The sequence below is a fragment of the Polyodon spathula genome, chromosome 14 (genome assembly GCF_017654505.1).
Source record: "Polyodon spathula isolate WHYD16114869_AA chromosome 14, ASM1765450v1, whole genome shotgun sequence".
NCBI classification, from domain to species: domain Eukaryota; kingdom Metazoa; phylum Chordata; class Actinopteri; order Acipenseriformes; family Polyodontidae; genus Polyodon; species Polyodon spathula.
In genome coordinates this window covers 11,292,206-11,435,716 of record NC_054547.1, presented here as the reverse complement: position 1 = coordinate 11,435,716, position 143,511 = coordinate 11,292,206, and the positions used below count along the sequence as shown (strand labels likewise).

Genomic DNA, 143,511 nt, shown 5'->3' with positions numbered 1-143,511 from the left:
AAAGCCTTGGCTGAATTTGTTCGAGGGCACATTTTGATCTTGCTGTAATTTTAATGTGTCACTTGGACCAGACCTTATTAAGTGTTTAGTTTGGAGTCAAGATGCAGAAACTAGTGAATGTTTTTAACAATTACTGTGGTGTCCTCCTTCAGATTAGATCTTTGGTTAACATGCCTGGGAACAGGGAAAAATTACAATATTTTGAACTGTCTAATTGTATTGTAACAGATGAATCTGTTACTGTTCCTTATCCGTGGATGTAGTCTGCCCCAGTTTCTTGCAAAGTAGTCGGGTGTAGTGTGTGTTTTAATCTCTAGAACCAGTTAAAACATTTTCATATAGATTGGAAAACCTTTTTTCAGTCTCTTAACTGATTTTGTATCTTTTCAGTTGGTCACTGAAGCTGCTGCTAAGCCCATCATTGAGCAGGAGGCCCAGCAGGCATCTGCCCAAGAAATTCAGGATCTAAAAAGTTCTCTTGGTCAAGCAGAGACTAAAGTCAAGGAGTTGGAGGGAGAGGTTGAAAATTTGCAGAAGGTGTGACACGTTTACTTGGCCAACATTGAAGAACCCTTGGAGTTTTATCAAAAAAAAAAAAGTTAACCCTTGGTGGTCCGTTTATTCAGCGCTTGTCAGGCGCTTCGGGTCCAATTGATTTTAACACACGCTGTTTAAATTTCTTTTTTCTGAGTAAAACAGGTTTAAAAGGTCCTGAATAGCAAAAATACATCAGTACTGCATCTCCAGCCAAGCCCCACCCCTTGTTCGCTGTATTTTTCACATACCTTTTCATAGTCGTGCATACTGATAAATCCTCTCCTGATCACTCATTTTATCACCAAACTCCTCAATAATGTGATCCAAGTCATTATTTTATTACTATAACATCTCAAAAAGCTCTGCAAATTTGATATTCTTTGAGCGCTGGATGTGGAAGCAGCTATCTTTGTGTCAGTGTTGTCTCTGTGGTGCAGGGGCTATGTGCATTGCTCAGATACACCCCCCTTTTTTTTGGATGGGGGGGGGGGGTGTTCCTATCTGTCTTGCTTGGCCATGGAAATCTTTTCTCAGCTTTTTTCCTGTGAAAAAACGACTAGTGACCTGTTCTTGACGTCTATTTGATGTTGGACTGGAAAGGGAAAATAAGTAATATCTGACCTGGTCCGAAAGGACTGCGAAGGGTCAGTGCCTAAATTGTGAGATTTGGGGATGTGCAAACTTGTTTCTGCAGTGTGGTGATTTTTTTTCAATTTGTTTTTGTTACATGTTTATTCATTGTGGGTTTTATAATGGCTCTCATCATCTCGTGATTTCAGCTGGCTAGTGAGCATGAGGCTGAGGTGAAGAGCGTCCAGGAGCAGCTCTCCAAACTGCAGCCAGAGCTGAGCCGACTGCGCCAGGACCTTCAGGAGAAATCCGCCCAGGAGGAGCAGCTGCGCCAGCAAATGACAGAGAAAGAGGAGAAGACCAAGAAGGCATTCATGGGGGCAAAGCAAAAGATAAACCAGCTTATTGGTATGATTTTTAACTGTTCATTTGGTTAGCTTATTTAAGGCATAGCTTGTACAAATTTGCAATATGTTAAATTTTTGTTCTGTGCTCTGTTACTATGTTTTTGCAGGCCTGCTTAGTTTTACTTTTTGCTTGAAATGAATCTGACCTTTTCCTGTTGTAGGTGCAAAGGAGCAGCTGTCAAAAGAGAACGATGAGCTGAAGCAGCACAGGGAGGAGCAGGAGGTGCGAATGAGTGCCCTGAAATCACAGTATGAAGGCAGGATCTGCCGTCTGGAGAGAGAGCTGCGTGATCAGCAGGAGAGGCACCATGAGCCAAGGGATGAGCCCCCAGAAACACCTAGCAAGGTACAGTAGTAATATGAAGGAGGTGTTGGTGACTGACTACCTGTAATGTGAACTTGCACTTCAGGCAGGTTTGGTTGGAGCGGAGGACAGGTGCGCTCTTATTGGATTGGGTGGGGGGGGGGTGGGGGTCTTGTTTTCACTTTGGTCCTTTTGCATTAGTTTTTAAAAATATATAGGCTTTGGGAATGGACCAAAAGATAGTCTCTTCCTAATTTTATTTTCTCAGGCTCAAGACCAGCAAAGGCAAACTGAGCAGAGACAAATCTCACTGAAAACCACACCTGCCTCTGTTGATAGGGGAAGGTAAGCTTTATTATTTTTGAATAATGTAATAACTTAGAACATTTGCCTTGTGGCTTGTTTGTTCTTTTTTATATTTGTTATTGTTTAATGTCTGAAATGATACTTTTGCGCAAACACTGACCTGGTTAAATATTATTCCAATGTTAGTGCTAGCTCTTCAGAGCCACCTACAGCCAACATTAAGCCTACTCCTCTGGTTCCAACGCCTAGTAAAGCTGCTGCCATTCCTGGTAACAAGCCCACTCCGAGAGCCAGCATCCGTCCAATGATCACCCCACCAACCACCACTCCCACAGCCACTGTCATGCCAACAACTCAGGTGGAGACACAGGAAGGTAAGTGTAAGGCAATTATGATTTAGAAACCATATTGTGAAGATGGTGTGTTTTTAAATAAGTAAACTTTTTTTATCTGTTTTTTGTGCTGAGGTTATGACTGTGTTTTTTAGCCGTGCAGTCTGAAAGCCCAGTGGAACATGTCACTGTGTTTGGCAGTGCCAGCGGATCAATTCGCTCTACAAGCCCCAGTGTTCAGACTGCCCTGTCCCAGCCCATTCATACAGTGCAGCAGCAACAACAGAATCAAACCACAGCCTTCGTACAGCCCACCCAACAGACCCTGCCACAGATCGAGCCAACCAGTCAGGAGCCAGCCCCAGCCCCAGCCCCCTCCCCTGCCATGGTGGAGGCAGTGCAGAGCACCCAAGTCGACAGGCCTTCCACCTCCACTGCTGTTTTCGGCACAGGTTGGTGCTTACTTTTTCTAAATTTGCGTTTGATTTGCTCAGTACTTTTATGACCTGGATATGGGGGAGTGAAGGATGTGTGTTTCAACAAACATGGAATTAGCAGAGCTATTACTGAACACAACATACACCCCAATTGCCCATACCAAGATTGAATAGATGCTATGGTGCACTGCTATAAAATATTTACGTTTTTAAATGTTGAGGTTTAAACACAGCGGTGCAGATCTATGTGGTTAAACTACATTCTGTTGTAGTTTCAGCTACACCTAGCTCTTTGTTGTCCAAGCGGCCTCGTGAAGAGGAAGATGAAAACACAACTGATGTCACAGAGCCAGTGCAGGAGGAAACTGGTGATCAACCTCTTCCAAAGAAGCTGCGAATCATTCAGAGAGTTGGTCCCGAGGTGTGTCTCAACGCAGCTGAATCTCAGTCTAGCGGGAGCAATATATTTTTACGTAGCAGGAAATATTCCACCTTTAGGTTGAGAAATGAAGTTGCTGTAAACGATGTGGACTTTCTTTTAATAGTAGCATAGCCCACAATTGTTTTCAGAATCTGACATCTGCCTAGACCTTGGATTTAAGTCTGGAATTTTTTTTTTCAACTTTTGATATCTTTTAAGGAGGAAGTCATAGCAGAGAGCACTGATATTGAAATAGAAACTCCAATAGAAGGCCAGGAATCCCAAGAATCTGGACAGGTAACATCAGATCTCACACAGGAGTTCTGCAAAAATAATTTAACACATTTATTGTGTATGGTATCTGCCTGTGCCTGGCAAACTGTAGTTGATTGATTATGCTGTGTATGTTGAATTTAAATCTGTGTTACTACTTACAGCATTGAGTGAGTCTGCCCCCTCAGTCCTGTGCTTTTATTTATTATTTTTTTGCAGCTGGTTATTGAAGAGGTGTACACTCTCCCAGAGGACAGTCACACGTTTCAGTCGGTCTGTGCAGACATGGTCCCACCCCTTCCAGAGCAGAACACCCAAGACTCTCAGGAGGAAAAGCAGCATGATGTCATTGTGATCGACACAGACAGTGACACAGAGGAAGACGAGAATGATGAAGGAGAAGAGCAGGTATACTTCACTAGAAACTTCAGCTTGCAGCAAATGCTCACAAAGTGTTGGGCAACAGCCAGTGCACAGTGAACATGTAAGCATCTTGGCACTATCTGGATTTAGAAACCCATACTCTTAATTTGGTTAGAAGACATATAATTTAAGTTTGTATTAATACATTACTTTTTTTTTGTCTGGGTCACCTAATCAAAGTGTATTTCCTACAGGAGTACGAGGAGGATGAAGATGACACTGGGATGGGAGATGAAGGGGAGGAGAGCAATGAGGGAAGTGGGAGTGCAGACGGGAACGAGGCTTATGAAGATGATTTCCCAGAGGTTAATATTCCTTACCGGATTTAGTTTGTCCTTTTTTGAAAGGACATAGAGCTGCAAAATCCATCAAGTAGTTAATACAGACTAGAATTGCAGAGCATTGACGTATTTGGCTAAATATTTCAGACTGTTTTTGCTGTAACGAGGCATGTAGTGTACTGTACACGCTATCTGTAAGACAAAGCACTCCCATTACAAAATTAACTCCACTGTTGGCATTGGCGCTCGGAGTTCCTGGAACTGTTTGTTAAAGGCTTCATGTAGTCAGTAATACTCCTGCCTTTTACTGTAAATAAAATTCTGTTTTTGTTGACAGTAAATGTTTTCAGGTCTATCCCAAGATTTTTTTATATTAAATTTAAATTTTTTATATCAAATTTTAGGATAGACTATTTCAGGAAATGTATTCATGTGCGTATTGGTTTAAATAGACAAAAGGGTTAATAAGCAGTACATTTACACATTGTGGTGTCTGCTTTTGTTTTATTTCATTGTTTAAAAATGTAATTCTACATTGAATCACCTTTTGGGGTGTTGAAAAAATAATTAAGAACACAAATTTAAATTTGCAAAGCTTTAAGAGAATCTGATACACATGTGAAGCAAAATTTCCTAAGGAACTATTCTGTTTTCAGATGCCTGTAGTTGCAGTTCAGCTTTCCCTAATTTGTAGTGGTGGCATTTAATACCCAGAATTGGCAAGAACTGATGTGTCAAGTTTTCTTTTTGTTTATAAGGGCGCTGAAGCGACAGACCCTGGCACAGAGAATGAGGAGAGTCTAGGAGCAACCGAGATGAGCCAAAGAGTAGCAGATTCACAGGAAAGCGGTAAGCTAAGAGGGTGATTCATTTAAAAAAGAATTCCAGTCAAACCTGCTTCTAACTGACAGTATCTTTTACAAGTGGGTTGACTGTATTTAAAATAAATATAGGTTTGCTCAGCAAAGTTGCTAAATGTAATGAAAGTAATGCTTTGACAAAATGTGTTCAGTTTTTAAACAGTTGCTCTCCTCCCCCTCTGTCGTTGTTTATTGGAGTTGTTTGTTCTGTCAGGCGAAGGCAGTAGCAGTACCACCGAGTCCCCCTTCTCTAGCGAGCCACCCAGAGAGCCACTGCAGCCAGCTCCGAACAGCACCGACAGACCAGCCCCTCTGCACCCTCAGTCGCCACGGAGACACCTGCACTCCCTGGCACCCAGTCTGACCATCCAGGCTCCACAGGTGCACAACGCTACTGAGCACTCGCAAACCAAGAAATAACATTCAAGCTTCTCTTTTGAAACCACTTTCTTCAGTTTATACTGAAGATCAGATTTTGTGTCCCTGTTTGTTTTTTTTTGTGCCCCGCCCCCACCCCCACCCCTCCCGGTTGATTTAAACTGCAATGTGTGAAGTTCCATATTTCAGTCTGCATTGCTGTTGATCTGGCATTTTGGCAAAGCACACAGATATAACATCTGTTATATAGGTTGAGTGAGGTGGTAATTTATTACCCACAAAGTTTTTACTGGTATATGGGGTTTAGTATGATTTTGTTAATCTTACCTATGGCAAATTGATTTTTTTTTTTTTAGATCTGTCATTCTGATATATATTCAGATAAATTCAGGTGTTCATATTCGCTAGAAATTACAAACATACCTTACACTTATTTAAAGCTGCACTACATGTTTCAAACATGGCAAATTAAAAAGAGCTCCATGTGATGTGCGAGATTTAATATATATAAAATAAAAAAAACAACACAGGATGAACACAGCAGTTCTTGAGCCTCTGTTTAAAAGTTTTGGACCGCAAAAATTAAACAGTCCAGATAATACTCGTGCAAGCAAAGTGCTCTCTATGGAAAGCTGTCCTGGTCAAAAAAGCGAATCAGAATCTCATGACAGAAAAAAGGCAAGCCTGTCATTCTGAAATAACTCTCTTAAACAGTGGCCAACTTGCTGTAACTGTTGTGTAGTGATTTTTATATAGCTTGTATATATTTTGTTGCAACTATGTGGAATGTAATAAATGAGAACCAAATGGCCATTGTTTATTGTGAAGAAATGGCAATGCCAAGGAATTAAAAATAAATAAATAATAATTCCCGACCATAGGTCATGCTAGCCTTTTAAAAATGTGCATTTGTAAAAAGCATTCCCTTTCAAAATCTGTGTTTTCAACCATAACATCTGCATATTGCATCAAATGTACCTATTTCAGATTTAACAACGTTAACATGCAAAACAGTACACAGTATTGACAAGTGCACAGTGTGAGACAAGCTTACCATGAAACGTGTTCTTTTGAAAATCCCTCATTCACAACTTTAACTACTCTTGTAGACCATGTACTAATGTCTCTGCGGGTAGCTGTCAACATCATAACTAACAGTTTTGCTGTTTTTAAAAGTTCTTGAAATTTTCCTTTTAGCACACAAGTCAAATCAATCGGTCAGTAAATCAATCTTTCACTTTTTTAATTGAGTCTTTCGTAGTGGACCACCATCTCAAAGCGCTTCCAAGGATGCAGTAATAACAAGAAAATTCATAATACTTTAAATTCAGAGAAATGCATACAGTTAGAAAAAAAAAAAAGATTTGTGCTGTTTCCAAATCTTAATCTTAATCTTAGTCTTAATTCTCAGGAGCTTCCATTGAAATTGACGTGTTGTTTTTGATGATCCTCACGTAAACGGGAGTGTTGGCTGGTCTGCACTCTGTTCTGAGACTCGGCTAAAACCCTGTTCTGCTGGTACACAACATTCAGTTATCGCAATTGCTGCAAGTTCTGCGAAAGCAGGAAAGATAACGGAATAAAAACCCTGTAGGCCTCATCCATGGTCTTAACCATGATTTTTGAGTGTTTTACTTGTCCAGATTCTTGGATGAGTGTCAACAGGTAAGATTCAATGATACAGATTACTGAGTCGCTGTAATATCAGGTATGTGTGCAGTGCTACATGGGATACTGAGATCGCTGCTTTTAAAAAATAATTAAAAAAAATAGAGGATGCAGAGAGCAGTGGAACATGTTGAATTGCATAAAACTACTTTGTGATATAAACAAAATTATTGGATAGGGATGAAAAGAGGATCTGTTGTCTTTTTACATTTGTGTTTTAGAAACACACTGCTGTTATTTTTGTGTTTTATTCAAATGTCCTGTGTATATAACACGGAATTCTGTGTAGACGTGACCTAGGAAATGCGGTGTCAACTTTATGTACTATTTATTTTGGGAATAAACAAAACAACGTTTACCTGGAACTGCTATTTGGCCTCCATTGTTCTGTAGTTAATTCACTGGGGTAAAGTAAGGCCTACGCAACGTATTCTTTACTCCTGTGATCTTTTTCTGCTTTGACGTGTTTCTGTAACATCTTACTGTAAAAACACAGGCACACACACACGGGATACGCACCCCTGCCCCTGCTGCGGTCTCTGCCTGCATTCTGAGCAATGTAATGCCTTTTACTTTTGGGAAATCAAACTAAGATTTAAATTGAGCGAATATCCGAACATGAACATCCTGTGTTCTTCCCACCACTAGATTGAATTGAATAAACCTGAATTTGTTGATTGACTTTTGACCATTAAATGTTTAATTTGAGACCTATTTGCAATATCAAAAACCCAGCAGACTAAAGTGCAAATTACTAATTGAGTACAACCATATGCACAAAATAGCTGGGTTTTGATATTCACAAATCATGCAAAGGAATGCCAAGTACTTAAGTGCCTAGTGGCTCTCCTATAATTTAACAATTCTGACTGCTTTAGTGCAGTAGGTTTTCCTTCTAGATGTGTAATATTGCAGTCCTTTGTCATTTTTAAGCACGTTCCTTATAACTTGTGTTTAGAAAGCAACCTAATATAAACCTCACTAATGGGTGACTAGTGACAGCTGCTGTGTTAAAGCAGCAGTTTAGTGAAGGGAAATCTGTGCAATGTCACTTTTAATAAAAAGTGTTTCCTGTTTTGGTATAGCCAGGTAAAATTGCCACTGTACCAGATAAAATAGTTGCATTGTTTTTATACCAAGTCATTGTCAGTCTCTGGCATGGTCAGAGTCTGCTTTTGTATTGAAGCACACACAGCTGAACATGCTGGTGACTGGTGTCCTTTGTGTTGTGCAGCGCATTCCTATCCGTCACCAGTCTGTAGGCAGAGGGCTTCAGCTGACACCTGGGATTAGTGGCATGGTGAGTAACTAATACTGGCTGGCTATTTGTACAGAACAGTTCCTGCCAAGAATGTTCTTTACACATTTGTCAAAACAATTACACATATAATTATAAAGGCACAGGAACCAGGAAAAGTTAGTTTGTGAGAACTGAGTTCTAGGATTGTCCATCTAATACTGTAACAATTGGAATTGGATAGAACTTAATGGCACATTTTAAGAACTTGTAGTTTTATAGTAATCTTATAGTTAGTTTTGTAGTAATCTTTTAATAGTTTTGTAGAAATCTTGACATGGGTAGGTCAGTCTCAATTGTTCTGTTCCACAACCTTTTCTGCCTACTGTGCTATTTTCTTGGATTTACAGCAACACTTTTTCGATGACGATGATAGAATGGTTCCTAGCACACCAACACTGGTCGTGCCTCATCGCACAGATGGTTTTGCTGAAGCTATTCAGTAAGTAGGACTATAATGTTCTCTTGGTAAAGATGATTTCAAGTAGGTGGTTGTCTTGCATTTCAGACCATGTGTCTCTCCTATTTCCTTGACGTTATTGAAGCTTGACCCATTGTGTGTGTAGCTCTCCCCAGGTTGCTGGAGTTCCCAGATTCAGGTTCGGCCCACTTGATGACATGCCCCATGCAGGCTCCATTCACTCGGACCTTGGGCAGCTGGCATCACAAGGAGGTAGTTGATTACTCTTCCCAGTTGCATCTTGAAATCCAACCGGTGTTGTTTTAGGATGTTATCAGCTAGTTAGAGTTGCTGACAAATGTCTCCCCAGAAAGATTCTTTTGTAAATGGGATTGAGGAGAGCTTACCAAAATGTTTTTTAAAATACACATTTTATTGTTGTTTCTAGTAGTACTCGCATGATAAAAGAGCTTCCTTTCCATCCATGCAAGCATATGGTAATTCTTTTGGACTGTGTACCCATGCGGCAGCACCATCTCTTCAAAAGAAATGGGACTAGTTATAGTATAGTGTTAACTCAAAGCCTCTCCCAGCAAGTACAGCAATAACCCAGATTTAATGTTATACTCTTAATCTCTTCTACAAAATAGTACATTTCAAAATGGGAGCAAAGTTTAAATGTCACCCTTTTATAAACAAAATCTGCTCTGTAGGTTTAGGAATGTACGAAACTCCCCTGTTCCTTGCGGCACATGAAGAGGAGTCTGGTGCACGGAGTGTTCCAACCACACCGCTGCAGGTTGCCGTGCCAGGTAATTACCTACCATTCTGTATCTCTTATTGTACAGACCTTTTCCAAGTTATTTTGTGCATGGGTGTGTTTTGTACTTGAATGCTCTTCAAGTACAAGCAACAACAGGGACTGTTTTGAATTCTGCAGTACAGACAGCCATTTGAATGATCATATGTTGTGAAATTGCTTTTTGCATTTTGTCCAACTGCACAGATTTTGGAGGACCCTTTCACTCTCTACAGTTTTCTAATAAAAAATCAAAGCAGGTTTCTGTTTAAACAGCATAGGATGTAATGCATTAGTAAGGTGTTGTGTTTTTTTTTTTTTTTTTTTTTTTGGACCATTGCAAGTGTACTGTTTGGAGTCGCGATAGGTCTCTCAGGGTAAAGTGGTCCTTGATTGTGTCTCTGTCTTAGTTAATGTCTTTGCTGAAGACCACCCCTCTGATGTCTCGGAGCATGCTTCTCAGTCGGTGCGGATGGTCCCCACGTCGACAGGAAACCTGTCCGCCATCAGCGAGGCTGGGCAAGGAGATGAAGGAGACGAAGTGCTCATGGAAGCAGAGCCTGAGGGGTACAGTAGGAACTGTTTTTATGTTGCTGGCTTAATTTAGAACACCGTATTTGTTTAACTTTTAATTTTGATCTAGACTCACTTGTATTAAGTTGTGTTGTGTGAGATTAGTAGATTGTGAGGGCTGTCTTTTTAAGGGCTAGTGCAGTTGAAGCTTTACTAGAATTGGAGAACCAGACTGAAGCAGAAGAATCAGGTCAGCCATCCGGTGATGCAGATCTCCCCTCCACAAGCCAGGACCTTCCCTCCAGCTCATCAGCAGGTATGTAACGGTTTGTAGGTCTGTGCAGGACATGCAGAAATAGATTGTAATGGCTATTTCTAGGGTTTTAACCTTCTAGGGTCCGCCCAATGTGAAATATACCACTGGTGACCAGGCCCTTTAACTCCTTCTTTTTTTTTTTTTTTAAACTCTGGCACTGTGAGAGACAGCCCTGCTTGCTTGAAAGAGAAGATTCAGGCTTTTAGAACGAGGTCGAGTAGATGACCATATTAGGAGATAGTCTTGGTTTTGGGAAACTTTTCACCACTTTTGATAACTTGGAATGGTGGTTCTTGAGGCTATACAAATCATGGTGAGCTGTGTTCTAGTTTTGTGTATGCATTTGTTACAATGAGTTCTTTTTCATACAATAGTCTGATGCTGAAAATGTATATATTTGATATTTATTTACACTTTTTTTTTTTTTTTTCATCAGACACCAGCAGCAGCCAGCCCAAGCCTTTCAGGCTGGTGAATCGGCAGCCTCAGTCTGGGAAAACAGAAACCCAGGGACGTCAAATAACCCGCCATAGAGGTGAGCAGGATGTTGATAACTCAGCTCCCAGCTCTGACCCACACCAGTGAAATGAAGAATATGGAGCGACCTTTTAATATAGATATGTTTTATTTTTCAAAATACATTTTGTAGTTGACTTTCTATGAAAAATAATAAAACCCCAAACCTTCCTAATACATTTCTCTTTTTTTTTTCTGCAGGTGGAAGCCATGCGATGGGCAGTAGAGGCAGGTGTAATAGAGGAAATATGAGTTAGCCAAAGTGCTAATTCTGCACTGCCTGTAGCTGTGAACTGCTAATTTAAAACCGCTTAAATAGTGCAGTTTTTTTACTTCTGAAGTTTTGAGTACTTGCTTGTATTGCTTTTTGTTTTTATTAATAAAAGTTGACTATTAGTTGTCCGATGTCTGTCTGCTTCCAAGTTATTACCCAGGTGTATCGCTATGGGCACTTGAACCAGTCCTTTGCTGTGCTCTGTTGCCTTTGTAAAGAAGGTGAAGGGTAGATTACAGTCGGTTGATCAGCAAGAATATTAATGTTGTAGTACTGAGCTGTGGAAATAAAATGAACGAGAATCAGAACAGTTTGGTGTTTCTTTGTTGCAACACAGCCTTGTATTTTGAGTGAGAGACACTGGTTGAACAAAACATGCGAAATGCTTAATTTGCCCTCACGTGACTGGTTCATTTTATATGCAAGTTATATACCTCTGTCCCAAGACTACAAAATTTTCTATGAGGAATGATTTAAAATGATGTGTCTGCTATTCTGGAGAAAAGGTTTCTGCAGCAAATTTGCACTCCAGCTTCCTTGATGGAACTGGAGGCAGTGAATTATTGAGAAATAGTCCAGTATCCCTCAGGCAATTTTGAAATGTCTTCCTAGCTGGTCATGGTAACCTACATCCCATGTTATAAGTTGTCCAACTCCTATACTGTTAGAAACTAGAGCGAAAGTTCCCAATTTCTGGATGGAGTTTATCAGTTGACCCTTTTACTGTACTATATATGATGGGAACATGTCATAGACATGGAAGGAAAACAGCATTAAAAAGGCAAAATTATAACCATGAAATTCACTTATAAAGGGAGCCAGCTAAGGATTTAAAGACGTCTTATAGTAGGGCTTTTTTGGGGGGGGCGCGATGGCACTAATTTAGAGTAAAAGGCAGAGAGAAAGCCTACATGATGTGATCTAACTGAAAATACCGTACCAGCTATATATTGCCAACCAGATGTGCTGTATGTGTACAGCAAAACGAGTTAAGTGATTTTAAATGATTTTATGTCAAACACTATTTGTTCAGGAACATTTGTTTGCCATTTGTTATATATATTTGTTAGATCATAAAGCATTTCTTCGTCTATGGCAGCTGATAATTTTTAACACTTACTCCTGGAAAACACAAAGTAGTCATATCCATCTCTCTTCTTTGCATTGGGTACTGATACAGCCGAAGTGACTGATGTGGGAAATCCTCTCCACTGTAATTTTATATTGATTTCTTGGCCAAGAGTAACTGTAAAGAGGCAAGAATAAAAATTAAATGTTTGCCTGCTTTCCGTTTTTAACTGTCTGCAGAAGTACTTTACTGTATCACGTTTTTAAAAAATAAATCAAGGTTCCCAAGAAGCTTATGTGCAAATTGTTTTCTTCTACAGCTTTTCTTTTTAGTATGATAAACACAAGGCTGATGCTTACCTGTGTTTTTGCTTTGACTGCTAAGCTGACGTGCAAACCGGTTCCTAATGCTGTAGATGGAGTACTGAGTCTGCATCTTCTTACAGGTTTGTGGAGGGTTTTGAGTGTAGGAATATTTTTGGACTAAACCACCTACAAAATAAAATGCATTCAATCATTAGTAAGTCTGGAAGAAGAATACAAATAAAAAAAAAATGCCTGCAGTCTCACTAATAGTTGTGTACATTTTCTCCTTATGGTATGTTTAATAAACTACAGAGTGCATACTAAACTAATCTGTGAGTAATATTCAAATGAACTTTAATCCAGCATTTGTCTGAACATCACTCTTGTACTGTATATCCTAAAAAGATTTCCTGGATTGCTGTAAGCAGCTTTTCCAGGTTAACACAGTTTCATTTACGCATTATCCACCTCCCCTTTCCAAAAGACATTTTGTATTTTTAATGACCACTTGAATTAAAAAAAAAAAAAAACACAACCTTGTTTAAAAAAGTAAACTGATTCTGGTCTTATCCTGGTTGAAGAAATTGAAAGAGCAGCAGTTATTTTTCCTTTAATCCCTCCAAAGCCACTGCTAATTAATTTGGGGTAGCCAGGGTCCATGCCCCCGTTTTCAAATCTCCAGTACTCGGTGCCCTGTGGATTTAAACATGAAACAAGGTTGTGAGTTTGAAAGAAATTCTTGATAAAACTGACTTGTATTTGGATCTTTTAGTACCCTTCTAGAGCTGCAAAATGTTATTGTGCACTGTATCTCAATAAAACCTTAAATGAACAGGCTGCAATCATAAAGCAATGACCCTTGCAAACAATGTCAGATTGCCTACAAGCCTATACCTTGAAAAAGAAGGTTTTTCCTTGGCAGTTACAGCGTGTGAAGACTGAGTCAATGGGAGAGGGAATGCCCCAAACGTCTGTGATCCTGCGAGGATATCCTGCCACTATCCCATAGGAACTGAGCATCCAAAACCAGTGTCCTGTGGGGTGAAGAGAATGTATCATTAAAGCGTTAACTCTTCCTTTTTGTTTTGTTTTTTTTATTGTACAATGGAGATCACGTAGCTGCCTTGAACTATGACTGACACATCTTGGCCACAGTTGTTTTATATATATATATATATATATATATATATATATATATATATATACTTATATATATATAATCTTAATAATATTAAGAATGGAGTAACTCATTTTCCCCACCATGCACCCAGTGCTCTAATATTCACTGAAAATATATTCATATCCCCTTTGGTCATATTTTTTATTTTAATTTTTAAAAATTTTAAAACAGTTTGTGTGAGCTCTATGGCGTTTGAGAAGTTGCCCTGCCAAAACAAACTTGTATTAGAAAATAGGGAATTTAATGTGGTATAATTACACACGCAGTGACTGAAGGGGATATATTCTACAGGATTTAGTTTGTGATTTAAAAAATAAAATAATATTCTATCTTACCTCGAAATACATACATTGTCCCATTTAGTAGAGTCGTTATCCCATTTACTGGTCGGCCACTGCAGAGATTGGCATCATCATTGTCATCTAAACAAATGTAGAAAATTGCATATCATCACCTTCAAATCAAGTTCAAGTTAATATATTGTCAATCATCATTAGTTAACAAATACTTTTAGGGCAATACAATGAAATGCAGGTTTTTTTTTTTTTTTTTTTTTTATTTTAACTTATACATATTTGAAAAGTCTGGGTGTGTTAAAATGCTGTCAAGTATATAACAGGGTGGAGTTCATTTCTTAAGTTTCTGGAACTCCCCAGCTGTCCGGATTTAACTGATCCACAAAAATCCCAGAGGAAAATGTGCCACCTGCAGGTGTAAATACCAAACATGGCAACCCTGGACTATTTTGATCGTTTGATAATACCATTTAGGATTGTTTTATGCACCCAGAGCAATTGTTTATATCTGCAATACAGCATGCTGTAGGTTACAGAAAGCCATTCTTGCAGTATCTGCATATGATGGTAAACAGCATTTATAGCATACCTGCTAACAAAACATCACTGGTCGGGACTGTGGTGGTGGAACTTGGAGTGCTCATGATTGCAAGGAACGTTGTTGGGCTTGCTGATGAAGGAGCTCCGTTAGTAGGGGTCACTGATTCTGTATCTGTAGGTACAGCAGGATCTGGAATATTTTCTGCTCCTGGGGGTGTGGCTGGTGCTCCTCCAGGGGTCTGCAGCTCTGTCGGGCTGAATTCTTCCACATTATCTGTGGCAGATATGCTCGCTAGAACAGAGATATCAGGTCTTGTGGTACTGATTTCTGAAGCCTGGGGCGCTGTCGGTTTTGCCTGTTGTTCAGGTTTTTCAGACGCCACTGTGGTGGTCTGGGGGGTGGAAAAGGCAATTAAAGGAGTTGATGACTCTGTGGAATACTGAGGAAGTGAGGTTGAATCTTCCAGGTTTGACACTGTAGTCATAAACTCTACAAAAAAAAACAAAACAAAACAAAATAAAATAAAAAAAACATTCAAGTAACATAGTATAGAAGTTAATTTTAACAGTAATAAATATTGTATTTATTATTATATGACCACCTCCCAAAAATATAGTAATGTTAAAATGTACAGGAATATGTGTGTTAAATGTAATGCAAGAAGATACTGGGTTGTGCAGTGATACCCTGACAGATACACTTAGAGGAAAACTTGCAATGTCCCTAGGATGAGAAATAAGGAGCTCATACCTGGTAAGAAAATGTCACTTTGAGTGTTTGTAGGTGCGGTGGTGGTAAGACTCAAAGTGCTGGTACTTGCAGGGGTCTGAGTTGGGCTTGCTGAAGGAACATCTCCCTCAGGCGGTGAGGGGGTGTCAGTCGCAGGTGCATCTGTCATCGAGGGTTCAAACCCACTTTCTGATGTGGTCTCTGGTTCCTGATCGTTTACTGGTGCAGCAGGTGTATTAGTTTGCCCAGTAACAACAGGATTTGTGGTTTCACTTTCTAACACAAGTTGGTCTACATGTTCTTCAGGCTTTGTGGATGCTTCTGTGGTTGATTGAATGGTGGAAAATACACTTGAAGATGCTGATGGCTCAGTGGAAAATGAATGACTTTGGAGGAATTCTTCTTGATAAGGCATAAAAGTTATGAGGAATTCTTCTTGATAAGGCATTGCTTCAGTTAATTCTACAAAAAAAAATAAATAATAAATTACGTACCTAACTAAGATAGTTAAAACTTTTCTACTAAGACAACTTTTGAAGCTATACAAACTTACCAAGTAAGACTGTCTCATCATCCCTTTGAAATTCAGGATACGACAAGTTTTCTCGTTGCATTGTAGTAAATACAGGTCTGGAAGTTGATGGGTTGGGTGGTGGTAAAGTGGATAGGGTGATCAACTGGCTTTCAGACAGATCTGGGAGGCCAAAGGAGAGGAAATGAAGTGTTTACCACATTACAGTAGGATTAGCAAAACTACTGTAGCCCACAAGTGTGAACCTGCCTATGTAATGGTAGGAGTAGCCAACCAGCCATGCAGCTGGCCTGTCCCCCATGCTGCGAGGCTGTTATCCTTGAGATGTATTAGCAACATAATGTTTTTGCTCCAATCATGATTCATACACCCTCAGTCAATCACCCTGCCAGCTGTTTGTGATTCATGATGTCTGAATGGGTCATTTACTTGGTGCTGCAAGTATGCCTTTCAAGACTGGTCATATTCCAAATATATCAGTTGTAATTTGTTTTTATCCAAAATTATTTGTGGAATATTGGCATCCATCTCCTGTCTTGAAAATAAGTTTGTTTCCTAAGTATAACATTTTCTGTATGTTGGTCTTAGCAACAATTTTGCCCTGCTTGCTTGCTAAAAACTTCATAAAAAGCATTGTAGTGGGCCTTTTACTGTATATGTTATTTATTATGTGACAAATATAACTGCATTTTTATTTTGGTTGATAACAAATTGCTAAAAAGATGCAAATGTACTGCTGGGGTGCTATTACAGTGTAGAGTGTTAATGATATTTAAAAACTCTATTTTGAACTGAGACAGGTTTGTCTGCTTACTGTACCTTGGATCATCTCTTCATTCACACTGTTGGAATCAGTTGCTGTTGTTTCAATGGCTTGAAACTTGGAGGAAGCTGTGGTAGCTGATGACTGTGTTGTTGGAACTAGTTTCTGAATTAAAGGAGACAGGTATACTGCTGATTTCTTTGTTGCTAGAAAAAGAAGAAAAAAGAGATCATAACAAAATCAACCATTTTTTTTCACCGTCAAGATGGAATTGCATAACATAGCCAAATCAATGTTTTTGTTTTGTCATATATATTTATATATATATATATATATATATATATATATATATATATATATATATATATATATATAAGGTGTTAAGTTTTAAGGTGAGCTGTTTTATAAACACATGCATTTATTGTATAATACTGCTTTTGAAGCAGCTGTTCTACCTTGCACTTCAGGGATGTTCGCTCCTGTTGTGGTGTGCATAATTATGGGCTTAGCAACAGTTGTTTTTGGAGTTTCTGCAATAAAAATGCACATATAATTTTTTTTAAAGTATAGTAGTTATGAGAAGGTTGATTAACTATACAGGTAACATTTAAGCATCCTGTGGATTCTCCAGTTCAATAAATCTAACCCGTAGGATATTAAACTCACCTTTTAAGCAGTGGCTTTGATAATCGGGACAGCACTGATTAAATTCTGAGCAGCCAGCATCACAGTCACACTTCCGTCCTCGCTGAAAGACTTCTCCACAGCGCCCCTTACAGGAGTTTGCTGTGAAACAAACAAATGAGTTTAACGCCTTTGCATATTGACAAAGAGATTTATCACGTTTATCTCAAAGGTACGTTTTATAAAAATAAAATAAAAATAGAAATAGCAGTCTTACCTGTGGTACAAAGCCCCTCATAATCAGAGCAACATTCCTTATGAAGCAGACAGTTGTAGTCGCAGTGGCATGCATAGCCCCTGTAGTAATCCTCTCCACATCGTGCACTGCAGCTCCCTTCATAAGGTCAAATAATACAGCAAATGCCAATACCTTCCAATACGTGCTTCTTGAGTAAAAGTGAAATTCTTCAAGGGCTATGTATATCCTACCACTATAGTCTGATGTGGTATTTTTGGTAGCTAATACCTCAATGTTATAAATGCTTGTTTGATCTCTTCCTTCATGCCACCTGCTTCTCATATTTTTCATTTGCATTGCTATCAATGGACTCCTCCAGCACCCTATATTTTCTAAAGGGTGGCTATATTGTGAAGCATTGATGCTGACAATCAAAAATTCCACAATAACTGGGATGGGGGTGGGGTCTAGGCTTGTGTTAAAAATAATCTCTAAGAGAAGACTATAGTTGTTACATTAATTCCAATACCATGGTTGTTTTTTAACTATACACTGCTTTTCGTTGTTTGTTATGCCTAGTCGTAATAATCTGCTGTTGTGTGTAAGCACATGTATTAGACATGTTCCCACAAGTGAGTTCAATGCACTTGACTTTGGGTCACATTGAAAGGTTAACAAACTCTGACAAGAACACAAAAAATAAGCTGTTTTAATGCGCTAGTCCGATAATAAGTGAAAACAGAGATTTATTTATTTCTGTGTCACATAACTGGACATTAATCTAGTACTACAGGTTCTGAATAAAATATTCTTACCCTGTGCAGATGAGAAGTCTGGTAGAATGACGATGCAGGAAAATAGCAGAACAATAAAACCAGGTGAAGGTGAAAAGGACATTGCTAAAAAGCTTCAACTAAAAGAAAACAGAAATAAAAATACCTGTTACACCCAATGATTCATTGTAGCAATAATACTTATTTTGATTAGGCCTTTTGTCAGAAATACTTCTACTACAACTACTAATAAAATAATAAAGATTTTTTTTATTAATGAAAACTATCTGTATTATAGACATACATTATGTGTATATTAACTATAACACATATATTATATATATATATATATATATATATATATATATATATATATATATATATATATATATATATATATTGTTTGTTTGTTTGTTTGTTGTTTGTTTGTTTCTAAATGTTGGAATATTAATACACAACAGAAATACAACACATCAACAACTTGTTTAAACAATAACGTAATAATAAAAAAGAACATTAACAGTTATGTTGTATGATATGCTGTATGAAAGCCCACAAACCTTTAGAAGAAATCCCTTCTCAGCTCATTGAGTTTCCTCAAGTGGTCCTTGGTTTTTAAAATGTCAGTTTTACTTATGGGCGGATCCTCCTAATTAGATAGTCTTGTACAATAAAACCACAGATGATGTACAGACTGGGAATACAAACTTTCTCCACAAATACAGGAAGGATCCTAGACTGCAAGCTCACCCTAGCAAAACATTTGGAATGCAATCAAAAAGCTGTCTGTGTTGCATAATATGTCAAGGGTGGATCTATACGGGAACACCGTTATTCTTGAGTTCAAAACAAAATGTTCTTACAGAAATATACTGGATACCAACAGTATTATGGTGCTTTATGGAAATTATAAATTTATAGTTAACCAGTTCCCCCTAACCTACAGCACTATTTCCAAGATTGCAAAAAGTTAATGACAGTTGACAGAAGGAGGATTGAGGATATAAGGCTGATGTTTAATATGGGATTATGTTTATTATGTATCCAGCATAAAGGTGTTTGAATTTTAACATACCTGTAGTGACCAGCATAGTAATGAATCAAATCATTTTATACAATCTTCATCACAAAGGAAAAAAATAAAAATCATGTAATATCTGTATTCAAATAAACTATGATGCCTTAAATTCAAATGCATTATCAAGTACCTTTTTTTGTAGAATTGCAATGAAATTGATTACATTCCATAAAACCAAATTATAAACAGACCTGCACTTCACTTAACCAATCAATCTTTGGACACATTGAGGAATGTTATTCCACTCTGTATGTAACAAGCTGTCAGCTGTGCTTGGTGGGGTTGTGCTGTGGTTGTTAAGCTGCATTTCACAAGTAGAGTGTGGGGGCTTGTTTCAATGGGGAGATAGTATAATGGATTGCCAAAAACAAGCCAGCAATAAGTATAAAGGCTTTTTCTACTTCTACTGAAATCCATCAATGGCCTGCAGCTGTTTACAATGGTTATAGCTCTTCCACTAAGCCTCAACCATAAGATTTTGATAAGGTTCATTGCATTACAGAGATGCCATTAGGGGAAACTGTCTGCTTGACTTCTAGTTCCACCTAAGAGTTTATGATTGAGTGTTTAAAGCTAAGGAGGAATGCCAGAAATTGGCGAGATAGTTACATGCTTTGTAGATGGTTAATATATAGCATTACTGGCGCTCACATTTTGGCACAACCCTGCAATGTTCTCCCTAATATTACATTCATATTTCTTAAGCTTACAATGTGTATGCCAAAGATTCATGCTTTTGATTTAATGGAAAAAGGCAACTCCTGAACAACTTGTTATACCAGAACATTTAAAGACGCAAGCTGCACTATTTCAATAATATATACATATATTCCCATCAAATTAATGATACAGCTTTCAATAGCGCAGACCAGGAGGTGTCAGTATCAAGAATCATCGGGGTTGGATGGTCGTTTCTCAAGATAAAACCCAAAAACGAAGTGTAGAAAACTTTACATCAGACAAAAAGTAACTTAAAAAACACAGTTTGCAGAAAATGGCTATCTAATACTTTTAACCTTACAGTACTGGTAATAATAAAACTGTTGTTTCAGGGATCAACTAATCAATAAGCTGGAGCACACACAAACAGAAAATTGTCTCGACACAAATGTAACCCCATGTTAATGATAAACTGATAATCCTGAAGAAGGGATCTAGGTTTTCTGAACAGTTTTAGTTGGGAGTTTTCATTTATATAAAAAAAAGGAACATTTGTTAATATTTTGGTATGTTTTTTGAAAAAAAGAGTACCCCTTTAAATAACGCCTGGCCCAACACTCAATTCAATTTCTTAATTTTTGTCTATTAAGAAACTTCTGTTTGCAATCCCGTTCGGCAACAGTTCTATTTTCTTAATACAACTTCAATAGACACATAGGATGTTCACTGCCCACCAGATGATGTAATGGCTTTTTTATGTCACTGTTTTTATTTATTTTATTGATTAGAACATGTGGATGATAATATCTTCAGAACCAAATGATGGAGCGGAAACCAGTAGCATGGTCTGGTCTGGTCCTTTTTTAACTGAGGTAATGTCTCCTAGAACCACCAAAACCCCACCTATGTTAATATTAATTCTTTGAGCTATCTGTAGGCAACCTTGTTTTGGCGTGACTCATTCATTTGGTGTGACAAATACATTTTTTCCCCCCCAAGCAGATTTGGGGATACTGTTCAACCTTTAGTCTAATTCACAATCAGTTTCCTTCAGGTTCCAGTCCAGAAGTCAGTTTCTTAGAACACTTAACGTTAGGTTACGGATGTAACCCTGGTCCCTGAAAGAGAAGACGACCACCAACCAATACTTTTGGAATATGCCTGCCACAGGTCAGATATTCACTGAGTATTTTATATCAAAGCTTTCTCTTTATCAGTAAACCCGAAAATGCGAGTGATGCAACCTTGCAAGGTTTGGTGGTCATCTTCCCTTTCAATTTAAAGATGACCACCAACCAATACTTTTGGGAATAAACCAGGAGAACTGTCGCCTTGTCTCTCTGAACCTTCTCGAGGAAGACAGGGAGTTGTGGTAGTGGTGGGAATGCGAACAAAAGCTCCCGGGCCACTCGTTGGCTAGGGTGTCGATGCCTAGTGGACCTCCACAGTAGCCGAGTGAATACCACAGAGGGTCATCTCTGCCGTTAAAAAAGAGATCGACCTGGAGATGCCAAATGGCGCATCCAGTAAAATCGCTCTGCGCAGATGTGCCCTATAAAGCCTGGAGATCGCAAGTTCAAAACCAGGATATGTCACTGCCGACCGTGACCGGGAGATCAGAGGGGGTGGCGCTCAATTGGCTGAGCACCACCTGGGGGGAGGGAGGGCCAGGTCGGCCAGGGTGTCCTCAGCTCACCGTGCACCAGCAACCCCTGTGGTCTAGTCAGCACCTGCAGGCTTGCCTGAAAGCTGCCCAGGGCTGCGTTGTCCTCCAACACTGCACCTCTGAGGTGGCTGTATGGTTAGTCTGCAGTGTATAAAGAAGCTGACGGCACATGCTTCAGAGAACAGCTTGCGTTCGTCTTCACCACTCCCGAGTCAGTGTGGGGGTGGTAGCAGTGAGCTGAGCCTAATAATAATTGGCAACAACTAAATTTTTACTTAAAAAAAAAAAAAAAAAAAAAAAAAGAGATCAACCTGGGCTTTCCTGAATCGTTCCCAAATCTGTTCTACCACTTGAGGGTGGAGTCACCATTCTGACGTGTGAGAAACCTCCCTTGAGAGGAGATCCACTGCCCAGTTCACTACTCCTGGGAGATGAACAGCCCGGAGGGATACAAAGTATCTCATCCTGTGCCCAGATCAACAGTTGAAAGGCTATGCGGTGTAACCCCGGGGATCAAAACCCTCCATGGTGGTTCACATACGCTACTACACCGCTTGCAGCTCCAACATGTTGATATGCAGGGACGTCCTGCGGCCCGACCACTAATCTGTTGTCCGACAGGTGAGCTTACTATTAATCGGCTCTAGCATCGTTAAGGGGAGACCCCTCCTCAACCAGATTCTTCATCACAAATAGCTGTGTGGGCCTCCTTCCTGCGACTGGGCATATCAACCAGTCGTACAGGCAATCCATCACCCTGATCACTTTCCTGCCGCAAGGGAGTGAGGGTGGCATCCATGCACTTGAAACGTGCAGTGGTAAGGAGTCAACGGCCTAGCGAGCCAACATATGGCTCAGCCGTGTATTGAAGCACTTAGGCCCCAAGGGTGCAGACGCACTACTGGTGAACCGAGCATCAGGGACGCAGAGTGTTATTAACATGCTGTAGCGCAAAGCACCGAGGCATGGACGTGAAGTCAACACAACCCGGGGTAGCAGATAGCAGACACCGGGGTGGATACATATCTCGAGTGACTGCAGCATGTAATCAGGAGAGCAGGTAACTATGGTGCAGGGCGGCAATAACCTGATCTTGGGCCACGTGCAATAACACCACATGGCAGCGCATAGCGTATGCCAGTGTGGAGCACAGGCTCAAGGAGCTGCGGCATGTTATGCAAGAACAAAGTGACACATTCCCCATGCCAGGCGGGTGACCAAGCACGCTAATAGGCAAGCTAAAATAAGCCTACTGATTCAACTCAACAGTGGGTCCCTGCAGAGCTGGGTCCCAGTAGAGGAATCACACTGCTACTACTTTCTTTTCAAACTGCAAGGCAGTAAAGAAAAACATAGACACACACACACAAATAGCAATTGTGAGGGTAAAATGACAAGTCACCATGGTAGTGCCGAGTGGACGGGCGGGCTGAAAAAGCTGGCGGATTCAACTCAACAACCGGAACACAGCAGAGCTGGGTCCCGGTAGAGGAGTCATGTGACTACTTTTCTTTTCAACTGCAAGGCAGGAAAGAAAAGCACATATACCCAACAACAATTGTCAGTGCAAAATACCATTCACCAGGACAGCGCGTGCGACTGTTTTGTTTTGTAGACAGCGCGCCAAGTAGGAGGGCTGAAAAGGCTGGCGGATTCAACTCAATAGCGGGAACACAGCAGAGCTGGGTCCCAGTAGAGGAGTCACACCGCTACTTTTTCACTTTAAACTGCAAGGCAGTAAGGAAAAACACATATACATTGTGAGTGTAAAATCAGTCACCACAGCAAGCTGACACAAGCTGGCTGATTCAACTCAACAGGGGGACCCAGCAGAGCTGGGTTCCCGTGGAGGAATCCCACTTATTATTACTTATTTCTAACTGCACTGCAGTAAGAAACAAATACACATACATACAGGCGGGCTGACCAAGCCTGTGTATGCAACACAACAACGGGTGCAGCAAAGCTGGATCCCGGTAGAAACCGTACGACATTTTCTCTTTAAACTGCAAGGCAGTAAAGAAAACACACATATACATCCAATTAAAAACGGCATGCCGAGTATGCAGCTGAGGCAGTCCTGCAGAGTCAACTCTACAGTGGAGCACAACAGAGCCGGGGTCCAATGGAGGATCACGCGTCTCTTTCTTTTAAACTGCAATAGCAAAGGAAAACACAAAACAGTGAACGCTGTAAGGTTTAACTAGGCTGCAATCGCAAAGTGATGCAGGCTGTTACACAGAAAAAGAGTAACACAGCATAGTGGCTGGACAGGGGTGTCTAGCCTGGACTACGTGCAGTCACACGACCAGAGCAGCGCGTAGCCACCAGTGGAGTGGAGCACCATCTACAGGTAGAGGGAACAAGGCACTGTTGCGCTAGGTCTGAAGCAGTGGTCAAGCACTGTGTGCACTGTGTGACCTGAGTGCCGTGTGCAGAGTACATTGCACTATGTGCAACGTGTACTGTGCAGCACTGCATTCCCACACTAGCGCCAGATACCGTGCGCACCGAGCACCGCGTGCACAGAAGCCCCAAGTACCGTGTAGTGCCAGGCACCACGCACACCGAGCGCATCGAGTACCACGTGCACCACGTACCGTGCAGCCCCGGCGCGCTAGCCTGTATCGGTACAGCAAGACAATGGGCACCATGGTACCAAAGTAGCACAGGCAGAGGCTTACGCACCACAGTATTAAAAAACACCAGGGCAGCTGTGCACTGTGCCTACCCTGACCGTGTGGTCACACACCTGAGCAGCGCGTAGCGATCAACAGGGGGACAGGGCCGAAGCCGCGGAAGGAGATTGACTTATACACACAGTAATAAAAACAGTTTTTAAAAAACAACAAACAGTTCAATATTACAGGACAGATGGGGGAGAGCACTCTGTCTATTGATTTGAGCAACCTACGCCAAGGTGAAGGCCCACGCAGCTTGTTTACATTGTTTTATGTTGTTTCTGATTGTTGCCTTGTGTAATATTCAAGGTACACTAAGGCCTGGATTCAAAGAGTCAAATTTACAGAGAAATGTATTTTCCAATTACTCTGAAACTAAGAAAGTGTTCTATGAATGACAAGTCTCATGCTTGTTAGGCCAATGAGGCCAATTTGGTCAGAAAAGCAGTTTAGGTTAAACAGGAAGCCAGGAATAATATGTTGGTCTTAACATTTCCCTGGGAATTTGGTAGTTTAAGTCCAGGCTTAAATTAATTTTAACATTGTGGCTGATACCTCACCATTATTTGAGTGATCTCTAGAATGCTATTGACTCGCTGTGGATAAGTGCATATGGTCAAAAGCTGATTTTAAAAATAACATTTGTGCAGACATTGTAGATATGGTTTAAAATGCAGAATTGCAAAAAATCAGGACTTAAATTTCCACCATATCAAGTCACATGTGAAGAGCATATATTTTGAGGATTTACGTTGTTGCTCAGTGCACCCCAATGATATTGGATATGATACTCCTGTTTGTGTCAATGTAACTTCTATGTTATGTTTCAACATACATTTTATGCAATTCTGCCACGGTTCATAATACATGTCTTAAAATTATTTCACTTGTCAGTTTTCCAAATTGTAACTTGTGCAATGTTTTGAACTTCGCTTTTAGAATATCATTGACCAACTGGCATAAGGTAACATGAATAAGGTGTTCACTTTGCTGGTATTAGTTACACTGGAATTGAGTAAAAAATTAACAATGTTGAAAAACATGCCATATTGTCGCTTTATTGGTGTTGGCTACACTGGTACAGGGTAATATTCTAACTCAAAACAGTGTTCAGAGACATGTTAATTTTTCACTGTGCTAGTGTTGTTTACACTGGTACAAAGTACATTTTTCTCTAGTTAGTGTTGGAAAAATGCTGTGTTGCAACACTGCATAGTACTATTAGCACTGATGTGGTGGTGACGACCAACACTCAGTGTTAGGAAATGAACTCTGAGACAGTGTTAGGATTTCAACACTTTTGTGGTGGTTCCCATATATACACTTCTAAAGTGTTGAATTTAACACTTAGTGTTAAATTCACCCATTCAAATTTGCAGTGTAATAGTGTCAAGTAGACAACATTTTCAGTGTGTGCTTTCATCAGTGTACTAGCCGAAACATTTGTCAACTTGACTTAATTTTCTTTAAGTGCATTTTGAAATGTTTAAGAATAGTTTATAATATTAGAACATAAGAACATAAGAACATAAGAAAGTTTACAAACGAGAGGAGGCCATTCGGCCCATCTTGCTCGTTTGGTTGTTAGTAGCTTATTGATCCCAAAATCTCATCAAGCAGCTTCTTGAAGGATCCCAGGGTGTCAGCTTCAACAACATTACTGGGGAGTTGATTCCAGACCCTCACAATTCTCTGTGTAAAAAAGTGCCTCCTATTTTCTGTTCTGAATGCCCCTTTGTTACACTAGTCAGTAAGTTGTCGTAACTGCCTATATTTTTGCAGTCTGTTTTTTTTATGCAAAGAAAGACCAAATGTGCTGCAACTCGTCAAAAAAAAAAAAAAAAGCCAGCTTGTGACAGAGTCTATATTTTGCATCAGCAAGTGACGATTTAAACATACAACACTATTTTACATAGGGCTTATAAGCCAACCTTATTATACAAGCTGGAACGATTTCTCTTTGTGGACACATTGGGAGACACAATGAAAAAACCTTGTATTTAATATATAAAGGGAAGAGCACATCTTTATATGAGAAACTGCAAACATTTAATGTTCCATGACTTTACACCCACAGGTTCTCTAAGACTTCTGACAGAGTCACACATTTGAGCCTAAGGAATTTTAAGTGCAAAGAGTTTTAATAGGAAATAATCATTTGGAACCATTTCAGTATTCCAGTATCAATATGAACAAAAAAGCTTTGGTTTTACCTTTCCAAATGTTAGGGGGTGTCAGGAATTTTACTTGTTTAAATATTGCATTTTTCCTAATATAGTATACTGTATGAAGGGGAACACCGGTGTTCCTTGAAATTGAAAAAGCTTATTTTTCATTTAAGATCATTTTCACTGGGTCTTTTGGTTTTGTTTCAAACTCACTCAGATTTGAGACTTATTTTACTGTGTTGTATCTAAAGCCAATATCATACCTCTTTAAATGCTGTTTAAACTTTCTACAGAAAAAAAAAAAAAGATCATATCCTCTGTGAATGGTATTTTAGTGCAACATTTCATACAGGGGGGGGGGGGGGGGGGGGGGGGGGGAGGGGGGGGGGGGGGGGGGGGGGGGGGGGGGGGGGGGGGGGGGGGGGGGGGGGGGGGGGGGGGGGGGGGGGTGGGGGGGGGGGGGGGGGGGGGGGGGGGGGGGGGGGGGGGGGGGGGGGGGGGTTGGAAGGGGGGGGGGGAGGGGGGGGGGGGGGTGGGGGGGGGGCTGGGGTGGGGTGGGGGGTGGGGAGGGGGGGGGGGGGGGGGGGGGGGGGGTGGGGGGGGGGGGGGGTGGAGGGGGGGGGTGTGTGGTGGGTGGGGGTCGGTGATTTTGGTCTTACACCACTTTTACCATGACTGGGGTTTAGAAGAATGTGGTTAGATTTGGTGTACAGCATACTTTATAACTTTCTGGCAGTAATCAAGAGATGTTTGAGAAACCATTTATTTGAAGTTTGAGACCCACAGTTCCCATCAATGATACCGGACTATTAGAAAGAAAGATAATTCCCACAATGTTTCAGGTTAATTTTAATTAATCTTAGTGCGTCAGAACTTTGTGATTTTTAAAGTTTGCCTATATTTTACAGAAGCCAAAACCACGTCCATAGGGAAGATGGTTAACTAAAGGCTCAAATCAATTACCTTTTAATTAAGAAAGGAGTATTAGGAAAACATAAATCCATGCAATAAACAGAGAAAACCTATAATTATTTTATTTTCATATGCCATTCAGAAAGAAATTAAAAAAAAAATGTGAAGCTATGATTCCTGATCAACAAATTAGTGTTAAAATAAATAAATAAAAATAATGGTGGCTCATTTACAACAGGTTGGCTAGTTTTACTTCTGTGATTGTACTACACATCCCTGCATTGACTGGCTCGACCTGTCCTTACTTCCACGAGGTTAAACATCTTATTGCTGTGTATTTGTCTGATAAAAAATACACTGATCATCAATGTTACCTCTCTGTTACACTACTTCCAAAGAATATACCGTGAGATTAGACGGTTTACATTTATTTACAGGTAGAAATTGTAGCGTTCAGAAAAAACGGCTTCACGATTAAAGGGTGTCATGAGAACTTAATGCATATTAAAATCGTCTTCATTTATGTTCAGGACGAACAATTATTTATAATTTTATAATCTACTAGTATAAACGTATGCTTATCAAAGCATTTGATATCCAACGTTTTCGTCTAGCTGTAAAATACGACTATGATACAAACATACCGTGCGCCTCTTCTGTTTGGTTTATTCCAAAACCCTGACAGGAAGGGCCGGTGTTTACAAGCGCGACACAGGAAGCTCTGGGGAGGGAGAGGAGTGTTTTAGTAGCTTTCAAAACAAAAATGCAACCAACTCAGTTGTTATAAACTAATATATTATTGATATATAGAAATGCAAGTATCGAAATTCTTTACAAGCTACAGAATCACCAATTTAAAAAAAGCTCCCGGAAGAGCAAAACGGTGCAGTGCGACCCGAAGTTCTGATCGGTAAAAAAAGAAAAAAAAACACCACACCAGTAAGGTAATTGTGGGTATTCCATATTACCTTAATATATATATATGATAATATATATAATATATCGGAATGCTTATGATATATCATATATATATAGATATAATATGGATATATATATATATATCAATATATAGCATTCCTTCAGTAGTAATCATGTGGATTTGGTCGATCAACAGATTGATCAACAGATTTGTATGTTGGCGTGTATCATTGATATAAGTGAGTACAAATGTATGGCGTTTCTCAATTAAGTAGCCACTGGCCACACTACCAAAAATACAATGTTCACTTAAGTTTCAGATACTAACAAATTAAATTGTAAGAACCCCTATGAATACTGTAATGCTTCATTGTTTTTATTTATTTATTTATTTATTTATGGTGTATGATCTAGAGCTCTCCCTTTTTTTTCAGAGGTTTTTCAGAGGTTTACAATCCTGAGTTGTGATTCTCAGCTTAAAATAATATAATTTTCCCCACAGCAATGTCCAAATAGTACCATTTAACTCGATTGAGTCTACCTGCTCTCTAGTTGAGTGTAGAGCTGCTGAGTCCAGTATATTGAAAAGGTCACAACCTTGTTTTGTGTATTTTATTTTTTTTATTTTTGGTTTGATCAGCACTTTTCCAAGTTGCTGCAATGAATTGGTTCCTGTGTTCCTACTGTAACCTTTCTGTTTCATTTTCTATTGGATATCAAAGTGCTGTGTTGCCAGTGAAATGGGTTCAGAGAACAGTGCTCTTCAGAGGTACACACTGGAAGAGTCCCTTCTGACACTGCCATCTGGACTCACAATCTACCCGGCTGTCTTAGATGATCGAAAGCTTGCCTCAGTCTTTGTATACAAGCAGGAAAATGAGGATAAAGTCAACAAAGCTGCCAAGGTAAAGAACACAATCTTGCATTAAAGTAAGGACTAAGATGATGCCAGAGAAAAAGAACAGGCCACAATATAGTCCTGTAAATTTAGCTCAGTTAACATGTATAAACTGAACCAAGTTTCATTTTTAATTCATGGTTGTGAAGTGGTATTTTCAATAGCTGTAATACACAGTAGGAACACATTTTCTGTCAACAGTAAAGCTGAATTTACTGATCCCTGCATGTTAAATATATAGGTTACCTGATTTTTCTGATTTTACCTTATTTATAAGCAGCTAACCCACTACTGTAGTTATCTTGCTATTTAACAGTGACATACTGCCATCTACCCAAAAAGTCACAAAAAATCAGTCTGCTAGGGGTTTACTGAATGTTTGTTTGCTAGAACTTTTGTGTCATGGTTGGTGTTGTATTGCAGCATCTGAAAACTCTGCGCCACCCCTGCCTGCTGCGCTTCTTGTCCTGTACAGTTGTAGCTGATGAGATCCACTTGGTGACAGAGCGTGTTCAGCCCCTGGAGTTGGTGCTTGAGATCCTCTCTGCAGAAGAAATCTGTGCCGGGATCTACGACATATTACAAGCGCTAATCTTCCTTCATGACCGAGTGAGAACCTTTCTGTCAAAATTGTGGGTTTAGTGTTTTAGGTCCTTTTTTTGTCTAATGCTGCTTACAATATCAAGGGAGAACTTGCTGGGTTATTTAAATGTTGTAAAATAAGATACAATGGTAACAGAGACTACAAAGAAACAGCATTATATATATATATATATATATATATATATATATATATATATATATATATATATATATATATATATATAGACTGTTGTACTGGAATTTTATAAAACTGACAAAAGCTTGCCATTATAGTATTTTCAGTTTTACATATTTATGTAATTAATAAACTGTGGAAACTGTATGCTCATTTGTCTAACCTAATATTAACTGTTAACTGCAATATTAACATGGCATTACTTTTTTTTGTAATTGCAGGGTAAATCAAGTCACAATAATGTGTGTGTCTCATCAGTCTTTGTGAGTGAAGATGGCCACTGGAAGCTTGGAGGAATGGAGACAGTTTGCAAATTCTCAGAAGCTTCACCTGAGGTGAGACATTGGTAATTGTAATACATATTTGAATATAGTTAACACATACTACAGCCAGATAAATCTTGCACTAATACAATGTACATTTTCTTCAGTCATTTTAAAACTCATAAGACAAGTTTCATGATTAATAAATTATTATTTTTTAAAAAAATTATGTCTTGTCTGCCCATGTTATGTGTTGATGATGGTCAATTATGGAGTACTACTGCTGAAATCCTATATATACAGGGTGATTAGAATGTAAGTTTTCACCACATTCAATGATATGGTGCGTTGACTCCATGTGGTAAATTTTACTTCTTAATCACCCTGTGTGGCACACATATATATATATCCAGAGGGTCTGTGTGTGTATATGTGTGTGTGTGTGTGTATATATATATATATATATATATATATATATATATATATATATATATATATATATATATATATATATAAGGGTCTACCTAAATCGCGATTTTGCAGAAATCGTGAAATTGAGTGGTCACCGCAAAATTACCCTCTTTAGGGGCCAATGCATACCGGAAAAGTACAGAGAGGAAAAAAAAGAAACCTTGTTTAAATGAACTACTACACAACTCAAGCGATGCAAACTATGTATCTTCCTACTGTAGTTAGCCCTTTTTTATTCCTTGCACTTAAGCAAAAAACAAACAAATAAAAAACATTTACAAAATAAATTCTCCAAAGCGGTTATCGTTGTTGTTTACTATTCAACTGACAACAAAGTTTTAATCTGCCTATCAATGCATCTGTACTGCTTTTCTGTGACCTGTACTGTGCAGTAGGGGGTGGGACAAAAGTTGCTGCATTGTTTCATTTAGGTTGCTAAAATCTAGTTTTCAGCATTGGAGGTAAAATAGTAGAAATGGACGACAAAAAAAGCTAAATATATTTCGGCTGATCTTTTCAAGATATTTCCCAAAGAAACATCATGCAGATTTCAGTAATTGTTTTGCATATCTTAATGTGTTTATGGAGAAAGTACAATCGATCGCTATTTAGCTTCAGAATCACACATTGAACAAAAGGCTACTAGAGAGGCTGCTGAAGAAAGCGTAAAATAAACAGCTTTCAGAAACCAAACTGAAAAGTCAGCCCAGACAAAAAGTTTTCCTGTCTGCAAGTTAAATCAGTACTACAATGATCTAGCACAGCCACCTCGCTTCAACCTGCTGCTTACTTTTTTGCAGTTGGAATTTTAGACCCGAATAGCCACGTTTTCTTTGTTTTGACTCAATACTAATAAAATAAATCATTGGATGGGACAAATAACATGACAACGAATGTGCGGCATACGTTGCCTTTACTAAAGTATGCCAGATGCCCTTGGGTAAGTGTCCAGAGTTTTGGGGCTCTTTCTAATCGATTTCCACATCTGTATAACCTGGCAAAGCTTTAAAGCCTTAACTTTCAACCAATTTTGTGGATGCAGAACGTGCAGTCTCATGTATGGGCAAGTCAACTGCAGAGGGATGCTGCTTGCCTTTAACAAATGACAGCACTGTAAGTAGATGATTTAAGTAGACACGTGTGTGTGTGTGTGTATATATATATATATATATGTATATATATATATATATGTACACACACAGTGCCTATAGAAAGTCTACACCACCCTTGAACTTTTTTCACATTTTGTTGTGTCAGTGCCTCAGAGTTTCATGCATTTAAACGAGGATTTACTTCCACTTATCTACACACCATACTCCACACTGTTAAGAGGAAAAACGTTTTTATTGAGAAAAGAAGTATATATATTAAAAATATAAAACTGAAAATAATTGGATAAGTCTCCACCCCCCTGAGTTAATACTTGGTTGAAGCATCTTTAGCAGCAATTACAGCTGTGAGTCCCTTGGGATTTGTCTCTACCAACTTTGCACACCTAGATTTGGCAATGTTTGACCAGTCTTCTTTACAAAACTGTTCAAGGTCTGTCAAGTTCCTTGAGCAGCGTAGATGGACATCAATCTTCAAGTTATGCTACAAATTTTCAATTGGATTTAGGTCGGGGCTCTGACTGGGCCACTCAAGGACATTTCCCTTTTTGTTCCTTAGACTCCAGTGTAGCATTGGCTGTGTGCTTTGGATCATTGTCATGCTGAAAGGTGAACTTCCGTCACAGTTTCAGCTTTCTTGCAGAGGGCAGCAGGTTTTCCTCAATGATTTCTCTGTACTTTACTCCATTCATTTTCCCTTCTATCCTGACAAGTGCCCCAGTTCCTGCCGATGGGGATGTTTCTCATAACATGATGCTGCCACCACTATGCTTCTCAGTTCTGTTCTTTGGGTGATGCGCTGTGTTGGGTTTGCGTCAAACATAACGCTTTGCATTTAGGCCAAAAAGTTTAATTTTAGATTCTTCAGACCAGAAAACTTTTTGCCACATGGCTACAGAAACTACTGAGTGTTTTTTTGCATACTTCAAATGTGGTTCAAGGTGGGCTTTCTTGAGTAATGGCTTCCTTCTTGCCACCCTAGCATACAGGACAGATTTGTGAAGTGCTTGGGATATTGTTGTCACATGCACACTTTGACCAGTCTTGGCCATAAAAGCCTGTAGCTCTTGGAAAGTTGCCATTGGCCTCCTGGTAGCCTCTCTGATGAGTCTCCTTCTTGCTCTGTCATCCAGTTGGGAGGGACGGCCTGATCTTCCACTTCTTAATAATCGTCTTGACCATGCTCCAAGGGATATTCATGGCCTTTGATATTTTTTTTTTATACATCCCCTGATCTGTGCCTTTCAACAACGTTGTTCCAGAGTTCTTTTGAAAGCGCCTTAGTGCTCATGGTTGAGTCTTTGCTTTGAAATGCACTACCCAGCAGAGGGAACCTACAGGAACTGCTGAATTTATGCTGAAATCATGTGAATCACTACCATTTAATACAGGTGGAGGCCACTTAACTTGGTGTGTGATTTGGAATTTTGATTGGTTATACCTGAGTTAATTTAGGATTGCTGTTACAAGGGGGTGGACCCTTATCCAACCAAGCGATTTCAGTTTTAATTTTATTATTTTTTTTATTAATTTTCTGCAATTTTTTAGAATATTTTATTCACTTGGAAGTTGTGTGGTAGGATGTGTAGATAAATGAAAAAAAACAAAAAACATACTTTTTTTTTAATGCATTTTAATTCCAGGTTATAAGGCAACAAAAGGTGAACATTTTGAAAGGGGGTGTAGACTTTCTATAGGCACTGTGTGTGTATGTGTGTATGTATATGTGTGTGTGTGTGTGTGTGTGTGTGTGTGTGTATGTATGTATGTGTGTATGTGTGTGTGTGTATATATGTATGTATATAAGTTGAATATACAGACGTCTCTGGGCATTGTGAGGCACGAGTTGAGGTCGAGTGTCTCCAACCTCTGAGAAGTCTGTATATTTAATGAATACGGATACCCTGAAGGGCCTTATTGCATTTATAATCCAGGTAAAACAGTGGATTTGAAGAGAAAAAGCATAAATCATGTGTAGGGCAAATTATTATTATTATTTTTTTTATTAAATGTCCTTACGACAATAAAGTAGTCCCATTTGTAACTCTGAACTACACACTAAGCTAAGCTGAGTAAATTAATTTAACTATGCATGTAAAAACAAAAGTACATCTTTATTTTTGATATTGTGTACATAGCCATTGAAAAAATACACCAGGGGGCGAAGTTGAGACAGCACAGATTTCTTTTTTTTCCTGTCACTCAGTGCAGACACTGTTTGAGCAAAACAGATGTGAGGAATAAAAATAAATTAAACAACTTCTCGGATTTCAGTAATTTGTTCAAGGTCTGTGTCAGAGAGGGGTGGATAATGTGCACAAGTGTCATTTTGTGTTTTCATTTAGCATGTACGATTAAAACACTATTTGAAGGGACAAAGTCGGGATGAGTGAATCTAAAGACTGATTTGTTTTTCTTTCTTTCTGTTTTGCTGTATTCAAGTTCATTTAATTGTTCTTCCTCCAAATTGGCATGTCTACTTACTACTTTTGGGATTTTTTTTTACAGGTAATTGGTCACTCAGTTTCATAGATGCTGTGTACATGTGTAACTGTAAGCAAGATGGCTACCGATACTTTAAATTCTGTGAGGCAGCGCAGTGATTTTAGAATATGTGACAAGGCTCCAACTGTCTGTATCCACCCAGTATACGGACATCTGGAACCTTGCTCGACCAATCACATTGCTTGTTTCATTTTCTATTGCCAGCTCTGGACTATAAATAAATGTGTATGTGTGTGTATGTATGTATGTGTGTATATATATATATATATACCCATAATATATATATATATATATATATATATATATATATATATATATATATATATATATATATACACACACACACACACACACACACACACAATTTGCAATGTATTATCAGTTTCCTTGAAATTGGCATCCAAATGACAAGGTGCTTCTTATTCTTTTGTCAGTTCCTAAGAAACATTCGAACTGTGAGAGAACAAAATGCTATTCCACCTGAGGAAAAGGTATGTTGTCTTTAATTGAGAATAAAACATGTAACTTAAGTGCTGTTCACACTTGGTACGATACTAGTAGTTTGTTTCGGTATAGAATATACCGGTACAAAACCACTTTCTGTCCTAACTCACTCTTCAATACCAGTACAGTACCGATACAGTTGTGATATACCTGTCCACATTCATGTATGTTTAAATCGACAATTGTTTCCATGGTCACCGCTGTCACATCTGTTAGAAATGGTTCCGCTGTTATGTAATACAGCATGTTTTGCTGTCCTGTCCATGTAAGGTATTTTGTTTTGGTGTTCAATCATTATTAAGAGATGAGCAGGTGGTTACAAAGACAACATGGCTTTGGGAATGCTTGTTTTTTTTTGTGTGTTTTTTTGCTTTCTAATATTCCCTCACAAGGGATTTTATTTTAGAGTACATTTACCTCGTAGTCATCATCACACATTTTGTGGAGATTATTTTGCCATTTTCTGGTGTAGCCATGATAAAGGTACTGCAGCTCACTGTAAAATGTAAAGCTATTTAAAGTATTTAAACTGTGAAGCAAGACGTGCGCTTACTTCAGAATATTGACTTAACCGCGTCGATACCGTGTCAGCTTACCTGACCACATTTAACTGTTCCGAGTTACCGAATCAGCACCGGTACGAAACCTGCTATTTTATGAGTTTCGTACAGATACAGTTGTGTACGACACCAATTAGAACACCAGTCTGGACAGATGTTTCGGTACTGTTTTGATACGGTTCCGCAACGATACCGGTATAAAAGTGCGAGTGTGAACAAAGCATTATTTCACATTTTTGAGTCTTTGCTAAAAGGGAGAACTTACATTATTTTGTTGTTAATTCATATTTTCAAGTAGTGCTGACAATTTTCCTAAGCTCATTTTCTTTCATTAAGGTACAATTGAATAAAAGAGTATACCATTCTAACAAAGCACTCCCTGTGTGTGTGTGTGTTTAAAAGGTAATCCAGTATGTACTGTCAGTGACATTGTTGTAACGGAGTTGCTCATATGTACATTCTAAATTAATACCGTATGTACATTCTATGTTAAATTAGGCTGAAGGCTTTAAGACTCTGCCGGACAAAAATGGACATGCTCGAGATGCCTATTCTTTTGGAGGAATGGTGGAAAACTTTCTGCCAATGCTGAGTGATTATGGTGAGTTAAGGTTTTTTTTGTTTGTTTTTTTAATTAGTTAGCTTATCTTCAAAACTGCTGACACAAATTTGGTTAAACTTTACATTTTACATTTATATATATATATATATAATCTAATAATAATAATTGTAAATTCCAACTACTCCATCAGACAATTGACAATGCTGATTAGATCACACAGTATTAGACGTTGATTTCAGAACACCTTCCTTTTAAATAATGAACTAACCAAGCTCATTTTTATGATCAATGATAATGTAGTTTCTGAAGAGATGGCAACAGGCTTCGAGTGCACCCTTCAGAGTAACTTTCTGAACCCGGATCCTTCAGCTCGGTTACCTCTTTGCAGCCTATTGTCCCACAAATTTTTTAGGTAAGCCGATGTTTACGCATCTTTTTAGCTTTAGCAGTATAATGTGCAGCAAAACACAATAATAAGTAATAATGCATTCATAATACATACAACAGTGTAGTAAAATTACAATTATGTACCGGTAGCTATAAAGATTTGTGAAAATAGAGTACATGATGAGAGAATAATTCAAAGGAAAGCAAAGATTGTTACTAACATACATGTTTTGTAATACAAATAGGAATGAGTTCTTGGAAATCATGAACTTCCTGAAGAGCTTGACTTTAAAAACTGAAGAGGAAAAGAATGAATTTTTCAAGTAAGTGAACAATACAATTGTTTAATTAAAATGCCATATCCAGAAGGAACCTTGCTGGGATCGTCTCCAGCAGAGCTGAAAGTTTGGGATCCATGCCCAGCAACAGCATGGCCTTTTTTCTTTTCTTTTTCTTTTTTTTTTGTTAGCCTTCTGTTTGAATTGTACACCTATACAAAACATTTGAAAGTTAACTTACCCCTTTGCATAGCAGCTATTGACAACTTCTAATGACTGGACATTCAAGTTGTTTGAAGGTTTTGTACCTCTAGTCCACTCAGAGCAGACAAAGCAAGTAAACCTATGTAAAGCCATGGATTAATTCCTTTACAGATTTCTCCTGGACAGAGTTCAGACACTGCCTGAGGAGCTGATTGCTACTCGACTTGCCCATAAGCTGTTGAATCCGTTGGTATTTGCAGAGCCTATAGCAGTTAAATGTTTCCTTCCCCATCTCCTCATGCCAAAGAAAGGTAATTCTGAATGATTTTAAACTGCACTTTCACATTATCATCATTGTAATATGTAACTAGTCATACTGTAGCTAATTTGGAGTGCATTGTATGCCATGATAAACCTACAGTAATTAAACAGTCTTGTTCTTAACTGCAATTAAACAAATTAAAAATAAACATATCTTGAAAAATATCTTGATCACAATTTTGTTTTAAACAGATCCAGTTGGTAGCAGCCAGGATTGCCTCCTGTCGGTCTCTCTTTACCGTAATCATGTAATCCCCCAACTGCTGAAACTCTTTAAAGTTCACGAGGAGCATGTTAGGATTGCGTTGCTATCCCACATTGAATTATATGCTGAACTTTTTTCACATGATGATCTTAAGAACCAGATACTACCACAGGTCTGTTTTTTTGTGTTTTTTTTTTAAATTAGTTTTATTGTTTGTTTTCTAGTTGTGGTACAATATAATTATTTAGGTACCGTTTTAAAATAATACATTCAAATTCATATGCATTCAAATCCAAATAATTTTCTTATTGTATTTACCATGTATAATTGTAAAATATCTTTACTGTTATTAAAATGAGCCTTTTAAAAGTGTAAGATGCCTGGCAAAGCTTTTCATAAACAGATGAAAAAAAAGGCTAAAAAGAAAACTGCATTGCTAGTTTAGAAAGTTCATTTTTAGGGTGTAAATATCAGCAAGTGATTTTTGGGAATGTGTTCAACATAATGTGTAGAATTTTAAAATACTGTACAGTTTCATCCTGCAGATTATGTACAAGCCTGTAAACTATTTTCATTGTCTTTTACAGGTGTTACTTGGAATGAGAGACACTAATGACTGCCTAGTAGCTATGACCCTCCACAGCTTGGCAGTGCTAGTACCCATACTTGGAGCTGAGGTAGTAGTCGGTGGAGGAAGAACAAAGGTCTTCAAACGTACAACGCCCAGCTTCACCAAGTCAACAGATGTCACACCTGAAGGTAAGGGACCCTAACTAGCATCAGCCCCAGTGCATGACTGTGGGCATGCTAAAATCCCAGATAACTGCAAGTAATGTTCAGGTTCTTATGATTTGTACTTGCTTTGTGTAAACAGAGGCATCCAATGTTGTCATAAAGCACCTTCTGTAATTAGGTAATTAGCAGATTGACACAGACTAAAAAGATATTTTTGAAAGCGACGCATATGGATTTCTTGTGTTTTTACCAATGTCTTTTTTTTTTTAAAATGAAGTCTCTCCAGTTCACATTATTAATAGCTTCAAAATACTGGCGTCCCAGCCATCAAAAAACACCATGAAGCTGCATTCCAAACCATCTGAAACAAAAGAGCTAGTACTGGGAAACATGGCTTCCTTGGAGCAAACAGAGCAGTCTGCACATCTTCAAGTGTCAGCTAACACCAGTAAGAGTAACAAAATGTCATTTCACCTTCTTGAGCATATACATATAAAACTGTTTATTTTGCATGGATCTAAAGTCCCTGTAGGCGTATTCCTATTCAAATAAAGTCTAGCTCGTTTTGTCTGCCCTCCTTTGTTTCACTACAGGACCCCCATTAAAAACTGAATTTTTTTTTCTCCCCCAGCAGGTAGGAAACTGTCGTTAAATGGTTATACTGACAAAAGTGCTGTTGCCATTGTTGGAGAGGAGCGTGTGCAGAAGATTGTTAGAACTGTGGAAGAATGGCCAGATTGGAGTGATGCTGAAGAGACAGAAAAAGAGAACATTGTAGAAATACATATTTGTTCTGAAGAAACCCAGATAAGAGGTAGCAACCAGATCAGCAACACTGTGGGTGGAGAAGCTGAACCTTGGGATGACTTTGAGCCGTGTAGCGAGGTTTCGGAGAATACGGACAGTCTTTCTACTTTTACGTCAACATCGGACGCAACAAGTGGAATCAGCCAATCTTCTGAACCTACAAGGCAATCCCTGAAGCTCAATTCAGCACAAAAAACAAGATGTGAGAACACATTAGGTTCCGGGACCAATGGCTGGAACCAGAATCAGGTATCACAACAGGAGGCACAACAGCTCCCCATGAAACCACATCCAGTAAAAAAAACCTCAGGTTCTGGTTTAGGAGAAGAATTCACAATAGATATAAAAAAGAAGCCAGAGAAAGATCCTGAACTGGACTTCTTTGTGGACATGATTCCAGATATTAAATTGTCTTCTGCAGCGTTGTTGGTTATACCTGAAAGGACAGCACCAGCTGAAATTGAAACATCACTAAATGTGTTTGCATCAAAGTTTGCTGCTGATTTGACTGAAGTAAGTTTTACGTATATTGTCTAGTGAGTAAATTTGCTATAATATATGACTATTGTATTGCTAAACTCAGTTTTAGCTTTTACTGCATTTCATCATATTATTACTTTTTTAAAGATGCTCTTAAGAGATTTTGTTGCTTAACATTTTATTAGTCTCTTGTTTTTCAGTCTGCAGGGTTAGAGATAAGGGTGTAAATGACTGAAGGCAGGGGTGTCCAATCCTGGTACTGGAGGGCCTGTGTCCCTCCTGGTTTTTGTTCCAACTGTACCCTAAATTCTTAATTGGACAATTAAGTGCTTATTAGAAGCTTAATTGGCCCAATTAATTAATTTAGGCTACAGCTGAAACAAAAACTAGGACACTGACTAAAAAGGCATAGTTGTTTCTATTATTAAGCATCACTGGTGAACTTTAACTTGGCTAAAATTATCTCTTAACGGATTTGCATTATAATAAACTAAAATGACAGCTGGTCCCTTATGTTTAATGCAATTCATGTTTTGCGTATCTATTTTTGCAGACAGATGCTGCAGGATGGGGAAATGATGATGACCTAAACTGGGAAGATGAGAACAACTGGTGAGAGTATGTGTGCCATAAATTCATACCCAGAGCCAGGACCTTGCACTCTGTCATGAAGTTCCGTAAATAAATAAAAAAGACTTGGCATTAGATGTACTGCTTTGTAATGCTTACTGTTGCAGTTCTATCACTCAGTGAGCTGCTGCTGCACGAGACAAGTTAGTCCACAGTAACAAGTCACCTTTCCATTGAAAGAAAGCATTTTTTTTTTTTTTTTTTTTTTTTTATATAAAAGTGCTCACTTTCTTCTCAACTACTACTTTAATTTGTGCCAGATAAGGTAGACTGTTGACCCACTGAGTCTAATCAGTTTAAATTTGGATATTTGTCCACTGAAAATAGGATGCAGACAATTCAATAATATCTAATGTTGGTGGCTTGCATACTTTTAGGGTGTTTGAAATGATAATGCTGCAATTAAACTTTAGAACCAGTGGTGAGAAAAGAGCTTATTATTGTAACACAGTTATATATGAATTTTTATATCTCTTTGTGCCATATTTCTTTTGCATCAATCACAGAACAAGCTGTAATTTGTGTTTTTAACTTGTTTCCAAAGGGAAAAAAAGAATGACTGTATATTTTTAATTTGGGGAGAAATTGCCATGTATAATTTATTTGTGTTTACTGTTGATGGAATAAATGTTTCTACCTGACTTCCTTCCTTTGACTTGATGTGAAACTAAAATAAACAACTGCTTGCTATTTAAAGATTGTATTTAGAATAGGCTTATTCCATATTATTTTTACAGTCCTGTCCTTTTTGGGTTGAAAGTACATTAGTTTAAAATGGGTATGAAAAGCCCCTAACTATTTCATAACCAGTGTAGGCTAAACTTTTACCTTACTGCGAGCTGTGTCTTTATTTCTGTAGTAAACTGATTAGTAATGTTAGCTCACCTACAATACAACTGGTTTCCAACCACGTAAACAGGATTAGTATACACTATAAATATATCTTTGTCATTCTAAGATGTTTCTTGACATTTGTAATTCTTAAGCAAGAAGCAGGATAATGGCATAATCTAATGATCACACAGTGTACCAAGAAGAAATACACATTTTGGGGGCAACTATTAAACAAGAGATACGTGAATTTATTGCAAAATCTAAAAACAAATGCATATAAATAAGCAGTCAGGTGGTTACTGTAAATGTGTGTGTGCATACATATATACACATTTTGAACCACTGTTCAACAAAACTATTGTAAACACAACTGTAGTTGCATATAAAAAAAAAAAAATTGGATGAATGTATAAGATTAATCTCAATGTGGGAACACTTAATTGTCTTATTTTCTGTGCAAGGTTCACTACAATCCTTGCAGTTTGCAGCTGTTTAAACTGTGTATGTGTGTCACAAGCCCCTGTAATCTGGCTGCCATCCAGTTTGGGGCTGGAGTCTGCTGAAGTAATGCCTGCAGCGTTTTCAAAGCATGTTCTGCTGTATGCAGCACCTTCTCAAACACTTCTTCTTCAGGGGTCTCCTGTCGAGCTCGCTTCCGGTAGGGCTGAGACAGGAAAAGAATCAAGAAACAACCGTGACATGTATTCACAAATACATAGATATGGCAGCGTCACAGTAAGTAAATGACTGTGCTGTTATTTTCAAAAACCCACCACAATATCTTTTGATCTGAAAAGCATCAGATACTGTAGTATGCTACAGTACTTTTACTTCAATTGCCACTTGCTGTAGAATAGTATGGTTATTCTTTTTTTTTTTTTCTGAAGGTAAAACTTCAAGTTGAACAAGTTGGATTTGCATGTGGTAACCTGGCTCACAATTTATTTAAATTTATAAAATTAAAACTTTTGGAAATGATTTCCTCTGTTACCCTGTATAACAGTTAATAAAGATGTATACATACCTGCAGATCTTCAGTTTCCTCCTTTGACACCGGTTCCAGTCCTGCACATAGCCTTTGTAGAACCGACCTTTCTGATTTTAACCGCTCCACTCGAGTGTCCTCGTTTTCTACTGCAACGATTTTCTTGGAGAAAGGAAAACCAAATTTTAATAAAGTATAACAAATTAATCTCTTCTTTATTTATAATGAGGTCAGTCTTAAACACAAGCAATATAGCCACAGACTGTTCTCCATATCAACCCTATGGTGTGCACTTAAATATATTAGTAGGAGGAAATGCTTACCTTATTTAGAAAATTTACAACATTGTTTTTTATTTCTTCTGATGACAAACTCTTTGGGACCACTTCTTCATGGCTTGTTTCCTAAAAATGAGGTTCAGATTATCAGCTAGAAATGTCTCTTTCTAATGTTAAATTGATGCGAGAGTAATAACTTGAACATATGCGTTCAATTATGTATTATTAAAATAATAAAAATGTCTATTTACCTCAGCAAAATGTGTAAAGGCCTCTAGGGCATGCTGGTGAAGAAGCCAGGATCTTTCTGCCAGTAAGGAGGCAAAAAGGCTCGACAGTTTTGGCAGTACCTGGCCCTGAGCAAGACAAACAAATGCATTGTTTTTCTGCACAAGTTATCTTTATCAAGTGGGGAAAAAAAGTGATCAACTACAGTATGTAAATAAATTGTGGTAACAAATTTAATTGGTTCAAATACAGTATTTCCTGATATTCGGTGTCTAGATTACAAGTTTCATCGACTGCATAAAAATAAGAAATGTTTTGGAAAATACAATGTGCAGTATAGCCTGAAAGCTAAATAACATCTACTCAACATATACTGCTACAATTGTAACTGCACGTTTAAAAATAAACATGGTTGATGATGACTAACTACTGTATGGCTCCACACACCTGTACTTCTTGTGGGAAACAGAATTTTCCTAAAGATGCCAGGAAGTCCAGTGCAGCCAAAAAAATGTGGTCCACAGAATTCAAAGGCTGAAGAGAGCTTAAAAATGTGACAACCTTAAAATAAGGAAATAGGAAATTACTGTATTATATTATACCACAACTGGATAAGCGTTTCATCAGTTGCGTATAAATAAGCCCCTGTAAAAATCACGGCAGTGTCACAGGTATTGTATTGTGCACTGAACTATTTTACAAATTGTGTTTTTTTTTTTTTTTTTTTTTTTTTTTAAATAAATGCACTGACAGCATCAAAATCAACGTCAAAGTTATATGTCCTGCAAAACAAATACAATGTGTAACCCACACTGATCTTAGGCATCAATCGACTCGTCAGTGTTTTACCAATTTCATAATCTCCTGCTTGTGATATTTGGCGACTTTAGATAAGGATTCATGCCTCAGCTGATACACTCAGTCTGAAGAATTTCTGTAACTTCTGGTTGTCAAAATTTTCAAGAGGGATATTTGCGCAAACAAAAACGTCTCTTGTCAAGTCAAAATTTAATGCGTTTCCTGCTTCACGGTTTTCAGTGGACTTTTGGAACACAGTAGTCACCGTTTTTTGTTTCTTTGCAAGTAAAGCAGTCGCAGTTCTGCTCTGGATTTCTGCCTTTCTCTTTCGGTGAATACTTGAATATAAATGCCTGTCAACAGCCGATTCTCGGTAGTGATCTACAGTGACGTTGCAGGACATACAGAAGAGCTTACATCCAATATTGTGTAAAACTGCTGCTGGACACTGCTTTATGTGATCTGCTGCAGACATTTTTTTGCCTTTTTAGAGATTATCAATTTTCTTGTTTACAGTGTATAGTATTTTTATTTCCCGCTTAGATTGCATAGTCACATGACATTCACTGCATCTTGTAAAGAACTTTGTGATGGTGTTCCACTATGAAAGGTGCTATATAAAATAAAGACTGATTGATTGATTACTGCACAGCACTATATGCATTGCTAATAGTACACGCTGGCACACAGCAGAGCTGTACAGTTTCGTTAATGTGATTTTTTTAATATGAAATACAAATTATGAAAACAGATTTTTATTTAATAATATTGTAAAAATCGCGGTATTGGGCTAATTTCATGATTTACATAGGGCCTTACTTACACACAAACATATTTCAAAATATTGATATCTAAAAGTTAAGGAATATTAGTTCTGTTAAATATTTTTATATTAAAACTTAAAACCTGAGAATTGATACGGATAGCTTTATTAACCAAATTTGAATAAACCTTTATCAGCGATGAGCAAATTACAAAGGCTCTTACCTCATAGATAGCTTGAGGGTCTAGATTCTGCACAAATATTGCAGAGAGGGACAGCAGCAGTTGCAGTGTGCACTGAACACAACGCTGACTCTGCACCTATAAAATTAGACACACACTTCTGATTCAAAATAAAAAAAACATCAATGCAACTGAAAAATGTAGCTAGTTTAACAGAATTAGTTGCACAAATAAGAAATACAAACTCTTTGAAGGCTTTTTACTGAATACTGAGTGTAACATTTCTCTCAGTCTTACCTGCTTGACAGACATGCAAGTCCAAAGCTGGCTGATTAGCCCCATCACAAACGCCAGGGTCTTTTCCTCAACAACTCCACAAGACTCTCTGCACACACACAGCATGGCAGAGAGGGCCGTGTTCTGTCAAATAGTAAAGTGCAGGAGTTATTTTCTGATTTACATTTTACAGTGCTAACATTACACTTGAATTAATTACTGTGAGAATAAATACTGTTGCTGGTAATGGCTGCTTGCTTATATTACACAGTGAAATATGTAATCTAATGCAGTCCTGCAAAATTAAAATAACAAAATGAAGAACATTTTAATAAAAGTCCTCACCACTTGCTCAAGTTCTACCAGCATACATCTGCCTTCCAGCCATCTACTGCAGACTGCTCCTGCCGACCTCATGATGTCATCTACAACTTGCTTCCTCAAGTCTGGGGTCAGCGCTTTTAGAGGAACGTGCTGCCAAAGTTGTACATTTTCTACCTCCTTTGGAGAGAATCTTTCTACAAATTCAACCTGAATTTTAAAAGACACATTACTGGATTTGCGATTAAAGTAGAGTATTGATCTTAAGAATTTGTGCATGACTGGGCAACTTGCATAGTTTTAAATATTTCCTCCATTTTATTAATGTTTTAGTGATTTGCAAAATCTACACAATTATTTACGAAGAATCATTCTAGATTTTTTTTTTTTTTTTTTTTTTTTTGTAAAAAGTTGGAATGCTTAACTCTTGTTCACTTCCTATGCAGTGCAGTTTAACTTGCCTGGTGTTGTATAGTCATCAGAAACATCATTCGTCTCAACAGCAAGGAAAGGTTTGACAGCTGGTAACATTCTCCAGGACAGGACTTGATCTGTCATTACAAATTAAATGGATTTTATTTACTCCACTTCATACATGTATCACATTATGCGACTGAGATTTCACAGATGCACTGTGGCTCAACAAAATAAATTTTGCCTTTTAACTTTTTTTTTTTTTTTGGACAATCTTATTGTCTCTAATTCATTAAAAATGTTTGTTAATTATTGCTGCGTCCATCTGGTGACTGTGGGTGGGGTCTATGCTGGTGGTCTATACCCAGTTTTCTAGATGACAGGTGTCCACTTTACATACTAACTGGCACTAATTGTCACCTTTGTGGGGAGTTTCAGAGTTGCCAATCATTAAATGGGCATAGAGGCAAATTTACCATCTTGTTCCCTGTAGGGCAGGGTTCAGGAACATTGACTAAGGTTGTACTGCAGACTGTGTGTATGAAGGTTTTTACTATGCTGTATCATCTCTGTAAACCAATAGCTGAAACTGCAGTCATTATATTTGTAACATAAAACAAAGTTCTGGAATTGTCACTTTCCATCCAAACAATTCAGATAAAAAGCATGAGAAATGTATTATATATCACTCTAATGCAAATCGGCATATTTACAAAATGGAAATCCTGTAGTTTCCTTGGTGTCATTTCTTCCTTTGCCCATTCAACGACACTATGGTGTTGGTCCTGGAAAATTTATTTGATGATCCTTAAAAACTCACCAGCTGAGCTATGATGATCATGTGATGCTTACACAGTTCTGCCGACCCATAGCTGGAAATAAATGATTTCCTTAAATTAGACTGCAGTTACAGTAGATAGCTGTTCACAACCCATTTTACATTATGAGAAAAGTCACCCACAACTAACAATATAATTGTATTACCATTCTATAAGAAATCTGTATTCTCTAAGACCCTGCTGCCTAAAGGTGCTTTTATCTAATGTGAAATGCAATACCCAAAGCAACAGATTCACATAAATAAGAATAATACATTCCAACCACACCATTTTTACCTTTGATTTAGCTTCAGGTTTAACAGACACAATACATTGTTGCTCATTGGTGTAAAAACTAAAGCAATTAGCACTAAGAAACTTACCGAGCAAGAAAGCACCATGCATCTGCAGAAAGAAGAGCAGTTTCTGTGTCGGGACAAAGCAGAGCAGCCAGTAGAGAGCGCTCCTGCATTGACAAAGAAATACACCACAATCACTGCTCTCTTTTAAACCTTAAATAACCTAGTAATGATCCTCTAAGAGCAGTCTGTCTTTGTGTGAAGACTTACCAACGGAGGAAAGCATTCCCGCGGCACTGATGCAATGAAGGCGCAGAGATGGACACAGACATGGTGATACAGTGTGACTTTGCTCTGCGCCTGACCGTTCATCATCACCCCTGGCAATTGAATGGGAAGAGCCAGCTCAGTGTAACACTGCTGGAAACTGAGGAACATGGCCTGGAAAAGGGACAGCCTGGCCAAAGAAAAGGAAGTCAGTTAAATAATAGCCTATGGTAAACAGAATAACTTAAACAAGAGGAAGTTGCTTGGGCTTCTCTGTCCCTACCTTGGAGTCTCCTCGGGAAACTGACTGCCCTGACACCAGAGCCCCAGCACCTCCTCTGGCTGAGTAGGAAGCTTATCCATGATGGTGACTAGCAACAGGCACTGTGGGAGAAACAGCTCAGCAGAAGAGTCTGAAACAGAAAGGCTAGGTTTATGTATTTATATTATTATTAGGCAGTAAACAAGCAAAATTATGGTATGCTAAAAAAAATTAGCCCTTTGGTCAGCAGCAAGGTGTGTAGAAGTCGCCTGTTTAAAATTAATATCTCAAAACCATTTAAAGATTCCGGGATATCTTTATATGCAACTAAAAGAATTATCGATTACCTTTTTGACACCAAGCATGCCTTTGTCCAACTGGAGTAATCCTTCTTCATAAAAGTGCACATGTAAAATGTTTGGGGGTGCATTTGCACCCTATTCTGCCTTCCAAGTGTTACAAAAAGTATACAATTTTTTCACATATTGTACCACAATCAACTCCTGATAACAGACAGAACAGATTGTTGAATGTTGTGGTTCTAAAATGACCGACTTAGCCCTACATATTTGTATTTTATTTTTTTGCCACGTGTCATTTTCAGAAAATTGTGCATCTAAGTCTGTATAATACAATAGTTTTCAGCGCTGTATTTTATAACAGCATTATTTATATTATCCTGTTGATTATCTATAGTACTGACAAAATAGGATTTAATTTTGCGAGTTGCAAAAAAGACATCTTTGCTCCCGTTGACTTGCAGGATTTCCGGCTGAGAGAGATGACAGGCAATTCAGAGTTAATGTGCCCCAAAAGACCTTGAAACTTTGATAAAGACGCTGTTTGGACTGGCTTTTCTATCTATTTTTATTGTTATGCATGCAAGTTATCTTTGTGCGCTATGGGTTTTTTCTGTATCATTTCATATTTTTGTAGTGTATATTTGTGTTTGTTGAATTTTCAAAGACATGTACTGTGGATAGCAGTTTTGTTTTGAAAATAAATAACAAAAATGCTTATCAATAAAGACAATATAAAGCACTTTAAATAATTTGCTGTATTGGGCTTTAAATGATTACTTTTCCTTCTGTATGAGCCCTGCTGTTGACAAAGAGTTAATGTTGATGAATTAAATAAGTTTAATATCATGAAACGGCTATAAACCTTTAAGACCTTAAATAAACCTTTCAAATACTGTAGCTGAGTTAAAGCTTTGTGAACAGAGCCCATAAGGACACACAGTACACTTACGCTGCTTGTCAGTCAAAACTTCTTCCACAAAAGGTCTCAAGGAAAGTAGCTGGGTGATAAGTGGGTCCAGAGCCACTAGAATAACAGCGTTTATCTCACCGCTGTGTGTGTCAGATAACTTTGAGGCATACACACTGGGGGGAAACTTGCTGGAAATTACAACATAAAATAATTCAGCGTTATCATTGAAATGTCACTCCTAAGCAAGTGCTACACTAGTTATTTCAACATTGCAGACAGTCCCGATCTTGATTATGCCCTCATCATTTTTTATGACTTACTTACATTTTCGGACACTAGAGCTATTCAATAAGTCATAGTAGAGTTGGCTTTTTAAAAAATTATTTAGGCTGAAACAGTCAATGAGCATTTTCCCATTTTAATTGTACCTTCCTTTATAAATATTAGGGATTTCCACGAGTGTTTATATCCTGACTCTCCTAAGAAAGTAGCCCTGATTGTGTGGTTTGCCAATAGGCTTTGTGTTTGGTCAAAACACCTGGTCTAATGGTGAACCGGCAGACTGAGCTATGTACTGAAATGCCCTGAAGTACAACTAGTAAATTTAAATGGGAGGTTTTCCTTTAGATAAAGTACCTGTAAATCTGGAGATACAGCAGATGCAACCGACCACAGGATTGGGCCACAAAGGATTTAAATTCCTATTTAACAGTAAACAAAACATCACAACACTGTACCACAGTTACTATTTGTCTCAGAGTTTAAATATATTTGATATATAGTTATACTTGGCTTACCTTGACATAGTGTACTAATGAGTGGGCAAAGAATCGACACAACTTCCCTGTTTTCTGGAACAATTTGCATTCTGCACTTTGCGTGACTTGCTATAAAACAAAATGTTGGTCAGTTGTTTCTAAGACATACCAACAAGAGAAAATGTCCACATGTTACACTACTGAAAACACACAATTCTTTTGCTCAAATCACAAGTCTTATATTTGATCAAAAAAGTATAAAAAGTAAAGTGTCTCACATAGCATCCGTATCTTTATTCATGCCAGTCTGCTTTGCTGGATGATACAATAAAGTGGTTCATATAGCAAAGTGCTTGAACTCATGCTAAGAGGATGACATTCTATTTGGCACTTACCTGTGTTCCAGACTGATTCATCTGTTCTGCTAGCTGCATGCAAGACTGAAAAGTGAGAAGCATGTCGTCACACAAACTGAAAACAATGTCCTTGTGTCGCAGCTGTTCTTCAAGCAGGGACTGGTGTTTGATACTCTGTCTGAAAACAACAGAATATACCTATACATTACTTGTATTACTAATTTTACAAACTCAATTACATTTTTTTCTTGTCTGTTTTGCCTAAACATGTCCACCTAACCAATTTTATTTTCCTCAGATGGTTCTTTTTCTGTTCATGTTTTTTTTTTGTATAATGTTAAAATTATAATTTATTTATAATTTTATATATAATGCAAAACAATTTCACACTTACTTGATAATAAATTTCCATGTATTAGCATGTAATGCATGGTCCATATTGGAAATCACTGAGCATATATCCAGGAGACTGTGAATCACTGAGGGGAAAAAAAAGACAAAAAGTGCTATGTAAGATGTGGCAAAAAGATTGCTTTCTTTATCTGAATACTAATTTAACAGACGTTCTTATTAGACCTTCCATACTTGAGTGATGGATACATTTCTGGAAGCAAAATCATTTCAATACAATATGATTTGACGGCAAGGGACCAGACCCAGTGTATAATGCAAATGATCCAGCTGTACTCATATATACCTACTATTTTCAATCCCTGCCAAGACAGAAACACTGCCGACCAGCCTTCTATTGAGCCTACTCCCTACTGACGGTAAGTAGACACACCTGTCACCATGTCGACCACCTCTTCTGCTGCTGCTGGCTCCAGTGATATTCTGTCCAGCAGTTCCATGAGCACTTTCTGAAGGGAATAAGCTTCTTTGAATAGAGCCTGCAACAGATCTGCCACCATCGACAAACGTCCACTATAAGCAGACTCACTCATCTACAGGGGTAGAGGAAATGCTTGTTAAATCATTAAAGTTGCATTTGTTATATCCTGTAGTGTACATTCATTTTTTCAATAGGAAAAAAAAAAAAAAAAAACATTAGATCTTAATATACTGGAGTAGAGTGTGTGTTTGAAGACTGATAAGTAAGCATGTCTGCTTCTGTTACCCCTAAACATTACATTAGTCACCTTGCTTAAACACCTAACTTTTATTGCAGTAAATGGCTCACCTTGCAGTGCAGAAAAGTGTTCTTCAATATGTGCAGAACAGAGGATGGTAAGGAACGAATGCTCTCCAGGACCAGGGTCTGTTCAAATGAACAGACATGACGAACACAGCCAGACAAGGCCTCCAGAACCTGTACCATGGTCTGAAATGTGGACCAAAATTAGAAACAAATGTGAAATAAAAAAATAAAAAAACAGCATTAAAGACACATTGCAGTTGTCACTGAACTAAGCAATGACCTGCTCTTACCAGCCACTAACTCAGTACGGTTTTAATTTTTTCCAATACAAATAAATGACAGACACAACCTGAAGCTACTTTAAAAGCACACTGTGCAGTTTGCAAACCGTTATTTTCTCGTACCTGTAAAATGTTTCTCAGCACTGCACGCAGTTCTGTGTTTTGACTGGATAACCCCCCTGCTTGGTTAGATAACTCATCCATCAAATCATTAAACATATTCACAACCTGGAACCACAGAACAAAATCTAACTTAAATCAAATCAGAGATATGTAGAAAACATAGGTTGTCTGCCAACTACTGTGATGTGCTCTAACACAAAGAATGACCACTTACCTTTGGTAATAACTTTGAAAAACACTCCTCCTCTAGTTCAGCGAGGTTTAGGTGAGGAAGAAACATTTCTGTAAGAATTTTCAACACCCCTAAAAGAAAAAAATATATATATATATATATATATATATATATATATATATATATATATATATATATATATATATATAATATATATATATATAGTTTCATAAGGTTATAAAACATATTTTCATAAGGTTATAAAAGATATCACTCTGCCAGATAAACTGCAAGTGCTGAAGCCCTCTAAATATGCAAGAAGCAATATGTATCTTCAGCCACAACTTACCATATGTATTAACAAACTATTTTTATTTTAAAATCTAAAGTTTTGATGGATAATACTTACGAATGTGTTCGCTCCTACTATCAGCATGCTGATACATGGAGTAGTTAATATTAAAGAAAAAAATAAACAAATGAAATTAACTTTTAAAAAGCAAAATACTGTATCATAGCAGGCTGTAGATAACATTGATTCACACTAATCTTACTTTTCACTTCATTACTCTAGTAGGTATAAAGACATGTGAAAGGATATGACAAGCTTAGGCAGGACAGATTTCAGTTCTCTCCGGCACATGTCTTCATTCCACTGGGTTATCTCCCCCAGAAGAGTTGTTTGGGACATTCTTGTGCTTCTCCCTATAGAGTTCCCAAACGACACTGAAATATGGAATATTATTGGTAGAAAATATTATTCAAATGACAAATAATCTCTAAATAGTTTAGTACAAATCATTCTTAAGCTACAGAATGGAACGAAAGAATATCGTGCAATTAAAAGCATGCACACAGGCTGATGCAGAATATTTTCTGTTTTTATTTTTAATGTACAAAGACCTTTGATATTATAAAAATAACGTGCTTCCATAGTGCATTGAAGTTTCAGATAGGCCGCTGCGAGTAAAGATATAATCATATTTTATTAAGCGGAATTGCGTAATTAATTACATAACAAATGTGCCAATACAAACCTTAAGGGTAGTAATATCTGCCTTTAGGTTTGACCAAAATAACAACAGTGCTAATGTGATGGTCGGTATAAACAAACAGTTACAAGCAGTACTCTGTGCAACTCCATGACGAGTTTGATTTGACATAACCCTTACTGTACCTGTACGACTAGCCTTAGTATTAGTACCACTGACACGACATAAACAAACTGCAGGGCGTGCAGTCTAGTTTGTTCATGTTGATCGAGTGCATTAGACGTGTTAAAAAACGTGCTTCGAGAATAAATACGATTTTTATAAGGGATCAAGAAGTAATCATGAATCAAATGGTTTCATAATCCAATTATCTTTCTTACCTTTGTATATCGTACGAAGCGGTTCGTAGTAACTTTTTCAAAAAGTACAACACAACTTAAAAGTTGTAATTATTTATTAACGGGGGTAATTAACTGAAAAACAAACATTTAACATTACCAATAACAACTCCAAGCTTTAATTTTGCCTCCGTTCCGCCTCCTGCAATGACGCATAAGTCGGACCATTTTTACAGTAAAATAGGGGGTTTATTGTGATACTCGTTTACATAAAGAAGAACAAACGCTTTACAAAAATGAACCTAGTTAGTGTTACACATTAATATTACTATAGAAACAATTATCTCATATAAACGTTTTACGTTTTGTGGATAAAATAATATCTTGGACAATTTAGTATTAAAGAGTTTCCCTAACAAACGGTGTGGTGTTCCTTAAATTTTGCGTGTTTGTTGGCAGTACAGAACTGCGTCACTTCTGCCGAATAACGCCAGTACCCGGAAGTTACCGTTTTGCCCACAATTTGGCCCTTGAAATATAAATAATATTTTGTTATTACAGTAATTGGCTCAAGTGTTTTTTTTTTTTTTTTTTTTTTTTTTTTGTTTTTTGTTTTTTGTTTTTTTTTTATCCACACAATCTGATTAAGAATCTATAGACTACAAGTATATAGAAGTTAACAATTTATGTCAGTGCATGAACAATGGAAAATAGTGTTGTATTTTTATTTATTAATTTAGCAGTTTTGTAAGGGTTAGATATATGGCAATTAATAAATATGACCCTAATACGTACTATAAGCAATTATGAGAATGGCAGTTTGAAATGGAAGGTGGATTTTCCCAAATACAGGAAGAGATTATTCCCATACAAACCATGTTCATTAAAAGCAAGGAACAAGGGCTTTGAAAAATAAATATCACAGATTAGAGGAAGCAGAGAGTGAATGTTACTGGTTCCTGTTTTAATCACTTGGCTTGATACGGTATCTGCAGCCACACAAAGGCAATTTTGGATTTCCTTTAGCTAAGCCCTCATTAGGTTACAATGGTCAAATGACCACGTAGTCTCGAGTCTAGATAAGGGGTCTCCAACCCTGGTCCTGGAGAGCCCCTATCCAGCAGGTTTTATAGGTGTCTTTACATCAGTGGCTAAAGATCTGGAACACCTGTTAATCTGGACTAAGTAACCCTCCTATTAGGTTTCGGGTCGACATGACCCGACTCTAGTTTCCAATTAGCCTAAATGCTATTTTTCTTTTCATTTTCTGTATAATATTATATGACTTTTCCTAAGTTGGGGTCATGATCTTATACACAGAAAACAGAACGTTTGAGATGTTTATTTTTTTTTTAGAACAGGTCATGTATACAAATAAGATGTTTCAGGTCACTGTGACCTGTGGCATTTATCTTTGTAGATTTGTTTGCAGGAATAAAACAAACTTCTTCAGTTTGTTATTTCATTATTATTATATTTGTATTATTATCTCTGAAAATAGCTGCACCTGTCTGGAGATATTTATAAACAAAAAAAATAAACAATATATATCTACAAGGCAGAGTCTAATTTTCACTGTCAGTATTGCAACAACATCTCACTGGTAAAGACAATCCAAAATGAGGAGCTCCCAGGTTGGCAGTCAAAGAAGTTTTATTTCACAGCTCCTGGACTAAAAGAGCATAAAAGAGTAAAACAATAAAATTAAATAAAAAAAAATTAGGCTGTTTAAATTAATTTGAAATTGCTTCGGGTCAATATGACCCAAAACATAACAGATGTACCTAAATTCTGAACATAATAGGAGGGTTAAGCCAGTAATTGGTTCAATCAAGTAACTGAGATTGGTTGGAACAAAAGCAAGCAGCCACAGTAACTCTCCAGGACCAGGGTTAGAGACCCCTGGAATAGATCATTTTGTAGCTTACATCACATCACAATAGTATAAGTTTCCTTGTGTCATTCTGCATTCTGTACCTTATGAGGAAAAAAAAGTAAGGATAAAAACATCTGTGGCAGAGCGAGAGCTTTGCCCATGTATATTTATTGGTGTTTGGTGGTGGTTGGCAGGATGGGGTTAATTCCTCCCTGCCAAAAAAAATGTGAGAATGTGGCTGGAGCCTTAATTAGATAATCACTAATTACTGATTAATTAGGTTCCAGCCACATCCCATAAAAGGAGAGCCCAGGGGTCCATTTATAGAGAGGAGTTTGGTGAGTGAATCTGTGTTGTTTATATGTATGTTGCTGAATTGGCTTTAAAAGTCCAATGAAGGCTCTGAACTGTGTTTGTGTTTAAACCTTTATTTTGCCCTTGTTATTTGTGCTTATTAATGTGTGCTTGTACTGCTGTTTCCTGGTTTATCTCGACGCTACCCTGTCACATGTGATGTCCTCTGTGGGATAAAAATGCCTCCAAGACTCAGAGCAGGTACTGCAGCTATATTTTCTTTCTTTTTTTTTTTTTGAAGAAAAAAAAATAAAAATAAAATGAGAACGAAGCAACAGCCATTGTCAGCTGGCTACCAAATTAGCCTTGCAGAGGAGTGGTGGCCTGGCTGTGGCAATTTTCAGCACACAGTTGCTATCTGCTCCTCCCAATACCATTAGGAGATGTGGTCTGATGTGCCCAAAGAGAGGGAGGAAGAGCCCCATTGGTGGTAATTGGCCTGTGGGAAGGGTAACAACCCAAAGCCCTACTGGTCGGGCCAAGCCTGGAGGGAACTGTCTGCGCAGAAGAGGGTGAAAGGAAGGAGTGCCTTTTCCTGGATAAGGCCCAGAAGTGGGGAGCCAGAACGTCCAGCACTCGGAGGGAAGGAGCCCAAGCGTCCACAATCCAAGAAGGGTAAGCCAGCGTCTCCAGAGCTGATCCAGTGACCAAGGGAGAGCTGCACCAGTCTCCAGCAGTAGAGGAAGAAGCCCTGCTGTCGCCCGCACCACATTTGTTATTGAGGGGAGCATAGCGAAGTCCAGGAGCACGTCCTCATTGGGAGTGCCACGGCCAGCCGCTGCCTCCCGAGGGTCCGTCCTTGCCCTGTTCTGCATTGCCTGGGGTTGCTGGCTCACGGTCGCCTGCTTGCCTCCGCCTGGGGTCACCTTCTGTTGCAGCCTCCTCAGATATACAGCCTCTCTACTCGTATATATTTATTGGTGTTTGGTGTAAGAATGTGGCTGGAGCCTTAATTGGATAATCACTAATTATTGATTTAGTCTCCTGCCACATCCCACAAAAAGAGCCCAGGGCTCCATTTAGAGAGAGGAGTTTGATTGAACCTATGTTTGTGTCTCTGTATTGTCTTAAAGTTCAGTGAAGGCTCTGTCCAGCCTGAACAGCTTTTTTTTTTTTTTTTTTGTTTTGTTTTTTTTGTTGTTTTTAACCTTTATTTTGCTGTTGTGCCTTTTTGTTTGTAGTTTTGTGTTTTTAATAAAGTGCACTTCAGTGCTTCTACTGCAGCTTCCTGGCTTCTGAGTCTGTCTCTCCACTATCCTCTCACATCTTGAGGCTGCTTTTGTGTTTATAGTACCAAATCGCAACATGTGGTGCTTCCTACTGATATCATGAATCCTACAGCAAACATTCAGATTAGACCTTTCAACAATACTAGTACCGCATTTGTTGTATTGTTTCCTTGTACGTATAGCCACTCTTGAAATATCTATGGAGAGATGTTTCTCTTGAAGCAAATCAATTGAGGAGGCTAAAGCATGGTTGTTTTGCTCTCTTGCAATGTGTCCCAGAAATGCGTATGGCTTTTAAACCATACTGTTTGGCTAGTAGATCAAAACACAAGGCCATTTATCCTTGTCTAATGTTATTGCTTATGTGAAAATAACCCTTTTAAATCCTTTAGCAAATATTTGAAATAGTCTTTTTTCAATGTCCTGAATGGTGAAATCTGACCTAAAATTTATTTCAATATCTAATAAATTGAGAGATTTCTAGTTAATGTTTGTCAAATAACTTTACGTGTCCTCTATTAGTGGTAAACTAAATGAAAACACTACAATTATGAATATTATTTTGCTTGAGTATTGCTACTTTCATATTAAGTAACTAAAGTATGTCATTATTTGCTTGGTATTTTTTGTGGTTTGTTAAAACATTCCCCGAAAACTTTCAATTCCAAAGATATAACTTCCTAACAATGTTTAACTAGTTTCATTAAAGAGCAAGAATTCATGAGGTAAGGAGTGCCTCATTAATTGTAAATTGTGTTGCTTATTTTTCAGCACGTATTTCCATGCTGTTCGTATATAACCGAAAAGTGGTTAAGTATAAAGTAAAGAAACTATTTCACCCAGATGACTGGCTCATTAATTACTGGCGGGCTTGTTATCAACCAGATGCAAAACAGACTTTCACTCGCAATGCCAAGGCAGAGACTGCTGTATGGGGTTTATTTGGAACGGCAAAGAAAGCAGTTTTCTCAGAAGCTAATTTCTAACCTGATCTAATTCTTACTGTACTTTCACCAGCTGAACCTTTGAACTGCGATATGTAACCTTAGCAAAGGTGCATTTTCAATACAACGTAATGAGGGGACATGGAAAACCTAGCCCACTGTACTGAAAGTTAATGCTAGGAAATAATTTAATCTCACAATTACTGTAAACCCTTGCATTTCTGGAATCTTTGTTATTTTGTTTTTTATTCGACTGTACAATTGTTCTGAAGTATATTGAATGCAAAAAAGTGCTATAGAGAAACTGCAATCAGATCCATGTGTAATGATACAAATCCAGTACACACAAGGAACACGGCTGCAAACCACCACAAAGAAGGACATGTGGTCAGAAAGCTGTCCTGGCTATTTCCCTACTACTATGAGTGATGTTCTGATAAATGTTGCAGATTACACTCAGTCAAACACAATAAGCGTGTCACAATCCATTAGATAAGTATTACATGGGACATGTATGTAATAACTATTTATTGCAAAGTAACAAAACACCTGAAAGAAAGAAAATAATGTATTTCAAAATCAAACATCTGTTTTGAACCAAAACGACAGAAGTACCTTTTTTTTTTTTTTTTTTTTTTTTTTTTTAAAAAAAAAAAAAAAAAAAAAAAAGATTGTAAATTGAAACTGCTAATATTCCTAGTGGCTCACATAGTAAAGGCACTGTTGCATGGAGTTATGTCATTGGGAGCCTTGCTGGTTCAAATTCTGGTTGTGGCAAGTGGTTGATCTTGGCTGGGAACTCATAAGGAGCTCTGCACTGGACTTTGTGCATCCACAGGCTTGGCGAAAAATGGACCGAGGTTGAGTCTGCACACTATGCCATAGCAACCCCAACTGGTCAGACTCCAGACTGACCTCTCGCCTGCAGGGTTTCAGCAGCATAGCAATATGAGCTGCTTGGTTCCTCAGGGTAAATGATGCTTGCAGCATTGAGATGACATTCAAATTGGCCATTTCAAAAAGGGGAACCGGGGTACAAAACATGATTGGCCACTCTTTACATATTGCTCTGTGTCACTTGATGTAGCCCATGTGAAAAAGAAAACGCAATGATATTTCTAAATGATGCTAAGTGTTTTGTTGTTTTTTTTTTTCCTGATTTGTTTTGTGAATGTGGTGGTCGATTGAATCAACAAGGTGCTCCAAAGCTGACCCCCTAGGTCTGCAATATGTGCCAAAAACAATGTGTCCAAATCCATCCAAAAATAATGAACTTCATGAACCCAAACACAAAATAAAGCCTCTTATATCTCTATATAACTGTATTTTTAGCTATTGTTTTCTGTGATATATTTACTGTTTTTAAGTAGCAGTGACTGGTCACAAATTTTGCAACAATAATGGCAACTAGACGCACGCATGTAAAATTCAATGTTCTGTATAAGCGGTATTGATTCTGAAAACTGCACAGAATTGGTGGAGAAAAGGACTGAAAACCTTTGATAGGGTTTTTTTTTCCTGGAATCTTTCATCACTTCAATCTTTATGACAATCAAATTTTCACCAAGTAGGCTGGTGACACGCTAGTTATATTAACATTTGACTAACAAAGGTCTGCAGTGTTGTTTACTATATTGACGTATACTTCTTCTACCTTTCTTACTATTATAACTAGATTGTGGGTATATATGGTAGTGTCTCTCTGTCTGTGTATTTGTCTGTATAACCACTTGTCTAATTTTGATCAAGCTTGTTGTAAACATTTCTTAGTATAAGTTATTGAGAGTATGTGACAGAAAGATAATGAGTTCTGGTGATACATCTCCCTCCCCACCTGTGAGGGCGCTAAAGAACGGGAGGAGAAGTATCTGGAAGGGCTGGCCTGACAGTTCGTTTCCGGGACCGGGAAGTAGGTCACCTTGGACAGAAGCGAGACTCTGTTGTGAGACAGTATTGACCTGCAAGGTAAACGAGGGGCAGTTGCAAGCGTTTACCAAGATAGCATGTGGGATTAGATATAGGGGACAGGGTAACGCTGCTCTTTTCCTTCGTTTGGTAAAGGCTCAGGAGAGAGAAGGACCGAGATAGGAGCTCTCCTGCAGAAAGAGAAAAGCGTTTTGTGTATTGTATTTTGTTTGTGTTTTGCACCACCAGACAGTTAACTCACCAGTCCGGAGCTGACAACGAAGGTCAGCACGATCCCGGTCATCACTGCACAAAACCGTCACGAAATACCGTGTCTTCACTCACCACAAGCACGTCTGCACTCACCCAGGACTGGTGACTGTGTAATTGCTTTCTGTTCGGGACTGTGCCCTATTTGTTATCCCCGTGCTTTGCACATGGTTGTGTATTGCCCGGGATTTATTATTTAAACGGTCACCAGACCTGGAATACAAATAAAGAGCACTTTCTAAAGGATTATAAGTGTCTGCCTTTCACTCCTGCACCGCATCACCGCTACACCTGTTCCCCTTTACCAGCCACTTTGCCACAGAGTAACACAATCTTATGACATATGAAGGTGCATGTACATCCATTGATTGAGATACGTCACACAATGTTGAGAATCATTTTTCAGGAGACTTTGCAATTTCAGGGTATGTATCTTAATGATATAACATATGTAAGTCTTAGTGACAGTATCAATAAAGTTAGACGTGAGCCCCCCACATCATACAAATAACCCACATTTACCTTTGGGAACTGGATCTACACCTTAGTGACTTCTTGTTTTATGTGCATTTTCTTTCCAACATCAACCACATTCAGATCACCTATGAAATTAATTATATATATAATATATATATATATATATATATATATATATATATATATATATAGATATATATTATTATATATATATATATATATATATATATATATATATATATATATATATATATATATATATATATAATATATAACATAATTTAGATATTTTATTTAACTTCCTGTAATCATAGAAACTACAAAAATATATCACAGAAGTCTACTTGAAGTCATAACAGTAGTACTGCATTTCATGTTATATTTCAAAATGTCACATTTTTAAATTTTTGTCCATTTTTCATTAAGGACATGGAAAACTACAAAAGTGGTGTGAAATTCAATATGCTAATATAACAGTGTTCATCAGGTTTCATTTGGCCATAGCTGTGTTAAGAACATGTACTGCAGAAACAGATTGATCTAATCTCTCAAAAATTAATTTCACCACAACCAGTTGCACAACTGCTTGCAAATAACCACAGCAATAATCACACCCATATGTTTGATGCAATCAAAAAGATCATATACAGTAGAAGTCTTAACCAAACTTAGTTATGAGGCAAAAATGTCATCTAATTATAATTTTGACAGGGAGCAAATACTTTAGAAAGTGATCAGTAATAAAAGGAGACAACTATGATATCACTCAGACATTGAATACCGGCACCTATCTACAATGTAATATAATAGTTGTCCGCTATTTCTTTAATAATAATACTATTATTTTTAAATTGCGCCTTTCATAGTGGCTCACCATCACAAAGTGCTTTACAGAGGTAGGCTGTGAACTGTGCATTATATGCAGAGTCAGTTAATATAATAATAATAATAATAATAATAATAATAATAATAATAATAATAATCTATTTTTTATAGTGCAATTTATACAGCACATCTCAAAGCACTTTACAGTTTAAAACAATACACAGTGATATTAAAAATGAACACAAAGCAGGTTACACATTAAAACAGGGACAAACAACAAGTTTAGCCTAGAAACATAGGACACACAGCACCAGTACTGTACAACACATAAACAGCCAGTCCTACACAGACTCAAATTCCATTAAAAAAAAAGTGTTTTTAGTTGCTTTTTAAAAATATCAATAGTATTTGAATCTTTTATTTTCTGTGGGAGAGCATTCCAGAGCTAGAGTGCATAGCAACTGAAGGCCCTCTCTACCATAGACCGAAGCCTAGATTTTGGCACTGTTATGTGCCCAGCATCTGCAGATCTCAGGTTTCACGCAGGAGAATATACATTTAACAAATCAACAATATAGCTAACATGTTAACAGTTGTAATTTAAACTAAATTCTCAACTTAAGAGGAAGCAACAATATGATATTTATTTAACATCTCATCCACAGGGTGGAGGACAAGGAGGTAAGGCAGTGGCAAAGGTGGGATTTGAACCAGTGACCTTCTGGTTATTTACACCCCTGGAATTTAACCACTGGACCACACTGCCTCCTTTAACAATATAGATCTAATTTGCCCAAGTGGAGATTTATGGAAATTCCTATTTTAATAATAATAATAATAATAACAATAATAATACAAATAATAATAACAACGACTTACTGTCTAAATAATATAGAAATCAATCCAGTACATCCACCTTTATAATCCTGAAATAATTCATAAAATGTTTAAAACTGAAAACGTGGCAAAAAAAAAAATACAATTTAATAACAATAAAAAAAAGTAACAACGCTTGAGCAAAAAATGTTCTGCTTAGATCTGGAGGTGAAATCTATTTTAAAATAATTTGCTTTCCTGTAAAAAAAAAAAAAAAAAAAAAAGTGCCAAAAAAGCTCTCTATTACTTTTCATTAACATAAAATGTTTGCAACAACTTTAGTGACTGAAGCGCAGAGGAAATGAAAGGCACTATCATGCCAAATAGAAAAAAAAAACTTCCTTTTACATTTTCTAACGCAATTACTTCACAACGGGAGTAATGTTTTAAATTAACAGGACAGTGCACTCTTAATATTTTAATTTTCTGAATTTATATAATCAACCTCTACAATACGTACAGAAGACCCTCAATAATCCTAACCATTTATTTTAATTAGCGATTTGTTCTTTATTTTATGTGTGTCTAGTTTTATTTTTTGTTTTATATTTCATCAAAATATAGATTAGAATTGTGATATTTCAATTTGCTTCTTTTAAAAGATGCTGATAACATGCATTATAGGAGCCCAGAGACTGTAAGCTTAGCAGTTGACACCTACTTAATACTAACTTAAAATTCACTGATAAGATTTGAATAATGGAAACCTTGTTGTTAGAAGTGCTATTTGCTATTCAATCTTGTTGTTGGATCTGGGTGTTAAGTTAAAATAAGAAAAGGAAATAAGATAGCTGTATTTTTTTTTTTTTTTTTGCCAAAACATTTCCTTTTATTTACAATAAGATAAGATAAAAGATTAAATGTTTATATGTCATATCATCTGTAGATAAGGGCTTATAAAATGGATGTCACCTTATAATGGCAAACACTCCTGGATTAAATGTAAAAATAAATTTAAAAAAAAGAAAAAAGACAAAGGGTATATAATCTGTAAATGAAATAAGAAGTATTCCTGTTTCCTCTTCTCTAATAATACCACAGTGCACTTAAGCACTTCAACAATTTTCTTCTGGAAACAGCCAGAAAATAAGCGTGGGGGGTGGGGTGGGGGGGAATGAAATAACAAATCAATTAAAAATAAAAACCTGAAAAGTCATTAGATAAGTATTCAACCCCTTTGCTATGATACTTCTAAATAAGCTCGGGTGTAACCAATTGCCTTCAGAATTCACACGATAAGTTAAATGGAGTCCATCTGTGTGCAATAAAAGTGGTTCACATGATTTCAGATTAGTAGTGCAGTTAAAGCAAAGATACCACCATGAAGACCAAGGAGCTTTCAAAACAACTCTTGGATAAAGTTGTGGAAATGCAGAGATCAGGGGAGGGGTATAAAAAGATTTCAAAGGCATTGAATATCCCTTGGAGCATAGTCATGTCGATCATTAAGAAGTGGAAGGTATACGGCACCACCAAGAATCTGCAGCCTGGTAGAAGGGCATTGGTCAGAAAAGCCACCAAGAGGCCAATGACAACTCTAAAAGACCTACAGTGTTCCATGGCTGAGATGGGAGAAACTGTCTATGTGTCAACAACAGCTTAGGTACTCCACAAATCTGGCCTGTATGGAAGAGTGACAAGAAGGAAGCCATTTCTGAAAAAAATCCCATGTAAAATCCCTCTTGGAATTTGCTAAAAGCTGTGTGGGAGATTCTGAAAAGATATGGCAAAAGATTCTGTGGTTCGATGAAACAAAAATTGAACAATTTGGCCTAAATGCAAAGGGTTATGTGTGGTGCAAACCCAACACAGCACATCAACCAGGTAACATCATCCCTACTGTGAAGCATGGTGGTGGCAGCATCAGGCTATGAGAATGTTTTTCATTGGCAGAGACTGGGAAGCTTGTCAGGGTAGAGGGCAAAATGGATGGCACTAAATACAGGCAAATCCTTGAGGAAAATTTGTTTCAGTCTGCAAAAGACCTGAGACTGGGACAGAGATTCACCTTTCAGCAGGATAATGACCCCAAGCACTCAGCCAAAATGACACTGGAGTGGCTTAAAAACAAGAAAGTGAATGTCCTAGAGTGGCCCAGTCAAAGCCCGGATTTGAATCCGATTGAGAATCTGTAGCAAGACTTGAAGATTGATGTCCATCAACAATCTCCACCCAAATTGACAGAGCTTGAACAATTTTGCCAAAAAGAATGGACAAATATTGCACGATCCAGATGTGTAAACCTGGTAAGAGACTTACCTCAAAAGACTCACAGCCGTAATTGCTGCCAAAGGTGGTTCTACCAAGTAATGACTCAGGGGGGTGAATACTTATCTAACCAAGACATTTCAGTGTTTTATTTTTCATTTACTGTTGTTTCAGAATAAAAATTCTCTTGCCTCTTCAAAGTGTTGAGTAGGTTGTGTAAATCAAAGGAAAAAAAAAATCCCATTTAAATGGATCAAGATTTCAACAAACTGTGAAAACATCCAAAGGGGGTGAATACTTATTTTAGTCACTGTAGCTACATTAGTATGATATCACAAAACACAGTATCATATTGCTTGCGTCAGTTATGTCTTGAGATAGCTGAATCTAATACAGACATGTGTCTATCTTACTAGAGACACATCAGATTGCATGCAGTTCTGTACAAGATGTTCACACATCCTATTGTCTTGTATTTTCTTTGCCTACTCAGTTGCATTTCAAGATATGACAGAAACTGGCATTCACTTTCCCAGTACTGGAGACAGGATATTAATGTCAGCTGTGACATTTGATGCCAATTTCCTTTATGAACTCTCAGGCAGTAAATGCCTTCCTGAAAAATGTGCCACAATAGCACTATTTCATATGACTCTTGGGCATTGAAATGGTCCAGCTTTTGGATAGATTCCAGCACCTACTTTAACCCTGGGGCCTTAAGCACTGCTCCAGTTTGAAATTCATTGAACTTCATGCAATTAGTCCAGTAACTGTTCTGAATTATTAGTATTTTCTTACAGTAAATAGCAACTGTCATTTATATTGCCTATTTTTAAACTACAGTTTAGAAGGCAGCTAACTGATGTTTTGAATAGTCTAAAAGTCCTGTGAAGGAATACAAACTACATGGCTTAGTGACTAAGTTATAGGGGTGCTTATGTGAAAAATGCAAGTATATGCCTGCAAAATGATTTAACAGACAGGAAGCCTGTTAAGTGCAGGATATACCCAGTGTGCAGTTACCTAACAAAACCCATGGCTGTGGCATTTCACATCTGCTCTGGTTTTCAACATATAGGCAGAGAAGGAAGCTTTCAGCAACTGTAACAAAAGTCGTTGGGTTAATGGATAACAACATGGTTTTGCTTAACAAAAATATCCAAGGGGTCTAAAGATATTTACCCAATTTACAGTTACTTTGCAAGCGTTTTACATGTTTTGCTCATTGAAACCATTAGTGGGCACACTGACTACAGTCAAACAATAGCAGGAAATTAATCAGCCTGTGTTATGGCGTGGTGACTTATTTAAAGTTTTCATTCCAGTTAAAAAATTCCAGCTAATCTTAATTAAGAAAAAAAAATTGCACAATAGCCGCTGAATGCATTTTAATTCCAAGAAGACATTCAGAAGTCTCAAGTTAACCTTAATAAAGAAAACACAATTGTACAACAGAACAATAGCCATTTGAATTACGAGAAGACCCACACCTAACTATCTGGCTATGCAAAGGAAAGATGTAAAACTGAGCTGTCAAGGTTAGCTCTCTTGGTGGTTTGAAAAATGAGGCTGTGGGCCAAGAGATGTTAAAATAAATTAAATTATTAAATGTATTTTTATTTTTATTGTGTGTCTCATTTCTAAATAAACACACACTGCAGCTGTACAGCATTACATTGTGTGCTCCTGTGTTTGAATTTTAGTAAACCTCTACATTCAGAATAGTAAAACATAGGAGTACATAGGAGTATTGTAGACAAAGTATTGTTGACTTTTACTGTAGAGCAAAGAATTGTGTTTTGTTGCATTGCAAGGAGATATATTGACATCCTTCTTTGGCAGGCTTGCTAAATGAAGCTGATCTACTTTTTATCATCAGACCAGGTGATCTCGTAGTCCGTGAAGACAGCCTTAAGCTTCCCAACAGTTAGCCTTGCCGAAACCCTGAAGGAAAAGGAACATGAAACTAGAAAAATATAGCTACACTGTGGGCTGGATTCGCAAAGCTATTTACTCCAAATTGTCACTGGCGCAATTTTTGTCTGAAAGGAAAAAAGACTAGTTGCATTTTTAAAAAGAATAATAAAGAGCTTTAGATGACTCATAAAAAAACATGTTAAATGGCGATTTGGAGTAAAATTTGGTCCTATTGTTAATACTGTATTATTATTATTTATTTTTTTAATTAATTGTACACAAGGGAACCAGTTATAAAATTCACTGTCTGTGATGAAATTACCAATATGGTTAAAAATAAAAGTACAGTTATGTTGAACCTGAATGTACAAAAGTATAACAATTACAGTCCCACTACCTTTTAAAACAGCTGACACAACACCTTTCAAATTATGTTTACACAAACGCTAAGTCAATGGCCCTTACTTAACAAGCTCCTGCAACACTACAGTCCTGCACTGCATTTTATGCAGTCTGCTTTGACCAGAGCTATCTCAGCTTCGTATTTGCATAGACCTCCATGCTTCTGAAGGATTGTGATAGTAACCTGTAATGCAAAACAGTCATTATAGAAAAAACGTAGTTTGTGTCTGGTCATTCAAGCTTGTACAATTTTACAATTCTCTTTAGATGTCACTGGGTAGCTTTCCACTTCTGTGGTCTCACACACCAGCCCTGTCTGTTAAGAAAAAGGATAAGATCTGGCTCCTTTGTAGCTCAAAAGACTATTATTGGGACGGGTGCAAATTTGAAAATTTGTCCGTGCAGTTCGAATGTGGTTACGTTCTGTATTGTGTATCATTGGATTTCCTTGTGTCAGAATTAAACTGTTTTTGTTGAAAAACACATAAAGAGCACTGGAATTATTATTTGTGAGAAATAAAACAAACCTATTAAATCTTACACGTGACTACATAGCCCTGGCAGATCCTCCTCTGTCACAAGACTCCACAGTTAAAATAAAGCTTCATGTATATGTGCAACTGGGAAAAACTAGTATACTGAAGTTTGAGTCTGGCAGTTCTCAGCATGATACTCATTTCATACAGCTGTACAAAACAGACCCTACTGAGTGATTCACTTCTGTTAATGTTTGTTCTTCTATTATTTTAACATCACAGAAATCTTACAGTACATAGGTTAGAGTGCATAACTTAAATACATAAATAATTAGGCTACCGTATTGTAATACTTGTGATGTCATTGTAATTAACTAGACAAATTACAGGAAAGGCATACTTACAGGACATAGTTACACTGTAACTAGTATCTTATTGGTCCGATTTCATGTTGCTATTGTAACGGGGTGACCCACATCACTTTATTTAGGCACATTTTGATTTATTCACATTTGATTTAATGTTAGTTTCTTTTTATTTTAACACATTTATAAAGCACATGTGTGTATGTTTTTAATGGTTTTATATTTCAGTATTTTAAAAGGCATTGGGGAATTATAAGAGCCGGCACTCATAGCACTTCCTGTAGCAGAATGTTCTAACTCCTACTGTAAAGTAGTGTTCTCAGTGTCGGAACGTCATGCTGTTTCCACACACATTCTGTGCTCTTAGTTCCTCTAACTATGTCTTTGTATTTAAACACTCCTTCGGGGTTGATTTCTACAGCAGAAAAGGAGGCTTTGGTTATATTTCTGTCTCTGCAGTCCAGGGAAATTTAAAGTGACACGAGACCTCAGAATGCTGGGATGGGATATATAATGTACCCAGGCCAGTTGAGAGTCACATCTCTCAATACAAGGTTAATTAACACAGCTGCTTTTTCACTTCATGCAGACCACCAATGATGATCAATGGCAGATGTACATTTTGTGTTCATCCCTTGTACTGTCATACTTAGTTTTACCTATATACTCAGCTCAACATAACATCTGCCTTGTGCTTAGTAAGGGTCGTCTTTTTAGTTCAAGTCTTTCTTGGGCAATTATTTTAATACATAGATCAGACCCCAGGAGAAAAGTATATAGTCACTTCCTGTTGTTTTGTCAGCATTGACAAAGGTGCCAAACACCTTGACCTCAGGCAGTCAAGGATTGTTATTGTTGGATCGTGTACAGCGTGCCACTTTTTGTTCAAGGGTAAAATGTTCATTAACCCTTTACACTCCAAGCAATTTTCGGCTATTGTTGCCAAATTGCATTTCCCATGTAAAAAACACATTTCTGAATCTCCTAGAAGCATGTTATTTATATAAAAAAATTTAAAGCACAATTTTTTATTTCATATTATGTTGGAATCTAGAATAAAAAGTGCTTCCTAGGCTCTCACAGAAGAGAAAATGTAAAGAAAAAAAACGCATTTACAAAAATTATCAGTTTTTTTGGTAAAATAAACCATGAAAACATATATATCAAAATTATTTGAGAAGTTTACATGATAGTCCTATATGTTGGGAAGTTCCACACTAAATTTCAGCCCAATAGCACCAAAAATGACCAGAATGCGAACATTGTTTGCAATTTCAGATTTTTATTTTTTTTTATTTTTTTTATTTTTTTTATGTGCGCACAGCTCTAAAATCCTTGTTTGGCCGAATATCGCAATGTGTTTGGTCTTGAATTGAAGCCTGACTCGTTGGAACAGATAAAGAATCATCACTGACAGATGTTCCTGGTCGGAGCTACAAAGCAAAAGGTATGTGGCCTGCCGGCAGGCAAAATCCCATACACCGGAGTTTAAAGGGTTAAACCAAGATAATTAGCAACATTGAACTTGTGTGATTGATGTACTGCTGTTAGGGATTCTAATCCTTGCAGAAAGGTTAAAAGCTTGTGCGAGTGATCCATGGTCTTTTGAACAGTGGTCGGCACTCTCTTAGGCATGGTCACAGGCTGGGCACCGTGCCTTCAACTTCTAGTCATATATACATTTAATGTTTTCTTCCCGTTCCTTTTGAGATCAGTAATTGAATTATCTGTGTTTAACTGCAATGCAGAGGTCAGCACATCCAGCTATGGCCAAAAGTTTTGCATCCCCCTATAGAATGAACTAGTTTTGCTTGTTGAATGAAACCTGCTGAATAATGCTACATTAACATATTGAATTACATAGGGGGTTAGACTTTATAGGAGGCTGTGTGGTCCAGTGGTTAAAGAAAAGGGCTTGTAACCAGGAAGTCCCCAATTAAAATTCCTGCTTACTCACTGACTTACAGTGTGACCCTGAGCAAATCCCTTAATCTCCTTTTGCTCTGTCTTTTGGGTGAGACGTTGTTGTAAGTAGCTCTGCAGCTTATGCGTAGTTCACACGCCCTAGTCTCTCTAAGTCGTCTGCTAAATAAACAAATAATAATAGTTTTCCATATACTTAATGACAAACTGACAACATTACATTTCAAAATCTAACATATAATACTGTACTGTTATGGCTTCTTCTAAACTTTTGCAATATCATGTTGTGGTTTCTTTGATACATGATGTTAAATAATATATCAAAATTATGTTCATATATCTTTTTTTTTTTTTTTTAATTATGTCTCAATCCTAAAATTCTAGGAAAAGCAAAACGTTTGTCCATAGCTGTACAGTATATGAACCGTGAACTGGTAGGATTTATAGTAATACCTGCAAATCAGAATTTTTGGTATAATGTATTTCAAGTTTGGCATTTGTTTGCTCGTACAGTGTTGTACAATTTATCAAGATGCTATAAACCATGGCAAGTATTGAAAACATGTCAAAATCAACTAAAGATTCTTATAAAACAGCACATTTTACATTTTGTAAAGTCATTTACAGTTTAATATTTTTTTAAAAGAACTTGAAATGCAAATTCTCAAATTTACAACTACATTACAGTCTGTTTTAAAATGAGAGGTGCTGATAAAACATAACCAGTACGCTAGAGTCTGAATTTGGATTTGGAAATTCCTGGTTTCCTGGGCAGAATGGGAAAAGCATCAGACTGTGTGACAAAGGAGCTTGGAGCCACTGTATAAGAAAGAACAAAGTCGCATGCTAGACAAATAAACAATAGATGTAATTCCCCTGAAAAGCCACGGTGTTACATTTTTGGACTTTACACATGACTAAGAAATGTACTAAAGAGACTGACTTGCACTGTTTGAGGTGGTAATTGTCCTGTTTTTGAATGATTTCAGTGGCAGCAGTATTAACATCCAGCATTGTTTGGATTAGTGTAATTTTCTCATCCACATATCATTCATTGTATTTGGTTTCAATTCTTGTTTTGTGTTTGTTTTTTCATGACATCCTTGAAACTTATTGTACACATGTGCGAACCGTGTGGATACTATTGACTCAGCTTGCACTTGATATTCATTAATCATACTGACATGCTAATATCAACAGATGCATGACCTCTAATCTCAATGACATTTAGGTGCTGAAAATAATACACAGCAGGATGTGCTGATATTGTGATCTGTCAGCAATAAAAGTGCTACTATCTTAATATTGCACGTTAGGATGATCTTCATTCTTATCTTGACTGATTTTAAAACACATTAGGGTCATAAGTTATATAAGTCTTTTTATACATATTCTGTTGCTGTTGTTGGTGACAAAACTGGATACGTTTTTAGTTTGTCAGCATCATTTATTCTCAGAGAAATGCTGGGACATGTTGTTCCTTGTTTCTTTTAGCATCTCCAAAAACAACATTGTCAGAATTGTTTATAATGCTGAATGATCTGTTTAGAGGAATGCCATTTAAAATTACACTGGCAAATTTGAACTCGAAGGTGTAATGCTTACCATTTCTGGGGTTTATATTAATGATTTAATAGGTTAATAGCCTCTTAATAACTAAATAACACCCTATGAGTACTCCTGTGCACTGTATTACTGAAGTTCCATCGTGCAGTTTGTACATTATCTATTATAGTCCTAGGAAGGGCAAAGCAGTAGGAAGCTATGATATCGCCTATGTAACTTGGGTCTGAATGGAGTAAAATGAGAAGAATACGTACAAAAAAAAACTAACAACAACTATTATGAGATAATAGCAAATTTTGAATTCCATGAAACTTATCTTTGCAGAAACAATTTCCTGAACAGTTAACACCAAGAAGAGATTCATTGGATCCGAATAGCTGAGGGCTCCAAATGGTGTTTTAAAAAAATATTTTCTCACCTTAACGAAAGGCCAAAAGAAATGTTATGTTTTCCATTTATAGTATACTGCCACCAGTTCACAAGTTCTGTTATACATTCTGTAAAAGGACATTATTCAATATAATGAATGTATATGCTGGTATGATATTAGAAGTATAGACAATTTCTGGTATAACATCAGGAGTTATGAAAATGTATTTTCCATAGTTAATTGGAATATGGGGGAGTATGCCATCAGACCTAGGCACACATTTTGTGTGAGCATGACCACGCTGCAGGTAAAAACAGTCACACAGAGAAATGTGTTACTCAACCATTAGCTTTGCTCAACACTTTCAGAGAAAGAACGTAAGTCCCTGCAGACAATGCTGTGGTTTACTGAGTCTGTCAGAACAGTAGAGTTATGTAATGATGTCAAGCACTGTTTTCCTTCTAGACCAAGGACACACAACCCGCAGCCCGTCGGCCGCATGCAGTCCTTTAATCGTCTGACAGCAGCCCAGTGTATTAATTCCACTTCACTTATGAATATATTGTAATTTTTTTTTTAACTTTGTTGACTTGCTTTTTCTAATTTTTCACATAAAAAGCAGCACACCATTTTAATTCGTACCGTGGAGGGTAATTGCTTCTCATCAGCTTGTCTCCAACTCATTTTATGAGTCTTCCTCTTCTTTTTTAAATGCATAAACCTGTTGCATTGAAATAACCCATTCCCAACATAGGAGGCTTGTTGCTAGGGAGTGACGTCTCACCCTGTGACTTTTGCTACATTGCTGCCTGATACAAATGAACAACTCGTCTACTAAAATATAAATCTCTTCAGCAAGTATATATGGTGTATATGGTATAACAGTATGGTATTAATGCTTTGTTTTTAATTTTTTGTATGTTTGTGATGTGTATTGTGCAGTAAAAATTAAAATTAACAGTAATCCTAAGGGAAATTGCATATATATATATATATATATATATATATATATATATATATATATATATATATATATATATAGTGCCTATAGAAAAGTCTACACCCCCTTTCAAAATGTTCACCTTTTGTTGCCTTATAGCCTGGAATTAAAATGTATTAAAATAGTTTTATCCTACTCCAGAACTTCCAAGTGAAAACTACCTGTGTTAAATTGTTTGATTCACATGATTTCAGGATACATTCAGCAGTTCCTGTAGGTTCCCTAGGTTGGGTAGTTTCAAAGCAAAGACTCAACCATGCATACCAAGGTGCTTTTTCAAAAGAACTCCGGGACAAAGTTGTTGAAAGTCACAGATCAGGGGATAGGTATAAAAAAATATCAAAGGCCTTGAATATCCCTTGAACCACGGTCAAAATGATTATTAAGAAGTGGAAAATGTGTATGGCACCACCAAGACCCTGCCTAGATCAGACCATCCCTCCAAACTGGATGACCAAGCAAGAAGGAGACTGATCAGAGAGGTTACCAAGAGGCCAGTGGCAACTTTACAAGAGCTACAGGCTTTTATGGCCAAGACTGATCAAAGTGTGCATGTGACAACAATATCCCAAGCACTCCACAAATATGGCCTGTATGGTAGGGTTGCAGAAGGAAGCCATTACTCAAGAAAGCCCACCTTGAATCCTGTTAGAAGTATGCAAAAAAACACTCAGGAGATTATGTAGCCATGTGGCAAAAAGTTTTGTGGTCTGACGAAACTAAAATGGAACTTTTTGGCCTAAATGCAAAGGATTATGTTTGGCGCAAACCCAGCATCATGTTATGGGGATGTTTCTCATCAGCAGGGACTAGGCACTTGTCAGGATAGAAGGGAAAATGAATGGTGCAAAGTACAGAGAAGTCCTTGAGAAAAACCTGCTACCCTCTGCAAGAAAGCTGAAACTGGGATGGAAGTTCACCTTTCAGCATGACAATGATCCAAAGCACACAGCCAAAGCTACTCTCGAGTGGCTAAGGAACAAAAAGGTAAATGTCCTTGAGTGGCCCAGTCAGAGCCCTGACCTCAATCCAATCGAAAATTTGTGGTATAACTTGAAGATTGCTGTCCATCAATGCTCACCAAGAAACTTGACAGAGCTTGAACAGTTCAAAGTGGTGTGATTACCATTACATAAGAGTAGATGTTGAACTTCATGCTGATTTGAACTCTGCTCTCGCCAAGATAAGCACCAACTAAGATGTAGCTTTGCAGTAAACTAATGTGATCCATCTGCATCTCCATCTGTGACGGGGAACTCCCCGTCTATATGAACATGCTTGGAACTGACAGGGAGGGGGTTAAATTTCTCCCTGCCAGAAAAACATGTGAGAATGTGGCTGGAGTCCTAATTGAATAATTATTGATTAATTGGGCTCCAGCGACAGGGGATAAAAGCCAGGGGAGAGGCCCTGGCTGGCAGAAGAGTAGAGTAGAGTAGAGTAGAGTAGAGTAGAGTAGAGTAGAGTAGAGTAGAGTAAATAAATAAATAAATAAATAAATAGTGAGTGTGTGTTTTCTGTTTGGGGTGTGTTCTTTTGTTTGGAGTTTGCTTTATGTTGGAGAGTTTTTATTTAAAATTAAAGGAAGACCTGGAACCTGACTGTTTTGTAAGTTCATTTTGATTATTTCTGGTAGAGCCTCTTTTTTTTGGCCCTTGTGCCTATTTATTTGATTATTTTATTTAATAAAATAACTTTATTTTTGCCTTTAATCTGTCTCTGAGCCTCAATCCACTCGCCAGCCTGTCACACCATCCATTTGCATTGTTTTCCATCTGATGATGTAGATATCCTTCTGTCTGGTGTTGATTGCTGAAGTGTAATGCTGGCTCCAGGGATCAACTCATTTTGCCTCCCCAGAGCATCAGCACACAAAATGGCTGCGATGCTGGCTCTGGGGATCAATCCAGTGCGGTATCCCCAGCGCATCAACATGACAACCGTCTGGATTGAGCTAAGTAGGGTACATCTCTGGGGTCTTCAAATGGGCACCTTCCATCCTCGGTGTTTTGTTGACTAGCCCACGACACCTCAAGAGGGCTCAACAGTGATTCTGGCGTCCCAGCATCACCCCCCTCCATCCCCCACTCAGCTCAGCCCAGCTTACTTACCTGTACATCAGCATTGCTTTCTTTCTATTGTGCTTGAGATCCCCATCCAGAATCTTGGTATCGTCAACGACGAGGAAAGACGACGAAGTCTCTCCGTGCTAGATAGTAGATATATATATATGTATATATATATTATATATATATATATTATTATATATATATATATATATATAGAGATAGAAGGAGAGAGAGAGAGAGAGAGAGAGAGAGAGAGAGAGAGAGAGAGAGAGAGAGAGTTCAGCTAAAGGTTAAACTAAGAGTATTCTTTAGTAATGTGTGGCCCGCTATACACATTAGGTTAAGCTAGTTTTCTGGATATCCGGCCCATGATAAAGTTTGGTTGCACACCTTTATTCTAGACTATTCACTGGAATAAGCTAGTAGTATGAAAAGAACAAAAGAAATGAAACACTCAAGTCTACTAGATTTAATCAAATATTTTAAACATAGACATCAAACAAAATCACAGAAAATGTGAACAAAAATACAGATCAAAGAATCATGATAAGTTTTCAGTATGAAATGTGACACACTGACAAAATGAAAACATTGCAAAGTTAGTTAACACAATCCTGGCAGCGTTGATGCATAGATCTGATCAGCCTCTGGACAGACTGCTGTGGGATGTTCCAACACTCTTCCTGTGCAGCTGCAGCCAGCCAGTGAAGGTTGGCTGGTCGCAGTTGTCTCCTGTGGATGGCATTGGCGATTTGGTCTCACATATGTTCTATTGGAAAAAGCTGGCCATGGCAAGACCTCGACATTATTTTCCTCAAGTCTTGCAATTGTAAATCTATCATCGTGTGGTCTTGCATTGTCCTGCTGGAAAATGGACACTTCCAGATTGGCTTGCATGAACGGAAAAACTGTTGCCTCCAAGACTTTGTCAATGTATCGCTGAGCAGTAAGGTTGCCCTCAAGTTGCACCAAAGGCATTCTTGTGTTAAAGGAGATGCCTCCCCAAATCATCACACTTCCACTGATTGGCTTGAACAACACAACAGTCAGCATAACGCTCACCATGACGTCTCCACACATCTTCCGTCAGGTCTGTCAAGGGCAAAACAGCATTCATCGGTGAATAAAACACTCCACCACTCTCCTGCCACCACCTCTGATTTTTTTCTGGCTGTTACCCCTGATCAGCCTCTGAGCATGCAAATCATTTTCATGCAGACACCGAGCTATAGTCATTCTGTTGATGCGTGGGTTATTTCTTCCTAGAATTTCTCATGCTGTAGCTGCTGCAGTCTGAAAATGTTAACACAGATGGATCAGTTGGATGTGACGGTCCTGGGCTGATGAGGTGACCCTCTGCCTTCCAGGACATGGCCTGTTCCTCATAGAGCCAGTTTCCTGGTTTCTCTGGACTAGTCTGCTGATTGTTGAAGCAGATCATGTCATTCTCTGGGCAACTTCTCTCACAGACAGGCCGCCTTCAATCATGCTGATAGCAACCAGGTGATCTGCATTCCTCAAGCGGAGCATAGTCATATTTTTCGCTGTTCTTGTGTTAATAAAAATCATGTATTTTCGAATGGCTATTTATACAGATTCTTTATCAACTTATTTTGGCAATTTTAGCTCAACTCAAACACAAAACACTGAGCATCTGGCATTTTTATGAAATCACATGACTTGAGCTCAGTATTTTGTTATCCCAAGGAAAAATACTACTCAAACTATCAACAAATTTACTATTTAAAATGTAAATAACATTATGTATGTGCCCAATGAGCTATTGATGTAAAACTTAGACAGTGCTGTGTGGGGAATTGTTGCTGTGAGGAAACATATATTGTGTTTATATGACAAAGCATGTACAACTGCCAGAACCTTTGATGTTGCAATCATGCATGTAATTAAATTGACAAGTTCACTTAATCAGGAATACCAGACTATAACTGGGAAGGGTGATTCATCAACATTTTGTAACATTAAGAAAAACTGGGATTTCCCCTGGCCTAATCCACAGACACATTGTCTACAGGAAAGGTGCTAAAAAGCTCCTATAAACAATGACTGCTATATCCTTCCTTACAGTCAGCAGTGAAATTACTGGATGTAAATCCCTCTTGGTTTCTGCAAGCGTCTTTCTTTCTAAAATTAAATGAAAGTTATGAGGCAAGATAATAAGAAATGCAATGCCAAAAACTGTTTTCTCAATTCTATAACTGCTGTAACCATTCTATAGTGATTCTGAATGATAAAAAAAAAAAAACTAAGATAGATACACACTATGAATAGGCTTTTTCTGTCTTCATGTATCCTTATAGAATACCTTGTACAGAACTGAGCTTTTAGGTAATGCTGTACACTAAGAAATAAAAGACACGTTTGTAAACGTCCACACTCATCATGCTTCATACAATCCTGTGTACCACCCCTGGTCATCTTACTGTATATCACCCTTCAGATACCAGCATATTTCAGATTAGATTTTATAGGGCAGCCTGAAATTGTAGTCTTTTCAGTTGAATTTTAGTGTGGTCAGAGAAGGATGCTAAAATATAGTAAATGCATTGTATGTACAGAAAATGCAAATGGAAAGCATAGAAAACGGCAAGATTTCAAATTTACCATAGGAAACCTTTATAAGGAAAATCAGGGACATACACATATCTAGTATTCTATAGTAGTAGTGTCCAAAAACTATAATTGACTGTACTATATGGCATGCTATGGGTAGACAACTCCAGTCATGATGTGCCTTGACATTGAAAGTTTAATACAATAAGTATAAATGAATACATGCCTTAGAAAATTATTATTATTATTATTATTATTATTATTATTATTATTAGTGTTGTTGTTGTTTTATGCAGAGTGAATGAGGAATTCCCCACATTCCTGGCCCCAGGGTAGAAAGGGATACAGATTATAATGTAAGTAAAACAAACATAGTCACATTCATTGAACTGAGGAGTCTTTAAGGTTAATGTTGTTCAAAATAATTATACAATTTGACTTCTTATTTATGAGGTGGCTCATTAAGGACGGTGGGAAAAAAATAGAAATGTGCTATGTTGAGATTATTTTAATTTTTTTAATGTCCTCAATGAGCCGCCATATATTTATATTCTTTGAAAAAGGTTTTAGTTTTACTACATACTAAGGCATTGAGTGCATTTTACAGTAGTTTTTATATAATACAAATATAAAAATACAATTCAGTACTTGTTATGCAAGGCAGTACAAATTATGTGTGTGTGTGTGTGTGTGTGTGTGTGTGTGTGTGTGTGTGTGTGTGTGTGTGTGTGTGTGCATGTGCATGTTTTTGTGTGTGTGTTTATGTGTGTGTGTGTGTGTGTGTGTGTGTGTGTATGTGTGTGTGTGTGTGTGTGCGTGTGTGTTTTTGTGTGTGTGTTTGTGTGTGTGTGTGTGTGTGTGTGTGTGTGTGTGTGTGTGTGTGTGTGCGTGTTTTTGTGTGTGTGTTTATGTGTGTGTGTGTGTGTGTGTGTGTATGTGTTTGTGTATGTGTGCGTGTGCATGTGCATGTTTGTGTGTGTGTGTGTGTGTCAGTTATTGAATGGATGGTATTTGGGTCTGCTATTATGTTAGATATTTTATTTTAAAGAAACAGTTGTTTTCACTGTATTAATTTCAATCTGCCTAAAAATATGATCTTATGGTCAATGCAGAGTTTGGGATCACATTATCCTTCCAGTAAGTGAAACAGTAAACCAAGTCAATATTACATTGTTTGGTATTTGCAAACCTTGGGAAAAGCATTAGGTTCCATAGAACCTCAATTTTGAGGAGTTAGAGGATGTTAGTAGAAAAACATCCCCTCAAAGAATCTTCCTGCAAAGCTGCAGAAAAACAAATACCACGTGTTTACATTGGAAATGTGTTATTGCAAACTATGATATCTGGTAATTTAAAGAAACCTCCATTTGCATGCTTTACTTGCAGGCAGTCTTGCACTTCCTCACTTTTTAACAACTTTTTTTTTGTCTTTACCTAAAATAAGGTAAACACAGTATACTGGGAGATTTAAAAGTAAATAGGGTAACTGACAGGACTGGACTTTATTGAGAGTAACCCAAAAGCTCCAGGGTAAACAAAGAAATATTTCTGAATGAATTTATCTATTTATTTTTACTAACTACTTTTCTAGATACATATGTATTCAGGTTAACTAATTGTTACTGGGTAACAGTGATTACAAAATTTCCAAATAGATCACTTATATCAAGAGTTATTTTAAGCTTGACTGTGATTTTTCACTGTCTAAAAATCTTTGAAAAAAAATTTCAGGAAACAGTGGGGATGACAGGGATCTCAGCACAGGATATAAGCAGCTGAACTGCACTGAGATGCAGTGTTTCAGATTTGCCAGCTAGTAAAAAGTTTAAGGATTCTACTACCTTGAATTAAGAACCACAGACTTATTAATTCACAATGGTAAGTAAGTCTTAATATAGAAAGATATTGTAAACATTTTCATATTTAGAGAGCTTATGAAAATCCAATTGTTAGGTTGTTTGATTTTTTTTTTTTCAGGCATGCATTCTTAAAAACTAATTCTAAATATAATATGACAACATTTTGGCTTCTTATAGAATTGTATGTACAGTTGGATTTGACTAAACACCAGAATTATATATGTTTTTTTTTTTAAATGTTAAAGAAATCTTCAAAAATAAGTACATTTCATATTTTGATAACTTTATATAACTTTATATACAGTAATACTATATCAATAGTTATGGTATTATCAATTGTACTTTTTAAGCAATTTCCTCCTTTTTTATTGTGTAATTTTTTTAATGGCTATCAATAGGTTGTGACTGTTGGAAAATGTTTGAAGCAGATCCCCAAGACTTCGGTTCGTCTGTGTTTATTGAGCCTTATTTGTTATGGTAAGCAGATATTTATTCATTGATCCATTTCCATTGCAAAGTGTGGTTAGAGCTATGGAGCTGCGATATATGTGTGAAATCATTTACTAGATTGTTGCAAAGAACTGCTGATTAAGATCTGTATGTTGATTTCTTCTTTCAGAGATTACCATGCTGAAATGCGTTGAAGGGTGGACATACCACTACTCTTCTGATAAAATGAACTGGGAAGATGCAAGGAAATGGTGCCAAGACCACTACACTGATATGGTTGCAATCCAGAACCAGGAAGAAAATGTTTATCTCAATGAAGTGATTCCATTTGTCCATGGATATTACTGGATTGGGATTAGGAAAATAAATGAAACCTGGACCTGGGTGGGAACCAACCAAATACTCAGTGAAGAAGCAGAGAACTGGGCTGAAAATGAACCCAATAATGGTAAAACTGCTGAGGATTGTGTAGAGATTTATATAAATAGAACAAAGGATTCTGGAAAATGGAACGATGAACCTTGTAAGAAACAAAAAACTGCATTGTGTTATTCAGGTAAGAGGATGATAAAAAATAAAAAAAACTGTTCAACACAGTAATTATGTTAAATCGTGTTTTCCCATTTTCTAAATACAGATTGCTGTATACACTTGCAATTCTGAGTTCCGTGTCATGATGTCACTGAGTTGCTTTAAGTACAAAAACAATCACTGTACTTTAGTAAACTGTTCTTGTTCTCTTGCAGCTGCTTGCCATGCATCTTCATGCAATGGCCATGGTGCATGTATAGAAATGATCAATAATTACACTTGCAAGTGTCATGAAGGATTCTATGGACCCAAATGTGAAAACGGTACATTCACTTCAATGTTTTTTGCCTTTCTATTATTGTGGTTTGGGATTTATTTAAATTGTTCTTTCAATATAATAAGTTATGTTTTACATTCAAGCTGTCCTTATCTGTTCCAGTTGTGGACTGTGCCACTATGGAGAAACCCCAAAAAGGGCTTATGGATTGCTCTCATCCTTTTGGATTTTTTTCTTATAACTCTGCCTGTGACTTCAGCTGTGAAGCAGGATACAAATTAAATGGCTCAGACAGAGTCCAGTGCACAGCTTCCAAAGAGTGGACATCGCAGTCTCCTGTATGTGAAGGTAAAGCATATTTTCTATGTTGACGATATTGATGTTTAACTACAACTCCTTTGTGTATGTGTATTTTATTTTAGATTACAACAAACAATGTTGTCTTCTTTTTCAGCTGTTGGGTGCAACACTCTTACAGCCCCTCAGAATGGTGATATGGTTTGCTCTCATCCGATTGGCAATTTCAGCTTTAAAAGCACCTGTGAGTTTAACTGTGAGGAAGGATACTCACTCATTGGATCTAGCAAACTTGCTTGCACTTCGTCAGGGAAATGGGATGAAGATCAACCACAATGTGAAGGTATATACTGTAAGATTAACCCTAATGCTACAAAAACAATTCTGAAAACACAGGTCTTTCCATTACCTAGCATTTCAACCTGCCACTTCATATAAAGACTGGTTTATTGTAGGTAACAGCAGGATTCACCTGAGCTAAAGGCTTTACTTTCTCTTTAACATATTTTGCAGCTGTGAAGTGCCACACACTCGAAGCCCCCCAGAATGGCAGCATAAACTGCTCTGACTTTGGGTACAACTCCAGCTGCCAGTTCAGCTGTGCGGAGGGGTTTGCTTTGAAGGGAGCCGAGAGTCTGACCTGTAGAGCATCTGGGCAGTGGACAGGAGAGCCTCCTCAATGCGAAGGTAAGAGCGGCGTCAACACGATGAATAAAAAACAAACACTCATGAAACATGAATAATGTGGGCGTGTATTGTAATCCTGCGCAAAGTTTTTTTTTTTTTTCAAATACATAGTAGTATTTTCAGCACGTATTTTCTTTTTCTCCCAGCTATTAAATGTGAAAGCCCAAAGACAGTTGCCCACATGGTTTTGAACTGCACCCATCCCATTGAGAGTCTCGTCTACAATTCCACTTGCCTGCTGAGCTGCGAGAAGGGGTTTGTGTTAAACACCTCAGGAAGTCTTCAGTGTACATCTTCTGGGAAATGGAGTGCAGAAACACCAACCTGTAAAGGTAAACCTCACGCCTACTTCACATGCATGCGGCTGGCTGAAAAGTTTTTTGATGATCCTTGCAGGATATACAGGCAGGATTGAAGAAAGGTGTTGAACGTCTGTATTCATTATATTTTCTGCTCTACGTTTACAGCTGTAACATGTAATCCACTGACAATGCTGAAGAAAGTCTTCATGAACTGCTCTCATCCATTTGAGCACTTTGGTTACAAGTCGAAATGCTCCTTTTACTGTGCAGAAGGACGATTGAGTGGATCAAGTAATTTGGAATGCAACTCTTCTGGGAAGTGGACAGCAGAAATACCAGTGTGCGAAGAAGGTAATGCTTTACAAACAGCATTCAGAATGAATCTACTGTACTGCTAAATGAATGATATTGTAAAGTTGGTTCTGTCGATACACATTATTCATTACTGTATTCTGTTTCAAACACAGATCCCAGCACCTCGACAGATTACAGAAACATTGGCCTGGTTACTGCGTCAGCTTGTCTGTTATCTGGACTGAGTTTCATAATGTGGCTTGTAAAGCGCCTTCGGAAAGGTAAGACATGGTTTGCTTTTTGTCAAAAGATTTAAGAAATAAATTAATAATAATAATAATAATAATAATAATAATAAATAATAATAATAATAATAATAATAATAATAATAGCTAGAATTCACCAGGTTATGTAACAGTTTAGCCGCATCCTGTCTGTGTATTTAACAGAAACAGCTTGTTTTCATTCTTTGATGCTTAAGAGACGTATGAGAACTTTGTTTTTCAGTTTTATTAATAAATTGTTTTAACTAGTTTAAAAATTCTTCTATTAAACTGGTCCATTTTTTTTTTCTATTTCCAGCTAAGAAATTTGATTTAGAAAGGTACGTTCAATTTTAAAATATAATCTAACTTTCAATATTTGCTGTATATAGCTCTGTTAAATGTGGAACATGCAATTGTTAGGCCTGCTCATATGTGTTATGAATATATACAGTACTATGTATTTCATCCTCTCTGTTACATTAAATTATATTATAATGCCTATATATAGATCTTCTTGTTTACTTTGCAAAAACTCAGTATAAGTGATAACTATTGAGACAATTGAGAACTTCAACAGCTGGGTAAAAGGATTGTCTGATGTATGCCTGAATTCAATAAAGCTAAATATTAATATTAGGACTGGATCTTATAATGACTCAGCAGTCACAGGGGCTAGCTGTTGAAAAGTTTCCAGAATGGTATTGTTCTATAGCTGGTTAGTATGTTGTCTACAAAAAGACATTTACTTACATTTGCTTCTTTATTTTTTCAGGTGTGAGGAACACTGAACATCGATAAGTAACCTTACCTAACAAAGGTGCTGGCATCTGTACGTTGTGAAAACAACATATGAAATGAAAAAATACCCATATTATTTAGCACTGTGTGCTCAGGAAAATGATGTATGCTACTTAAAGAGATATGAAAACATGGCATTAGATTATCTATTGCTTTGAATATTGCAATATCTGTATAAATGTAACCAAACATCATGATCATATTGTATCTTACAGTAATTTATTTTGTATTGTTCATTATTTATTTGTGAGACTATTTATATATATATATATATATATATTATAATAATGGTATGTGAATTCTTTGATAATCAGTGTTGTAAAAAAATAAGTTAAACGTGTGATTTGTGAACTAAAATAAAATGTTTTTTTTTTATTGATTCAGGTTACTTCTATCTATGTACAGCTGGTACTGTAACACATTGAGAAAGAAGGTTAACTTTTAGTTACACGTTTATACTCATATATTGAGCAAAATGTGAAAGGAGAACATAAACTAACTGGAGGGTAAACAAAGAAATTAAGTAATGTAATGGTTTTGAGCTTAAAACTAAAGATGAGTTAATGAATACACTGGGTAAATGATAATGGTGTGTTAAATAAGGGAGAATAAAAGTAATTAAGCCTGGCTTGGAATAAACATGTCTCATTTACTAGAGACCTTACGTGGGTCACTAGGACCCAGTAGAAGTTACTGGAGTCAAGACCAACTCCAGGTTAATTCAATTAACTCAGTAATTATGTTTAAAGGGATGTGAGTATGTGTGATTCGTGTGGGTGATGGTAGGAGTTTGGTTGGAGAGTTGGAGAGCAAGAGATTGGATTGTTGATGTGAGTGTTGTGAGAACTGGGAAACGAACTATTGGAAAAGGTATTGGACCACAACTGGGATTGCGATTTGGTTTTGGTGACGAGGTACCAGGCTTAGCCTGCCTTGTTATTAGTTAGGGAAACATTTATTTAGATAGGGCCCGAGAACGGGTTAGGTTTTGTTTTGTTTATTTTCTTTTGGGTTGTAAATAATAAACACACACTACGGCATTTCCTGGCACCCTGTGTCTAAAGTGTTTATTTGAAGAAGGAAAATGTGTGACCAGAGGGCAATCCGTCACAATATGTAATAAGCACACTCAGATTTCAGTGTTCACTTGAAGGGGTTCATTAAAAATAGAAATACTAACATGTGTAATAGTAAAGTTGATAAAGTATAGCTACTATAGCTACTTGGACTTTGGGCTGTTTTTCAAATGCCCCCCTGCTCATTATAGCCTTCATTGAGTTTTTTAAGTAGTTCATTTTCGGTCTGATTTTCTCACTTACATTGTTACCAATGCATTGGTCTGTCCCTTTCAGTCACTCAGCCAAACAGCAGCACAATGTTTCCATTTCAGGCAATCAGCTTCTAAAACTAATGTCATCCTATCAGGGTACCATCAAATATGCTGAAGATAGATTGCAGGTACAACCTGGGAAGACTTACCCACAGTTTTATAATAACAAAATGTGCGGTGGTGTTATCTTTGATTTTTTTCCAACAGAGGAAGTTGTGCTTGACATAATAGGGTGTGTTTTCACAGCTCTATTTCCTCAGAAGGGATGCAAATAACACATTACACGTGTCAGCATCATGAATAGTACTGTGGTTCACCTCAAGCACATCAGTGGTAGGTTAGAAATAAGAGTACATAGCAGTTTGAGTCATTCCATACATGTACATAGCAGTTTGAGTCATTCCAGACAATCTGCAGAAAAGCACAGGCTGGCATTAAGAACTGTAAAGTAAAATTTGGAATGACTGAAACTGTTATTCAGTGGTAGCCTGTGACAGAGCGCGAATGAATCCGAGTCAACAATCTCCCTCCCGACCTGTGAGGGCACGGTATAAGTGTGCCCCGGACTGGATGGTTTGACAGTTCATTCCAGGGTCAGTCGGAAGTCGGCCATCCAATACTAGAAGTCAGCGCCTTACTGCCGTAGGCGATGTGTCAGTCATGGATTGGAGGAGACTTGAATGCACTCGTTTATTATTGTTTTAGGACTAAAACCCAGTATTATTTCACAGTGCAAACTACACATTGCTCTGCAAAAGAAAAAACAAAATTGCACCATGAACTATCTGTATGTTATTGTTTGAACACTGCATCACCTCTCACTCGCCCACTACAAACCATTTTTCCACAGAGCCTTATTTGTATTCCTGTGCATCAACTGATTTAAAAAAGCATACAGCATATGGAAAAAGGGAAGCCCAAGGGGTGACTCCTGTAGACAGGATAGGAATAGTTTCATCATATTGGAGCCAGCATAAATCACCATAAGAATCCATGGTACAAATGTACAGTATCCAATTGCAAATACATCTTAATTAAAAAGAAAAAAAAAATAAACTGCATCCATAACTGACCAGTGCCTTTTACCAAACAGAAAGTGACACGATTTAACAATATGTAGAGTATATCATAATCATTAGAACTTGTATTTAAAAAGCCACGTTTGAATCCTAAAGTACATTTATTAGAACACCCCATTGTTTCTGTAGTTTTGATTTGCTGTGCATATGAAATTAACCCAGTGTAACCAGACATCTTGGAAAATTGTCAGAATAGGCAAATTAGTGATTGTTTAATTTAATGTATGACTTGAATAGTCCACACCTATAATTAATTAAAAATAGTGAGAAAAAAGGAACACAGCAACAAACGGTAAAATTATGGGACATTTTGTAAGTTGTTTAATTAAAGTGGTCTAACATTGTCACACATGAGTGCCTATTGTTTCTATATCACTGATTACTGACTGAAAATTGTAATTCTCACACCCTGAGATTTCCATACAGGTAGGTATATAAAGATATTAATGACAAATCTTGTACATTTGCACACTACTGTATACCATCAGGAAAAGTAGAACAAACGCTTTTAGTATTCTGAAGGATTTATAATGACCAGTGGGTATTACAGGGGTCTACTTAAGTGATTTAAACAGTGCTGGATGTAAATATTGGCAAAGTAATTAAAATAGAAACCTTCCAGGTATTTTTTTTTTACCTTTGACTTTTGTATGTTTTATGTGAGTACATGTTTTTTTTTTTGGTCCAGTTCTATTGTTTTCTTTTTAAAATATATTTTGACTGACTTTTTATCTCGGACAGTTCCCACTTTGAACTTTAGTTAGCCTTTGTAATTATTTACCTTGGCATTCAGGTGCTTCTCTTGCCACATTCAACAATCTCTAATGCAAGTACAGGTAACATCTGCAGTTTTTTTCTCTTTCCCTCTTTGCTTATTATCATATTAGACACATCCCATCATTTCCTGCTAATTATTTAACAATTCAAAGGAACCTGTGGAAATGACACCAAAGAGAGGTGTATATATACCAATGAGCCTTTACATTTCATACTTTGTGAGCACTAACAAGAATCAACACATCACCAGGCAGGCCAGGGCTTACATCTGCTAACAAAACAGGAAACGAATAGAGATCTTGATTTTGTCAACCAAGAAAGCAAAAATTAACTTTAAAATGGTAAGAGTAAGTATTACTCTTTGTGTGTCACATATGTTTATACCTCGTGATTGAAATGAATTAAATGTTTAATTAAATAGGTTTCTTCTTACATTGCAGTTGGCTTAATTAAAAAAAAGAAAAAAAAATCTTTCTTTTTAAATAGAAATTCCAGAATGAAAAGCCTGAGTTTCATCAGAGGAATACCATCTGGATCCTTATCTTAATAAGTTACGGTATAGTCTGACACCAATTCATACTTTACATGTAAAGCCATTTTTATATTTAACATTTTTATTTGGGGGGAAATCTGTCTGTTTCAGACAGTATAAAAGCATTATTGTTTGTAACCCTTGGTTAAAGCCCACATCAGTTTCTTTTTTTTTTTTTTTCATGTTTTTGATTCTTTTAGAATTCACCATGCTGGGATGTGCTGAGGGATGGACATATCACAGTGCTAGCCATCAAATGTCATGGGAAAATGCAAGGCACTGGTGCCAAGACCACTACACTGATATGGTAGCAATCCAGAATAAGAAAGAAATTGCCTATCTAAACAAGGTGTTTCCAAAGGTCATGGGATATTACTGGATTGGGATTCGGAAATTAAATGGAATCTGGGTCTGGGTTGGAACCAACAAGACCCTCGGTCAGGAAGCAGAGAACTGGGCTACAGGTGAACCTAATAATGAAAAAAATGAGGAGGACTGCGTAGAAATATATATACAAAGAGACACTGATGCAGGGAAATGGAACGATGACCCCTGTGTGAAACAAAAAACTGCACTGTGCTATAAAGGTACGGTAGAGTATGCATGAGTGAAGTCTTTGTGATCTGTTTTATATAGTAAATCAATCAGATTGTTATTGATCATTTCGGAGAATGTAGTTTCTAAAAGAGAAATCTACATTCTGGTATGGAGTGAATATGAAAAGCCATGTTTGAATGCTGTAAACAAACTGTTAACATTGCTTTAGCAGCAATCCAGTTTAGATACTTGAAAGAATTCTTGGAATGGGGTTGGCTTATAACGACACAGTGAAATGCATAGTCTAATAGTGTGCCTAAAAAACCCAAATGTTCTATTTAAAAATTCTGAAATAGATTTAAGACGAGCTGTTCTGAGAGACAAAGTTCTGTACAAATGTATGCAATTACATGTAATGATTGGACTTAAACAGAATCATGGCAACCAATATATGAATCGTTTGGTTTAGGAGCATAGTGATGTTCAGAATGATACACATTTGATATCACACACTGAATGTAAAAAGTGTGTGCTTCTAAATCAAGCGAGTAATTGCATTGTAATGGACGATTGATTTGTTTTTCAACAGCTCAGTGCAACCAGTCCACATGCAGCGGTCACGGTGAATGTACAGAAACTATTAATAATTACACCTGCAATTGTGAGAAGGGATTCAACGGGAAACACTGTCAAAATGGTAGACTTTAGACTCTTTTAAATCATATACATTACACTTCAGAGCATTTAATTTCAAAGATTTACGCACTGCAATTATGTCTCTATTCTGCTCTGAAGCTGCTGCATTAGCCTCTACAACCCTCTCTGTGCTTTAATGATAAGGCATCACTTCATTATTTAGTAATGCCACAACACGATGCTATAATTACACCTTCTGTAATTACACCTGTTTCAGATTTTCATTTCATTCTTAAATTAATCCTATTGTTAAGTCTGTGGGTTTAATTGAAATGCTTAGGGAAGGGATAAATATGTACTAAAAGTAAACTAAAATGTAAAGTGTGGATTTTTAAATATGACATAGGTAGGGCCCACACACCTACATTAGCAAGGGTTTTGTATATCATACAGACATAAGTAGGATTAATAGATAAAAACACAAAAAGCATAGCATTGTAGTGAAAAGAAGCTAAATACATTTGCAGTTTGAAATACAAATAACACATGCATCTGTCATTTTTTTTTAGCTGTGAAATGTGAAGCCCTGTCAGAACCAGACCACAGCATAATTACCTGCTCGGACCGATATGGGAGTTTTAGCTACAACTCAGCTTGCCAGTTTCACTGTTCAGAAGGCTTTGCTTTAAACGGATCGAGCATGGTTACCTGCAACTCTTCAGGAAATTGGACAGAACCAATACCAACATGTACAGGTACACAGTTGACTGAACTTAATGGAATGTCCAATCACCTTTATTCAACAGGGTGCCAAGAAACCTCCATCCTTGGTTACACACTGAACTAACCATATATTTACATATATATATATATATATATATATATATATATATATATATATATATATATATATATATATATATATATATATATATATTAGGGATTGGTCAGTTAAAAAACGTAAAATACAAATACAATGTTAACGGACTGGTTGGTAAACAGAGTAATTAATATATAGTGTTTGGGATCAAAACTAAAGATGCTTTAATTAATACACTGTTAATTGATAATGGATTGTTAAATAAGGGAGAATAAAAATAATTAAATCAGGTTTAAAATAAATAGTTCTTATTGTGTAGAGACAATACTTGGGGGCACTAGGACCCAGTAGTGGTTACTGGAGTCGGAACCAACTACAGGTTAATTCAATTAAATAATTAATAATGTTTAAGGGTAGGAGTGGTTGGGAGAGTAAACTGAGTATTGTGAAAACGAACTATTGGAAAGGTATTTGGATTACGATTTGGTTTTGGTGACAAAGTTACAGGCTTAGCCTACCTTGTTATTAGTTTGGGCCCTTGGGCCCAAGGAACGGGTTAGGTATTTGTTTTGTTGACAAAACGCAACGCGTTGCCTTGGCATCCAAACAAAAAACCGAAAGTAAAACCACGCGCATTGTTTGACAGAAAAATTTTGTGATTGACACTAACCTCTTATTGATTGAAATGGAGGGCAATATCATATATATATATATATATATATATATATATATATATATATATATATATATATATATATATACACCACACACACACACACACACACACACACACACACACACACACACACACACACATACAAACACTGAGCATCAAAAGAAACTTATCACCTATATTTGGATAAAATTCACTAAATGTGATCAAAAAATGTCAAACTCTGTTTTAGAGCAGCTGCAGTGACTTTTTATTGTGCTGATTAACAATTGACATCAAAGATGCTGCAAAATGATCTGTCGATCTTGGGCAAGTGTTGTGACTCTTGGTCTCCCAGTTCATGGCATGTCATCGACAGAGTGTGTCTGGTTATACCTTCTCAGCGGGTTTGAAATTCCTGGCTGTGAGCACCCAAGACGGCGAGCCACACTACGCTGCCCTAGTCCAGCCCCAACATGCCGATTGCACGAAGGCGCTGCTCTCTTAACAGACGTGGCATTTTTTTTTTTTTCCGTGATTTTCTTTATTGCTTTTATTCAAGCTTGCAATTCAACAGCTGAAATCACTCCATACCCAGTGCCCAATCAACTGTAATTAACTCAGTAATTAGGTGATTAAGTGCATGTGCTTCAGTCACTCAATAGTCACTCAAGTGTGTCATGGTCAGTGATGAATAATCAAGTAATTGAAAAGAAACCAAAAACATTTCGTCAATGTCCATCATTTATATACCTTATTTTATTTTTTTTTAAATCTGTCATTTTTTTTTAGCTGTGAAATGTGAAGCCCTGTCAGAACCAGACCACAGCATATTTATCTGCTCGGACCTTTATGGGAGTTTTAGTTACAACTCAACTTGCCAGTTTCACTGTTCAGAAGGCTTTGCTTTAAATGGATCGAGCATGGTTATCTGCAACTCTTCAGGAGATTGGACAGAACCAATACCAACATGTACAGGTACACAGTTGACTGAAAGTAATGGAATGTAGGCTCTAACATGACCTTTGTTCATCTCCATCCTTGGTTACACACAACTAACCATCTTCATGTATAGTCATTGCATGAGGATCCTCTCCCTGAACCAATGCTGTATGCAAGGGGGGAGGAGGGGCTCTCTTGGCTTAACATTCTTTGACGCCTCAAGCTGGCAGCACATTGTGGATGATATCGCTCATGTGATTGTTTTTATTTTATTTTATTTATTTATTTATTTATTGTAATTTTAGGTGTGAAATTTGAAGACCCATCAAAACCAAGCCAAATCATAACTAACCCTGACAAATTTGCAAATGTTAGTTTCAACTCAACCTGCAAGTCTCAATGTTTAGAAGGAACAAATTATCTGAAACTTAAACAGAAATACTAATTGTATATGTAAAGTATGTGTATGCATACATATGTATGATAATTTGTATGTGTATAGAGATAGATAATCATAACACCAAAGTCAAAGTAGAAAAAAAAAGTGTCACAAAGCCATTTGGTGTACAATGATCTACTTTATTTTTAACACCTAGATTGTGTGATCCAATGATTTCTTTAATTGTTAGGTCATTTTTTATGGGTTCATTATTTTATGGGTTAAATATTAATATGTAAAAGAAACAAACAAATATTCGTATTGTTTTTCAGTTCAAAGTGATCTTCTAGACTATAGCCTTCTGACAATGACTGTAGTTGGTGCCTCCATTCTTGCAACCTCTTCGATTATATATTTTTTGAGACGTCATATGAAGAGTAAGTGTATTGCATTATGTTATAATACCAGTGTATTTAGTCATAAAAAAGAACATTATAGCCTGTCATATGACTGTAAAAGTAATTCTTACAATATGCATTTTTTGACAAGCAAATTGTAAATGCTGTTTGTTATCTGATACATACGTTTCATTTTTATTTTCAAGGAAAAAAGCATCTTCACACAAGGTAAGACCAATATCTATTCACATACTCTAAATCATATGTTTTTCTGAACACTGAAGGTTGTGCTCATATGAAATTGAAGTTTTCTGCTATATTAATTTCTCATTTTCCTTAAACAGACTGCCAGGAATGATGCCCCCTGATGTAGCTCAAAGCAACCTATAAAAAATGAACCGAGAAACCGGTATGTTTCTGTATCCTGGGTATCCTTTAACTGCGTGACTTTTTTTTTTTTAATGATCTGAACTGGAAGAGTTCTTAACAAAGCCTTCCATTGTATTATATTCAGTGAAGTTAAAGGGGTCGATATTAAGATCTGAAAATGGTGTCCAGATTGGTTGTTGAATGATTGTCTTGTATCCATTTTAAAATGTTTGGTTTACATATTCAAAGAGGCTGTTGCCTTGTAAAAGTGTCCTGCAACAAGGGTATCTGTTTTTATAACAGTGTCGCCTTGCATTAAATGCTGCAGTTGTAGCAAAGATAAGAAAACGAAAATCAAATTTAATGCAAATTGCTGTAAACAAGTCATGGTGAACATGGCCAACGCTATTCAAGGGAACCCTTTCATTCATTTACTTCAACTGGCATGCCTATTCCACAGCTGTTTTTAACTTTGTTTTGTTATTTGCATTGATTAAAAAATACATAACAATAACCACACATTACGCATCATTTTTCATAGAATTCCAGTTAAATTTGCTCATGAAACCTGAAAAGGGCCTTGAATTGATAATGAAACACCTTTTACTCTGGATGGCAGATGGTACAAAGAATGTTTAATTTTAGTAGATTTAGGGCCCTATTCTCACTTGGTTTAAATTGGCTATTTATGTGCTGGAAGTGATAATAGGGCCCTTATTTTCCATTGTAAAAATATCTGTGTAAAAGATGTCTTGCATCGACTTGTTTAACCAATAATATGTTAATTTTTTTTTTTTTTTTTTCTGGTATTGGTACTAAAGACTATCAGTGAAAGTGCTGTATTTTAAGATACTGTTCTTTTGATGCTTCTCTGGTGAACACTCTGTACTGCTTTGGCTGTGTAAACTACAGCTGCTGAAGTACAGCAGTCTCTGTTTCTGTTCACTTAATACTGCTGTGTCTTTTATTGACCTGTTTGTCATACTGCAATAAGTGCCTAAATAAATAATTTGTATTTGATATTAAATGTTGGGAATGTTTAAAATGCACAAATATTAACTCTTGTTTCTTACATGAAGGATTGTAGCTGGATTTTGTTTTTTTAAAAATGGGGGGGGGGGGCAGTTGTAATTGTAGATCAATTTGAAAATGTTATTGTATTTGTACAGTGTGTTACTATTAAGAAATACTACCTTCACTGTCTAACTGACACTATACGTATTAAGATATCACTGATTCATTCAAATATTCCTTTATATTAATAATTTAGCATTCATTTCATAATGAAGAACCCACATATTTATATTTTCTATTGCTCAGCACTGTAAAATATTGCATATTATATATGAGTGGTTCAAAATGCTAAATCATGCAAAAGTATTTCTAGTTTTCAAAGCTTGCAAAATAGAAAAAAAGGCACACTGCCCTACAGACGGCTTGTTTGGTGAGTAAACCAATCTGCTGTTTAAATGTACTTTGAGCTTATGTCATATTGTGAGGGTGTACCTCTATCATGAGGGTGACAGTGCTAAAGAACACCTAAGATACACCCCTCACACAGCAGGTCTTCTGTATAACATTCACAACGCAGGGCAGGACCTCCTGCCACCCACCCTGTCCTTGTTACATTCGATGTATTGGGCCACTGTTCATTTTTCTTGCATTGTGAAAAACTGATTGTCGTAATGACTCAGTTCCTAACTGTACAGTACATTGCACATGTTACAAAACAAAAGAAAGGATGACACCCATGATTGTTGCAACATGTTATCTATATTTTGGGTAATCTAATTTCTTGACCTCAAATTGGCAGAATGGAGATCATCACATTATGCTTTGAAGACACCAAGTCGACCTGTTTAATTAACAGGTTTCTTGACTTTTTTTTATTTTAAAGATTCCAGTAATTTTGAAAGAGAAGTACATGGCTAACGAGTGGTGCATCCGGTAAAAGCGCTCCGCCTATCGCCTGTTCGAATCTAAGCTCGGCCACTGCCATCCGTGGATGGGAATTTCCAGGGGGTGGCCCACAATTGGTGGTCTGGGGGCTTGACTGTGGACAGGTGGTATGTGTTACGAGACTGAGGCCCAAATTTATAAAGGGGAAAAACTGATCGCAGATAGCCATGTAATGTGTGTGTTGAGTACGGCCGCACGCATCGTCAAAATAACAATCTATTTTATAAAACTGATTAGGTAAAGCAGGCAATTCCTCAATCAAACAATTTAAATACCCCGCACTGCAATTAGCTGTGGAGAATTACACACCTCTCACAATAAATAACGGGTTTGGGTCAGCCCTCTTGTGTGTAGGCTACACATCCCAAAAGAAAATGAATGACACAAAAAGACCTTGGCCTGATACTAGCCATGGTGATAAGGATGCTTGGAAGCAAAAACTGACCTTTACCAATACGGAAGTGGAGATTTTGGTGCAAGCAGTACTTGTAACATGTGAAGATGTGTTACAAGCTCGAAATACATGACAAAGGAATAAAATATGGACTGCGTGGTGGCTTCTTAATGAACAAATGTACCACTTTAGAGTTTGTAGTCTAGGTTGCTTATACATTACGATGCATCATCCAGTTACGGTGTTTTGCATATTAGTTCAACTTCTTATTTCGTATAGAATAATTCCAGGCATATAAACTTTTCAAACTTCAGAAAAAATAATTACCGTAACCCTGGTTCCCTGAAAGAGAAGACAACCAACAATGACATTATGTATGGGGTATGCCCATTGGGTAGGTATTGCTGAACTCTCTATACCAGACCTGCCAGTAGGCTCCTTTCTGGGATGATGCACTCAGTTCTGCCCACTGAGGGGGTAAAACTATCACCCAAAGGAAGCCATTTCTCTTTTTCCATCGAACCTGTGAGAGCGACCGATGCAACCTTGCGGTTGGTGGTCGTCTCTCTTTCAGTGAACCAGGGTTACGGTAAGTAACCTAACAGAAGGAACCAGTAGAACCTGAAGAAGGTATGTGGCATAGCCCAGCTAGCTGCAGTACAAAAACCAGACATCGAGGCACCTCTGAAGAGGGCCCAAGATGTAGCCAACCCTCTAGTGTAGTGTGCGGCTACCCTGCAAGGTGAGGGCAAGCCAGCACTATTATACGCAGTTGAGACTGTGTCCCCAATCCAACGTGACAGACGCTGCTTAGAGAGGGGCTGTCCTAGGGTCAGATTCATGCAGAGCTCTTGTCCTTTGCACGTAGCATCTCAATGCCCTCACTGGGCAGAGGAAATTTCATCTCTTATCCTCCTTTGAAGCAAACGGGGAAGGATGAAAAAGCTTCAGCTCTACAGACTGATTAACGTGGAAGGATATGATCACCTTGGATGCTATGAAATGGATGATAGTCTATGCTAGTTATTTGAGTTTAGTGAGGTATAGCAAATGAATAATTTGTTCTGCTCTATACTGTATAGTATCTCTACAGGGATGTCATGAAAAAAAGTGTCTTTATGCATGTCTCATTTGACTTTGATCATTGAAAATACATTTACTGTCAAAGCTTTTAGATCATCCTGGCACTCCCCCTGTATCAATGTGTAGAAAATACCCCAGCTTTTAACTGCTGTAACTGCCTTGATCTTCACTGACACTAGCAACTGACTTTAAAAAAAAAAAAAAATTAATTTGTAATTAAGCCTTTTGCTGCATTCTTACCACACAACCGAATTTATATTTACTGAGGCATTACAGTATAAAGGCAGTGCAATATACAATGGTACCCCATAGCATTTTTAAGTCTTTTGATTATTTTCACATAAAATGCCAAGTCAAAAGTATATATTTTATAAAGCGAGTCTTAAAGATAACGCAGCAGTGATGATGACATTGGCATTTTAGAATCTTGTCAAAACTTAAGAAAACAGGAAGTCTGTACACAAGCTGGAACCGAGCAGGGTTACAGCTTTAACTTGAAGCTGCACAAACTTCAGAGTTTAAGAAATGGTAGGGTAGGGTTTTTGTTTTAATTCTATATACTGAAGGCTGAACTCTTGCGCTTTTTACATGTTGTTGGGTGTAAACTCCCACAGAGCTTAAACGCATGAGTAGTTTCAAGATTTGTTTGATTCTATTTTAAATATTTCAAGGATATCTATCATTATAACTGTTATTTAAAGCTTTTTAAGAAAATCCTTAAGAACATCAGTATTTTGTGATACATTAAGAAGACTGATGGTTGTTTTTCATTTTTACATAGTGTCTATAAGAAGTGTGTGATTACAGAATTAAATATGTTTAGACAATTAGGTTTCACACTTAATTTCTGTTACAATTGCTAGATGAAAATGTGTCTAGTTGAGGCTGAAAGTATCTACAGGTATGTACAGTAGTTGTTAACTTAAAACAAAGGAGATGTTATGGAATTGGTTTTAATGATATTCAGTCTTGAAATTGTTGAATACAATAATTATCTATTTTTCACTTAAATTACAGATTTTTTACAGGGCAAATTATCCAAGTGGGAAATTAAACTGGCATATAATACAAGCCGTTTCTTTGGTTGCCATCAGTTATGGTATGTTTCCATTCTTTTAATTCGTAACACCTTCTAGTTCAAAGCCCCACTGCACTCTGCTGGATACTCACATTCCTTCAGAGACAGAAAAAATATGAATCAGAAAAACAAGCTCAGATTTTTTTTTTGTTAGATGCATTTCTTCTGCTGTTTTCTACAATGAATTTTGGGTCTCATTGTGCAGCAAGTGCAAGACACATTTGTGAGAGAACTTACTTCTTAATAGAAGCCTTTTTTATCGATTTACAAGGAGTGTAATTAATTCAGTGACTGATGTAAAGCAAGATATTGGCAGAGAATTAAGTAGGGGAAGACAAGCAAAAAAAAGTTGTACAGAGTACATTTGATAGAAACACGGTAAATAATGCTGCACTGTAATTTGTAATGGTCTGTAATGAACTCTTGTTTGTAACAGAAATTTTATCTGGAAAGGGGGGCGTGAATGCCTGGACATATCATTATAACATTACTCCAAACATGAACTGGGACACTGCTCGACAGTGGTGCAGGGACCACTATACTGATATGGTTGCAATTCAGAATCAAAAAGAGATCAAATACCTGAATGATGTCTTACCAAGTAACCCTAGCTACTATTGGATCGGTATCAGGAAGATCAATGACAGGTGGACGTGGGTTGGAACTAACAAAACCTTAACGAAAGATGCTGAAAACTGGGCCCCTGGTGAGCCAAACAATAAAGGAAGAGCTCAGGACTGCGTGGAGATTTATATAAAACGCTCGTCCCATGCTTCAAAATGGAACGACGAAAGGTGTACAAGACAAAAGGGAGCCCTGTGCTTTAACGGTAATTATATTAGAAATTAGCTGCCATTTGCTTTTAAAACTTGTCTGTGCATCAGTAATATCTGTGTGTCTGTGACAAACACAGGCCTCTGCTGTTTCTTTTACATTTTGTAACATTAACTGCTTTGTTAATTTATGACAAAATGATGCAATCTACACAACGGCTATTCCCTCTGAACAAACTGAACAAACTCTCAGATTCAATAATCAAGTAATTACACAGAGTTGTTACTCAAATATGACTACTTCTCCTTGCTGTATTAATTAAAATAAGAATCTAGTTTCTTGGACCCACACCATGTCCTTCCTGTTTAATGATATAGAGTAACTAGGGCTTTAAGTCAACCATTTTCTTTATTAGCCTCCTGCACAGCCTTCTCCTGCGCTGCCTGGGGGGAATGTATAGAAACAATTGGAAATTACACATGCGATTGCTACCCAGGATTCAAGGGACCACGCTGTGAATATGGTTTGTTTTTTTTATTAATTTCATGCATCTGATGGATATTAGGATATTAGTATTTGTCTAGCGCAGAATTAAATACATGGCTGAAATATGAGAAAGCTAGGGGGTGTAATCAATCAAACACCAACGTATTTTTATAGAAGTTAAAAAAAAAAAAAAACAATAAAAGAAATGGCTGGATATTTTATGTTAACGTGAATAACAATACAAAACAATCAAACGGTATGCAGCAATACAAGCAATGTAAGATTGTTATATGTCATCCAGGTTTAATAGCATGCAGATATTGTACCATTCCTTTGCTGTCCCTTTTTGTAAATGTCATTTTATTTTTTGGAACACAAGCTGTAGAATGTGAAAATCTACACCACCCACACCATGGCAGCATGAACTGTAGCCACGTGTTTGGACCATTTCAATTCAACTCAATTTGTGATTTTGGCTGTGACCAAGGCTTTGTGATGGCTGGATCTGGGCTGCTGCAGTGTCAAGCTTCAGGACAGTGGACAACAGATTCCCCAACATGCCGAGGTATGGATCTTTAATGAACTGATTTCAATTAACACCAGTTATTCATCTGGCTGTTGAAGGGTAGCCAGTGTTCAAAGCAAGCAAGCAGTAGGAAGAGCAGATTCTAGACTCAGAAATACGGTTAAGCACTTTTATTTTCCAAAATATACCCAATACAGATAATACATGAATGAAGGCTATATTTGCATCCTGAGTGATTCTAAAAGAAAAGGCATAATACCACAGTAGTGACATCAAAAAGTGATAATTCAACTAGTGGAAAATATGCTTGAACTTTGACCCATTCGACTCCTCAAGACCATCACTTTCAATTCAAACACAAAACAACACCCACAGTACAGAAATGTTCATTAATGATCAACAAAATGAGATTACGTTAAAAACAAAATTATGTAAAGCTAGTAAAATCATATCTCACAGAAAATGAAGAAATTAAAACAAGATAAAGGCAATCATCCAAATAGAGCTGAAGCACTAACGGATAACGACATAGAACGTCTGTAGCGCACTGAAACACAACGTTTAAAAATAAACAACTGTACTGCTGAACCTCGTCTTCTTTAATATTAGCACCATAAGGGTATCCATGTATTATAAAAAATCAGTGAGTTACAGGAAAACAATTCCATCTCGGGTGTCTGTGACAGTTTATAAATTACATGCCCTTCGGTCTCGTGATTTATGACATAACAGAAAGGCCTTTGTCTCGCCACACTAACATACTAATGTTTTCTGCATTAGACAAAATCATGACATTTTATTTTTTGACTGAACTTTAATTAAATTGTCTTATTCACTTTATAATATATTTTACAATGCTATATTTTAGAATGCATACATGTTATGAAACCAGGGGGACAGGTAAGTGCTTTGCAATCCCATGCCATTTCTGGAGAGGCAATTCTCTAGCACAAAAGGTTTGTGACTCAGTTGAAGACATCAGTTAAGTAGATATTAGTCCTGCAGTTGGTTTTGACAGAACCGTATGTTATTGGTACAAAATAAATGTCTAGAGTCACATAACAGCTGAAATATTGTCATGAGTTTTTCCTAATATAGTGTAGAATTTAACATTATTTTTTATATCTTTATTCTTTATTTTAGTTTAAAGTTCTAATGCTTTTGTCCTTATCTGCAACATATGCACCTTGTTTGATTACATGTTCTCTGTCATGCACAAATGTAAAATCGGAATATTCATTTCATTATTGATGTACAATATTCTATGCAGGATAAAATCTGGAGGGAAATACATTAGCTAAAAAACCATTGATAGTTCTTATAGTCTTTACATTTTCATTTCAGCTGTAAAATGTGAAGTGCTAAGTATCCCTAGTCATGGTTCAATGGACTGTGCACATCCAATTGAGAAGTTCAGTTATAACTCAGGGTGCTGGTTTGGCTGTGAAGAAGGCTTTCTTCTCAATGGAACAAACTCCACACAGTGCACTTCACAGGGGCGATGGTCTGCACAGACTCCAGCCTGTCAAGGTAAATCACAATCCCAACATATCACTTTGTCAGCTTTATTTAATGTTAAGTATTTTTCTTGAAACTGACGTTTAAACATTGTTTCAGCTGTAAAATGCGAGTCATTAAAGACTCCAATCCGAGGTGTGATGAACTGCTCACATCCATTTGGAGACTACAGATTCAACTCAAGCTGTGAGATGGGCTGTGAAGAAGGGTTCATAATGAGGGGTTCAGACAGATTGCAGTGCAATGCCTCTGGACTGTGGACAGGACCCTTGCCCACATGCCAAGGTGAGTCTAAAATCACCTAATACACAAAGGATTGCATAATAATGATAAAAAAACATACACAGTACCTATACACTTTTATTAAAGGGGAACTGTAATGTAAATCAATCTATAACCATTTCAATAGAAAACATGTTAACTAAAGCTTGTGATGCATTTTCAGCCTCTCCTTGAGCAGTGTATCATATAAAAACCATTCAAACAAATGAACAATGAATGTATTGGAGCTCTCTTCCATTGCGCTTTGTGTGCCGTCCTGTCGTTGACTCGCTCCATAGGCACACATGGTATTCTACTGAGCGTATGTCCCTTTCCCATATTATGTAGCCATTGTTTGTTTTGGCCGTCCTGTGTTGGTTTAAAGGCTTAGGCACACAAAAATACTTTGTTACTGTTTTTCCTTTTGTTATTTTTGCACCCAAACTCTTTGCATTCTGACATAATTCACCCTGCTGGCGTTCACTGGTGTGGGTGGCTGTCAACGATATGACGTAACCGCGGCGCCAGAAAGGTTCCAATATAGCGACGGCCTGCATTTGCAGCTGACCCAGAAAGCGGCCAAAAAAAATAATACTGGCCAAAATATGACTTTAACAAAATGTGTGCAGCGAGACACATCTGTTATGTATACAGAGCAATTAGAGAGCCTTGTTATCTGAGTTCAGTTCCCTTTTAAGATTCTGCATGTCCATCATATTTGACTGCTCCATTATCTAGAAAATAGTCCCTGTTAAATAATATCCAACAGAACTATGAATCACAGACTTGTGCTATAAAACAACAAACGACATTTAAAAACATATACAGATAATGTTTAAAACATTGTATTTTTCAGCTGTAAAATGTGAAGCACTAAGTATCCCTAGTCATGGTTCAATGGACTGTGCACATCCAATTGAGAAGTTCAGTTATAACTCAGGGTGCTGGTTTGGCTGTGAAGAGGGCTTTTTTCTCAATGGAACAAACTCCACACAGTGCACTTCACAGGGGCGATGGTCTGCACAGACTCCAGCCTGTCAAGGTAAATCACAATACCAACGTATCACTTTGTCAGCTTTATTTAATGTTAAGTATTTTTCTTGAAACTGACGTTTAAACATTGTTTCAGCTGTAAAATGTGAGTCATTAAAGACTCCAATCCGAGGTGTGATGAACTGCTCACATCCATTTGGAGACTACAGATTCAACTCAAGCTGTGAGATGGGCTGTGAAGAAGGGTTCATAATGAGGGGCTCAGACAGATTGCAGTGCAATGCCTCCGGACTGTGGACAGGACCCTTGCCCACATGTCAAGGTGAGTCTAAAATCACCTAATACACAAAGAATTGCATAATAATGATAATATATATATATATATATATATATATATATATATATATATATATATATATATATATATATATATATATATATATATACACACACACAGTACCTATACACTTTTTTATTAAAGGGGAACTGTAATGTAAATCAATCTATAACCATTTCAATAGAAAACATGTTCCAGCTGACCCAGAAAGCAGACAAAAAAAATTGAAATAATGGCCAAACACTTAACTTTAACAAAATTGGCTCTGCAGGACACATATTTTATGTATACAGAGCATTTAGAGAGCCTAAGTTCAGTTCCCTTTTAAGATTTTGCATGTCCATCATACTTGACTACTCCATTATCTAGAAAATAATCAGTTAAATAATATCCAACAGGACTATGAATCACAGACTTGTGCTATAAAACAACAAACAACATTTAAAAACATATACAGATAATGTTTAAAACATTGTATTTTTCAGCTGTAAAATGTGAAGCACTAAGTATCCCCAGTCATGGTTCAATGGACTGTGCACATCCAATTGAGAAGTTCAGTTATAACTCAGGGTGCTGGTTTGGCTGTGAAGAGGGCTTTTTTCTCAATGGAACAAACTCCACACAGTGCACTTCACAGGGGCGATGGTCTGCACAGACTCCAGCCTGTCAAGGTAAATCACAATCCCAACATATCCAACTCTGTCCTGTTTGTTATCCCCAAGCAAATGTGCACTACGCTTGGAGAACGCTTGTTTAGCTTCATGGCTCCTACTCTTTGGAACTCTGTCCCAGCTTTGGTGCGTGATGCTCCCACCGTCGCTTGCTTTAAAACAACTCTCAAGACCAACTTGTTCTCTCTTGCTTTCCATGCTCTTTAAGCCTGATATCTGCTATTAGCTGCTGTGTTGCTGCTACTATTTTATGTATTTCATGTATTATGCTACTGTCGTGTATTATGCACTTTCCACTTTATTTAAGGTATTACGGATTTTCGTGTTACTGCATCTTGTAAAGCGTTTTGTGATGGTGGTCCACTATTATTTTGGACTGCTTTACTTATTATCTTTAAGCCAACTAATGGTACTTACAATTTGTATTGATACATTTGTCTGTACTGGCCTGATATTTATTTTCTGTGTCATCATTGCAGTTGTAGAATGCCCTGCATTGCCTAGATCCTCAGCAGTGGAAATGAACTGCTCCCATCCAATTGGACAGTTTAGTTTCCTTTCCAGCTGTTACTTTAGCTGTGGGGAAGGGTCTAAGCTTAATGGAACAAAGAGGCTTTACTGCACCTCTGATGGGCAATGGACTGGAGCCATTCCTTCTTGTGCAGGTATTGATCGTATCTGAATCAAACCTACTACATTACTACCAAGTACAATGTTACAAATCATACATTAAATAAGATTCATATCATGAGTCAGTTGTTCTCTGATCAAAATAAAGCATTGGTATCCAGTTGTTGGCATTGATTTTTTCACTTTCTTGTTGCCAGTTCTAGCTACAACATGCATGGCAGTTTCAAAGTAATTCTTTCTTCTTAATTTAAGCACTGGGGATGTCTGCTGGAATGGCACTGTTATTGTACACTGGTGTGGGCTCGGGAGCTGGTGTTTTGCTGCTTCTTCTTGGTGGAATTATATTTCTGATTATAAAACGTCTCACCAGGGAAAGTAAGGAAATATCCATCCTAATGTCTGCCATCTTATATTTATTTGAATCTGTACAGTCTTTAAATTGATATAGTATATATAACAGGCATTTTAATGTATGCGTTTTTTGGCAAACTGTTATTCATTTCTATGTTTCTGATTAACTAATTAACTAGTTTGATAATGTTTTCTTTTTTTTTTTCATTTCCATTTAGGTGACAAACAAAGACTTTGTCCTGAAGAGTAAGATTTCTTGCATGTTGTTCTTTTGTCTGAATGTTAACATGGGGGCCACTGAGTCCATCATCATAACTTTTTCTGGCTAGCTCTTGATTCTCCAGTGGTCTGGGTTAGCTGATAAATGTTTGTGGATGGTTTACAAAAAGTTTAAACTTTTAAATCGTAAAATATTTGATTTAATCTTCTAACATGTTACACATTTTTTTTTTTTTATAACAGGAATGTTGTTTTGGAAGAATGTGCAAATCCTGCATACGATGGAATCTAAGATCCCCATAGGTAGGCAGTCCTTAATGACATAAGGTAATGCTACTTCCACACAAACCTACAAATTATAATCATGTTTTGTTCTCTTCTTGTTTTCTAGCAGCACTGTGAATGTTTATGGCAGACAGAAGACAATTTGACTCATTTTTGGTTCAGTTAAATTGATTCCCTGCTTTGTGACAGAGAAAGCTGGAGTGGCTGGCTTTCAAATATTGCACTCTCTATGTGCGTACCGTAATTAACTTATATAACAATGTTGAGAGTTCTAGCACTGAAAAACTTTCTTAAATTTAATGGTACGTTTTTTTTAAGTAAGCTTTTTTTTTTTTTTTTTTTTTGCTGGATCAATCTATCTAGCATTCATAATTCAGTTAGACTAGATAAAACAGGCTGAACCTTTGCAATAATACATTTCTAAAACAAATTCTAATATACAATGGTTCTTTCTTGATAAATTAAATTGTCTATCTACCGATACCTAATCATTTGTCCCAAGTGTTTATACTAACATTACAGTAAGTTTCCCAAGTTATCTGCTTTTAAGCCAAGATTTACTTTTTGTAACCCGAAAACACATGGACCCAAATTAGCATCCCATGGAGGTCAGATCACCTAAAATTAATTAGAGGTAGGAAGTTGCTTTATTAAAGACCCAGCGTTTTAGACAGGCAAGGCAGTGACTGCTACTGTTGAACAAGTATTTACAACAAGTGAAATTGAAGAATAAGTTACAGATGCCCCAAAAATGAGTTTCACAATATATGAATTCTGCTTTTCTAACCAAAAAAGTCTAGGACTAAAGGCATATTCATATGATGATGTCAAAACTAATTTTACTCTTTATGTTTTATGTTGCAATCATTTACGGTGAACATTTGAACATTTTATTTAACTGTCAATGTTAAATTTTGTTTTGTTTGATACCCATTTAATTGAATGAAAAACATACCATAGAAAAAAATAGAAAATGGATTAATGTGTATTCATAAAATGAACGACTCTCCCCCCATAGTTTAAGAACACAACAAAATATGATCTGCAGCAAAAAACATAGAAAAAATTCATGGGTAAACTACAAGGGCCCACTTCTAACTTCTGAACCACAGACAGTTTGCTCTTTTTTGTTTTTATAACAGTCATTTCAACTGCAAGTGTACAGGTTCCTCACTGAATTAATTTCTTGATAATATACTCCATTATAGCAGTACAGTACTATAGTGACAGTTAGTAAATTGTGCCACCTACTGGGAAATGTGTGCTGTAGCATTTCACTTGACCTACACTGTATGTTGTGCATACAGTACATACTGAAATAATTGATCTATACTGTTCCCCGTGGCTCCCTATAGCTTACTTTTTTTTTACTTTTTTTTACTCCCTATAGCTCAATTAATTGCATCATATAATGTGCTGGGAGCAGATAACTGTATGTATGAGGGATTGAAGTGTCATTGGTGCCTTCAGTGACAAACTTTATTACTGAAGTCTGAGGAGCGCTAAGGATGGACGGGTTCAAATTATTGAAAGGGGCTGTAAAAGGTTTTTCGTGTGTAATCTGAAATTATTGTCCCTCATAACTAGAATGGAACGTGAACACATGACCACTGCTCACAAAGATCCTGGTCCACTAGTGGCACAGCAAAACTCTCCTTTATAGCACTGTGTCAGAGATCAGGAACACAGGCACTAGAACTCATAGTTCCAAGCTGAGATTTAAAATAGAAACATATACGAAAAGAAATAAAATAAAAAATATATATATATTTCTTTTTACATTTTTGGTTTTATTTTATTTCTTATATATACATCTTATATATACAAAGCACTTTACTCTAATTTAATCCAATGCTTCTTATTGCTATTCTTTCTGAATATCAGGAAGTAAAATATTCTGACTAATAATACTGAATTATATGTGTCCTATGAGATGCTTTTACAAAGTGGACTCATCTGTCTGTGCTACAAAACAGCATGATGCCAATTAGAACACTTCTAAAGTAAGGGCTTTGTAGCCCTTTGTTAGCAAGGCATGCCACAATAAATTAATGGGCAACAGAAGGGCTGCTGTTTAGGCACATTCACAGTAATAATTAGGTTATTGCTGCCTACAGTTTGGCTGCACCAATAGCCATTTATTCCAACTTTGCTTTCAAATCTTCTTTTGGGTGATATGGTAAGACTAGGGTTCAGCAGTAAGCCACAACAAACGATAATGTTAAACTAAAATGTGTTTTTCTGTACCTGGACGTGACATTAATCTGCAGAATCTGAAAAATAACCCGACAGATTTTGAATCTAATTTTATGGCAGAACCCCAGTCACACTGAAGAAATTGGTTGGAGCTCTGTTTCAGTATAAATATAAGTTTTTCTGCTTCTGTTTAGTGTGATGGAATGAGAGGTGAGTGGATGTTTTTTGGATAAACCTGAAATGTTCTGAAATTGGGATCTGTGCTGGAGTCAAAAACTGACTTTTAAAAAAAAAAAAAAGTTGAAGTAAGAAAGCCAAAAAAGAAAGAACATGCTGTCGTCTGTTATAAAATACTGTCCGGCCTTAAACAAAACAAAAATAATACTAGGCTAACAGAAATATTTCAAATGCTGAAATGATCCCATTATTCTAATTTACTGCATCTCAAAGTGCATTGCAACAGCTATATTAAGCATATCACATGGTAATTACATTGTATAACTTTTATTAAGAGACCCCTAATTTGTTACCAACAATATAGACATCCTTCCATTTAAGTAACCAAGATATACCAAAGCCAGTGTATTTTCAATTCTTGCCAGGAGTAAAAGCAGAGACTTCTGACAGATATTTAAATTTTTCATGACCAATGAAAGAAAGTGCTTGAGCTTCTCCGGAGCTCACAATGTGATACCTGCACTCTTCTGCAACTTGCCTTTTCATAATTGGACTTTTACTGTCATTTATATCCCATTAGCTTATTTTAAACATTTGAGCATTGTAGCACCCCTGCCATCATATGGAAATACATACACAATGAATTTAACATAATGCACTGGACTTTTTATTTAGAATTGTATTTTAATTTTGCTTACCAGTAAATAAGGACACATACTGGACACAGTTCTGTGGCGAACATTCTGTGATAACGCTTGACTGGTATTATAATAGGCGTGCTTAACTTACACACACGCACATTCACATTTCCATATTTCCATTGATAATACTGTACTGGAAGTGAAAATAAAGAAAGCAAACTTTTTTTTTTAATGAATCGAAAGACGATGGTCACTTAAAATTTTTTTAAATCTTTTAAAGTTAAAAAATTTAGAAACATTTACAGTCTAAATCCATCGAGTGATTATTTATATATATATATATATATATATTATATATATATATATATAATATATATATATATATATATATATATATATATATATATATATATATAATGATATATATATATAATATACCAGCAAGACTCCTGTACCAGCAGACTCCTGTCCTTGTTCTTTCTCCCTGTCCAGGCCTCAGCTATTGACAGCATCCTCAGCAACACTTGTCACACGCTGTTACTCGCTACATTATTGAACTGGCGTTAAGTTACTTTGAATGACAAGGTCTGATCCAATAGTGACTCTCCAACTGTGACTGATTCTTTCTCTTCAGACAGACACCTGTTGTACAGGTTTCAGCACAAGAAAAAAGGTCCACTGTTAAAAGGTTACTTGGCTCATAGAACTGGTTCAGAAAGCCTCATTGAATGAGACCTGCCCTTAACACTTTAAAAAGCTATCTGGTTTCAAATGCAATACTGTTTCATATACATATATCAGATAGAAATGTTTGTATATAATATGCATTTTTGGGTTAAACTAAAAAGATTCTCATGAATTTCAGTGGAATATGTCAGGAGCACATCTATTCCTTTTTATTTACATGGATGTGTTCCTCTCCTCACAGATGTTTATTCTGTGGATGGGATTTGAGAAAAAAAAAGTTTTTATGATGGATGTCTTTGCACACTATAGTTTTTAGTATTTGTGCATATTATAAGTTTTCTGTGCTGTAACTCATAAGTAAACATGTTGTTTTACGAAAAAGGATGCATTTAGTATTTTAACAACAATACTACATTTTAATGGTTTGTATTGCACTGCAGGCAATATAACATATTACATTCAAATCCAATATGATTCTCCATATAATAAATAACATGAAAGATAAATAGCAATTTCAGATCTTGTACTGCACAATTACATTCTGACACTGGAAAGCCTGGCTGTAAATCTAATCAATAAAAGTATTCACTTTCTGTAATCTCAGCTGTGGTAACATAGGTTTTGGGTCGTTCTTGAGGAAAGCTTCTAATGAAGAGCTCATGAGGCAAAATAAGAGTCCTGCATGGAGTAGAGCCGGTCAATGGGATTCAGCAGTCCAGGTCCAGATTCAGACGCAGAGAGAAGGCAATCTCCCAGGTTACTGACTGACGTGTCGCTGTCTATTTCATGGAACAGGGATTCGTTATCTGAAAGAGCAAGAAAAGTGTTCAGCAGAGGGATATGATGATGAGGTCAAACTGAAGTGCCTTTTGGACAAAAAAACCCTGCCCAGCCTGTGTTATTCTTTGCATGTTCATTCTTTTGCCTTCATTCCCTGCGCCTTGCAGTCCTGCACTAATTCAGAGAGAATCATAGAATGACCTTGTAGTGGTAGAATTGTTACCATATGGGAGCATGTGATCCCCAGGCATTTGTGGTGGAGTTAGTCCCTGCCTAAAAGGGTCCATTTTGTACAAGGCCTGTTCCATAGCTGTAATCTGTTGCTGGTGCAGACGTGAATATGGGTGCATACCATCTAGGTCAGAATTGATACCTTCCATCGTTGACACTGGAATGACACAGATATATAAACAGATAGAAGGGGTGAGACACAAATGTGACTGATTATTGATGTAATTATTGATCTTCAGTTACAGTATATTGTGCTGTACGTGTGCCAGTTTAAAGCATCATACCTGAATGCAGTCTTTGGGGATTGTGGGAATCTTGCTGCTGCTGCTGTTGTTGCTGTTGCCGTCTAGCGAGTTTCTTAATCTGTTAGGCAAACAAAGTAATCGCTAAGTCTACATTAAAAAGATAATTAGACAAGTTAAACAGTGGAATCTACACTCATGACATTCACAAGTAGAAAGAAGTTGAACAAATAAAATAATTTACCTTCGCCCTTTGATTTTGAAACCAAACTTGTACCACTCGAACGCTTAGTCCCGTATCAGCTGCCAGTGTCTCTCTTACCTAGGAATAAAATGCTTATTAGATTAATAAAAGGTTAATAAGCAAAATAATGTTTACATCTTATGGATAAGCTAAAAACAACTTGTATTATATTCCAGACAGATACAATCTCAACTGTTCCTTTCCAGATTTTCAGAAGAAAAATGTCTTTCTCCTTTTGTCAGATCGAAACAGCACCGTCCTCTCTTTTACAGAAAGAAATACACTGAAAAGACTCACTTGCACTGTTAGATTGATCTGATTGTAATTTATCTCAGTGGCAAAATGTCAATCTGCTACTGTTTAGAAGTACCTTTAGTCTATTTTCAGGGGAGCCACAGTACAGTTCAATATGCTCAAATCACAACCTTTAACTTCCACCGTAATGCAGGTAAATGGGTTTAGCCATAATTAGTAAACTATCACCCAAACCTTTCTGCAAGGTTTAGAGGAGATCTCAAAAGAAGCTTTGAACGCCCGTCTCTGCTGGGTTGTAAGGATAGTTCGTGGGCGTTTTGGTCGCTTGTGATCTATGTCTTCCTCTTCTTTCCCTGCATTGCCAGGCTTCCTAGTGTTCTCCTCCTCTTCATCACTTTTATCTAAATTATATGAAAAGAGTAAGACTCAAAAATTACCAAAAGGTATTTAAAAATAACACCAAACCGTGCAGTTAACAATTCCCAAAAGTAAGCTTTTAAAAGCTGTGCCACTACTTATTTTAGCATTAAAATATTTGATATTAAATAAAGTTAGATGTTTCTGCGAAGTAGCATGATAAGAATTGCCCAAGTGGTGTTTGAGGAGGCTGTATCAGGTCCAGTTTATACAACGTAGCTTAAACCACGATTGCTGCTTGTTTTCTGCCTGTGCTTGTACCCGAGTCAGAAGCTGCTGGGCTGACGAGATTCAGTAGCTCTCGTTCCTTCTCATAGTCACTCCTGCACAGCAGCTGGCCCTCCTTCAGCAGAAACTCGTCTCCTTTCTGCAGCCGCCGCTCACACACACAACAGCAGAAGCAGTGCAGGTGATACACATTCTTTTGTGCCCGCATCACAAACTCTGCAGGTGCGATCAGCTCCAAACAAGCACTGCACTTCACTGCAAACAATCTAGCCCGGGAAAGAAGAGGGACAGGATTTCAGATTGTCAGAAAACAAATTAATCACATTTAAAAAAAAAACAAAAAAACATTTTATTTGCTCTTACAACACCATTGAACTGATTCCCCGTGAATCACTATTTCTCCTGGTAGACTTACTTTTCCTTTCCTTGTAGGAATATGTCAAAGTTATTTGGAATGTTGCTGAGTGGTTGCTTTCATTCTGGTAGTTGACAAGGCCCCCCACTGCACAGTGCCCCTTCCCACTGAGAAGGGCAAGTGTAAGTTTCACTGAGAAGGGCAAGTGAAAGTTTTAGCACCAGGCAACAAAACTTGGACTAAGCCTTTTAAACTATGAGTGATTTTTTTCTGTTGTATTGAGGACTTCGGTCCTATGGAGAGAGGAGAATAAAACTCCCCATGCAGTGGCTCCAGTCAGGGGAAGAATTAGGTTTCCCGTGGGGTAGGCTGATCCATGGCATTACTTTAATTATACTTAACTAACCAAAAACAAAAGAGGTTAACACAGCCCCATGTTAAATATCTCAGTTTATGCCTAATTTGTCTCCAATTCATTTTAGAATTACCCATTATAGCAATAACTGAGTAAAATATATTTTTTTGTCATTTTTTCATCCCTTTTTGTTAATCATCTTTTTGAATCATGACGCAGAACTAGCTCTTCCACCTCACAGTTAAATTAATGGAAACAAGAGGCCCACAATTCAGATATTAATTTCATATTAACTTATACATACATAGCCAACTACAGTAACAATTAAAGCTTTAGAATTTATGTTGCTTTGTTACATCAAATTCAACATGACATATATGCACAACTATATTTGGAATTATATTTATATATTTATAGTTAGAATTTAGAAAACTGGTAAAAGATAATCACCATGTAATCCACCAAATGACCAGTCTTGAAAATAAAATATCAAATTACCAGAGTTCAAAGTAGACCATAATTATCATTTAGCATTTCCTACAATGTAAAAAAAAAAAATAATAATTAAAAATATGAGTAAGTTGAAGCTGTATTGAAAACACTCAGAAGGAGAAAAGGGTCATGGTGAATTTATATAAAAGCCATTAGTGGCTGGATATTAGGAGAAATAACAGTAAAAATGAATTTCACACTGCTCCACCAAGCACTTACAGCAGGGCTTAATAGAAGCCCACTGCACCCACTTTAAATTTTAATGATGTTGAAAGTTTATCAGGTTAAACACTTACAGAAGATTGAACATGGTTCAAGGCTAATGCATACGGCACATCTAATTAAATATAAAATACCTGTGCAAATAGGAAGCTGCTCAAGTTAATATAGGGGATATCATACACTGGACACTTTGGAAATACATTATAAGAAAAACAATTCAAAACTGTTGAAGATGAACAGGAATTTTAAAAAGGCACAGAATTTAAAATGATATTCTTTCATTATTGGGTCTTTTACCTGTATGGTGGAAGGGCAGTGCTCTTAGGCAATAAAGGGTAGTGCATTATCCATGCATATGTCACTGACAGCAAACCTAACCCATGTAAGTTGAATGATGGTAGCGTCAGAGTACCAGGGGATGAGTAGAAAGGCAGGGCGCAATGTATGTGAATAATTGGTCAGGTCAGATAAGACATGGCTGGATGAACAATACCTCTCTATATTACAAAAAAGCTCCTGAGGCAGGATTTCCAGATGCCTCGCCATACCTTCTGTACTTGGATTTCCTCAAGTAGTCATTTTTGCAAGTTTAAATATGACTGTAACATATGGTGTGTATATTGTTGTTCTCAGGTTTTCTATCAGTTGTGCCTCTGGGACACAGCTATTCGACACTTTATTTATCAACCATGTGGGCAGTCTATTACTATCTAATAAGTTCTCAGTGGTCATTTTTGAATGCGTGTGTCGATAATAATTGCACTGACCAACTGCTAATTCTTGTCTGTGGATAGGCTCTCCATCAAACTGTTTTAGGTGTCAGTGCTTCTGTGCACTCTCCGTGTGCCCACCTGCCAGTCTTTGAAAGAGACCATCCAGAAACGAGAGCTTGGTTTGCAGTAACTGGACATTGAGATGCTCCAAGTGATCATGAATCTATTTTAAACATATTTGAGCAGGACAGTTTATTTATGTATTTGTCATGCAGAAAAGAAAGAAGCCATGCTGACATGGCCATATGCTGTCCCCAGCTTGCAGTTACCAAGCCACTGCGTTTCAATAACCTAACCGGTTTTGACAATGTGTCACTTTAGCTCGCTCCGGCTCTTTCCCTGCCTGTAACAGCATTCCTACATTCCGCTGCCCAGCCTGCCTCCATCCTCCTCATGCTTTCAGCTGCAAGCACCAGTCTCTCCCCAGACCAGTCCTCCAGACACCCACAACCAAGACAATGCATGCTAGAGTCAGCCCAGTGGGGTTTAGGCAGGTGCGCAAAGCTGATACCAAATGCATAACTTTACTGAATTTGAGTATTTGCGAATTAACCCGTCACACACAATACAGAAATGAACACATTAAAAACATGTCAGAAGATGTGTCAAGACAGACATGATGTCATCGCTTTAATCAACACACCCAATAAATCCCCTTTATGCAACAGCAAACAGAGTTCAATCTGCCAATAAACATTCATAGTGACTGGAAATTACATTGCATTCTCCATATAACCCTTTTTTCAGAATAGAGCAACTATGGAATGATTTCAGCAAAGCTAGCAATGCTTGCAATGCTTGTAATGCTAAAACAGAATCTCCTGTGTTTATGAAATGTCTTCTAATCATTAGAAGATTCGGGAACACATTCTGTACATCAATGCAATGATGTCTGTAACGTGCCTCCATTACCATGCCCTTACTGACTTTGTGACTCCACATATAACATGTTGACTGTGATCCAAACATACCAATAACAGAGGAAAGTGACAATTTAAACAATATAATTACTGAATGACTATATAAGGCACATTTTTGATAATTTACTTGACAATCTGACTACAATGCCCATGTTTAGATGATAAGTTACACACAGTAAACTTAACAATGAACAACATTAGTTAAAAACGTATCTCCATTAAAGGTTTTCTTTGCTGTTGTTTTTTTTCAGACTCCTTGCACCCACCTCTGCCAGATTTATTATGACAATTTACACACATGCATATATATATACATATATATATATATATAGTATTTCGTATTTCCTAATAAAGCTGTTACGCTACCCTTGTAAAACTTTACCACTGTATTTTTTAATGGTATCTTTGCAGTTTTGCCATGTTTTTTCCCCATATGCATTTGCCATAGTTTACCCTCGTTTGCCATGTTTATTTACATGCTTTACTATATCTCGCTGCAATGCTTACCTGTGATTTACCATGCTTTCACGATGCTTTATTACACTGTTCTATGCTTTTACCCTGGTAAACTTTAATAACGGTAATAACAGTATACTATAGCTTTAAATAAAACATCTAATTGTACATACTTTTAAAACAAATATGGACATGTACCAATTCATGTCATATTCATCAGTTTAGTTTTGATTTGTGTTTGTTTTTTGTTTCACAATGCAAACAACAATAACATGAACATTGCACATAAACATTGTTCCAAGGCTACAAATCACAGTCATTAGTATAATCTACAGTACTCACACGAATATAGCTCCATGACCTGGTAGCTATGACTAAATCACAGTACATACATGTTTTACTGTATACTATGTAATTAACAATAAAATAAAATAATAAATAAAAAATCAATCAGTTAGTAATTATTTTATTTATATGTCTTGTTAACAATTATAAAATTTTTAAAATAAAACATGGAATATTGTTGGTATTGCGAACTTAAACAGGTTTTCTAATACCAAAACATACCTTTCTCATAAGAATATTCTGTGCACACATGTGCCTAGATTTAATTGATTTAATCCGATCAATAATATAAATCTAAAGTATATTATTATTATCATATATTAATATTAATTATTATTATAATAATAATATATCCATATTCTTTGAAAACTTTGAATAACTTAGTATGTTCATACAAATTTTTTGTTTGAACAAACTAAAAGAGATAAGTCCTGGTCCTCCCTGGGATGCCCTCAGTGAAGTCACCATATTTTCATTAAGTTTTATATTTGTATTTGAATTAAATTTGAACACTTTCATAGCCATATGTATGTTATATATATATATATATATATATATATATATATATATATATATATATATATATATATATATATATATATATATATATATATAGATATAGATAGATATAGATATAGATATATACACATACACACACACACACACACACACACACACACACAAATAAAACATAGGATACTTACTTTTCGTAGTCGTGTTTGCAGTAAAGCTTTTTCTCTCTAAGAAAACAAGTGTTTTTTAGTGGTTCTCTGCAAGCTGTACAATGAACACATTGTTCGTGCCAGAAACTGTCATTAACTCTCAGCAGAAATTTATCATAGATCACTCTCTGGCAGCCTTCACACGCAGCTTTCTGATTTATATCTGTATGCCAAAACATGAAAAAGGGGGAGATTATCTAGATTGGAAATTATGCAAATTATAAATGCATATTCATTCATAGAAAAAAAAAGTACATCGAAGAAGAAAATGCCTCTTCTATATCGGAACATATTTGAGAATGGGTTAAATACATACACTCCGTAAAATAAAAAGTGAGACAATCTTACAGTTTTGAAGGCATATTTACTATCTATTTTCTATTTCTCATCAAGCTCACTTTTGTTAAGAATCACCGGTATTGTACATGTTATACACATTTCAAACAATCCATAACTGTACAATGTAAATGTACAATATAAATGTAAAATATTGCATGATAGATTGTTACACTGTAAATCAATTGTTGCAAAATTACAGGAAAAATACATCTTGTGCAAACAGATTACAATGCATTTTAGTACCTGTACTGTATTGTTTATACGTTACCGTGCAGCATTATGTTTATTTTGGTAACTTTTCGCGCGTTTCAATTATGTTGTTTAAAATATGTTGCATTAAGTGTATTAAACATTATATTTATTTTACTTTTGATGTGGGCTATGAGGAGAATAAAATAAAGTTTGAATTTAATTATTTCAAACTGTAAATTCAAACGTGAATTATATTCTCCTAGCCCACAGCAAAGTTTTTTTTTTCATATTATAGCCTGATGTTTAATTCAACGATAAGTGAACGAAATATTGAAACAGACTTTATCTGAAGTATATGCTACTTAATTTATTAATAACGTTTTGTTTCATTTTCGAGTATAACCATTGCGTTATCAAGGTTTTAATTTAGCGGCACAGTAAAAGGTAAAAATGACACAAAAAAATAAATAAATAAGAAGATTTTTTTTTCATTATCGCCAATAATGTGTGCAAATGACACTGTAAGTAAATATATAAAGATATATTTTAATTCATAGTTATTTGCAGAAACTCACCAAGTAACGATGAAAGAGATGTTTGATTTGGCGTGCCTCCTTCCATTTTAAAACCGTCCAGCATATTCTGTTAAAAAAGTGTGTGTGTGTATATATATATATATATATATATATATATATATATATATATATATATATATATATATATATATATATATATATAGCGTGCATATAGAATATGTAGCACACAAAATGCTATAGATTTTGCAGGCAATTCAACATAACTACCACCATTATACAAGCTGTTTTTCAAGGTGTACCTTAGCACAGGTGCGTTGCCTTATTGAGCAATAAACATTAAATATGCTGCAAAGTAAAATGAGAAAAGTGCATAGCCGACTTATCTATTAAATTGAACTTACTTATTGTAAGTGAACTACACTTAGCGATAAAGGTTATCAACACATTTATAATGCAACAATCCTTTTATTGATTTCTTTTTTTTTTTTTTAGTTCCATCTATCCCAATGTCAACTGTGATTCCAAACTCAAAGCTAGGAATGATCCCCTGCTCTCCGATCATGAGAACGCTAGCTTGTTGAAGAATGTGAAGCACTTAACTTTCCCTCTTCAAGGCTTTCAGACGGTGCCACAGTACTGTGAGGAGCACATGGTTTGTGTGAAAATCTTTCGATTAACCCATCTGTTAATCCATCCAGTGCTGCGTTTGCCCGTCTCTCTTACTGGAATGATTTTGAACTGTTCCTGGCTCTTCTCTTTCTGTACAGTCTAATTGTTTTCCTCATCTCCTCCCATCTCTGCCTGAGCCCTGCTACCAAGCACCCTTCACAAAGTAAGGTGTCGTGAATGGAACAATAACGAGTCTAACAAAATAATCGGAAATGTTCAGAAATTAACTGATTATTAACCCTATATTGTATTGCTTGTTATGTCTGATTTATTTTTAGAAACAGAATACTCAAAGATGCATGCATGCATACATACATACATGCATATAAGATGCAATTGTGTAGTAGTGATTCATCATTTCACAAGGCTTCATTTTCTTGATCCTTTTGTTAAAAAGTTGTCCATTTATTAATTTTAACATTATATTTTAAGATGGGTCATTAAAAATGTTTGTTTAAACTCTAAAGCGTATCATATTCCTCTGTTTGAGTTTACAATAAAAACCCTATTCATATATATATATATATATATATATATATATATATATATATATATATATATATATATATATATATATATATATATCAGTATCATGACCATCTGTATTTTTGAGTAACTGGTAGATTATACCAAAAAAAAGTGTTAAATTAAGGTTTTGGGTTAAAGAAAACAAACATTTTGAGAATACCTTTTAAATGATTTTAACATTGCCATTTAAAACCAGGGTCCGATGTAGACCACACAGATACAACAAATAATCATATTAACCATTACTACCCCAATACATAACTTAAACACATTTTTTAGCTTATGCCCTCTTGCTGTCTATCACAATAGAAATATACATGAATATTCCTTTATTTAGTATGCACTGAAACATTGAAGGAAACAACATTAGGATTAAATAGATTTATTTTTATACCAAACATGATTTATTTATTTATTTTAACATTCCAAATCAAATAGGCTACAAGGATACATAACCTTTTTTTTTTTTTTTTTTTTTTCTGTGCATAGTGTATTTGGATTATAACATTAGGTCTGGGAAATCAATTGAAAATGAATACTGGTCTTAAATAAAAAGTCCCACACGTTTAAGAAAAGGGATCCTTGTGGTTCTTCTGGGTTTTCTCTGGAACTTGGAGTTTGTTCTATATAAATAAATATACATAATACATACACATAATTAGAACCATCGGGGCTTTCATAATGGTATGCTTAACATTTGGAAACCATAATGAAGGGTTATAGTTGTAGCAACCCCGGATCAAGTTTTGGAAAAGCACGCCTCAGATTATGATTAAGGGTTAAGTGTTCTAGTGCCTGATCTAACAAGATATGACCTAGCAACAAACTTAATTCCTCATCTCCCTGCATCCCCAGGCTGGAAGAAACTCCCCTTGCTGGGATACTGAATCCACATTTACTTTATTCATCCATCCATGAACTGGCATTGCAAGAAAGAAGAGGCCAAAAACATAACTGACAGCCATGGACAGAACTAAAACTAAAACAAGTTGGAGCGCTCTACAACAGCTGTCAATCACATGTCAGCTACCAAGTGAGGGAGTCCGTCCAAAATGATGCCGTCTGGTGAGCAGGATTCCTAATTCTCACACTGGAGCGGAAATTGGGGTGGGTTAGGTAGATTTCAAAAGAGCACTCTGTTTAATGCTTATGTGGTTGACTAGCATGAAAAATGAATTACATCATTGCGAAGAACTGTTAATGTAGAGAACCTTTTTTCTCTAAAGGACAGAGGCGATTGCGCAATACAATATCTCTTCTATCTTGTATTTTTACATCCATCTTCCAATCCTTACTTCAGTTGCAAAACTATAATTTTTGATTTCTACACAATTTATTAATAAAGTAAAACCTAAAGTCATAAAAGCTTTTTTTTTTTTTAGCATAGATTCATAGTATACCATTTTTTTTTATTATTATTATTTTTTATTTTAAGCTCCCAGTACCCTAAGTGCCACTTTCCAGTTTGCAAATTGTGTATGTCCAATTTGATTGTATGCAATATTATCACTCAGTGAGCATTGATATTAAGAGATTTTGCATTATAGTCTTCTATCTGTAAACCTTGAGTTAGAGGCATCACTTAAGGACTCCTGTGGCTAACCAAATTCTGGCGATGATCCAAGCCATGCACTAATGAATGTTTGCTGTGTTCACATCTCTGATCAGAGAACACAGAAGCAAGGACCAAGAGCAATGAGTCAGTACAAAAATCTTTGCATTAAAGCTCCATTCATGAGTGCAGGTGAGCACAATAAACAGATAAAATGCTTCTGATTTCCATATTTATTATTAAACAAAACTGACAATTCAATAAAACAATTAAACTGAGTTGTCCAGAGATATGTATTGAGCCTCTGCAGACACAAAGTTCTAGAGGTTAAGGGGATATTAGGATACATACAAAGTTATTTGAGGCTGCAAAACACCCATATTGCGGCCAAAATCTGTGTTTTGCATGCGCAAACCATGTTTAGCTTGTGTAAAGTGGGACTTTAACAGCCACTAAAGATAAGTCATATGTAAAGAATAGTTTTCACATGTTGTTCTGCACCCGCTATCAAATTAGCGCTTTGCCATCCATTTAAATGATATTAAAATGCATTAAAATGAAGAAAAGAGAATGCAATTGGGTGGGAATTTGCCTTGCATTCAGGCAATTGCTCACCCTCCTCATACAAGGTGCAAACCATTGTAGAAGCGACTAATTAAGAGCTGTCCAAAACCACACACCTTCAGAGACCTGTTATTGGCCTCAGGGTGGCTAGTGTGGTACACTTCCTGACGTGGCGATGCTTGGCTCTTGTTGAGAGCAGGCAGGAAAGCCTTCAGAGAAGAAGGGCAAGACTGATAAGACCTTGCAAATTCAAACCCAGGGTCACTTTGTTTGGGATGCCAGAGGATGCGGTGGTAAGGCGTTATCGTCTCACTCTGCAGGTCATCCCAGACCTAATAGCTGAATTTCCCCATTTCATCACCTGGTTGACTTTCTCCACTATAGAGGATCATATGGCCTCTTTGGTAGCATAACTGATGTTGGCGAAGGCGTTTCCAAATAACTCAATTTCATGCTGCATGACCTCAGCCATAAGGACTCTCAGCTCCTCCTCAGAAAACCTTTCTTTTCTTTTCCGTGTGCCAAAGAGGACTTTGCTGCCCTTCCTCATTTTTTGGTTTGGTTTGATTCGTACTTCACAGATCCCATATAGTACCCATTGCTGTCTGTACTCTTACCTCACCTCTGGGCTGTAAGTGCGGCCGCTAAATAGCCCTGTGCACAGGCGGCACTCATTGCGACCCTCATTATCATGATTGCATCTCATTATTTGTGCGTATTGAGTAATTTGCATTGCTCTTAAACTTACATAGGCCGCAGTGCAAAATAATTAGGCCAGGCCTGGATTTTGCAGTCACAATTTTTTGCAGTACGCCTATCCTTATCCATAAGTGTGCTAACTTTATTGTGAAGTATAATATATCAGATACATCTTTTGAAATCAAAGGCTAGCTACCATGCTGTGGGGCCCAGACTCAAAGTCAGGTACCACCATGTGTCAATGCTGGGTCCAGGACCATGGCAGATAGCATCAGTAAGACTGGCCTAGTGAACAGTTGTCATGTACAGCAAGAGCCGTGATCCTGCACTCCATTGCTGAAGTCCATTTTGGTGCTATTAGTTTGGAATTGGAACGTCCATCAGCGTGATCTCAATTCTGTTTAGCATGCTTGGAACTGTCTACTAGTAGGAACCTACCTCCTGCCCATTGTTACTGTGTCTGGTAAAGCTGCTGTTGGGTATGGTGGTTTCCTGTATTGGGATTAATTGCCTAGCTGTAATTTTGTAACATTCTTCACAAGCTTTGTCAAAGCAACCATTGCCTAACCTGTTTACTATTTTAAATGTCAACTGAACTTAATGTTTGTGTGAGAATGTTATTACATTTATTTGCAGCATATGTCATATTATTTTGAATATTTAACATATTTACTTCCCATAAATAAATGTGGTAAAATGCCCAGGCAAAGATCATAGTTGTGGTAAGTAGGACAGTCCCTTTCATATTCCTGTTTCTTTAAATGGTGAAAATATTTTCACCAACTTGTTATTAAGAAAACCACAAAATACAATAACTTGCACAGATTAAATGAAACCCAGTTGTTCAAATATAACCTGAAGGGAACGGTTTTAAGTGAACCTGCTATTTGCTGTATACCTTACTACTGATTTAACAGAATGGAACTGGGATGCTGGATACTAAGAATAATGCTTCAATTTACAGCCTGCCACCTAGTGGTACAACATTAGGACTGTACTGGAGACAAGACAATGGAACCACAGAGGTACCACACCTGGTTTGCAGGTGTTGTACCAGAAGGAGTTTAGTTTTTAGCACCCCCTGCTTTATGAATATACAGTGCATTGCAAATAGGACTTTTGAAGAAGAAGATGGGCATTTTTCCTGAGACAGTTTGAGTGGTAGGAAGTTGAATCCTCAAACTGATTATTTATCAATATGCTGCATTGTCTTCTACAATTAGTGGCTGTTATACAGTTAATAGATGGCAGCACAGATAAAAAAATAAATGCATAAGGTACTGGAAATATACTGGAATAATTAGTGTCATCAGTATCATTTACAGAGGTCCCCAATAAAGCGCCAATACTGACTGCACTGTCCTATACAGTTCTAAATGAACACCCTGAAAATACATTTTTTATTTAATTATATTGACCTTAGAACCCCAAAAATGTGATGCTGAATCTCAGTTCATATATATTTTTTTATTATTTAATAAAATTTGATTTCATATCATATAAGACAACTATTAATTAATACACCAAAACTGGACATAACTATTTACAAAAAGCATTGTTTTACATTTCTATTAAACTAATTTTGACTGCTTACTTTTATCCTCTACAAGTTTTCACAATAATAATTGTGCTTGGACGTGATACAAAATATGTAGTTTACAGCTTCCAAAATTAACCTTTATTTTCAATTATATAGTCATCAAAATATTTACAAAAAGAAGAGGTATGGTGTCATGTTATTTGGTGTGGTGCTTCAAGCATTTCCATAAGAAAAGTGTCTATCGGGGTGTCTCCAATCAACTTGAAGAAGAAGAGGTGCTCTAAACATTTCAACCCAATTGATCGTAGTGCAGGCAGTCGAAGCAGAAGTTTGGCAAACCTATAAAAAAAAGGAGAGATGAATTCGCTTTCAGAACATTGTGAAAATGAAAACAGAAGAAACGCGTTTTAAAAAGTTTTAACTGGCACTGTCCCATTAAAAAGGTCCTGAAAACAGGATGTCTTGGTAACAAGGCATAGGAGTGGAACATTGATAAACGAAGGGGTAGACTGCGTACCTGCCAGGCTGCTCTGGGTATTTCTGTTTCGTATAACCCTCAAGTGATGCATAAACCTTTTCCCTCAGTCCTTCTACTTCCAGTGGGTTTGATAGGCCCTTCGCATCTGGAGGAATACAGACAGCAAAAAAAAAAAAAAAAAAAAACTGCTGAAAAATGAACAGTAACATTTTCATGTTGTTTAATTTCATATTGTTTAATACCAGAGGGCCGAGAACAGTTTTTTTTGTTACGCGCCCATTTTTCAAGCATGGATAAACCTTAACATAAATAGCAAAGAAAGCTGGCTTTGTAACATTCTGTGGTTTTACTCAGTGTAGATTTCTCTTAAGACAATCAAGGGACTTCATTTCAAAATCACAGTTTACATTCACGACATGTACGGGGAAACTGCTAGTTATGAATTAGAGGGTTTTATTTTATCTTATTTTTTATTTCAAATACATTCAAAGCATATTACCTGGATTGTAAAGAACGATGGCTCGAAGGCATCCCAGTTCTGTTTTATCCATTTGCATGTCTTTCATTTTTGACACTAATTCTGTGAGAACTCTGAGGAAATAAAATGTATTCTTATGTCAACAGGGAACAGCAAAGAATATGCAGACATTTGTAGAGATCTAATCTAAACGGTTTGAGGTTTAATACACTCCAAGCACATAAGGTACTTATCCCGTTTGTCAGTAAACTTAGAGGCACTGTTGCTCTACCAGGTTTCTAGTACAGATGCCTCCTTTACTAATGCCATTCATTCCACCCTTAACATTTCATGTGCCAGCCTGCTTTGCTTGTGTATCATACGAAATACGTAAACCTTATGACAAGTTATACACAAGAATAGCATCATTTAAAAACTTACTAAAACAAATAAGCCAAGCTACTCTGACACTACTCGGAACTAATACTCCACTGCTATATCCTGCAGCTTAGTGCCAATTTTATACTTCCATAATTATTTTACCACTCCTTTACTAATAATACTATTACAACTAGGACTAATACTACTACTACTACTACTAATAATAATAATAATAATAATAATAATAATAATAATAATAATAATAATAATAATAATAATAATATCAGTTATAAAGCCACATTTGGAAAGTTTCTGTCACTAACCTGTCAAAAATGGATTCAACCCCAGCACTGTGGGCACTGCTTCGATGCACATGTAAACCAGTGGCAAGAAGGATGCCATCTTTCACAGATACTGACCGGTGTGAAAATGAGGCGATTAGCAATTCATTCCAACCTTGAATTAAATCAGGAAATCAGAGATGTTCAAAATTGTGTTTTTCAGTTTTCACAAAACATTTTCGCCACAAGGAAAAGCAGTGCGTTGAAATAAATAAAGTATTTTTAAGAGACACAGATCAGTCTCTGGGAACATTATGAATGACCGTAAAACGATAGAGTAGGCAACATGGTTGGCAGTCTTTTCAAAACACCTGGGCAGAAATATGCTTCAAAGCGTGCATTTGAAAACTACAAACTGTAAAAACTGCATTAAAAATGTGTCTGCGTGAGACTACCAATGCATATTTAGATATCTCTGACTTGTAATTCAGTGTTTGTACCTGCCCTCAGAAGAATGACTTGGTCATCCAGAGGCAGCTCTGAGAAGTGGGGGATTCTCTTAGCCCATTCCACCAGAGTGAAGAGCTGTTTGTCTGCTGCTTGGCAAATGTTGGTAACTGGATCATTAAACTGGAAAAGGAGAAGAGAACTGAAAATGGAACATGTACTAATACGGCACATAATGCAGTAGAAACACAGTAGTACAGGTTACTGTGTATTACACTTTATTTTAAGCGAATGCTGTAGTTAGTGTACAGTTGTTACTATTGCATAAAATGTCTGTAGTGTAACAATCTTCTGTATGATACCTCTTAAGTAATGTAACATTAAACAATGGGAGCCTCATATGCAGTGCATTTTGAAGAATACATTCCAAACATTTATTAGGTTCAAATTAAATTACAGGACATACAGAATTGTCTGTACTGGCATCCACATAGATTTCTGTCTTTGGTTCAACTGCAAGTTCTGCATCCAGGATTTTATCCACAGGCATTTCATCATTGTAGCTGCTTGTTGACTCCACCTCATTATCGCTCTTTTCTCTGCCTCTTTGCCTTTCCTCCTGTACAGCTGAAAATACAGTGGACAAATAACATTCCGGAAAAAAGCAATTACAGTTTATTGTCTTGGACAAAAAAAAAAAATGAAAACGTTTGAATTACAGCTACCGGAAGCCATCACAGTAGTACAGTGTTTCATGTTAGATTTCGAAATGTCACATTTTTTAATTTTATTTTCAGTTTTTTGTAAAGTATATGGAAACCTACAAAGCGGTGTGTAATTAAATATATTAACGTAACATTATTCAACAGGTTTCAACCCACTTTATGAAGCAAAATGAGTTAATTCTATAGTGTGATGCAAAACTTTTGTCCATTCCTGTATTTACAAGCACACTTGTGCATTTACAACATTCGGACACTAGATGGGACCAACATTAAGCAAAAATCATTACAGCAAGAATATGAATTTACTTTACTACCCTCAGTACAGTAAGAGAATCTCAGTTCCAACTTGAGCGGAATTGTACTTCTTAATGAGACAACAACAAACCTTACCTTCTCTCTTCATTCCCATTGCCAGACACTTCTGATAGCGGCAGTATTGGCAGCGATTGCGCTGACGCTTGTCAACTATACAATCCTTGCTGTCTCGACACGTGTAGGTAAGGTCTTTCCTGATAGTCCTCTTGAAGAACCCTTTGCATCCTTCACAGCTGTACACGCCATAGTGCTTCCCTGTAAATATGTGTTTTTATAATATTAGTCACAAACCCTACCTTAATTTATACTATTAAGACAATTGACCATGGAAAATATAAATTATTAAATTTAACACAAATACCCTTTTCATGTTTTAGATTTTTATTTTTTAAACAGCACATTTATAGACAGTGATATTCCTAGTGAACAAATGGCAACTGTGTTTTTGTCCTGCTGAAACAAGAAGTTTTAACGGTAAACTGAAACAACCACGTTTGATTAAAATTCCTTTTACTAAAATACTGATCTCTTTATCTTCTTAAAAAAAGTTGATTGACTAACAAGGTAAGTCAGTTTTATAGCCAAAAATGGGACCAAGTGTAGACCTTATTTATTTTCTACTTCTATTGTTCGGATTAATTTCCCCTGATGCTTTTTTTGTACAGTTTTCTTATTGGTTTACTCCTATTGCCTGTGCTCTGAATGATGACTTCTCCATGTTGCTATGTAAGTTTTGGTTGTCACTGAACTAGGGCCAGACGTCAATATTTAAACTAGGATAATTGACTTAACTACTTTTAAAAGTAATGTCTTAGATTTGAAAGGTACGATATACAGTAGGCGACTTTGAATCATCTTTATACACACTAGTATGCCCTTTTGCTGGCAGTCTCAGAGAGTGGATACACATATGATGGATTGGTGACTGAGCTCCCCTCGCACCCTCCAGGGCCAGGCTGAGCAACACTACAGAGCACTGAGGGACAGCTTGCACTCCTCATGCCTCTGCTGTATGCTTTCTGTGGATAAAGACAGGTCTTCAGCCCCAAATGCATTTACTTCAGCACCTCACATCCATCTTAACCTTTAATAAGCTGTTATACTATGCATTTATTCTGCTTAACCATGGTATTCATTGTTAACAATGCTATACCGTGCTCATATGTGCTTAACTATGCTTTCCTCTTACTACACTTTACTACATTTTGCCATTTGCAATGAAATAATACAGTAAACTTTAACATGGGAAAGTAATAAAAGAAAATCCAGATCCAGATGTAAAAACACAACAGATTACCTGAGGCCCGATCTCCACAGATCGCACATATGTGTTTGGATATGGATCCCGGGCTTGTACACGGATAGCTGCTAAGATTTCCAATTCCAGAAAGTCCTGGAGGGGGCTTGATATCTTCTGTACTGCTCACATTGTTCATCGAGTTCATCTGAAAAACAACTGTTATAGTTAGCTTGCTAACAACATTTTACACAATGACCTTACTTTCTTATGTAGCAGAATGAGGTGAAGAATGGTATTTTGTGGTAGGAAAAAGGAGTTATAAAATGGCATGTTACTGTAGGTTTGAAATACATTTAATAAACACTGGAATGTACTTGTAGAATACACTACTCATTAGTTAAATCTTTACAGTTTTATTATAAACGACATTTGTATTATGCAATTATCAACTGTGTATTTCCAGTACACTTTGAAACAGTGTAATGGAACCTGATGTTCAAAACCAGTCTACTTTGACAGCTGCAGTTCCACTCTCTCCCACCAGAGGTCAGCAGAATCAGAATTCCTTACTGCAGCCCTGTGGGAGTCAGCTGGTTTGGCTTGAATCTTTTTATTCAGCCAAAAGAAATAATATGTGAATATATAAGTACTTAATACGTAGTTAGACAACTAACGGAGGTGACAATAAAGAGTTGTGCCTGCTTCATCACATTTAACTTCTTAACTAAGAATGGCATCAAAAACTTTAATCCCACAGACTGAGGAAACAAAGGTGTCAAAAATACAGTAACACCAGTCTAGACTCCAGTGACTATGTTATTGAAGATACAAATAACCCTGAAATAATGACATGATGACTCAAATGGGAGAATACATTATTAATACTGTATATGGTCGTATATAAGACTGAAACATTCAGTGACTTCCAGCAAAAAACGATGACCAGAATAGCACAAATAATAAAAAAAACTAAATCCTTGCAAGAGATCAAATAAAATAAAATGCTTTTTAAATCACTTTGAAAAATGCTGCAGATAATTCAACCCAACTTTTTAGAATTTCTTGTTGTTTGAAGAAGCAAGGTCATCTGCTGATTCACAATGAAACAATGCAGAGTCAGATGGACAGCAGCCAAATGGAAGTTAACATCAGTGTCCAAGATGGTTTTGTGATCATGATAGAAAGACCCAAGAATTTCAACTGTCAGCCAGCAGCTGTGAGAAGGTGAACAGCAGTTACCCAGTTAAGAAACTATTATTTGTATTTTACAGCTCCTAAAGAGGCAGCTGAAAGATCATTTGCTTATTTTGCTCTTTGATTGTGGAATTAATTACAGTCTAAACTTAAGTTGCAGTCCCAAAAAACTTCAGTATAATTCCAGAGTAAACTACATGTTTATCTAATTGAGAATTGTGCTTGTTTAAAGTAGCTGATTACACCTGTCACTAATCGGTTGTCACTAATTTAAGTTTATTGTATTGCGTATGACTTGTCTGTGTTTTAAAAGTATTTCTGTATTTGTATTTTTGTATTGTACTATGTTAGATTGTGCTGCTGCTACCTTTCTTGGCTAGGGCTCAATTGAAAAAGAGGTTTTAATCTCAATGTGACTTCCTAGTAAAATAAAGGTTTAATAATAATACAGCTTGTACATGTTCCTTTGTGGTGGTCCAGCTATGCTTTTGAACAGCGTGTTTTTAAATGCCTTCAATAATTAAGACATTCCTCTTTTCTGTGTTCAGAACTAATGAAACTGAGCCTAAATTAGAAGATATATTTAGAGTTCTGTTCTTCATGTTAAAAGCAAATACATGATATTCAGAACAGCAACCTACACTTGGTTCCATTAACTGGCAAGTAACAGGTTCCCAGTGGTCCAAACTGTCACTTTGTATTACTGAGAATAAAGGTGAGATGCTCTCCGCTGAGCTTCCGCCTCAGAATGTCAATTTCTACCATTGAGCAATGGTGATAACACTCCATGAATGAAAAGAGACAGCATGTGGTCATGTTAAAATATCAGTATAAACTGCACGCTTTACAACACAATAATATAAAAGCAACCCCCACTAGTCCTGCATTGGGTCGGGTACCCGTGGGTGATCCGCGAAAGCGGGTCGGGTTCGGGTCAGAATGTGAACTTTCTCGCGGTTTGGGTGCGGGTCTAAAAAAATAAAAAATTCAGGTCAGAATATAAATCACCAAAAGCGTTTTCTGTGTACTCGTTTGTAACCCTTTACTAAATAACGTATTAGAAGGCAAGATCTTTTTATCACGTCTGCTTCTTGGTGACATTAAAAAAGTTTAGGAACGATGTGAAACAATATAGCTCAGGGTTTATATCATGTAGTTCGGCAGGTAAATTAGAAGTGTGGAATTATTTTGGAATCACAGAGAATGAAAATAATTAACGTGTGACTGGATTCGTTGCTTGCAAAACCTGTCAACATGTTTTTGTGAAGGACAGCCACAAAACTGGTACATCATCTCTGAGAAAGCATAGGTGTAGCTCCATTTCAACTGCTGGCACGAAAGGAATAGACAGGTAATTTATAGTAAAGTAAGTAGAGACAGTTAATATGTTACAATGTTAAATATATCCAGTCCACTAGAGAAAGCTATGATGTTGTATAGCCTATTGTGTAAACTCAGTCTATGGAGAATGGTAGAGATATCTGTGTGTGAATGTGAGAGCATGAGAGAGTCAGTTGACGCAGGCAGTAGGTAGAGGACTAACACTTGTGGGTTTTTGTCAGGTTGCAGGTCTTATTAAAGCGGGTCGGGTTGCGGGTAAGGAGATAGTGTTGCAGTGGGTTACGTGTTCGGGTCGGGTCCTGTAGTTGCGGGTCTGGATCGGAAGCGGGTCGTAACAAATGGACCCACGCAGGACTCTAACCCCACACCATCTTAAACTATTGATGGAAGCTAATTTTTAACATAACAAAAAGCAGGCACATGGTCAAAAGGTTTTACATAACCCTATAGAATTAACTAATTTTGCTTCATAAAGTCGAATGAAACCTGCTGAATAATGTTACGTTGGCATATTGAATTACATACTGCTTTGTAGTTTTCCATATACTTAACGAAAAACAGACAAATTAAAAAAACTGAACTTTTTGAAATCTAACATGAAATACTGTACTACTATTATGGCTTCTGGTAGACTTTTGCAATATAATTTTGTACTGTAGTTTCTTTGATTACATGATCTTAAATATAATATATATGTATTTATACATTATACATTATATATATATACATTTTACAGTTATAGAAATCACAGATTTTTAAGACAACAGTCAAATACACAACCTTGAAGTAAAATACAGGCTTGTAAATATCCCTTAATTAAAAGGCAAAGCATGTGTCTTTGTTTAACATGTAGGTAACTGCATTATCAAGTCACAGATATGACAGATTTTAAGAGCTTAGTGCCCAGAAAAAATTCAGTTGAAATGTGGCACCTACCTGTGGACTATTTAACGCCCCATAGTTCATGCCAGGTGTGGATGGTAGTGAGACCGACGGCGACCCTAAGGACGGTGTTATAACTGAATATGGAGAGGCTAATCCATTGATAGGTGATCCTATTGTGTTCATTGGGGATGTGAATGACCCTGAATGGTTCATTGATGCACTGATCACTGATGGATGCCCAGTCATGGTATTCATTGCAGACTGCGATGCAGGAGCGTTCATAGATATGTGGTTAACCTGCACAGAAGAATCTGTAATCAGAACAGAACATTTGGGTTTCAGTTGATACCAATGTTGCAGTGGTAAACACAGGCAGCAAGAGCCAATCAAGTTGTTTATAACCCACGTTATTTCCCAGTTCCCTAATGCTGACACTTTTTTGTTTGGTAAGTCCTTTGGTAAATTATAAGAAAAGGATAAGCTGCCGATGGTGAATAGCTAACAGATCAAAGCATTCTTCCGTATGATATGTAAAGCAATGTCCAATCTCCAATATTTACTGTTTGTGAACATGAATGACAGCGTGACATTTAGATAGGCAAACACATCCACAGACTCTGTCAATCACAAAGGTAATGTGACATGACATTTTGATTCTGTAAGGCCAAATCATCAGGGCTGATCACCACTGCACAAACATTTGCTTCAACGTAAACTGAGAGGTTTAGAAGCTTATTACACATTGGTGCATTTGTCATTAATAATCATGACATAACTATCTTAGGAATAAATATTGAGAACAATATTTAACAGACACACCCAGTAATAACCTGTTTTATACATACATACACACACACACACTGGTAATAACTGTATCTCCTTGTTATCTCCCTCTATAAGGACTACATTTCCTCCATAAAATTAGATATATTTTCTAACTGCTATCATTAACTATAAAATAATTGGAAAATAAATCCTTGAATTTGTGGAACAGAGCTACTGATCAATAGCAATAGTGATCAGATAGTGATCCACGACAGTTGCAATAATGTATATACTGTAGTAAATCTTGCAAAAACTGAAAGACGATACAAAATGTTGTCCTTTTTTTTTTTAGCGGCACGAGTTTCTACTGTATAAACCAAGAGAGACAGAGGTTACACAATGTTACTGCATGCAGGATCTATTGCCCGCATGTCCAGTTTGAGCGCATTAGCAATTTAAATTGAATAAAACCGATCACATGCCAAAATAGTTGTCACATCAGACAAGTCCCAGTATTTAAATGTTATGATGCCATTATTCCATTTTGACTTCTCACTCAAAAATACACACTTTTTATCTCATTGATACAAGACATCAAAACTCCCCCAAAAAAGTAGCAGAGCTCTTTATATTTACTCACTATCACAGCCCATCGGAAACATCATGAAGGGATGGTGATTCTCATACATGTTTAGTCTTGTTGCAGGTTCTTCTGCCGTTTCTTTTCCATCCATGCTTCTGTTTCAGTAGTGATCACATCCCTGAACAGTATCTCTCAGCACAGAGGGGATGGCTTCTCAAATAAAGGTATTCAGTTAAAACAAAACACAGACAGCCCCCACTCTGTGATAGGAGCAGCGTCCCTGTCTCTCCAGCGAGGCAGCTGTTCTGAGGGCTTAGCAATGTTGCACTGTGATTGAGCTTAGTGACACAAGCTCTGCTGCCATGTGTCACAGCTCTTTGCCACACAAATTCAGATACGCGCACACACCCCCACCCCCACACTGCACTCTGGTGACACACTGCAACCTAGCACTGTGCAAAGTCTAATGACCAAGCTTCTGTACTGCACATTACGGAATGCTTTGCATTTCTTTACTTCACTTGCCTACAGGAAGTTATAGGGATTTATTTATTTTCATTCTCTTCATTTTAATGCTCAAGTACTGGTACTGCCTCAATTTTTACAGTTGGGAAGTTGTTTAACAGTTTCAGAGACAACACTGATTTCCAAAGAGAAAAATGATCTTTGTCCAGTTGAATCATAACTCAAAGGTCAGACTCTCTCTTATCGCAATCTTTGTGTACCAAGTTTAAAGGCAATCGGCTCAAGTGATCACCAACTCAACTTTAAAAATTGACTGAGCATAGGCACACTGTAGAAATGCACACATGCTAGCAAAGTTAAAACTGAATAATAATCCTTAGATACATTACCACTTGCATCATTGACAGAAAATCACAGATGATTCTTGTGGTGATCATTTTTTTTAATACATTTTATTCAAGCCTAATAATTTACTATAATATACAGAAAATAAACACCAAATAACCACCACCATCTTTCCATTGCCACTACAACAGCCCCTTGAGTGGCATCTCTACCACCCTGTCTTGGATGTCTGGTCAACTGTCGGAAGACGACTTTCTTATGGGATGGAAGCTGGACCCTAAGCTGAATTCACCTACTGTAAGCACAACAAACTCATTGCTTCTATTCTGGCTTTCCAAAAATCCCAGCTTTTGAAATGCAGTCAGTAATAAAAGGTCAATTGCTGTTGAACAATTAAAACTGAGTTTAAGCATGAGTGAATCAGACATACAGGTAAACAGCCGCTTCATGCTGGAGATTATATTGGCAGAAATGTCATTCTCTTTTGATCACTGTGAACCAGTAGACACTGTTCTTCACTGCTGCAGAGCAGAAATACTGTAGCAATAAAGAAACAGCTGACTATACAGCTGCTACACTATTAACCAAACATCTCTAAAAATATCAAATACATTTACAGATCTTTCTGCCTGCAGCTTCTACAATTTCTATTTAAAATCTATATTCATTGTTTACAACAAAAATGCCCTTCGGGTTCTTTTAGGGTATTTCACTGAAAATCTTTTACTAGATTGATTATTCCCAAGCAGAACTGAGGCAGCTGTATTTATGGTGTGTTCTTATCCAGATCCCAATCTGGGGGATAAACCAAGCAGATCATGAACAGTAACACTTCAAGAACTGGCACCTGTTCTGAAATTACAAAATACAACATTCCTGTTGAGAAGGAGGATTCCACTTCAACTCGAAAAGACTGCATCCTTAGTGTGTGCAAACACCTACTACTGTAGCAACCCAGGGCAACTCCCATCCGAGCGGTCTGCCTGGGCAGGTTCTGAGAAATCACTGCAGATCAGTGCTGCATGCATGGCCATCCCATTCATGGTCATGTGATGTATTTTATTATCTACAAATAAAATTCTACCTGTTTGTCTTTCTATGGAACTTACAACTCTATACTGCTGGTGTGTTCCCTCAGGAATCACAGAATAAAGTGCTGAACCGCAAAGCCAGTACTTGGTCTTTATCAAACCAAAAGGCCTCATATCTAAAATATGGCAGCCATATTAAGTGACATATCAAAGTTAAAGGTACTGTTACATTTTGTCTATAAGGCAGTGAACAATGAAAATATGACTGATTCAGTTGATGGAATCACATGAACAATAGATTTATTGGTGTTACACATTTGTCAAGTCATCCCTTTTTGTTACAGATCAACTCTGTTAAATCACAAAGTACCCATGCATGTTTCTAACATGTAACTGGATTCAACTGTTCTCTTTACTGCAATAAATGACTCTGTCATAGCACTGCTTTACAAGATGTGGGACTAATTCAATAATTGGACAATTCAAACACAAATGCAGTTTTCATTGCTGGGTAGTAATTGGCTACACCTGCCTGTAGGTTGATTAAGGGCTTCTACACATTCAGTAATTAGATTAGTTAATCAGACAGAGGTGTCCACATGGTCAAATAAATCCCCAGAGGTGTTTTTTAGGCTAGGATAATTGACAATATGGAAGACCATAGGAGAAACCGTGTTTGCAGAAGCAGTGATGGATCCTCCCAGTCATCAATAAAAATGTTCCATGAATTACATTTTCCATGCGGTCTCTCCTAACCAGTGAATAAATACAGAGGAAACAAGCATGTGCTTTAATTAATAAAACATGGAAGCAAGCCCCTGTGCCTAAAAAAAACAGTGTGACCCAACTCTCACTGGTCATGTCTAATGTCACAAACCCATCCAACACATTTTGGAACAGATGCATGCAACAACCCTACTTCAATGAAAAAAATACTGTAGCCTCCTGTTCACTGTACTGTATTGAGGAGGATAAATGCATAGAATACGCCAAGTGAGGATCCAGTTGGGCTCTCTGCCATGGATAGCTATAATTACATTCAGAGTACAGATCTGCTGGCATTCATCAGAATGAATCCCTTTGGGGGAAGTTCTTTATTTTGGAATCCTACCAACCCAGAACAGTTTCACTGTAAGCACGACATTACTGAAAAAGGAGCCCACTTATTTACCTCTTAATTACTAACAGGCAAGGAATTGCAGAAATGCTTTTAATTAATTGGCTATTAGGGTCCAGAGACATTGAAGTGCTTCGTTGTCTTTCTTGAGGACTCAGAGCAGATGTTACTGTAATGCAAGCCTGATTTCATGCACCAATGGAAAAAATATTTCTAATGCATTATTATACACAGTAACATTTTAGCTTCATTTTAAAATAAACCAGCACCTGGTAAACATTCACATCTACGTTTTCTAGATTGCACAGTGGAAATCTGGAAAATGTGCTATCTGCACGCATCAACATCTCAATACAATATGAAATCCATATCTACTTCCACAGAACTGTATAGCTTAGCCATGTAAGTTTATTCAAAAATGTATTAAATAACCTTTGATATTCATTTGATAAACCTGTTCTGGACTGTCATTAGTTTATTTAATCCATCAAAACAGACATAAAAACTATTCTGGTGCTTCAGTCCCTGAGTATAAAAATAGAAGAAAGAATTAATATGTTGTTGAGTGAATATATGTACCGTATTACTTTTAATAAGGGCTGCATTCAGATATCAGATTTGTAATACTCGCTGCTCTCGGGTAAACGGCGCTCTCAATAATGAAACATTGATGAAAAATGTGTTTTCCCTACCCCAGCTCATATAAATGCAGCACTTAATAAAGTAACACATACACACAAAATTAATTGAATAAACTTGAATAAAATGTATTTAAAAGAATACAATTACACACTGTAGCATACCGGTAACTGTAAAGAACTAAAGAAAAGCTGCGCTGGCACTTTATAACACTGACACCTTATTCAGCATTGGTTTTATAATGAGGGAACACTGTGTGTGTGTATATATATATATATATATATATATATATATATATATATTTATATATATATAAGATATATATATATATATATATCTGAAAACAGTTTATATGAGCTTTTGTGAGACTTTTGCTCATGCCCCATGTCCTTTATGATCCAACACAAGAAAATTAATATTTATAGAAAGCAATTTACACTGTCCCAGCTGGTGATTCAAGTGCAGAAAAAAAAAAAAAAATGAAATCACATTCCCTCTGATTTAGAAAGAGAGTGTTTACCCTGCATTAGTCACATCCATGCTGTTGGTGACAAAGCACAAGGAAAACAGAAAACCCTTTAGCTAAAGCAAAGCAAAGAAAGAATCAAATAGGGAACCCAGAAGGAAAAGAGCTCAATATTGAAGAGAAACATCAAGCAGCATGACAAACAGGGGCTTTACACAAGCACAACACAGAACAACCAGCTGCAGAAGAGCACAGAAAGAAAGAGGGTATAAAAAGGTAGCAGAGATACTGTATAAGCAAGTAAAACAGAAATACTTTCTTTTCATTACAAGACCTCTACAATTTGCAGTATCCTTTAGAAGACTGTAAATGATTAAATTTACAGTATGTGTAAACGTGATTTGTTAATTGTGACACAATGACCACAGACCCCCTAAATGGCTTTGTACAGTAATATGACTTTGATGCAGTGGCACACATTACATGGTACTGTAATGATTATTATTAAAATTAGCGTGATCAACTAACAATATCACAGTGTCAAATTTAATGATCTAAACAGTGGCGACTGCCATAGAATATATAAACCTACACATCCCCATGTGTAGAATTGTTAATAATGTACATGTGATTTATCAAAATGGCCACTCTAGCGGACTGGGGTTTGATATTTGTGCTCTAAATCACCACAGGAAGAGCAATTAAAAAATAAATAAACAAATAAAACGTATCAACAAGTGCTCTGGCTTTTCTCTTCCATACCACCTCATGGATTGTTCTTGCTGTGTTAGCTGCTTGACAATGTGGGCAATAATACTTACACTATCAGTGCACTACAGCAGCCATTTTGAAAACAGCTATGACACAGACTTTTAAGTTAATGTTGTCAGGATGTTAACAATGAAAAGAAAAATAGCAGGTACGTTATTTAAACAGTTGTGGCAACACGTGGGGACGTGTAAGGCTATATTTTTAGGAACCCTGCTACTTACTCTTTAGACTGACCATACAAATGAAGGAATTACAATGTCTAAAGGGGAAGAGTACAAGGTAACATTTACACATAGAAAATGTTCCCTTGGTCCTAATGACCAGCTTGATATAAAAAGACTACCGCGTCATTAAGACCATCTCAGTCAGTCACATTCAATTTGTAGACCATCTGAAGACCTCTGTTCTGAATACTTTAAATTACTTTAAAACACCCATTAAATTAGCCGGTCTTCAAATAAGGACAATATCACGTAATGGGTTAAGACCAGAAGGTTAAAAATGAATCTGCTATAAAACATGTTTTAATTATAATATGCATATATTTAAAATCCTACCATTATATATACTAATTAAATTGCACACACAGATACTTCAGCATAGCTGTATTGTTAAAACATGGTTTGACCTGAAATGTAGGCTTTTAGGATGTAATAATAGCAGGGTACTTACAGTGAATGTATCCTGTAGCTCCACTGAGTTTCTCATTAGGAGTTAAACACTTAGGGTGCCACATGTCGGTATGAACCAAGACAGAGGCACAAGTACATTCACTCAGCAGAGTGCCGCAAGCAGTGATTGGGCACAGCAAAGTGGATGAGCGTGGATGGAGAGAAAAGTCTGTACCTATTGCTGAATTAGAGATTATCTTCAGATCAGTCCAAGAGGAACCGTTTATTGCAACAGATCAGATTATTTTGTCTCTGTGCTTATTTCTCCAATGCTTTAAGGCTCATTAAACATGAACTAATGTATATGAAATGCTTTCTACAGTAGCTGTAGCACAGAGTGACGGGTTGCGTTTCAGTTTTAATAAACTGTATCAAATTATATTGAGTGTGAAGACAGCAGCAGATGGGTAAAAAATATGATTTGCATTAAACATACTGTTCTGTTATACAAGTAACATCACCTGTTGTGTAATTATTTCAGCAGTGTTTGTTGGATCTGAATCTGAATGTGGGATGTACAATTTCCCACCTCTGACCAATATACCCAGGTCTTATTTATTGAAAATAACATTACAAATATTGGTAACACTTTGGTCTGGTCTACAAATTAGCTACATTTCGATATTAAATCAGTAAAACTCGATAAATGTAGAATTCTCAAAAAATTTAAGTCTGACTGAAATAACTTTATATAGGATAAAAGTAGGATAAAATTGTCGTTTTGGAAAAAAAAAAAAATTGAACAGCAGCAAGCCTAATTATAACAGACTAAAGTCAACATATTTATTAGGAATGGAGTCTTAAAAACAATGTTAATTACAAAACTCAGAAGGCACTGTACATTACATGAAAGGACTTTGTTAATAGTGCTGGTTAATGTTAGCACAAACATTTCTTGACATGTATTCAAAGGCAAAAATCCATGTCTGCCAGAACGGACACAGCTGACAGAAATTAGAAATACCTCAACAACATGTTTTGCCTTGCACCAATTTACCACCTTGCCAGAATTTGAACAACAGTTTCTAAAATGGCAAGTGAAAAAAAGCTCTGTTTTATATGTGGGATTAATAAAACTAACAAAAAAAGAGGATTAACCAGCTCCTCTTGACCCTTTCTTTTCAGGGATCTACGTTTACATTTTTAACTACAGGCCCCTTGGGCCACTGAGCTACCATTTTTACTGGCCCGGATGCAATTTTATCTGGACCAATATATTTATATATTTTTTCATGATGGTTTTTATTTTTTTAATATGTTTCTAACTGTGTATGGTAACCAAAGAGAGCCCATGTCTCAAAAGAAAGTGGCTAAACGAAGCCTTTAAATATATGTTACTTAAGCCATTAAACATGTGAACGTTTGTGTGCTTGTCAGAAAATTTAAATACTATTAAGATTTGAAAATGTATGTGTACAAATGAAACTCATTTTTTCACAAGCAAAAATGCAACCGAGCTGTTACCATATAGTCACGGCAACACTAAAACTGAATTATAATAATCCTAATTAGGGATGGGTCAGTGTAGTGGATTACACGAAAATAAAATAAAAAACGACTTGAATAGCGTTTAACTGTACATATTCGAGTACACAAAAAAAAGCCTTATATATTAGCTACTACTAGAAGCAAACATGTCTTTCTTTTTTTTATTATGCTGCCGCTTTACAAGTGTTATGTCAGTCATAAACCCGTTGTTATTTGCCTATTAAAAGTAAGGACCCTAATTAATTATGCAATGCTTGCAATAGCAACATTCTACAGTAATCGTGTTCTGTTTGAAATTGTTGCCAATGTTATTGCCCTGTTTTTAGCTACTGTTAACAGATCCTTGATTGAGTTCCTCTGTAATGACTGTACACAGCAGCTTCTGCAGCTGTTGCTAGCCAGTTGTGAAACAGCTTCCGGAAGCATGGCACCGGTGAATAAAATAATGTATACAGCAAGTGCTAAAAGAAGCAATCCAAACTTGGGTAACATTGAAATTAGAAAGGTAATTTAACATTGTGATGAATATAAAGACATATTAAATGTTAAGCAGAAAAACGCAGTGACTAATAAGAAAAAGCAAGAGTTGGAAAGAAGTTATTGTTTTTTAACTCTGGACTGCAGTTCAATGTAAAACATCTACTGTTGACTTTCTGTGAATGGTTGGAGTAACGTCAACATTTGCACTGACCAGTAAAAGTACAGCCAGGTATCCTGGTTTTGAATTATTTACAGGTTACTGAATAAACAAACTAACTTCGATTCATCTGATGTCAGTAACTGATGGCTAGTGTAATTGGTAATGTTAAACTATTGTAATGCTGGAATGTATTTTCTATTGTTTTGCCCAGGTTATGATACTTACACTATTAAGATTATTTTATAAATATTATTTGTTAGAATTAAACATTTGTATAATATTAAGGTTGCTATATGATAGGTGTTATTTTATTCTGAATACACTACAGCAAAAAATATATATTTTGTGGTTTGTGTAACATTATGCTACTGTTGCTTTAACTGGAAGAGATACGCACTGTGACGTTGCTGCTCAGTTCTGAATTTTAATTCAGTAAACAAAAGAAAAAAACTTGTACCTAAGGAAATAGGGTTTTGAACAAAGAAATCTTGTCTTGGACTTGATTTCTTGGACATTGTTCGAAGACTTTGTGAACCTGGCTAAACTTTACTGGCTTAGACCATTATGCTGTCTGCTTTTGCACACGCATTTGCCTTTTACTCTTGGAAGAGGGGAAAGACTGGCGCCTAAAGTACCCGTCTCAAAGGTCAGCTCTTGGGTATCTCCTCCCTCCTGAGGGAAGGGGCTACCATCCCAGGAGGCCACAACCGATAAACTGATATCGCATCCAGGTCTTCCTCGTCCACCGCCAGGTCCGGTTCTGAAACATCTGGGGGCGGCCACCGGTAAAGGCGGGGTCAGTTCCGGGGTAGGTGTAGGCGGCAGAGCGAGAGCCAGAGCAGGGGATTGGGCCTGCTGCCAGGCCAAAAACTCCAGGACTTGAGCCATCCGGTCCTTTAGATCGGAGACGTCCTGTGCCTGAGGCATCAGAGTCTAAGCGCAGGGAATACTCTGCGAGGGGCTCTGGGACAATTGAAGGACGGGGGAAACCGGGGCTCCCAACACCGAGGACGGTTTAGTCTCGCCAGCTGGAGAAGCCACGTCGGTAGATCTGGCGAGTCTGCTGTGTAGCACGCGAGACTGGAACGCTGCATATATCTCACAAAACGAGGCATCTCCCAAAGAAGAGGAGGCATGCTGCATGCCCAGGCACAGGACACAGAGACCTCTGGAGGAAGCTTCCTGCAGCATGATGTGTAGACATGGAACTGTGTATGTTCACCATCATGCTCGCACTGTGTGCATGCGGTGTCAGTACCGAGTAGGGCTGCAACGAAGGTTACATTTGGACCTTTGAAGGTTCTAAACACATTACCGAAGCTGACTTCCAGCAATATTTAATATTTGTTAATGACATCCAGCTATGCATCAAATAGGCTCTTAAAAGCAGGAAATCATTGTATGTAACACCAGCAAGGTTTGTGGTATTTACAAATGTAACTTAACAAAGGAATTTGATGGACTAATTTTCCATTACAAAAAGCTGATTTACTCTAATCAACTGTAGGACAATATAAAGTCCAAATGGCAGTTTACAGTGACAATGGTACTAGGATCCCTTGGTGTAGGTTAGGTGTTTTTATTTACAAGAATTAAAACAGCAGCACATTTAACACACCCATATTACTGTTAATGTGGATTTTCCTTACCCCACTACAGGGGTTCTGGAACTAGGGGTGCTAGGGGTGGGGTATCACCTCATGGCTTTGCATGGCCTCCATCATATACAGGGGTTACAGTTTTGTTCAATGGCTTTCAGCACCCCCACTATAAAAACTTGTTCCAGCTCCACTGCCCTACTATCATAACAGTTCAAACCACATCCACTCCATTTGACGACTGCACGGCTGATGAATGCGATACAATTCACAGCATCAAATACAATTTTCACAGACTAAATGCAATTTATAATTTGAATCACACGGTTTAATCTTTAACCTCGTTTCAGCTGGTGCATTTCACCAAAAAGGTAAAACATTACTACAAGTCAAAATCCAATTGGAATGCACGCAAAGTAAAGGCGAGATGTGTGAATTTCCAAAATGTGAGCTTTCGCTTCCGTTCCGCCTGGTTGCAAATAGTAACTGTCCTATTCAATTATATAGCGGCTGCAAACAGTTTACTACGTTGAGACGTGCTAGAAAAAAAAAAAAGCCATAAATTACATAACAACAATTAAAGTGACAACCCTGACCTTGTCTGAGAACGAGAATTGCAATCACCTGACCTAACACTGGCACAAACGTCCTGTCAATAAACAAGTACACAGCAATCAGATTTATACCCAGTCTAAAGTTCAATGGTGGAATTCGGTTTACCCAGTCGTTGCAAGAACTACGAAATACGCCATACAGAATATTCACACAGCTCCACCAGGGCGAACTCGTGCAACAGAATACATGCGATAAATAACATTTTGACAAACAAGCAAAAAATCAACACTTACTGAGATGCAGAAACGATTCATTATTATCCATAGTGTGTGAGTTATTGCTGTGTTGTTTTCTAACGGTAGTGTGTTGTACTAGCCGTTACAGACAGCAGCATCTCCCTGTGAATTCCTCTCTCTGGCTGACTGAACTCTCACTACTCCAGCCCAACTGGCACACAGAGGGGCCTCGCTAAGGGGGTGGCGAAAGATTCCCTTAGTTTGACAGCAGAATTCCACGGTTTCAAAGTTACTCTGCTCGGTCATGCACAAATGTGGCAGACTTTCTGCAAAAATGTACGTTAACTATTGTACTTGTATTTTTAGATTCATCGTGATGCAAAACAAAGATTTATACCCAATTACGAAATATATGCCATAATTATCAAACACGCTGGATCAACCTGTTGCAAAGCACTTCAGCTTTCAAAACCAGCGCCTTGCTGATATGAAGATTGCTCCAATAGAAAAAGTATACAGTCCCAACATGTCGGATAAAAGGGAAATATTCTGGAATCACAGACTTAAGACTGTATTTCCCCATGGACTAAACCTGGAAGCAATGCATTATTTTAGGTCGGGACTCCACCTCAAAATAGTCACAGATTAGAACATTCATCTTTAAATCGCTGCAAAGTTCAGTTGAAACAACATCAGTCTACCTACCTATTTCTACAATGCTGTCTGTTGTAGCTAATTGTTAAACAGTGAGGTTTCAGTTTATCAATTACTTTTTTCTTCGTTATATAAATAGGTACAGCACGTAAAACAGATCTTACATTAGTTACATTGTAGATTACAGCCGTATTTGTTTTCATTTCACTAATTGTTGAACAGTATATAAAGTAAAAAAAAAAAAAGTTGCCTTAATACGATTTACTGATTCTGATTGTTAAAACGATGTGTTTGAGGTTGAGAGACATTAACATATTATATGAGTTTGCGAGTTAGAAGTTCTGATTGTACGTCTGGAGACCCCTTGGAGCTCTCCTAGATCTTTCCTCGGCAGAGGGGTCATTTCAGGGTGAGCTCTCGGCACCTCAGAAGGGTATACAGGAGTCACCAGCATTCCCAATCTTGAACTCTTGTTTGGGAGACTCACTGCTGCTGTTGGGGATGTCCGCTCACCCATCTCTTCAATCTATTGGGAAAGTCATTTCGGCTCCCACCGTTGTAAAAACTCACCATAAAGGAACACAGGAGGACGCTAACAAGGATGAATTGCTTTTTTTTCCAACCCATTCCACACTACTCCGGCCTTTTCATGTCTGCCCCCATTTAGATAATGTAAATTCATGAAAGTCAAAGAAAAGGGTTCAAGTGGCAATTTATCAGCCTGTTCCTTTTATCTCCTAATGGAGGCAGGTGGTCTGGGGACATCACCCTCCTTTTGTTTTCTTCTCATCCTATTTTAACTGCTAATGGGTGTGTAAAACATGCTTTTTATGCTTGCCTTAGACTTTTCATTTTACACCAATGTTTCATTCCTTTTTTTTTTTTTTTTTTTTTTTTTTTTTTTTACTATTTTCCATAATAATAATAACTATTGTGCTCAGAAATAAATGTTTTTCCCATTCCAAGAAACTTCACAATCAATTTAGGAGTACATGTACAAGAGCTGTGCTCATCACCTAGTGGTAATAAATTACAAAATGCATGTTAGTATTTAATTTAAATTGATAATAAAAACAGGAATTAATAATGATATATATATATATTATATATATATGGATATATATATATATATATATATATCTGGATATATATCTAAGACCTGTAAATTACATGGGTTATGTACCACACTGTAATGACATTTAATAATATAATAATAATAATAATAATATTATAATAATATTATAATAATAATAACAGAAGTCAAATTTTGTTTTTAAAACAAAATAATTTTACAAACTTTGTTTGAAACAAGACATTAAGTTGTAAATAAAAAAAAAAAAAAAACAGTACTCCTTTGCTGCTTTAAAAATCTCAAAGAGATGAAAAAGACAATATAGCAAACCAAACATGACAATAGCCCCGGATTAATCAATATACTGTGGTTACCATACCCCCGTCAGCATCCATCACCACCTAAAACCCCAAGACCTTCCCCCATAGCTCTGTGAATGGAACAAACCTCCTGCAGTAATCCTTTTGTATTCAAATTAGCCAACCAAACAATTACCTCTGCACTAATCCCTCATCCAACAACAAACTGGAACCACCTGTCAGCTCACCTTACCACAGAGGCAGCTATCACTTTACAGTGTTTCAAAACTGCTCTTTTTCTGGCAATAACATTGTGCTGTGCTCTGTTTTAAAATGGTCTGTCTTTTGAACATTTCAGTGATTTCGAGTAGCAGAAGCAATCATACAGGCTTATATAAATATATTATACCTCAGATCGCGAGATGGCCTCATGTCCAGTTGATATTAGCTGCCAAATTTACTCCCTGGTTGTCAGTTTTCTCTTCAATAATGACTTAGCAAACCAGCTGTTATACCCTAAATATGTCTATTTATCACAATTAGGCTATCTGTAATTCCTTTCAATGTCTGGATGGGAAAGCTCATTTGCTATTATGTCCTAATGGATAGAGCTTACCATTGGAAATTTAGAATAACAGGGCGCTGTTTAAAGAGGACCATTTGAGTGACCTTCTCAGGGGAAGAATATTGAGTTAAATAAGAAAAAGCTAAATCTAAATTAAAACAAGTGCAATTAACTACTTACAAATGTGAAATTACAAGTTACAATATTACAATATAGATCGATAGATAGATAGATAGATAGATAGATAGATAGATAGATAGATAGATAGATAGATAGATAGATAGATATTATGTTGAAATCAAGAAACAATTTATAAAAATACAGCCCCTCCAATCTAGAAATAGAGTTTTGTTTTAAATGGTAAATAATCAGTGACATCAATTGAGAATGGGTCCATTGCAAATCCCTTGTTATGAAGTCACTCTTACTCCAAAAAAACAAACAAAAAAAAAATATTTTCTCTTGATCATCAATAAAAGCTGTAGTAAACACTTTCAACAGATCCATGGCTTTTGCCTCAGGCAACATCATGACCTTCTTGTGTCCATCAAGACTTTCTCATAGTGCATCACTTTCCTCTGCTGCCACCCAGATCAATTCAAAGTCTTCGTCAAGCCTTCTTGGGTTCTCAAGCAATATGAAGGTGATCTGCTGTGGCAGCCTCAGTCAGTTACATGCAGTGTGATGCAGTGTGGAATTCTAAGACACCCAGTTAGTCACATGCACAGAGTGATGCAGTGTGGAATTCTAAGACAAGGTAGGCTCTGCAAGATCATGTCTTGCAGGTACACAATCGGATATAGGTGACCTTGGCAAAGCCTCTTCTGCATTGGCCGTTATTACATTTTTGATGATTTAAGCAGTGAATACTTACAAAATAAAAAAAGTACTCTATTAGCAAAATTAAGTTACTTTTTTTTCACTTTTTTCATGTGCTGAGCGAGCGAAGAACGGGGGAGCGAATTTTTTTTTTTCCTTACATTAGGCATGTATAGCTCACCTTTGAACCGTGAGCACTGTCGTTGCCTTTATTATAAATGCTTTCCTGTTAAAAATATACTGATGGTACGCATTTGCGTCTTATAAAACAATAACAAAGTCTGCATTTTTTTTATTGGTCCGTACATGTGAACCTCTGTCTAAAAGGCTTTGTCTGACCTGCCTGGCACTTGCAACATCTGCAACCAACACTGGTGTTTCTTCAGCATCTGTTTCACTCAAACCCTGTAATCATTCCTCTGTAAATAGTTCAACATGCATTACAGAGAGCTGTAATGGAGCCAGAGTGATATTGCTAACTTCTAAGTGTATTGTAGTGTTCCGCCACAGACATCCAAACATCAGAATCACATTTTGTTCATTCAGTTACAGTACGAGGACATTTAAAAGTATAATTACACCTTCAGTAGTGGTCGTGGGGTTGAGCAGTGGTCTCAGTAGCCACCGCTTCAGTTGATAACCATTGTCCCCTATCAACCCGCCCCTCAGCCACCTGTGAATTAGTGAGGATGAATAAGTCATGAGCGGAGCAACGATAGTTTGCATACACGTGTGTGATGTAGTTGTTTGCATCACAGATCACATGCTACTTTCACGTTGACAGAATAGGTCCCCTTAAGATTTTCGTAGAAGTACCTATTTTGTTTTGGTGCGCGTACCTTAGTGCTACAGACAAACATGTGCTCTCAGCATAATAATAATAATAATAATAATAATAATAATAATAATAATAATAATAATAATAATAATAATAATTTTACTTTGCGTGGATTTAGTTTAAAATCTGGTACATCTTTCCAATACAAAACTGCAGACTGCTGTAAAAATAATACAATTGATTCATGCATTCTTCTGAATGCTTTCAAGCATGAAACTATAGGGAATACCTGGTTGCTTTCCAACATTTCTCCTACAATATCTCTTCTGAGATTCGGTTTGCATTGTATCCTGTTGCATCAAAAGACACATATGGCGCAATAGAGTTCATCAAATCCCCCGCCAATGTTCCTGGAGGAGTGAACCACGCTACAAGAAAGGCCAAAACAACATTCCATCAATCAATGCTTATTGGCACAGGAAGTTAACCATAAATCAAACCCTTAATCAACAGCATTGACTGGCAAACTCCAGGGACTCCATCAAGCACAGTCTGGCTATACAACGTACCCAACACACGAGGACTTGTTATGATTAACTCTACCATTTGCACAGTAAAAATGATACTACTGCAAATGAGGATGTTATAAGATCTAGTTGTTCAATTGTGAGTATCTGGTTTTATTAACTCATGTTTCACTCCCACTGGTTATGTAGGTCTCGAATGGGCAGTTTTTAAAGAAATGCATGTTTCAGTGGCCAAGAGTTGCGTCGCACAGTGAAGAACTTATCTGAAGCAGCAGAAAGGAGCATAAACTGGCTGTGGTTGAGACGGAAAGATTCTGGCTGGGGATCTCAAGCACAATAGGAAGAAAGCCACGCTGATGTACGGGGAAGTAAGCTGGGCTGAGTTGAATGGGGGACGGAGGGGGGTGATGCTGGGACGCCAGAATCACTGTTGAACCCTCTTGAGGTGTTGTGTGCTAGTCGACGAAACAGAGGTGCCCACTTGAAGACCCCAGAGATGTACCCTACTTAGTTCAATCCGGACGGTTGTCATGCTGATGTGCTGGGGAGGCAAAATAAGCTGATCCCTGGAGCCAGCATTAGACCGCATTGTGGTTGATCCCCGGAGCCAGCATCACAGCCGTTGTATGTGCTGATGCGCTGGGGAGGCAAAATAAGCTGACCCCTGGAGCCAGCATTACACTTCAGCC

At 37.0% G+C, this 143,511-nt stretch overlaps 9 protein-coding genes across 20 annotated transcripts in view; 5 read left to right on the top strand and 4 right to left on the bottom strand.

Moving 5' to 3' along the window:
- Nucleotides 1-11,441, top strand: part of LOC121327349 (nucleoprotein TPR-like) — a 25,696-nt gene extending 14,255 nt beyond the window's left edge. Inside the window, exons 32-51 of one of the 2 annotated variants that reach the window (XM_041271311.1) lie at nt 391-537; nt 1,317-1,515; nt 1,676-1,860; nt 2,087-2,163; nt 2,311-2,498; nt 2,612-2,908; nt 3,166-3,314; nt 3,534-3,611; nt 3,807-3,995; nt 4,205-4,315; nt 5,050-5,140; nt 5,366-5,532; nt 8,432-8,497; nt 8,845-8,936; nt 9,061-9,167; nt 9,608-9,706; nt 10,104-10,260; nt 10,398-10,522; nt 10,959-11,057; nt 11,240-11,441. In XM_041271311.1, the coding sequence (XP_041127245.1) occupies nt 391-537; nt 1,317-1,515; nt 1,676-1,860; nt 2,087-2,163; nt 2,311-2,498; nt 2,612-2,908; nt 3,166-3,314; nt 3,534-3,611; nt 3,807-3,995; nt 4,205-4,315; nt 5,050-5,140; nt 5,366-5,532; nt 8,432-8,497; nt 8,845-8,936; nt 9,061-9,167; nt 9,608-9,706; nt 10,104-10,260; nt 10,398-10,522; nt 10,959-11,057; nt 11,240-11,295 (2,679 nt within the window). In that variant the 3' untranslated portion in view covers nt 11,296-11,441. Of the gene's footprint in view, nt 1-390; nt 538-1,316; nt 1,516-1,675; nt 1,861-2,086; nt 2,164-2,310; nt 2,499-2,611; nt 2,909-3,165; nt 3,315-3,533; nt 3,612-3,806; nt 4,072-4,204; nt 4,316-5,049; nt 5,141-5,365; nt 5,533-8,431; nt 8,498-8,844; nt 8,937-9,060; nt 9,168-9,607; nt 9,707-10,103; nt 10,261-10,397; nt 10,523-10,958; nt 11,058-11,239 lie in introns of those variants that run through there. The other variant, XM_041271312.1, reaches the window with a different exon arrangement.
- Nucleotides 11,410-19,077, bottom strand: LOC121327350 (proteoglycan 4-like). Of its 2 annotated transcripts, XM_041271313.1 has the most exons (15): nt 18,923-19,077; nt 18,405-18,502; nt 17,629-17,745; nt 17,394-17,513; nt 17,183-17,257; nt 16,784-16,933; nt 15,986-16,126; nt 15,454-15,894; nt 14,752-15,192; nt 14,202-14,288; nt 13,581-13,720; nt 13,223-13,379; nt 12,741-12,872; nt 12,433-12,558; nt 11,410-11,590 (listed from the first exon to the last, which is right to left on the bottom strand). In XM_041271313.1, the coding sequence occupies exons 2-15, from the start codon at nt 18,484-18,486 to the stop codon at nt 11,481-11,483; spliced, it is 2,319 nt and encodes a 772-aa protein (XP_041127247.1). In that variant the 5' UTR covers nt 18,487-18,502; nt 18,923-19,077; the 3' UTR covers nt 11,410-11,480. The 2 variants fall into 2 exon arrangements, with proteins under 2 accessions (XP_041127247.1, XP_041127248.1); XM_041271314.1 differs by lacking the exon at nt 17,629-17,745 and having other exon boundaries at nt 18,923-19,076.
- Nucleotides 19,078-28,221: 9,144 nt separating this feature from the next.
- LOC121327126 (protein-associating with the carboxyl-terminal domain of ezrin-like) lies at nt 28,222-40,783 on the top strand. Of its 2 annotated transcripts, none has more exons than XM_041270939.1 (14): nt 28,222-28,471; nt 29,168-29,350; nt 29,767-29,952; nt 30,343-30,456; nt 34,904-34,960; nt 36,032-36,134; nt 36,396-36,507; nt 36,728-36,805; nt 37,136-37,275; nt 37,478-37,662; nt 38,078-38,249; nt 38,503-38,673; nt 38,860-39,545; nt 40,066-40,783. In XM_041270939.1, exons 2-14 carry the CDS (start codon nt 29,186-29,188, stop codon nt 40,126-40,128), a joined length of 2,232 nt encoding a protein of 743 aa, XP_041126873.1. In that variant the 5' UTR covers nt 28,222-28,471; nt 29,168-29,185; the 3' UTR covers nt 40,129-40,783. The 2 variants fall into 2 exon arrangements, with proteins under 2 accessions (XP_041126873.1, XP_041126872.1); XM_041270938.1 differs by having other exon boundaries at nt 28,223-28,471; nt 38,857-39,545.
- A 420-nt stretch (nt 40,784-41,203) lies between these two features.
- On the bottom strand, nt 41,204-52,670 carry c14h1orf112 (chromosome 14 C1orf112 homolog). Its single transcript, XM_041270937.1, has 25 exons — nt 52,280-52,670; nt 51,509-51,633; nt 51,317-51,356; nt 50,950-51,038; nt 50,736-50,840; nt 50,374-50,514; nt 49,978-50,137; nt 49,588-49,672; nt 49,233-49,371; nt 48,877-48,966; nt 48,716-48,780; nt 48,119-48,267; nt 46,889-47,018; nt 46,609-46,795; nt 46,423-46,505; nt 46,042-46,093; nt 45,269-45,358; nt 44,832-45,017; nt 44,508-44,630; nt 44,253-44,348; nt 42,915-43,028; nt 42,491-42,595; nt 42,285-42,365; nt 42,001-42,123; nt 41,204-41,640 (listed from the first exon to the last, which is right to left on the bottom strand). Exons 2-25 carry the CDS (start codon nt 51,596-51,598, stop codon nt 41,443-41,445), a joined length of 2,721 nt encoding a protein of 906 aa, XP_041126871.1. The 5' UTR covers nt 51,599-51,633; nt 52,280-52,670; the 3' UTR covers nt 41,204-41,442.
- Nucleotides 52,671-77,659: 24,989 nt separating this feature from the next.
- On the top strand, nt 77,660-82,515 carry LOC121327234 (E-selectin-like). The gene is made up of 12 exons (XM_041271148.1): nt 77,660-77,738; nt 78,118-78,196; nt 78,339-78,725; nt 78,916-79,023; nt 79,140-79,325; nt 79,432-79,617; nt 79,788-79,961; nt 80,108-80,293; nt 80,429-80,614; nt 80,731-80,838; nt 81,140-81,161; nt 81,596-82,515. Exons 1-12 carry the CDS (start codon nt 77,736-77,738, stop codon nt 81,609-81,611), a joined length of 1,641 nt encoding a protein of 546 aa, XP_041127082.1. The 5' UTR covers nt 77,660-77,735; the 3' UTR covers nt 81,612-82,515.
- A 2,546-nt stretch (nt 82,516-85,061) lies between these two features.
- Nucleotides 85,062-91,100, top strand: LOC121327235 (L-selectin-like). The gene is made up of 9 exons (XM_041271149.1): nt 85,062-85,148; nt 85,294-85,363; nt 85,540-85,926; nt 86,466-86,573; nt 87,082-87,267; nt 88,777-88,962; nt 89,638-89,742; nt 89,910-89,931; nt 90,048-91,100. Exons 1-9 carry the CDS (start codon nt 85,146-85,148, stop codon nt 90,091-90,093), a joined length of 1,113 nt encoding a protein of 370 aa, XP_041127083.1. The 5' UTR covers nt 85,062-85,145; the 3' UTR covers nt 90,094-91,100.
- A 2,850-nt stretch (nt 91,101-93,950) lies between these two features.
- On the top strand, nt 93,951-103,369 carry LOC121327233 (P-selectin-like). 6 transcript variants are annotated; one of them, XM_041271142.1, is made up of 15 exons: nt 93,951-94,036; nt 94,526-94,607; nt 95,023-95,415; nt 95,776-95,883; nt 96,226-96,411; nt 97,717-97,902; nt 97,990-98,175; nt 99,008-99,193; nt 99,281-99,466; nt 99,967-100,152; nt 100,632-100,817; nt 101,035-101,157; nt 101,352-101,379; nt 101,596-101,655; nt 101,747-103,369. In XM_041271142.1, exons 1-14 carry the CDS (start codon nt 94,034-94,036, stop codon nt 101,642-101,644), a joined length of 2,088 nt encoding a protein of 695 aa, XP_041127076.1. In that variant the 5' UTR covers nt 93,951-94,033; the 3' UTR covers nt 101,645-101,655; nt 101,747-103,369. The 6 variants fall into 6 exon arrangements, with proteins under 6 accessions (XP_041127076.1, XP_041127077.1, XP_041127081.1 ...); XM_041271143.1 differs by having other exon boundaries at nt 101,744-103,369; XM_041271144.1 differs by having other exon boundaries at nt 93,974-94,036; nt 94,537-94,607.
- Nucleotides 103,370-105,114: 1,745 nt separating this feature from the next.
- On the bottom strand, nt 105,115-108,030 carry LOC121327105 (LIM homeobox transcription factor 1-alpha-like; the record flags this gene model as incomplete). The annotated part of the gene is made up of 6 exons (XM_041270905.1): nt 105,115-106,144; nt 106,342-106,506; nt 106,634-106,712; nt 106,836-106,913; nt 107,325-107,491; nt 107,769-108,030. Coding segments are annotated over 6 exons (900 nt in total), but the record flags the coding sequence as incomplete, so codon positions are not given.
- Nucleotides 108,031-118,991: 10,961 nt separating this feature from the next.
- On the bottom strand, nt 118,992-138,291 carry LOC121326454 (retinoic acid receptor RXR-gamma-A-like). 4 transcript variants are annotated; one of them, XM_041269728.1, is made up of 11 exons: nt 138,166-138,273; nt 128,144-128,296; nt 126,790-127,049; nt 123,376-123,523; nt 122,154-122,333; nt 121,505-121,665; nt 121,092-121,221; nt 120,634-120,766; nt 119,972-120,063; nt 119,512-119,617; nt 118,992-119,333 (listed from the first exon to the last, which is right to left on the bottom strand). In XM_041269728.1, exons 2-11 carry the CDS (start codon nt 128,235-128,237, stop codon nt 119,186-119,188), a joined length of 1,452 nt encoding a protein of 483 aa, XP_041125662.1. In that variant the 5' UTR covers nt 128,238-128,296; nt 138,166-138,273; the 3' UTR covers nt 118,992-119,185. The 4 variants fall into 4 exon arrangements, with proteins under 4 accessions (XP_041125662.1, XP_041125663.1, XP_041125661.1 ...); XM_041269729.1 differs by lacking the exon at nt 128,144-128,296 and having other exon boundaries at nt 138,166-138,291; XM_041269727.1 differs by lacking the exon at nt 138,166-138,273 and having other exon boundaries at nt 128,144-128,578.
- Nucleotides 138,292-143,511: the final 5,220 nt, after the last annotated feature.

Excerpts from the sequence above, each read along its gene's own strand:
- LOC121327233 (XM_041271142.1), top strand. Across the intron at positions 95,416-95,775 it reads GGGAGCCCTGTGCTTTAACG|CCTCCTGCACAGCCTTCTCC; the intron begins GTAATTATATTA and ends TTTCTTTATTAG. Across the intron at positions 101,380-101,595 it reads CAAAGACTTTGTCCTGAAGA|GAATGTTGTTTTGGAAGAAT; the intron begins GTAAGATTTCTT and ends TTTTTATAACAG.
- LOC121327234 (XM_041271148.1), top strand. Across the intron at positions 80,294-80,428 it reads AGAAACACCAACCTGTAAAG|CTGTAACATGTAATCCACTG; the intron begins GTAAACCTCACG and ends CTACGTTTACAG. Across the intron at positions 80,615-80,730 it reads AATACCAGTGTGCGAAGAAG|ATCCCAGCACCTCGACAGAT; the intron begins GTAATGCTTTAC and ends TTTCAAACACAG.
- LOC121327126 (XM_041270938.1), top strand. The coding sequence starts at position 29,186 with ATGGGTTCAGAGAACAGTGCTCTTCAGAGGTACACACTGGAAGAGTCC. Across the intron at positions 30,457-34,903 it reads TCTCAGAAGCTTCACCTGAG|TTCCTAAGAAACATTCGAAC; the intron begins GTGAGACATTGG and ends TTCTTTTGTCAG. Across the intron at positions 38,674-38,856 it reads TCAAGTGTCAGCTAACACCA|CAGGTAGGAAACTGTCGTTA; the intron begins GTAAGAGTAACA and ends TTTCTCCCCCAG.
- LOC121327350 (XM_041271313.1), bottom strand. The coding sequence starts at position 18,486 with ATGTCCTTTTCACCTTCACCTGGTTTTATTGTTCTGCTATTTTCCTGC. Across the intron at positions 14,289-14,751 it reads CAGTGATGTTTTGTTAGCAG|ATGACAATGATGATGCCAAT; the intron begins GTATGCTATAAA and ends ACATTTGTTTAG. Across the intron at positions 12,559-12,740 it reads CAGTCAAAGCAAAAACACAG|TTACTCTTGGCCAAGAAATC; the intron begins GTAAGCATCAGC and ends GCCTCTTTACAG.
- LOC121327235 (XM_041271149.1), top strand. Across the intron at positions 88,963-89,637 it reads ACCAATACCAACATGTACAG|TTCAAAGTGATCTTCTAGAC; the intron begins GTACACAGTTGA and ends ATTGTTTTTCAG. Across the intron at positions 89,932-90,047 it reads AAAAAGCATCTTCACACAAG|ACTGCCAGGAATGATGCCCC; the intron begins GTAAGACCAATA and ends TTCCTTAAACAG.
- c14h1orf112 (XM_041270937.1), bottom strand. The coding sequence starts at position 51,598 with ATGTCCCAAACAACTCTTCTGGGGGAGATAACCCAGTGGAATGAAGAC. Across the intron at positions 45,359-46,041 it reads TGATCATCATAGCTCAGCTG|ATCAAGTCCTGTCCTGGAGA; the intron begins GTGAGTTTTTAA and ends TTGTAATGACAG. Across the intron at positions 42,596-42,914 it reads GTTTCCCACAAGAAGTACAG|GGCCAGGTACTGCCAAAACT; the intron begins GTGTGTGGAGCC and ends TGTCTTGCTCAG.
- LOC121326454 (XM_041269728.1), bottom strand. The coding sequence starts at position 128,237 with ATGGATGGAAAAGAAACGGCAGAAGAACCTGCAACAAGACTAAACATG. Across the intron at positions 123,524-126,789 it reads GGGCGTTAAATAGTCCACAG|ATGAACTCGATGAACAATGT; the intron begins GTAGGTGCCACA and ends GTTGTTTTTCAG. Across the intron at positions 120,064-120,633 it reads GTTGAATCCATTTTTGACAG|AGTTCTCACAGAATTAGTGT; the intron begins GTTAGTGACAGA and ends TTATTTCCTCAG.